At 48.8% G+C, this 141,611-nt stretch overlaps 4 protein-coding genes and 2 long non-coding RNA genes across 8 annotated transcripts; 5 read left to right on the top strand and 1 right to left on the bottom strand.

Moving 5' to 3' along the window:
• Positions 1-1,469: 1,469 nt before the first annotated feature.
• On the bottom strand, positions 1,470-43,021 carry LOC130706117 (uncharacterized). Its single transcript, XR_009006527.1, has 3 exons — positions 41,836-43,021; positions 19,624-19,794; positions 1,470-2,138 (listed from the first exon to the last, which is right to left on the bottom strand). It is a non-coding gene; the product is annotated as an uncharacterized LOC130706117 (long non-coding RNA).
• Positions 41,083-77,093, top strand: DEFB1 (defensin beta 1). Of its 2 annotated transcripts, XM_007188977.3 has the most exons (3): positions 41,083-41,261; positions 76,228-76,416; positions 76,634-77,093. In XM_007188977.3, exons 1-2 carry the CDS (start codon positions 41,201-41,203, stop codon positions 76,374-76,376), a joined length of 210 nt encoding a protein of 69 aa, XP_007189039.1. In that variant the 5' UTR covers positions 41,083-41,200; the 3' UTR covers positions 76,377-76,416; positions 76,634-77,093. The 2 variants fall into 2 exon arrangements, with proteins under 2 accessions (XP_007189039.1, XP_057393306.1); XM_057537323.1 differs by lacking the exon at positions 76,634-77,093 and having other exon boundaries at positions 41,085-41,261; positions 76,228-76,485.
• A 13,373-nt stretch (positions 77,094-90,466) lies between these two features.
• Positions 90,467-97,609, top strand: LOC103007016 (uncharacterized). The gene is made up of 2 exons (XR_009006528.1): positions 90,467-95,256; positions 96,317-97,609. It is a non-coding gene; the product is annotated as an uncharacterized LOC103007016 (long non-coding RNA).
• A 3,625-nt stretch (positions 97,610-101,234) lies between these two features.
• On the top strand, positions 101,235-109,961 carry LOC103013585 (zinc finger protein 705A-like). Of its 2 annotated transcripts, none has more exons than XM_057537321.1 (7): positions 101,235-101,341; positions 103,480-103,565; positions 104,703-104,829; positions 105,552-105,647; positions 106,170-106,249; positions 106,709-106,889; positions 109,783-109,961. In XM_057537321.1, exons 2-7 carry the CDS (start codon positions 103,554-103,556, stop codon positions 109,800-109,802), a joined length of 516 nt encoding a protein of 171 aa, XP_057393304.1. In that variant the 5' UTR covers positions 101,235-101,341; positions 103,480-103,553; the 3' UTR covers positions 109,803-109,961. The 2 variants fall into 2 exon arrangements, with proteins under 2 accessions (XP_057393304.1, XP_057393305.1); XM_057537322.1 differs by having other exon boundaries at positions 101,239-101,364.
• Positions 109,962-115,620: 5,659 nt separating this feature from the next.
• LOC103014690 (protein FAM90A1-like) lies at positions 115,621-118,949 on the top strand. The gene is made up of 4 exons (XM_057537320.1): positions 115,621-116,021; positions 116,442-116,641; positions 117,079-117,184; positions 117,778-118,949. The coding sequence occupies exons 1-4, from the start codon at positions 115,902-115,904 to the stop codon at positions 118,483-118,485; spliced, it is 1,134 nt and encodes a 377-aa protein (XP_057393303.1). The 5' UTR covers positions 115,621-115,901; the 3' UTR covers positions 118,486-118,949.
• A 6,018-nt stretch (positions 118,950-124,967) lies between these two features.
• Positions 124,968-133,341, top strand: DEFB108B (defensin beta 108B). Its single transcript, XM_028168229.1, is given in 3 exon segments — positions 124,968-125,037; positions 133,174-133,202; positions 133,204-133,341. Coding segments are annotated over 3 exon segments (237 nt in total).
• Positions 133,342-141,611: the final 8,270 nt, after the last annotated feature.

Raw genomic sequence — 141,611 nt, forward strand, 5'->3', positions numbered from 1 at the left:
TTGTAAATTGCAGAAAGCCCGTCGTGTCAAGGTTTGTTCCCTCACCAGAAGGAGGACAGTGACACCTGTAGTGGAGAGGTGACCTACTCAGCAAACTACAGCAGATGCCATGCCCTAGACAAGAAAAGTGAACAAGGAAGACACAAAGTTATCACACCTACCCAAGGACTCCAGCCTTGGGCAGAAGCCTTCTGACCCACCATTGCAAATCCTAGCTTCCAGCAGGCTTCTTCGCGCATCTCCACGTGGACTGATGCTTCTGGGTAGTCTCTGTACCCGTGTGCTTCCATCCTGCATGTCCCCAACGCCACAATGCCCCTTAGCACGTGCTCCTTCCCACCCTGCACTTTACTCACTACAGCCGGGGGTGGGAGTGTCCCAGGACCAAGACCCGACCCCTCCCCGCCTCCCCTTACCCCATTGTAGTGATTCTCTCATATCCAGCCTCCCTGAGATTGTTAAGGAAACCATAACTCCCCTCTCCTGTCCAACAGACTCCTGTCCGACAGCCAAGAGAAAACTTTCAGATTATGTTCCTTCCTTTGTTGTTCCTTTGGGTGAGTTATTTATTAACCATGCCAAGTTTTGGTTTCTACATCTGTGAAATGGGATTGGTAAACCAAAATGGTTTAAGGATTACATACGTTATGTGAATGAGAATGCTTGGCAAAATTTAAAACATAATGTAAATTTAATTCTTATAATTGTCTCCCTCCCACTGCCTACCCTTCCATGGGAAACAGTGGTCCCTTTAGTCAATCCTAATGATAAAATAGTCGACCGTGTAGCCTTGAGAATTGTTTGCTCTTATTTGGACCCGAGGAGCCGTGCTTCGGCTCTCTCGCCAGGATTCCTTGGCTGGGGTTCCTCCATCACCTCCTCTTTATTTTGCAGCAAACGGTGAATGCTCGGCAGGGTCCCCTGAAGGGCTCACAGCTTGGTGTCACTTGCTTCAGGCAGATTCCACCCTGAAGATAGCAGGGTCTTTCAAAATTGAGTGCCCTACTGCTGTCTGGAAAATGAAAAGATGTTTGTATGAAGCTGGAAATTCCATGAGGAAAGCTGGAGATCTCAGCATCCAGATGGAATCCCCATCTTTCCCAGCTAAACACCAACAGTAAGTGTCCCCCTCATGTCTCTTCATGCTCTTGTTCTGACGTAAGATGGGAACGATGGGGCGTTAACCACGGGGTCAGTGCCTCACCGATCACCCCACCTCCTCGCCATACAAAACCCCGCCAGTTCTCACACGCTCATCAGACAGAACCCTTGCCCAGCGAGACTCAAGGTCACCACCGCGGCATGAGTGGCAAGAGGTCTCCAGTCTGGGCCGGAATAAAGGAACTTTGTCTCCACACTGGGTTATACCAACCAAGTGACTCAACTGATTTGGTTCTCAAATCACCCAGATCATTGGAGGGAAATGGGAGCGGGGAGAAGTTTACCATCAAACAAGACTTTTAACGTCATGAAGACACAACAATCAGTTTATTCTCTAATTTTTCAATAGCTGATTTTGGGCGTGGAGGTGACCTATGAGTAGCTCCCTAATGCTTTACTTTCTGACGATGGTTGACTTAGGGAAGGAAAAAACAAAATAATGATAAGACGAGGCATCGTCGTGTTTGGTATTTACCGGGCAGTACCTGGAAGATGATCAAGAAAGCGGCACGGAGGGCGTGGAGGAGTCTCATTGTTCTGGAGCTGAGGTCCCGGAAGGCCGGGAAGAATCAGGAGGACGAAGTCAGAAGCACGAGGTCCTCGTGGCATCCTGGGATTAGTGCAGAGGCGAACTCCTCACCACGCGCGGCCCTGCGCTGCCCTTGGCAGGAGCCGTGACTGCGCTGTGTTTTCTTGCTCCCTGAGTCCCAGCTGTGGCTCGCCTTGTGTTTCTCTCAAGTCTGGGGCTGAGGTGCTCCTGTGACCACATCTACGGAGACGGTGTCCAGGTGAGGCAGGGGCCGGAGCATCCAAGGCGAGCGGCAGGGCCGGGGGTCACGCTGCTGCAAAAGGAGAATGAGGACGGTCCCTCACGGGTGACGAAGTTCATTAGAAAAGATTTTGTGGCAGGTTGATTGGATCTTCCAGGGCTCCTTGAAAGGAAGATCCAGAATGGCGGTGGGTTCGTTATAACCTTCCTAGAGAATCCACATTAAAGGAAGAAAGAGTTCATATTGGTTAAAAATTAGTGGGAAAATACACCAAGTTGTCCCTAGGATTTAAATGTTAATATTTACCTTCATTTAAATATATTATAATTTTTCTGATACAAAAATAATACACATCAGAAAATTTCAAGTAATAAAGAAATGTAAATGATGGAAGATTTTAAAAACCCTATAGCCCCTTCTGTTATAACCTCTACTTACAGTTCAGAGTATTTCAGTTCTTTTCCTTTGCAAATAAAATTGTGTAAATATTTATTTTTAATTTAAAATATAGAATCATACTTCACCACCAGTGCCACTGTGTGTTTTTTCCACTTAAATATTACCTTGCAAATTCTTTAATATCCGTTCAAATGAATTTGCCTCATATATTTGTATGACTATACATATATCTTTAGAAATTTATGTAATGCTTACTTTTGTATAAATTCCTACAAGTGGAATCTCAGCTTATATGCACATTTCAAGTTTTAATGGGTTTTGCCCAATTGCCCACTCTAGAAACTGTTGGACCACTTTATCCCCTTACTTACAATGCATAAAAATGTATTTGATGGTCGATATTCTCATTAGTATTGGTTATTATCAATTGCTTCAATTTTTCAAATTGTATGAGTGAATAATAATATTTCCTGTTTGTTTTAATATATCCTTTTAAAATTGTTTCTGAGGTTGAACATCTTTTTAATGTTCATTGGTCATTTTTGTCCCTTGCACTTTATCCATTTTTCTAATTTTTCTATTCATCTTTTCTTGCTGATTTCTAAAAATCCTGTGCATATTTAAAGTCCTTAATCCTTTTAACATATGTGTTGCAAAAATTGTTTCTGGCTTGCCTCTTGCTTTGTGCTTGATCGTCTAATAGCCAAAATTTATGGCTACTCTCAATGATTACGTTTTACTTGGTCGTGTTTGGTTTTCCTTAAAGATATTTGCTTTGTTTGTGTGTTTACCTAATTCTGTCTGTAGCCCTGGTCAGTTTTGCACTTAATTCTTTCAGTCCTGGAATGGAGGCTATTCTGAAAAGCTGTGACAGACTTGAGTCCCCAGCAGTGACATGAAAACTGTTTCTTGCCCCACCCAGAAATATGAATTTCCTGAGCCTGCAGACATGCTCTCACTCCTATGCTGTCTCATATAGAAGGCACATGTCTGAGTTCACGTCTCATCCTCTTAGGAAACTGAGTCTTGCACAGAAGAGAAACAAAATCGTACGTGATTGGAAGGAACTGAAGATGATCAGGGCCACCCTGATGTTCCGCGTACAGCAGGCCGTCCTGGGGAGGCCAGATGGGACATTTTGCACATTCATCAGAGCACCTAAATCCCAGCCTGTCTGGTATCAAATGTCTACCTAGTCCTGGTCAGAGACAGTTCTTTCCCATCCACTCTTCTGTTTGTCCTCTCCTGTGGCAGCACTATGTGATCTGAACTAACACAGCTCCTAGCGTTCAAATTAACCAAATCTCCCTCATCAGTCTTTTTCAGAATACATGGCTACTCTCAATGATTCTCTCTTACAAAATAACTTTTAAATTACTCCATCAAGTTAAACATAATGTTATTGCTTTGTTGACTGATTCTGCATTGAAATTACTGGTCTTATTAAAGAAAATAAAATGACGTGGGTGATCGAGTCTTTCTAAGAACAAGATTTTTCCTTTACACGTTTTTGTCTTCTCTTAATACAGCCTTTCTGTGTCCTTCAATAGGTTTCTTTGTATAGATCCAGAATGTTTTTTGTAACTTGATTCCTAGATATTTTATGGCTTTTCTTTCTATTTGAGCCAATTCTTCTTTTGTTATATTTTATAATTGACTACTGTTTGCATAGGGAAAGCTGTGGATTTTATGTAATAATTTTGTCACTAGCCCACAAGTTGAGCTCTTACTCATTTTGATTTTTTTGTGGTTACTTCTCAATGGTTTTTCAATCTTAAAATCATAAATCTGTAGTAATGATCATTAACCTCCTTGATTCTGATGTATAGGCTTGTTATTTTCTTCTCTCAATGAATGGCATTGACTCACAATCACTAGAACCTTCAGACATCATCTAAGCCAACTTCCTCACTTCACAGAGGAGTAAACTGTGGCCAGACAAGGTCAAAATAATGTCATGGGGTAATCCTGTGGTGGATAACTTTTATTTTGCAAACTCTTTCTCAGTTACCACAATGCAAAAATTACCTTATTTCTACTCATTTCCCCTATTTTCTTCTTTCTCATTTCTCTTATTCCTCCTTTCTCATGTCACAGATCAACTTCCTCAATATCCAAAAAGGAAACAAGGTTTTTCAAAAATAGTTTTTAAAGAAAGTTTTTTTTTGTTTTATGTTGTTTGTTTTTTTAAATAGATGCTTCCATCTTTTTTCTTTACATGTGATTTCTTCCGTAAAAACCTTTGATTTTTCTTCCAGGACTTGATTAGGAATTTCATCTCATGCATTAAGCACAAGTTGTAGTTTCAGCCCAGATGTCCTTGGGGGTCAGAAATGAGTCTGTGTCCAGTGAAGGAACTGAGGGAATTTTAATGACAACACCAACACCCAGTGCTTCTGTGATGCTGGGATTGGGTCTACCACTCTCGTGGGATCCAAAATTGAGATGATTTAGTTCATGTCAAGATTTCTCTTTGACAAGTTAGAGCAAGAGAAAACCCACTTCGGGTCTAGGAATGTGGGCTACCACTGTTTATGAGCCCTGAGAGAAATCTCTGGAGGATGTAGGGGAAGTGAGAAAAATCGTCCAAGGCAGGGATAGTTAATATTTTTAAGGAGAGAAAATAGAAATGAAAGGAGGGAGGGAAGCAGGGGAAGAAAAGGAGAAAAAGAGGCAGATGGAGAGGTCACAAGAATCTCTTGTAAAATCCTCCTCCAGCTTTGGAGCCATAAAAGCCCCCAGTCTGCTCCCCTGCAGGGCACCCTAACGCAGGGCAGGCCACGAAGCAGATGGTCCTGGGATGGCATGTCTATTCTCTTTGATGAGAAAACCAGATGCTGGCAGCTCTCTTCTCACCGGCTCTGATCTGATGAGTTTACTAACTCCATTCTGACAGGACAGGTCTGCCCGACGGAACTCTCGTTCTCTCACCAGGAAGACAGAATGATGTCCTTGCCGTCCCGGACCAGCTGGATGTCTGGTTACCTGTTGACCCACATTTCACCCACGAGGTCTTGAAAACCCAAGACTGGGTCTGTTTGCTCTTTGTCTCCTCAGGCCCTTAGGAGCCCTGGGGTACGAACCAGATAGAGAGTAACTCAAGCCTAAAAGCAGGAAGCGCTTTGACAGAACCAGAGGAAGGTGCGATTCCTCTCCCTTGCCTCTGCTACCCCTTCTCCCCTCTGAAGACCCCGACGGTGCTCCCCGGGCCTTCCCCGCTCTGCTCCGAGCAGCCCCAGGACATCGCTCCTGACGCGGGGCCTCGGAATCCCCTCCGGCCTGCTTGCCCACTTCTGGGTACATGCCAGTCGCCGACGTCCTGCCTCAAGGGAGCTCCCAAGAGGGGGGCCCTTCAAGCTCTCGATGCTCTGCTTGCGGTCAGTTTAATGAAATGCGTCATCTCACACGCGTAGATCGGTGGCTTTCGGTCTTCGGCAGCGAGCTGTCAGCCTGCCAGGGCGCATCAGCTGTGCCCAAGAACGAGCATCAAGCCCTCACCCTGCGCCGAGCGTGGGGCCGAGCGCTCTGCGGGACCATCTCACTCCATCCGCAGACAGCCTCCGGCGGGGGGTCCTCAGGATGGCTGTCCTCCCAGGAGGGAACGGGGCCACCCGGCGGTCACTGAACTCAGGCTAGCGGCACGCCCGTGTCCCAGACGTCACGTCTCGCAGCCCACACTCTTCCGTAGAAACGGCTGCAGGTATCCCTAGAAAATTAGGCTGAGAAAATAAATGATGGACTAAGGCTTTAGGTACCCACGTGCAGATTCTGGCTCTGCCTCTGGCTCCCAAGTCCCGTCGGTTCCCTGGGCCTCAGAGCCCTGGTCTGCAGAGTGCTCGAACTGGGTGAGATGACATCCCCAAGTCCCCTCCTCAGTTCTGGGACTTGCGATCCTAGGTGCTCCCGAGAGGCGCTCGTGGGCGCAACGAAGACGGAGTGAAGCGTGTGTGAGGACGACTGCTCGCCCCGATTCCCCGGGATCACAGGAGCCGAGGACACCTGGTCCTGCACACGCATCCCACCCCAAGTCCGCCACAGTCTGCCCACTCCCCTCCGCTCCCTCCTGAGGGCAGCAGGGGCTGGGAGCCTCTCCTTCCTTCTCCGGGGGTTGCTTCTGGACGCGCCGCTAATGGCCTGCCTGGGTCCCAATCCCGCCGGCACTAGTGAACCGGAGAAGCCACTGGGTGGGCATCCCCAGACAAGCGGCGCGCTCCTGGCAGGGACCCAGGGGGTAGCGACAGGCGCCCCTTGGCATCTGCAGACGAGCCTGGCTCATCAGCAGAAGTGTGAGCGGACGGGAGCCCGCAAAGGGCAGGGGGACTTGGCACTGTCCCTGCCTCTCAGGAAGGAAGTGGGAAGTAAGTCACCATTCACCACCGAGAGCTGAGCAGACGCCCGGGGGGGTGACGTGTGTCCGGGAATCCGAGTGCTGCCAGAGCGCCAGGAAAACTGAAGACGCGGAGAAGATGAGAAGAATGGGAAAACAACTTTCTATGAAATCGTGGCCTTTCCTTAGGGCTAAGATTGTAAGCAAATGGGAAATGTCAGATCTCCCTGCAGAAGGGGATAAATCAAAAGGAAATAGGGTAGCAATCTAGGAAGAAAAAGAAATAAAACCTGTCTGGGGGAGACAAAGCGTTAAATTATACCTAAACCTGTGCTTTAACCGTTGCATCAGTGGGGAAGTACGGGGGCAGGGGAGGATTTAACTAATTCAGCCCAGAAGAGGTGAAGAGTCTTGGGGTCTTCAGTACCTTGGTCTATAGGGGGGGGCTTCATAAGAATGCATTTGAAATAAGTGGACAAAAAGTGGTTTGGGTTGGAAACCACAAAAAATCATTTGGGAACAATATTAAAAGGTACCCATAAAAGGAAATAGCACAATAGTGCTTAATGTCACCTTTTTTATCTTCTTTTATCTTCCGATTTCTCTTCTAATTATTATTCAGAACTCTACAACTTTCCTCCGTGAAAGAGTACCATTACTGAGTCATTTGGACTCAGTAATGAGTCCAAACACCAATTTTAGAGTCAGAAAACCTGGGCTGTGGCTCGATACGCCACTTGCCTCTGGACCCCTGGGAAGTCCCTCTTCTCTTCAGGACTTTAGTTTTCTCGTCTGGAAAATCAGATGATCACTAAGGTCCCTCTAACTCTGAGATGCTGCAGCTTTGGAGCTCAGTGCTGGCATCTGGTGACACTAGGCTGTGACGAATGGTTTCTCAGCAAAAATATGCTTCCCACACTAAGTAAAAGCCAAATGATCTGCTTCCAGGGAAAATTTTTTGTCCCTCCTGCTTAATAAACGGAAGGGAGTTATTCAAAATGTAGGCTTATCTGCCTGCCTTACATTAGAGGAGTACAGTAACCTAACATACTTGGAGTTTCTGGGCAAAGCACTCAAGTGAGAGGAATTATACAAAGACAGGAAATAAGCCAGACTGGTCCTTTCAGGTGTCACCGGGCTCTCAATTTCTATCACTCTTCTGCCCCACTTCCAAAGACAGGGCACGCCTGGCTCAGCACCGTTCATCAAGGAAACCGTTTCCTCTGCTCCCACCATTTGCCAGTTACTTAGCCAGAACCAGGGTACAAGATGAACAATGTATTCCAGAATATGAGGGGCTTTCAGCTGGGTCAAATAGATGAACACTGTAACAGTTCATCTCTATTCAGTGCAGCAAGTACAAGGCATCTCAAAGGAAGGAACAGTTGCTTCTGTTCCTATGTCATGGGGTGGGGAGTAGGGGGGAGAAGTTGAGAAAATGTTGCTATGAGGTTAATGCTTGGTTTATGGCCTAAGGGATGAGTCGAGATTTATGAGGCAGATACAGTGGTGAAGCCAGTCCTGGAAAAAGGAAGATCACAGGCAAAGATATAAAGGCATAGATTTCAATGTAAATTTGGGAAATTGTGTGTCCTTTGGCTACAGTACAAGAAAAAGGAAATATTGTGGGGTATGTAGACTCACATCTTGGATATTTGAGTGCATCCTGTAAGCAAAGAGAAGATATTGAAGGATTTTAAATGATAAAATAATATTGCCAAGTTTGCCATTTGGAAATAACTTGGTAGCAGTATGTAGGATGGATTCAGGAAACCCAGGTAAAGGACTACTATAAACCAGAGACTTCTGGTTTTAAAGTGGAAAAGGAAGGATGACAATTGTTCCCTTCTGTCAGGAATTCCCCAAAAGCAAAACACGAAAACAAGAAATAAAAATGTAAACTTTATCATCTGCAAAACCAGTAGACATCTATTCCCCTCCAATAGAATACTTAATAATAAAGTGTCATCAAGTTCAGAGAGTGGAGGTTAGGGAGGAAGACAAGAAAGCCTGCTGTGGGTGGAGCTCTCAGACAGCGCTGCCTGAGCACAAGTCTACAGAATCACTCCTGCTCCCTAAGAGACAAACCAACCATCCCTTATCTGAAACGGCGAGCTCAGGAGAGTGAGTGGGTAGTGGAAATACCCTGAACCCAGACGGGCACCGCATTTCAGGAAGGAGAAGAGATGTGCTGAACTAACAATCACATGAGGGACCACGTTGGTAAGAAGCAGTCTGGTTAGGAATCTGGTTATGAGAATGTTGATGGCCCATGATGTACCATTCTCATTGGTTAGCCGTTGAAAGGACGTATTCATACCAACAATCCTGCGTCATAGGGAGAATTCCTTGCAGCTTGGAACCCAATTCAGTCCACTCCCCTACAAAAGCCTCTTTGAAATAGATACTGCAGGAATATTTCACCTGGACAAAGACGAGTCATCATCGAACAGAAACCACTCAGAATCTCTCCAAAGATACTGGGGGGAAAATGGAGGTGGCGGGAGAAGGAACAGGGAAAACAATTGGTGGAATAGAAACCCTCAGCTGAAAATTCTCCCATGAAATGGACAAAAATTATGACCTAACAGAGCATTATAAATTGATTAAAATGGTGATGATGACGACAATGAAGCAATTACTTATTTTGTAACAGAGATAGAACACGAATCCGAGGCACATTAACTCAGAAAAGATATTCTGAGATTTAAAAAAAGGAGAAAAAAACTTGAGCTTGTAGAACCATGGTAGACAGTAAAAGAAGAAATAAACCGCCACAAAACTGAAGGGTCCATTAGGGGCACACAAATGAGGCTGCACATTTCTGAAAATAGAGAAGGGGGCCATGAGGATGGGATTGAGGGAAGTGAGTAAAATGTAATGGAAATAAGTCAGCGTTAATGTGGAAGGGGGGAAAAAATGATCGTCATGGAAGAAGTAAAAGAGATTCAGCATTTACATAAGTAGTATCTCTGAGAGGTAATTGGGGAAAGTTTTAGAGTTTTTAAAAGAATTTTCATGTTATAAGAAGACTCTACTAGATTAAAGCAGTGTTCAAAGGAAATTTGACACAGAACAATCAATAACAAGTTCTATCTCAATATCTCAATAAAATTTCTGGATTTTTAATATAAAGAATCTGGAATAATAAAGCAAAATGATCAAGTTGCCTATAATATAAGGAAGGCTCCGACTTACACAAAATCACCTTCAACACTAAAAGACAATGAGCAATTCCAACAAAGTATCGAGAACAGGAAATGTGATACCATAATGTTTTTCTCAATCAACTATCCTTCCACTATAAAGGCAATTTTTAAACAGGAAAGGACTCAAGGAACATAGCTCCAGTGAGGAGTGTGGCTTAGGGGGATTAAAAAAAACAAAACAAAACCACAGAACTAACTTCAGCCAATAGCAAAAAAACGTGTTACTACGAGCAAAGTATTGGTAGTGAATATTGGACTGATTTAATTGTAAAACTAAAGAGAGACCTGGGATGATGATAGATGCAGAGCCCAAAGTAAATGTTACAAATCACAAAATGTAAAATTCCACAACTAATGAATAATGGGAAGGAAGGGGAAGAGAGGGTGGAGAAAACGTCAACTGACGCTTTTCCCCTCTGCTTTTATATTTGGAAATCAAAAGAAATCATTTAAACAGGAAATCAATGAACACATACCTAAGTAAAGGAAAAGTGATATTCTCAATTAGCATTGGGTGGTAAAGAAGACGGGTAAGTTCAAAAAGACACATGCACCCCAATGTTCATTGCAACACTATTTACAATAGCCAGGTCATGGAAGCAACCTAAATGTCCATCGACAGACGAATGGATAAAGAAGATGTGGTACATATATACAATGGAATATTACTCAGCCATAAAAAGGAAAGAAATTGAGTCATTTGTTGAGATGTGGATGGATCTAGAGACTGTCATACAGAGTGAAGTAAGTCAGAAAGAGAAAAACAAATATCGTATATTAACGCATGTATGTGGAACCTAGAAAAATGGTACAGATGAACCGGGTTGCAGGGCAGAAGTTGAGACACAGATGTAGAGAACAAACGTATGGACACCAAGGGGGGAAAACTGCGGTGGGGTGGGGATGGTGGTGTGCTGAATTGGGCGATTGGGATTGACATGTGTACAGTGATGTGTGTAAAATTGATGACTGATTAAAAAAAAAAAAAAAAGAAGACGGGTAAGGAAGTGAAAATTTCTAATTAGATCATTACTCACTATAGGGAGCCAACAGAGAGAGAAAAGAAAAGAAAAGAAACCCTAAACTACTTATTTAAAATTATAGTGGATGGGACTTCCCTGGTGGTGCAGTGGATAAGACTCCATGCTCCCAATGCAGGGGGCCCGGATTCGATCCCTGGTCAGGGGACTAGATCCCACATGCATGCTGCAACTAAGAGTTCACACGCCTCAACTAAGGAGCCCACCTGCCACAACTAAGGAGCCAGCGAGCCGCAACTAAGACCCGGCGCAACCAAATAAATAAATAAATAAATATTTTTTAAATCTTAAAACAATAAAATAAAAATATAGTGGAATAAAGATATCATTCACAACATCAGCAAGTAAAGAAAACAGAAATACTTAATGGATGTGCAAAAGTTATATGAATAACTTTTGAAATGTAGTGAGGACACAAAATACGATTTCAACCCATACAAAAGGATCCCACATTCAGAGGCTGAGAAACTTAACATCATTTTAAAAGCGAAATTTTCCTAAATTTAATATCTATCCATCTATCTACCTATCTATCTATCTATCTACCTCATAAAACCAATAAAGAAAGCCAACAGGGTTTTTATTGATTTGGAAAACTGATTCACTCAGAGTAAACCCAAAATCTTTGCACATACTGTCACCGGGCCCTTTCCAGATTCTTGGACAGCAAAACCATAGAAGCATATATCGCTTCTACAAGACTCTTAGGCGAGCAAAGGGTTTTATTAAGAGATAGCTCGTGCACATGGGAGAAGGCAGGGGGAGAAAGTGCCAGCGCATCACTGAGTGCGATGTTGGCTGCAAGCTCATCAGGTAGCTTTTATTATGTTGACGTACGTTCAGTCTGTACCCACCCCCGGTTTTCTTTTTTAATTTTTGGCCACGCCTTGTAGCATGCGAGATCTTTTCTCTGACCAGGGATCAAACACGCGCCCCCTGCAGTGGAAGTGCAGGGTCTTAACCACTGGACCGCCAGGGAAGTCCCTGCTTTCCCTTCTTGACGCCAACTGTGTGTCCAGCTTTTCAGCTCAATTCTGACGCTAACCTCCCTGGAGGGAGTGTCAGACCCACAGGGTTGAAGCTTCAGTCCCACAGGACTGTCCCCACTTCAGACGCCAACTACTGGGTCCCCAGCTCACCCGCACTGCCCAGTTTGGCTGCAAGCTCAGGAATTCCCAATACCTCCCGCCTCAGGTTTGCTAATTTGCTAGACTGCCTCACAGAACCCCAGAAAATGCTAGATGAAGGCCCCGGCTCCGGCCTCCCCCTCCCCCAGGCTCCTTTGTTTCAGAGACTTTGGTTGATTTCCAGAACTGATCATTTGGGCCACTTGATTTTTTGTTTCTCTTCCCACACTTTAAATCCCCACTCTCATGTTTTCAATTCCCCAGTAAAGAGTGAGGTCTTGAAACCCTAGGCCCCCATCCTAGACCCGAATAAAAGCAAAACCCCAGGCCCCCCATGCGCTCTCTCTCCCTACCTGAGACCATGGCTCCGGGTGTGCTGTGTAATTGCCAGGTCTGGCGAGCAGTAAACCTTTATTTTTCTTCAAAGTTTCCTGATGGTCACTGTTGAGGGCATCTTGCCATCATAAGAAGACTCACAAGGGCCACTCCGACCGCAACACCGGTTATTGACAGGCTGAGATTAGCAGAAAACAGCACACGACGCCCTGGACTTCCTGTTTGCCATCCCGGCCTTGCCTCCAACTGCTGGCCCCAGAGCTGACACGCGTGATCTGAGCCCAGAAAATGACCGAGTCTGTCTTTGTTCTCGGTGTTGATTCTTCACCCTGATTCAACAAACTTTACTGAGCCCTGCCGTGGGCCAAACACAGGCAAGGTTGCTGGCCCTTTGCCCCTCCCAGAGGTCTAATGCCCACCGTTCAGCTGAAGATCAGTGGTAAGTATTATTTAAAGATAAGCTACAGGGCTTCCCTGGTGGCGCAGTGGTTGAGAATCTGCCTGCTAATGCAGGGGACACGGGTTCGAGCCCTGGTCTGGGAAGATCCCACATGCCACGGAGCAGCTGGGCCCGTGAGCCACAATTGCTGAGCCTGCGCGTCTGGAGCCTGTGCCCCGCGACGGGAGGGGCCGCGATAGAGAGAGGCCCGCGCACCGCGATGAAGAGCGGTCCCCGCACCGCGATGAAGAGTGGCCCCCACTTGCCGCAACTGGAGAAAGCCCTCGCGCGAACCGAAGACCCAACACAGCCAAAAATAGATAAATAAATAAATAAATAAATAAATAAATAAATAAATAAAAAAGAAAAAAAAATCCTTTAAAAAAAAAAAAAAAATAAGCTACAGGGCTTCCCTGGTGGCGCAGTGGTTGAGAGTCTGCCTGCTAATGCAGGGGACACGGGTTCGAGCCCTGGTCTGGGAAGATCCCACATGCCGCGGAGCAACTGGGCCCGTGAGCCACAACTACTGAGCCTGCGCGTCTGGAGCCTGTGCTCCGCAACAAGAGAGGCCGCGATAGTGAGAGGCCCACACACCGCGATGAAGAGTGGCCCCCGCTCGCCGCAACTAGAGAAAGCCCTCGCACAGAAACGAAGACCCAACACAGCCAAAAATAAATAAATAAATTAATAAATTAATTAATTTTAAAAAAAGAAAGAAAAGTAGGTAAACATATATATTTAAAAAAAAAAAAGATAAGCTACAATGCAAAGCTATGTGAGTTGACAACCACTGGTATTAAAATATGGGAACACATCAGAACTACTGGAATACACAGCCTAGGGTCCTTGCCCTGCTAGGACCCCAGGCACGACCTCACTGCCCGCAGAGTTCTGCCAGGTGGGCATGAGCTCGAGAGGGCTGGAGAGGAGGTGGGAAGGAAACAAGGTAACTTTGGGACCAGAGGGAGCCATCCCATTGCTTGACTGAACATCCAGGATCGGTGCTCCTGACTCTATGCAAATTATCCTTCAATTAAAAATTGGCAAATACGAAGTGTAAGCTCTATAAAAAAGAAAGAAAAAAAGTCCATTAAGTCTAGAGATTTAAAATGGATAAATAGGCTGGGGAGGGTAGGGAGTGGAGGACCACTTCCATTTGGCCTCCCGCCTAGTTCTCTGGCAAATTAGATGACTTTCCAAAGTGCGGTACAAATGTGAGGTTTTATTTCGCCTGTGGCAGCAGGACTGTCCAAGTCAAGTTGGGACCGTCTTTGGAGTCTTTGCTTCAGCCTCCTCAGCGGGGTCTCGCAGGAGAAGGGCGTCCAGGTGGTGGCCCTTCCTGCTCCCCGGGGCGTGAACGCAGATCCCCCGAGGGGGGGGGTTGGAGCCTGTGTCGGGGGAGGGCCTGGGGCAGCTCCCAAACCACAGGTGCACCCTGAGCGCAGGCGGGGAGGAGAAAGTGGTACCCTGTCTCGACCTGACGGGCCAGATGTAGCCAGAGGTGATGACAGCCCGGATGGAGTAGGAAGCAGGTGCAGCAGCCCCAGCAGGGAGATTTCTCAGCCTTCTCCTGAGCCAGACGCACCTAATAAACAGAGCCCTGCACTCTCCCCAGGGTGCCTTCTCACCAGAGACTCAGCCTCTTGTCGGCCGATGCTTTCGTGTGACCAGACCTGCCAGTGAGCAAACAGAGAAGGCCATCTCCAAGACAGGATGGGGTGATTGCAATATTGTAGGTCGCAATCTAAAATATGGCCATTGTGCTTCACCATTTAAAAGCGCTCTCCCATGTACGCCCTCATTTCCTTCTCTACACAAACCCGTGAGAGGAACATAATGATTCCTGTTCTACAGATGAGGCTCGTGAAACTGAAATGCTTTCCTGATGTGACAAAGCCTCTGAGTGTGAAATAGGTGTCCGGACTCAAGACCAGAGCCTCCAGGACTGCCCCAGGGTATGGCCAACATTCCTAAGGGACCTCAAACGCCTTCCGACTCAAAGCTTCTGATGGCTGGAAACCCACACTGGAAGGAAAAGGGAGACAGATGACAGAGAAAAGCAAACCTGAGAAACTCCTTGCAATGGTTCATTTTATGTGTCAACTTGGCTGGGCCTTGCTGGCCCAGGCATTTGGCCAAACGTTATTCTGGATGTTCCTATGAGGGTATTTGGGGATGAGATTTACATTTAAATGGGTGGACTTTGATAAAGCAGGTTATTATCACCCCTCCATGACGTGAGTGGGCCTCATCCAATCAGCTGAAGTCCTGGACAGAACAGAGACGGACCTCCCCCCAGAAAGAAGGAATTCTGCCAGCGGCCGGCCTTCAGCTTTGAACTCCATTGTCAGCTGTTCCCTGGGGCCTGCTGGTCTACCCCACTGGATGTCTTTTGTGATGGGGAGGGACTTGCCAAGCCTCCATAATGGTGCCAATTCTTTAAACTAAAGAAATGTGCTGTTTCTCTGGAGAACCTGACTGATGTACATCCAAATCCAAACGAGTGATGGGGAGGAAGCTGGGAGGCACCCCCAGAGAGCCCCACAGGGAGGGGCTGTGTTTGTCGAGGCCCTGGAGTAACTTTACCTGGGTTCCAGAACCTTCTGAAAGGGCTTCCCGCCCCCCACACACATGAGACAGTCCTGGAAAATTTCTAAGCCTCTTCCCCGAAATGTGGCCCCAGGCTGCAGCTAAGGTTGGGGGAGCGTGAAGTGGACCACAGGGGCCTGCAACCCCGCGCGAAACTGACTAAACCACAGAGACAAGCCGGTCAGAGAAACGTACAGAAGCTAGGAAAGCGCACAGCGAGAAGGGTGACCCAGAAGTCGAGGCCGGGGAAGCTGGGGTGCCTAGGGAGTGGGCAGAGACGCTGGGGAAGCTCGGGGAGCAGCCACTCCTGGGAGCGGCAGGGACTCCGGAAGAGCTTCTGCGGAGCCGGTGGGTGATGCGTGTCAGGGTGCCTCTGAAGCCACACCAGCGGACGCGTGGTCTCCATTACTTCCCTCCCTCTCGTGGTCCATGGGAAGAAAACCCCACCTCCTGAGCCCACCTGAGCAGAGTGGACACACTGCCCATCGCTAAGTTCTTACCGCAGACCCAAGGCTGTAGGGGTGAAATAAACGACGTTAACACAGCTAACTCGCCGGGAAGCAGCGTCCACACGTGCTGGGGGCTGGGTTTTCACTCCTATCAGCAGTTTTCCCTCCGCAAGACAAGACAGGCTAAGGATATAGGAAGAGAGGTGAGAAGGGGGAGGGAGGGAAGCCAAAGGAGCCAGAGCGATGGAAACCTGTTTCACAGAACCTCCATCGCTGTCCCTAAAACATGCAATTTAAAATAATAGGAAAACTTGAAGGAATGGGGATCTTCAGCACGAACAAAAGCATGGATTATCATCCAGGAACGTGTGGCCCCGTAAGAGCATGAGAATCTTGCCGAGGTGAGGTTGTTTACGTAAGTATATTCAAAGTTACAGTATTATCTTTAATTGACATATGGGGGGGGACCTTTAATTTTTTTTTTACAAGCTTCAAGAAAGATGGGATCAAATCTTAGCTGATGAAAACATGCAGCAAGTTGAGTGAATTCCAGGCAGGCATCCCTGAGAATCTCTGGGACAAGAAGGGAGGATGTAAGTGTAGGGTTTCCATGTTAATCAAAAGAGACGGGAGTTTATCCTCTTTGATTTCTTCAGTGATCTCTTGGTTATTCAGTAGTGCGTTGTTTAGCCTCCATGTGTTTGTATTTTTTACAGATTTTTTCCTGTAATTGATATCTAGTCTCATAGCGTTGTGGTCGGAAAAGATACTTGATATGATTTCAATTTTCTTAAATTTACCAAGGCTGGATCTGTGACCCAAGATATGATCTATCCTGGAGAATGTTCCATGAGCACTTGAGAAGAAAGTGTATTCTGTTGTTTTTGGCTGGAATGTCCTATAAATATCAATTAAGTCCATCTTGTTTAATGCATCATTTAAAGCTTGTGTTTCCTTATTTATTTTCATTTTGGATGATCTGTCCATACAATGGAATATTACTCAGCCATAAAAAGAAACGAAACTGAGTTATTTGTAGTGAGGTGGATGGACCTAGAGTCTGTCATACAGAGTGAAGTAAGTCAGAAAGAGAAAAAAAATACTGTATACTAACACATATATATGGAATCTAAAAAAACAAAACAAAACAAAAAAGGTTCTGATGAACCTAGGGGTAAGATGAGAATAAAGACGCAGACCTACTAGAGAACGGACTTGAGGACACGGGGAGGGGGAAGGGTAAGCTGGGATGAAGTGAGAGAGTGGCATGGACATATATACACTACCAAATGTAAAATAGATAGCTAGGGGGAAGCAGCCGCATAGCACAGGGAGATCAGCTCGGTGCTTTGTGACCACCTAGAGGGGTGGGATAGGGAGGGTGGGAGGGAGATGCAAGAGGGGGGAGATATGGGGACATATGTTTATGTATAACTGATTCACTTTGTTATAAAGCAGAAGCTAACACACCACTGTAGAGCAATGATACTCCAATAAAGGTGTTTAAAAAAAAAAAAAAAAAAGGGACGGGAGTTTTTTTAAGGCTCCAGAGTAACGAGAGAGGAAGGCTATCCCCAGCAGGTGGAGTGTGTGCAGGTCTCTGTCCGACCACTAGAGGGCGACGGCATGGCCCGTCCTGCGCCCGGACCCTCAGCCAGCGCAGCTTGTTTGCTCGTGGAAATGGTCCTTCTAGGCACCCCGCCAGGGATTCCAGGTTTCTACCACCACAACCTTTTTAAAGAGAAAGCAATTTCAGAGAAAACAAAGAAATCCAAATCCCAGAAAGAAAGCTAAGTTGGCCAAAATGTGCCCACGGAGCTGGCAACCCCACTCCATCTGCCTAGCCATCAGAACCCGGGTTCTGCCCATCACCTCCCCTCCGGATGACCACATCCTTCAGAGCAGTGCTTCCCAAACGCTCCCTGGCGAAAACTTTTATTTTTTGTGTATGCCGACTGTCATTTATTTATTTATTTTTTTTAATTTTAATAAATGAATGCCTTATTACAGTGTTGCTATATTTCTTCTTTTTAAAAAAAATTAATTCGTTTATTTATTTATTTATTTTTGGCTGTGTTGGGGCTTCGTTGCTGTGCGCGGGCTTCCTCTAGTTGTGGCGAGCGGGGGCTGCTCTTCATTGTGGTGCACAGGCTTCTCATTGTCGTGGCTTCTCGTTGCAGAGAATGGCCTCTAGGCGCACAGCCCTCAGTAGTTGTGGCTCGTGGGCTCAGTAGTTGTGGCTCGTGGGCTCTAGAGCACAGGCTCAGTAGCTGTGGCGCACGGGCTTAGTTGCTCTGTGGCATGTGGGATCTTCCCGGACCAGGGCTCGAACCCGTGTCCCCTGCATTGGCAGGCAGATTTTTAACCACTGTGCCACCAGGGAAGCCCCCGACTGTCATTTTTTTAAAAGACATACAAATAATTAGTCCTATTTTTATTGTTAGATTCAACAAACATAAAATTGCCTTCCAATAAGTATAATCAGAACAAACGTCACCCAGAAAAAAAGGAAAATGATGTCTGCACGCATTGTCCATTGGAAGTGTGCCTACAGGCACTGAGCACAGACAGTCACTGTTCTGTTTGTGTGTTCCGTCCTTCCTTAGTTGAGAGTCAACAAAAACTACGTGTGAAATACTGATTGCCCATAGTGAAGGCCTATGAACATTTTGAAAGACCGCTGTCTCCCTCCAGGGTTAAAGTCTGCGTTTTGCTTGTTAGTGTATCCAAATCAGGGCGAGGGCTGTGCTACCCGCAGGGAATGCTGTGTATTTCAACTCTTTCTGTGCTTTGCTTCGAGAGCACTTGTAAGGCAAGACAGTCTCACCAGGATATCCACAGAAATGCAAGAAGAAAGGTTAAAAACAAACTCTTCAGCAAACTCAGAATCTTCTTTCTTAGCTTTTACACAAAATGAAGAAAGTAACTCTATATTTTTATTTTATTTTATTTTATTTTTAAATTTTATTTAATTAATTAATTTATTTATGGCTGTGCTGGGTCTTCGTTTCTATGCGAGGGCTTTCTCTAGTTGCGGCGAGCGGGGGCCACTCTTCATCGCGGTGCGCAGGCCTCTCACTATCGCGGCCTCTCTTGTTGCGGAGCACAGGCTCCAGACGCGCAGGCTCAGTAATTGTGGCTCACGGGCTTAGTTGCTCCGCGGCATGTGGGATCTTCCCAGACCAGGGCTCGAACCCGTGTCCCCTGCATTGGCAGGCAGATTCTCAACCACTGTGCCACCAGGGAAGCCCCAACTCTATATTTTTAGATTTTGTCTTCATCCCTTCCTCAGTTCCATCAAGCAGTGGTTTCATGGGAATTATCCTTCCATGAAAGAAACAGACTCTGGATCTGCATTTCCTACGCACGGATTTTATTTGAAGGAATTTAAAATTCGAACACTCTACCTACGACAGAAGCTGTTCAGTGATCACTTTTTGCTGTTGTGCAGTTAGTTTAGGAAACACGCTGTCAGGGTCTGCAGAACTCTATCTTCCAAGTGTTTAACTTCCCTGTTTGCCCTTTGTTCTCATGACTTTATCGCCTGAAAGTATGAAGATCATTAAGAACATGGCCTGTACCAGGAATAAGCAGTTCTGGCCGGTCAATGGCAGTTTTAGAATACTGCGACTAAACTTGTTTTTTAACTTACAGAAAAGTGAAGCGTTTTGCTGGTTAAACATTTTTGACAGAAATTTTCCTGTGGTTCACATGCAGTGACAGTTGTTTATGATCTTTGAGAGTCTCACATTGTAAAAATAACCATCTCAAATTTACCTCATTAGTCTTGACATAGCTGCATCTCTAGTGAAATAATGCAAATTTTCCTGAAGGGAGAGGGGATTCCAGTTCCTTTCAGAGAGGAGGAATGAACAGGTCCTTCTGCCGCTTCAGACGGGACAGCGTCACATCCCAGGGAACGGAAAGGGAGACTGTGCCTCGGGCCCACTGAGAAAAAAAAAGAATCATTAATTTAATGTAAGAAAAATGACATTATTAACTCTGGAAAGTGACGTCAGGTTGACTTGCTTCTCTGATCAGACTGATATGAGAACCATACACATAAACAAACACACACGATTCCAGAGCACGAGGCAGATTTCTTCACTAAATAACCTTTCTTGGAAGTTTCCAGGCTCTGTCTTTTTTCCTTCTTTAACAAGAAAATTTTAAACTATATCTTCATTTTACTTTTGCATCAGCCTGCATAAAATCCATAAGACGGGTTTTTTGGGTTTGCTTTCTGTTTGGGTTTTTTTGTTTGTTTGGCTAAGCAAAGTTTTCTCAATCACTGAGTCTATTTGACCTTGACGTGGCCTTTAAGCCATCGGCGAGTCTGAAGTCTGCTGGAAAGTCCTTCACATGTTGAAGGTGAAGAAGGTGGCAGAGCTGCTTCTGAAACTGTGTCCCTACTCCCTGAGACACTGGCGCTCTGTGACCAACTCTCAGAAGCGCCATGGGAGTTTAGAAAACACTATTCAGCGTCCACCAGAGGGCTTCCCTGGTGGCGCAGTGGTTAAGAATCCACTTGCCAATGCAGGGGACACGGGTTCGAGCCCTGGTCCGGGAAGATCCCACATGCCGCAGAGCAACTAAACCCGTGCACCACAACTACTGAGCCTGCGCTCTAGAGCCCGCGAGCCACGACTACTGAAGCCCACATGCCACAATTACTGAGCCCTTGTGCCATAACTACTGAAGCCCGTGCACCTAGAGCCCATGGTCTGCAACAAGAGAAGCCACTGCAATGAGAAGCCCGTGCACCACAATGAAGAGTAGCCCCCGCTCGCCGCAACTAGAGAAAGCCCGTGTGCAGCAACGAAGACCCAATGCAGCCAAAAATAAATAAATAAAATAAATTATTAAAAAACAAAAACAACAAAGTCTACCAGAAATGTTCACATAGTAACGGTAACCCCCCCCCCGGGTTATGACAAAAGTAACAGTCTTGACAATTTTATCTCTACCTCTCATGAAATCGTATGTATGTGTGGTATATGTCTGTGCGGCGTGTGCATGTGTGCACATGCATGCACGCGTGTACCTGTGTGCGCACAGGAGCGGGTTTGGGAAGCAGCAGGGAGACGACCCTCGCTCCCAAGCCCGCGTAGAGCTTGTGCCCACATCCTGTCCAGACCTCGGCTCACAGGCTCCCTCCTCAGAGACACTTCCCCTGACCCGTCCTCTAAACTAGCTCCGCCATCCTTTCTGCTGCCTCCGTTTTCTCACACACTGATTCTTTCCTAGACACACACACACACACAGACACACACACACACAGACACACACACACACAGGTGCGCACCATTTGTGTTTGCTGCCCATCTCTCCCTCTAGGTTAATCTCATCCACTACAGTAAATGTTCCAGCATCAAGCGGCCCTGGTTGTCCTCGAGTTGTCTGAGTCGGATCAGAGACAGAACCACCACTTGTGCAAACAGGGGGGCCCTGCAGGAGTGTCGCCGGCTGGGCTGCAGCCCTTGACCACAGCCTCGTGCCCCCCTGCAGCCTGGACCCCGGGGGGGCGGTGAGAGGCCTCGCTCGTGGGCGTCTGAGAAACCTCCCCAGTCTCGCCAGAGTCACGGCCTCCAGACTGAGGACCCCAAATCTCACAGGAGTTCCCCGTGTTGGCGAATGGACCCAGGCCCGCACGTGAAGCGGATGGCGTGACGGTGCCAGGGGGCAGCCCAGCACCTCCTGCTGGTGACCGACCCTGGAGCGAGCAGGGTCCCAGACCCACAGCAGACCATCAAGGGACGTCGGGGGATGACTGGACCAACCAATGATACTTCGATTCAAATGCACTAGGAAACGGTTGATTTCCAAGAAGGAAAAACTGTTGGCTGTTTAAGAGTAATTCACGCACATTTATTCAATCGGAAAGGCTCCTCGTTAATGCTGTCTGTGCCCCCCCCCTGGTTTCCGTAGCTGTGACTCACCCCCAGGATTGTTCGTAAAGCCCGGTGATGGCTCAGGACCTCGGAGCAGAGCGGAAGCATCTCCCTCCTCACCTCCCCGGCCCTTATGTCACACGATCCTGCCCAGCCCCCGTTTCCTGTGCCCGCGGCCCGCGGGTTCCACTGGTGAGAGGGCAGGCCTGGGCCACAGCCCGGCCGCCGTGGGCTAGAGGCTCCGCAGCTGTTTGCCAACGAGTAAAGGGAAACAAATCCGCGCGTGGCCGGCTCTGCTGCTAATTATCTTGGGTAAGATCAAGCCCACAACATCCAGGCTGCTTCCACTGACCTCGCAGTGAATCCTCGTTCCTGGAACCCAGGCACCCGTGGCACCCGTGGCACCCGTGGCAGGCGACACGGTCATAGCACGAATAGGGGCAGGATAATAAGCGGCAGAGCTGAGAGGCGTGACCTATCTTCCACCTGGGGTTTCTCAACCTCAGCACTGTTGTCACTCTGGGCTGATGGTCCTTGGTCCCGAGGGCTGTTCCCTGCACCGTACGACGCTTAGATGCTTAACAGTATCCTCGACCTCACGCACCAGATGCCACTCACACCACACCCCCCCAGGGTTATGACAAAAGTGTCTCCAGAAATTTCCAAATGTCCCCTGGGAGGCAAAGTCAACCCGGGTTGAAAACTCCTGTTCTAACTCAGTGTTAGAAGTAAGAGTTAATGTATTAAAAATGGGAAATGTGCATTATTTCACTAGAGGTGCAGCTCTATAAAGACTAATGCGGTGCATTTGAGATGCTTATTTTTACCACCCGAGAACCTCAGAGCTCGTAAACAACTGTCACTGCGTGTGAATCACAGTGTCATCAAGAGGAAAAGTTCCGTCAGAAACAGACTACGGTGCCGCCGTTCGGCCCCTCTTTCCACTGCTCCACGGGCCACGGGGAGAATGGGCAGCATCCAGAAAACCCGAGGTCCGTGTTCTGACGAGGCATCCAACGGGTGCTGACGACTAATAACGTATTTTCACACCTTGACCCGAAACAGGACCCACTGTGTCTTCTGCCAACACGGGCTGCACCCACTTAGCAATGCACAACGGCGATTGTGAGCAGAACTAGGGTCCTCTTGCCTCGGTTACCCGGGCAGCTTTTGTCTTGAAGCTCCTTCTAGCCCAGGGCCCTTGAGGAACGCTTTCTTCTCCAGAGCCTGAGCGCCACACAGACGGCCCAGAACCAATGCATACTGTCATCTCTGAGATGTCACTTCTCAGAAAACACCGTCCCTCCCTAACTGCTACTAAACTCTTGGGCTTCTTAGAGGCTGACAAAGGCCTTTCCTTCAGGACAAAGGAGCAAGAAAGATCTGGACCAAGGGGAAACAAGGGAACAAAAAGAACCCCATTTTAGATAAGGGGAAAGATAGCCTTCAAGCTTTGGCTTGAAGACCTCCTCGAAAGCAGATCTCACTACCCTCTGAATGGCCACCCGAGTGTTGAAACATTTTATTTACTAGAGCTTCTGTCTCACTAAAATCTGCCCCTTGCTTCAAGTCTGGCCACCCACAATAGTAAAGAACAAGTTCCATTTACCGTCTGATAATAATGATGACTTACATGCGTGAAGCAGTACCATAGCATCTCATTTGTCCTACACTATCCTGTGAGCTGGACTTTCTCACTCTCCTCACCCTTGAACAGTGGGAAACTGAGGCTCAGAAGCTTTGAATGACCACATTGTCCAGGATCACACAGCCGGTGGGCAGTCAAGCAATGACTGAAACCCAATCCTGGACTTTACTGAGGACACCGTGCCGCCTCCTTCACTCGGCAGACCCTCCCCGCACCGGACGGATGGCTGCGTGCACCTCCTGAGCTGATGCTCCCCTGGGACAAGCACCCCCCAACCCAGGAGCTTCAGATGCTCCTTCGAGCTGTGGTCGCAACCAGGAGAGATCCTGTCTTTCACTCCCCCCGCCTCTGAAGACATCGAACAAGGTCTGGAGACATTTTCGACTGTCACGAGGGAGGGTGCAACCGGCATCCAGGGGGTCGAGGCCAGACATGCCCTGAACACCTCCTGCTACAAGGCACAGGGCATCTCCCGCAGCAAAGAACTACCCAGTCCAAACTGCCAGACGCGCTGAGGGTGCAAAGCCTGCCCCGGAGCCAGGGGTTTAAAGTCTCCTTGTTAGCCCAGGAGCCCTCCTGCAAGCGTGTTCCTCTGTCAATCCCCTCAACCCAGGGGGCAGCGCAGGTGTCGTGAGGCAGGGGCGGGGGCTTCGCTGAGCTGGGGGTGCGGAGGGCAGCACGGGGAGGCCGGGTCCAGTCAGTCCATCTAGCTTTTTCTGGAAGCAGAAGCTCTGAGGGCGAAGAGGAAGCGCGAGGGCTGCCTGGAGAAAAGCCACCGCAGACTCAGGCTGCCTTAATCTGGGGGAAAACGCCAAGGCTTCTCCCGGGGGAAGGCTCAATAGTGGCTCTCCACGGGCACGGCTGTCCCTCCAGCCCTCCACACTCTCGTTCACAAAGTGGATCTTGTACGGGACTGCGTCCTTTCTGCGGCACGGGTACGGCAGTTGATCTAGAAGGCCCTTGGAACACTGCGACGAGCTCTACGCTTACGCGCACACCTGCCTTTCCAGCCCCTCCCAAACCCTGCCAGAGCCAATTCCCTCCGGAGACTCGAGTCCTTCCGGTGCTGCCATGGGCTGGGTCAGGGGCTGCAGAGACTCTTATTACCACCATTGTACAAATGGGGAAACTGAGGCATGGAAAGTTAAGTAGCTTGCCCGCGGCCACCTAGTTGCTCCGGGAGGATTACCAGGACTGCAGGTCCACGTGCTGTACCGGAGTGCCAGGTCCCTAACCCAGCCTGGACGCAACGAAGGCTTCCTCGGTGCATAAGCTCCCCGCGAAGGAGCGGCTTCGTCCCACGTTACAGACGAGAACGCAAAAAGATAAAGGACCTTAGAGGTTGTATGAGCCAAACTCATTCTTTAAAAAAAATTTTTTTTATTGAAGTATAGTTGATTTAAAATGCTGTGTTAGTTTCAGGTGTACAGCAAAGTGATTCAGTTATATATGTATGTATATATATTCTTTTTCAGAGTCTTTTCCATTATAGGTTATTACAAGATATTGAATATAGTTCCCTGTGCTATAAAAAAGGTCCTTGTTGTTTATCTATTTTATAAACTCATTTTAAAAAAAATTTTTTATTGAAATATAGCTGATTTACAATGTGGTGTTAGTTTCAGGTGTATGGTAAAGTGATTCTGTTATATATACATATATATATTCTTTTTTTACATTCTCTTCCATTATAGGTTATTACAAGATATTGAGTATAGTTCCCTGTGCTATACAGTAGGTCCTCGTTGGTTATCTATTTTATATATAGTAGTTTGTAAACGTTAATCCCAAACTCCTACTTTATTCCTCCCCCCCTCCCCTTTGGTAACCGTAAGTTTGTTTTCTGTTTTGTAAACTCATTCCTTTTTTTAAAATAAATTTATTTATTTATTTGTTTATATTTGGCTGCATTGGGTCTTCGTTGCTGTGCGTGGGCTTTCTCTAGTTGCGGCGAGCAGGGGCTACTCTTCGTTGCTATGCACGGGCTTCTCATTGCGGTGGCTTCTCCTTGCGGAGCACGGGCTCTAGGCGCGCGGCCTTCAGTAGTTGTGGCACGCGGGCTCTAGAGCGCAGGCTCAGTAGTTGTGGTGCACGGGCTTAGTTGCTCCGCGGCATGTGGGATCTTCCCGGACCAGGACTCGAACCCGTGTTCCCTGCATTGGCAGGCAGATTCTTAACCACTGCGCCACCAGGGAAGCCCTATAAACTCATTCTTAGTAAGCAAGAAACCAAGGCCCAGGGAGGGACTTGCTGAGGATTCTGGTTGGGCCCTTGATGGAGAATCTGGCTTGGTTTTCTAGAATGTGGGTAAGCGCCCAGCAGCACCTGTCTGGAGGCAGTACAAGCAGTTTCCCACGATGAGAAAGCCTGGCTCGTGGATAACAAGCGGGTGGTATGCAAGGGGTTTGGAAAAATAGATCCAAATGGCAAGAATTTGGTAGTTTCTCCAGCTCTGCCTACAAATGACCAACACGTAATATGATCGCTGTTAGGAGTGTTCCCAGAAAGGTGTTCCTTATTCTCAGACATAATGTCTGGCACAAATATTTGTCTGCGATAAATATTTGTTAAATAACAAGAAAAAAAACAAAACAAAACCCGAAGTCTGGCTCAGAGCCAGTGTGCTTCCTGCAGGCATGTAGTGATTTACTGGGGACCCAGCACCCAGCATTCAGCACTGACCCTGGCCTTCCATGGGCTTAACCAAGGGGACGCAGCTCCGGGGGGAGGAGGGGAGGGCAGGGGTGTCGGGTAGGCAGTGCATCCCCTTTTGTCCTGCTACGACAGCTGCTCCAGTACTGTTCGGACACACTCCGCTCTCAACACTGTTAAAAAATAAAACCTGCTTTAGTTCTGGACACTTTGCAAGCAAGTTGGATTTTGAAGTCCGCAAGTGGTGGTGGGGTGGGACTGTGTAGACCTGGGGCCAGGACGACCTGTCTCCCTCCTGGTCCTGATGCCCAGCACAGGGGGGGCTCACCTGCCCAGTAGCCAACCTGCAGCGCTCTGAGCTCCACGGCTTGAGAGCAAACGCTGCCTTCACATTGCCAGCCTGGTGGGAACTCCAGAAGCCACGTGGCCTGCAGGGAGAGCTTGGATTCTTTCTTCTCTTCCCCAGTGTTCCCGGGCACCTCCTTCAAACTGCCATGTCCTGGCCCTGCTCTACTTAGTGCTTCACCTTGTCTTCCTATCCTTCCTGCCCTCATGGGACAATAACTGGGGCAAAAACCAGAGGACTTCAGCACCCATCCGACCGAGGAACTGCGAGGTCCAAGGCAGGTCTGCCTAACGTTGTTGAAGCTTATCTAGAAAATGGGGACCTGGGGATACTGGATCTACAGTACTCATGTCCAGGGCTGAGGTGATGATCTAACGAGAGTGTGGGTCTGCTGGTTCATCGGAAGCATTACACACCGTGCAAACGTGCCAGCTGTTACGTGGCATCCAGAAGAAACAAGCGGCTATTTAATGGGACATTTCTTCCAAGCCAGAGTCAGTGAAATATCTTATCCATTGTTGTAACATTACCCCTAGCATGAGACCTTGCACAGACCCTAACAATCAGGCACTGGATGGATGAGTGCATGCACAAGCCCGAGACCAATTAAGGATGGATGCATTTCAAGCACTGAGCCTTCATTACGTGCCAGCTATTGTCATGGGCTCAGTGTGTATGACATTCAAAGACTCACTGTTCTAATATGAAGGTGATAAACAGACAAATGACTATCGTTCAAAGCAGACAAACAGAAGAACCATGAGAGAAGTATGAAATACAATAAAGACCCCAAAGGAGGAAAATGTTACAGCTATTAGGAGATCAAGAAAGGGTCATGGGCCTTGACGGATGGACAGAATTTCAGCTGTGTGTGTCTCGAGGAAAGGGTCTCCCAGGCCCAAGTAAGTAGCCCAAAGTTATAAAAAGCGGGAAAAGCAGGATCCAGAGGGGGTCAGTGAGACTAGAGCAGAGAAATAATGGGATTTGGGGGAGAAATGGAATGTAAACCAGGAAATTTGATTACATCAAGGAATGGGTGTCTCCGAATATCAGCTGAGTGTTTTAGATTTACTTCCAAGACAGGAGAGAATACTGGGGGTCCCTGCAGGCATCGGCCTTTTGCAGGAGAAGCAAGTGGTCCATTATGGTTTAAAGTCATGATTCCTGCCCAAACATAACTTACTGCCGCCTGGAACAAACGTTGTCTCTCCTGCTTGGGCAAGTCATTGGCCGCTGAAACTTAGGTATCATCCTCTGTTAAATGGGACTAACGGTACCCAGATCACAGAGTTGTTTTGGAAGTTAACTGTGACTGTAGCCATGTACGTACTTGGCTTTTTGCAGAAGCATCTTTTTGTCCAAGGGATCACAACAACCATCTCTGGTGGGACTTCTTTGTAATACAAACACACCAGCAGTGAGGAATGCATTCCAGAATTTTCTAGCTGGCGAAGCCTCCATCTCACAGGTAAGGACTCTGCAGGTTGGGAGCAGTGCATGCCAAGGCCGCACAGCCAGTAACCCCCAGAGCTCAGACCAAAGCCTGGTCTCCTCTCTCCTCCACTGGCTTCCCAGAGACCAAACACCAGAGATATTTCTGTGCAGCAGAAGAGGCTGGCCCTCTATGTTCACTCCCAATCCCCCATCCCTTTAAAGACCCGAGCACAGGTGTCGAGAACGACACTCGCCAACTCCTCAAGATGCCTTTGCTGTTGGCTTGCTATGGATCGGGGAGAGCGGGGAGTCAGCCACGAGGTCAAGGTCACCTGCTGCTCCTGGGACCCTGCCTCAGCTCGGGAGGTAGCGACGTCCCCTCAACCAACCTCTGGTAGGTAGGGTCCCTACCACCCCGAGTGCACGGCTGTAATGAGTTGTTGGGAGTCTCTGAGCATCCACTACTCACCATTTTGCAGATTCAGAAATAAAGGCTCAGAGAGGTTGACCAACTAGACCAAGGACACATAGCTGGTAACCTCCCTTGTATCAGTGTCCTTGGTTTCTCCATCCACCCGTCTGGTGTGTGTCGCACACACGTACGTTGCCTTCACCCATGTAACCAATTACTTCTGTGCTGCTGACATCAATGGACTTTTTTGGTCTTCCCTTAACTAAACCCCTTCTTCCTGGAAGCTCTTCTTCTTCCCTGGCTTTCATGACAGCACATTCCTCTGGTTCTGTCCCCTCTGAATGTTCTAGCTCACTATTCGTGGTCAGATGGTCCAACTCAACTAGACCTGAAACATCACAGTCGCCCAGGGATATTCCCCTGGACCTCTCTGCTCTCACTCTGCACCCTCGCCCTGGGGAATGACATGCACCCCTCGGCTTCGATTGCGACCTCGATTGCTGATGACTTTCCCATCTGAGCCTCCAGCTTCGACTGAACTCCAGATTTATAAATCCACGCTTGGATGGCCCCGTGCTTCTGAAACTCCACATACCCAAAGCTCAACTCTTTACCTGCATCTCCTCCTTGTAAATGGCAGCCCCCTCCCCTAGGGATACTACTTGCTTGACTCTCCCTCGCTCCCCACACCCAAATAAACCTTTTGATAAATCTTTTGATTCCTCCTCCTGAGCGGCTCTTACACCTTCCATTTCTCACCATCCTTACCACCACCTAATTCTCTTACGTGGGATCAAGCAGCATTAGTCTCCTAGCTGGGAGACCTAAATGGGACTGTTACCTTCTGCCTTAAAACCTTGTAATAGGTGTCCACCAACAAATGACTTGATAAGCGAGATGTGGTCTATACATGTGATGGAATATTAGGAAGCCTTAAAGAGGAAGGAAATTCTGATGACGCTGCGATACGGATGAACCTTGACAACACTGTGCTATGTGAAATAAGCCGGACACAATAGGGCAAATGCTGTGCGACGCCTCTTACAGGAAGTACCTGAGGTAGTCAAATTCATGGAGACAGGTCACAAGGGTCGGGAAGGGGGAGAACGGGGCGTCACTGTTTAATTTCACTTTGGGAAGATGAAGACGTTCTGGAGATGGATGGCAGTGATTGTTGCACAACAGTATGGATGTACTTAAAGCCACTGAACTGTGCACTTAAAAATGGTTAAAACGGTGGGACTTCCCTGGTGGCTCAGTGGTTAAGAACCCGCCTGCCAATGCAGGGGACTAGGGTTCGAGCCCTGGTCTGGGAGGATCCCACATGCCGTGGAGCAACCAAGCCTATACGCCACAACTACTGAGCCCACGCACCACAACTACTGAAGCCCGCGTGCCTAGAGCCTGTGCTCCGCAGCAAGAGAAGCCACTGCAGTGAGAAGCCTGCGCACCGCAACGGAGAGTAGCCCCTGCTCACCGCAACTAGAGAAAGACCACGTGCAGCAACGAAGACCCAATGCAGCCCAAAATAAATAAATAAAGTTAATTGTAAAAAAAAAAAAAAAATGGTTAAAATGGTGACATTTATGCAATGTATATTTTACCACAGTAAGTATTTTTAAAAGACACAAACCTTTCAGTGGTTTCCCATTGTCCCTGGAGGAAGGTCCCAAATTCTCAGCAGGCCTCTAAGGCCTGGAGACAGATCCCTTCCCCCCGCCGCCCTCATCCCTTCCCGTCACCCTGTCACCTCCCAGCTCTTGCTGTAAGGTGCCTCTGTCACCTCCTAAATGGAATCATGCTTGTCTGTCCCGTTCCCTCTGCTTCTCATCCGGCTCTTCCCCTCTCTCCCCCTGTACCACTCCTTTTGCCTGGACAACTTCTGCTCATCTTGTCAATCTCAGCCTCAAAATCCTAAGCTCTAAAGGGACTAACCTCACACCCAGATGAGGCCCGAGACCCTGGTCTCCCACGGACGCTGCAATATGTTCCTCTTGCAGAGAATTTAATACATGCAAAATTATTGAATATTTGTGTGACAGGCTAAGAATGAAAGCTCGTGTCTGTCTTGTCCATCTTTTTTTTTTTTTTTGGTGCTGGGCTCCGCATTGATAAAAAAGCCTTCCAAGCATTTGTTGGATGAAGAAAGTGGTGACGTGCAGATTGTAACCCAGAGTCCAAGCTCTTTCCTCTACATGGCTTTGACTCTGATAAGTCCCTCGGGTGCGTGGGGGCCATAGAGCAGAAGTGGGAAGGAAGTGCGTCCACTACTAACCCCCAGGTCAGAGCTAATCACTCTTTCCCCACGGCTCCCATGGGGCCTTCTGGCGCCACTATTTGAAGCAGCCATGGGTACAGCTATGTCCCCACGAGCCTCTGAGCTCCTTGAGGATGGAAACCAGTTCCTTGTTCGTCTCTGCACCCCCAAACCTAACCCAGCACCTCTCATGGGGAAGATGCTTATTATTAATACTGACTGAATAAATAAATCAATATCCTGCCCAACCTACTTGAGTCTGCTTCTACTGGGAAGAGGGGCTAAATACTTCCCCAACACCTACTTTGTAAGGTTGCTGTAAACATAGAAATGAGGTGAGGTGTTTCCTTAATTTAGAAATACCACTGAATGCAAGACTCACAATTCTTTAACCACTTTTAAAGTGGGGGGAGGGAAGAGTCATTACATTCATTACTATCATTATTATTATAATTTCTTATATCTATGTTATTATTAATTATCAATTGTAAGATTCACCCCAACTTCAAAATGTTAAATGAAAACCTGTGCACTGGTGAGTCTAAGAACTACGTCAGGTGTGTGAGAGCACAGAGCACATGGCATTGCCTGAGTCGGTTATTTGGGGAGCGTGTTAAAAGGATAGATTCTAGAGTTTCACTGTTGGCAGTTCTCATTCAGGAGCTATTTTGTGAAGGTGTCCCAGGTGATTCTGATGGGCTGCCTAGTTTGGAAACTGGTCCCTAAAAAAGACCCATAGAATTCACCCTCTTCTTTTACCAGATGGGAAACCGAGGATGGCGGATGGCCTGTAACATGTGAGATCCTACACGCCCAGGATGTACCTGAGCCCTGATTCAGGAGGGTCCCCGCCTCTTCATCCAGGGGGGCCTCCCCCCAGACCATCCTGCCTCCTTACGGCTCCAGCACAGGCTTTCCCAGATCCTGATGACTTTGGCAGCTCCAGATTTCTGACGTCGTTAAGCATGCTCATGTCTGGAAAGTCAGCTCACCAATCACCCATGGGGAGAGCTGGTTACAGCAGGAAATGATTTGGGGGGAACTTCTGATGGGAACGGATAGTTGCACACACTAAACTGGTTCTACTCCCTTTAGGGTCTGGCAGCTCTTTTGCTCCACACCCAGAATAAACTGGATGAACCAATCATCCCCTGCAGTTTCTGGGATGCTTCCAACAGCCTTTGTTCTCAACAATGGTAACACTAAAAATCAACCTGGCAGGTATTCTGCAACCGGCAGGTATCGTTCGCTGTCGTGTGAGACAAAAGCAGGTCCCCATAAATCAAGGACCTTGGCGAGCCCTGTGGGCTCACCTTCAAGGGTGAAAAGACTATGGCCTCCCTGGGCGGCACGGCCCTCCCTAGCTAGACCGGAGAGCCAGATCCGAGTGCCAGGCAGACGCAAACATGGTCAGCAAAACCCTCCTACTCCAAAAAAAAACCCATTTCCATGGGATGCAGAAATTCTCCAGAGTCAGCGCTGGAGTCCCTTCCAGCTCAGATATCGGGAGGCTACAGTTGTAACTGGTAGAAAGCGGCAGTTCTGGGCGTCATCGTGAAAAGGTGATACCTGTGATTGACCAGCAGGCTATGCCCTTAGTCCGACGTGTCAGAGCACGGCTGACCCTGCCTGAGGGGAGCCCAAGGTTATGACCTTAAATGGTACCTTTATTGTGTTTATATCCAGTGAGGGACGCTGTCCAACACTCAGTTCTGGAAAAGAAGTCAGAGGCACTGCAGCACATCCCAGGAGGATTATTAGGCAGGTGGGGTGGGAGTTAAGAGCCTCCATTCACGACTTCGCCATCCCTGAGGTTTGCCCTACTGAGCAGAGGAAGAGGGTGTGAGTGGAGAAGAGAGAGGAGGTCATTTATTAGAGATTTTTCTGGATTGTAGACTCACTACCAGAGAATTATACTCAATATCCTACGATAAACCATAAAGGAAAAGACTGTTTTAAAAAAAGAACGTATATATGTACAACTGAATCACTTTGCTGTACAGCAGTAATTAACACGACATTGTAAATCAACTATACTGCAATTTTTAAAAATGCGTTAAACAAAAAAGAATGACTACCAATCTTGTGTTTCTTCAAAGTGCTCCGAAATATTATTCAGCCTTCAAAAGGAGGGAAATTATGACACAGGCTACAACACGGGTGAACCTTGAAGAATTACGTTAAGTGAAATAAGCCAGTCACAAAAGGACAACTACTGTATGATTCCACTTATATGAAGTCACTCATATGAAGTACTTAGAGTACTCACAGAGTAACCAGATTCACAGAGACAGAAAGTAGAACGGTGGTTACCTGAGGCCTAGGGCAAGGAGAAGGCGGAGTTACTGTTTCCTGGGCACAGAGTTTCACTTTGGAGGGATGAGCCATTCTGGAGATGGATTGTGGTGACGTTTGCACTACAGTGCGGATGTACTTAAGGGCCCTGAGCTGGACATTTAAAAATGGCTACATTGGGCAACTTTATGTTAGGTATGTCTTACCAGAACTTTCAAAAATAAGTAAATTTTCCAGGAATATTCCACTGTCCATGGAATTCACACATATTGTACATGTGTTATAAAAATGAAGTTGATCCAATGGTATAGAAAGAGGTCCAAATGAAAAGTGGAAATCAAGCAAGCTGCAGACCTGTATTACAGTATGTTCCCTTTAAAATATATCCGTATGCATAGAGGCCTGGTGGAGAGATACCTCCGTGTGTATAGAGGACAATGTCATGGACTGAGAGAAACCAAATTGTTAGCCATCCCTCCTTCTAAGCGAGGTAGAATTCCAGGCCACTTTCATTTTCTGTTGATACACGTCAGTGTTGTTTTAGCTTTTTGCCACCTGTGTATTGTTTTTGTAAATAAGACCAACATCGGGGATGACCTCCAAGAAAACACTCCCGGCATGTCAGCTTCTGCCCGGGGTCTGAGGTCAGTCAGGACGGCTGTGCTACACCGATGCTCTGGGTTCCATCCAGAACCTACTACCCATGAGCTGTTTCTTATCTCTGCCCATCCAGGTGTGTCGTCCAGGCAAGTGGGGATAACAGTGCTTCATAATGTGAGAAAGAATAGAAACAGGAGCTGTAAGAACAGCACTTACTAAACCCTCCCGCCTGTCAATTACTTTCTAGGCACAAACGTATTAAAGCCACACAACCCTCTGGTCTTGGGTCTACTTATCTCTCCTGCGGAGCAGAAGGGCAGCTGAATGCCACGTCCGGTTGGGCCGGCCTCTAGGTGGAGGTACAGAACTGAAATCCAGTCCGTCTGACTCGGGGGGCTGATCCGGCTCCCCTCGTGACCCCTCGTGGTTCGCTGCAGGCACAAGGCTGGGAGGCCCCACGGTGAACCTGGCCTGGGGAGGGGCTCCGTCAGGCTCTGCCCATCAGGCTAGCCAGCTCTAGCATCCACAGCTGAGACCGACTCCAGAAGGGTCCCCAAGTTGGGCCTGAAACCAGCTCAGCCCCACGGAGTCTGGTTCGATCTTCAGCAGGTAGGGCCCAAGGCAGGTGCTGCCATCATCCCCTTGTCCCACCGCCCCCCACCAGGTCTCATGCTCCGAAGGTGTGATCAACACCTGGCACAAACAGCTCCTGCCTCTGGGAAGCGGCCAGCCATGCGGCCTGTGACGAGACGTGTCCTAGAGACCAGCCAGCCAAGGACGCGACCCCGCCAGCTGTAATCAAGGTCAGGTGCCAGCTAGAGAACAGGGGGAAGTGCTGGAAATTCTGGGCCACATGCAGCCTCAAAACAAAACGTGACATCCATCAGTGGAGTAATCAGAATGAAAATGTACAGCGGGAATACAAGTAGGATTTCTTCCCCGCCTGTCCCTCCAAACCCCCTTCCCTTTCCCAGAAGCAAATACTGGTAACGTTTGGTGATTTTCTTTTTAGTCTCTGGACTTTTCCCCCTGCATTTACATATGTGAATGTGCGCACACACACACACACACACACACACACACACACATAGATTTTCTTTTTCTTTTACCCCACACAAATGTGCTTAAATCTCAAGTTTCTCCCTGAAAAGAACCTGACACATGCCTTTTACGGTAAAGTGTGTTGATGATCGCCTTGCCCCAGAAGCAGTAAGGAATGCAGGCCCTTCAGAGGTGGCCCCAGACTGTAAACAGAGATCTTGAGTCTGTTTTCAGACACAGTAGAACAATATGAAAATAGCTGTCATGGACCCACAAAAAGAGGTAAACCGAGGCAAGCTCAAAATTGTCAAAAAGATGAGCTTATTCGGGAATAGCAGAGGAATTGCAATTCAGGACACGTGAACTGTAGCAAGCCATAAGCGAGTCGGTTAAAGCTGTGGAGCAGGCTGTATTTATGGGCAGGAAATGTCAACAGGGGAGAGTCCAGTTAGCGTCTATTAAAATAAAAACAATTTTTAAAAAAGGGACCAGTCCTGAAAGTCCCCTGAGCAGACAAAACCAGTCCAGGCAGGCAAACAAAGCTCAATTCAGCCCAACCCAGGTCATTTCTTTTTCAGACCTCCAGAAACCATAAGCAAACTTTCCAAGGCTGATATGAGGCAGCCCTTGACCAAGTCCCTGCTCCAATATTGTCACTTTCCTGTAAACGGGGCATTTACTGGAGCTCTGTTTCTCAGTCCTTAAGTTTTCTTTTTCTGAGGGCACATGCATGAGCTTTTCCATTTTATATCCTCTGGTTCCATTTTAGATTGAAATCCTTTCACGCTATTAGGATTCAAACAAATGCGGGCTGTGACCTTTAGAAAGGGAACATCGGGGCTTCCCTGGTGGCGCAGTGGTTGAGAATCTGCCTGCCAATGCAGGGGACACGGGTTCGAGCCCTGGTCTGGGAAGATCCCACATGCCGCGGAGCAACTAAGCCCATGAGCCACAATTACTGAGCCTGCGCGTCTGGAGCCTGTGCTCCTCAACAAGAGAGGCCGCGATAGTGAGAGGCCCACGCACCGCGATGAAGAGTGGCCCCCACTTGCCACAACTAGAGAAAGCCCTCGCACAGAAACCAAGACCCAACACAGCCATAAATAAATAAACAAATACATTTAAAAAAATAAATAAATAAAGGGAACATCATCCAGGTGCCTGGAGGTTGGGGTGCTGCCAGGAGTGAGGTCCTAGGAAACGAAGGGTTAACCAAAGTGCGGACACTTGTATCAATCAGCTATGGTGCTGTAACAAAACACACAGGCTGGGTGCTTGAACAACAGAAGCTTATGTCTCACAGTTCTGGAGGCTGGCTTCTCCCCGTGTGCTCATGTGGCAGAGAGAGAGAGATGGTGCTCTTCCCTTCTTGTAAGACCACCCGTCCTACGGGATCAGGCCTTGTGACTTCATTTAACCTTAATTTCCCCCTTAAAGGCCCCGTCTCCAAATACAGGGCCTCAGCACAGGAATTTGGGGGGACACCTTTCAGTCCATAGCAGCACTCGTTTCATTCATTTCCTCCAGCGAGTGGTTATCTATGCCGGACACCAGAGCCTGGGGGGTGGAGATGATGGGGGTCCCCACTCAGCCCCTCCCTCAAACCTCACAGCAAGCATGCAGAGGACATGACAGTCACTGTGACAGGGAAGGAAGGTGCGATGGGGCAGCTCAGAAGTACCAGCCGCTTTTAGGACAAGGGGCAGAGGTCAGGGAGGGCTTCTCAGAGGAGATGGCAGGGAACGAGAGCATGGCTCACCCACAGGAGCCAGCAGCCCCCTAAGAGCAAAGCACGTTCTTCACTCCTGCCGTGCTCAGGAGCTGTTGTTATGTTGTTATGTCATATTGTTGAAATGCAACCAAGTGTAACTCCGATAAGGAGAGATCCAAGTTAAACATTCACACAGGGCATGTGGACTGGCCTGGCTCCTGTGAGCCGTCAGAATGTAGCTGACGCTACAGAATGTAGCAACGCAAGGTCACTGCCAATCCCTCCACCGATCTGTGTAAACACCACAAGCGCCAGATGCTCTGACCTGAGGGGCGCTGTCTCAATCTCCCTACTTCACAAATGGGGCAACTCGAGCCAAGAGGTTGTCCCGGCCGGCCTGCGGGTGCCAGGCCCAGCCGGCTCTGAACAGAGAACAGCAGGGAGGGAAACGAGCAGGGCCGGGCCTCCCCAGGAACCGTAATCTCGAACGTGGAAGCCTGGAGCTTCCTGATGCTGATGGGAAAAGGGAGACCGAAGGTTAGAGGCTCGCGTGCAAACAGAGACTCTGTGCTGTACACACCCCCCGGCCCTTTAACCCAGCCTCCTGCACCCCCATTCGACCACACGCCCCGCCCCCAGCACACCCCCAAATACACAGCCAGGGGCCCAGGTTTCCGCCTTATTCCGCGGCTGAGACGTCTCATCCCCTTCAAGTACACGGAACGTTCGCTTTTCTTGTTGCTCCTTTGCAGCTTAGGCGGAGCGCCGGCGCTGGGCGGCCCCTCCCCTGACCTCAGGCTCCCGGGAGCAGCGTCCCCTCGTCACATGCACTTTGGACCCGGCCGCCGGAGCTTCCGGCCGCTGGTGGACACGGGGTCGCAGCCACGCAGACCTGTCACCCGGACACGCCGTCCTAACCGCATGGAAGGACTGCGGAAAATAACCTAAAGCAAACGTTACGACAGGACCGAGAATGAAAGAGTGGAGATGAAGTCCTCAGGTCCCAGCAGTAAAGGAGAAACCCGGAGCCGCAGTGGAAACAGAGAAGCATGCGCTTTTTCGCATGAGACATTTTCTGCATCTGAGAAGAGATTGCCCCTCCCTCCTCTAAAGATGTTCCCTCCCCTGACTGCTACCCCCTCGCCCATGGTTTTCTTCCCTCCTTCCTCAAAAGTCAGTGTTCTCTGGGATTTTTTTAAAACTTTATTTTCCTAGGGATTTCATTCACTACCAGGGCTTCAACCGACCCACAGAAGCTGATTAAGTTGGGAAGCCAGGTGTACCTTCTGACTCTGTCCGCAGAGAGCCAAGCCCATAGGTGTGATGCCAGAAAGACCCCCATGCGGATACCCGTGCATCTCGTAGCAGCAGACCCTTCTGGGGCTCCTGTTCCCCCAGACTCCACGCAAATCACTGCCTTCCAAAAGCCAGCCCCTGCCTCTCGGCCCCAGGCAGCTCGCCCCTTATCCTCCTGAATGTTGGGGTCACGATGCCTAGGAATTAGCGTCCCGCTAAGAGCAGTTTTAACCACTGAGTAAGAGGCATTGGGGGTTTGCAAGAGTCCCCGTGGAATTCAGCTCCTGCAGTCAATGGTGGCCTTAATAACACACTTCTATCTGCTTCCCCTTCTTCACACCATCTCTCCCCTCACCTTATTCTTTACGTCTCCCAATTCTCCACGTTCACGCAAACTTGTGGCTCACACTCTTCTTCTAGGGAAACCCAATGTGAGACACTCTTCCCGTGCAAACGTATATGCAACTCACCATCGTTTCTCCGAATCACTTCCTCTTCCTGTTTATCCTGCCTCGGTCCGTGACATCATCTTTTACCTACACCGAGCCAGAAGTCTCGCTCATTCTGTCTCCTTCCGTGTCTGGTGGACTTTTGCTTCTTAACGTCCCTTGAATCCATGTGTCCTTTCAGCTCCCCTTCACGACCTTAGCTAAGACCCTCCACCAGCCCTTCCCTTGTCTTGCTGAGTCCAATCTTGCCCCTCTCCATCCACTTCCACACTTCCCTGAGACGGTTTCTAAACCAGCAACTGGTTCATGTGTTTCCTCTGATTCAGATCTTCCATGGCCTCCCTACTGCTTAAGGAGAAAACCAAAACTGTTCAAATGACACTAAAAGCTTAAACTCACATACACCCCCTCAGATACTGGCCTTGGCCCATGGTCCCCACATGCCACCCATCAGAGCACCTATCAAGCGTCACGGCAACCGTCTGCCCCTCGTCTGTCTACCCAACTAGACTTTTGCAGGAAACCACTAGAAAGCTTGTTCCTCACTGCACCCCAAGCCCCTAAAGATCGCCTGGTACGTAATGGGAACCGAATACATACACTTGAATCAGTGAATGAAAGAACGAATGAGTTTGAATGCGATGAACTCTTGCATTTCTTTTGTCCACGCGACTTCTTCACCCCTTTGAGTGTTTGGGGAATTCTTCACTGTCGGAGCTTAGCGGGAGGCTGAAACGACCCTCCGAAGATGCTGAATATGCCACATTCTTGCTTTCCCAGGCTCTCTTGCGGCTGGTCCTGTGACCAAGGTGCTGCCAACCAGACCCAGCAAGTGGGACTCAGACCCAGGCAGGTGGCACAGTGGGATCAAAGGTGGGGCTCAAGGTGAGAAGGGCGGGGAAGAGGAGACCTGCTCCTCTGCTTCCTTCTCTCTGTCTCTGTACGTGTCCTTCTTCTCTATTTCTTTATTTCTCTCATTTTATTTCTCTGCGTCTGTCTTTGTTATCTCTTGTTATTTCTCTCTCTTTTTATTTCCCTCTAATTTTCTCTATTTCTCTCTGCCTTGATCTCTCTTTTTCTCTTTCCTTTTCTTTCTTTCTCTGTCTCTCTCTGTTTCTCTCCCCCCAGCCTCCCTCGCTCCCTCTGTCTCTGTCTCTCATTGGTAGGGGTGCAGTGGAAGTGTCTGCAAGGTGCGTGGCGTTGTGGTACAGATGGTGCTCGCGGCAGCGGCAGCGGCAAAGTCAAGCTCCTGTGTCTCACGCGCAGTGGCTGCAGCACAGGGCCCTCCTCGGACCAGTCCCTTGGAGGAGGTTGGACACTGTTTCCGGAAGCAGAGCTTATAAGCCAGGTTCTTCAGGCACCCAGTGATGCTGTGAGCTACCCCATATCCTCTTCACAAACTCCTCTCTTGCTCAGTCAGCCAGAGCTGCTTCTTCTGCCTGCAAATAAGAACCCTGACAGAGACATTAGGAAAGTTGCCGACAGAATTACAATGAAAATTAACGATAAATAAAATATTTTTTAAATCTTTAGAAATGATGAGAACTTGAGAGCTGCTTAGAGATTAGCTAACACAGCATCCCAGTTTGACAGTTGAAAGAGTAAGTTTCAATCCAGGCAGCTCAGCGAGACTCAGCCCAGTCTGGACCCCAGGCCTCCTGACTCCAAGGGCCCACATTAGGGATTCACCTTCTGGGAAGCCACAGTTGAAAGCTTCCTGGAAACACATTTCTTGGGAAAAAGAAAGGCTGGATATGAAAAGATGCTCCATTTCATACGTCATCAGGGAAATGCAGATTAGAACAATGAGATACCACTACACATCTTTTTGAATGGCCAAGGTACAGACCACTGACAGCACCAAATGCCAGTGAGGATGTGGAGCAACGGGAACGCTCGTTCACTGCTGGTGAGAACGCACAATGGTCCAGCCGCTCGGAAAGACAGACAGTTTCTTACAAAACTAAACATACTCCTACCAAATGATCTAGCCATCGCACTCCTTGGTATTTATCCAAAGGAACTGAAAACTTATGACCAGACGAAAACTTGCACACAAATGTTTATAGCAGCTGTATTCATAACTGCCCAAACTTGGAAGCCACCAAGATGTCCCTAAGTAGGTGACTTGAGAAATAAACTATATTACATCTACAATGGAATATTAAAAGAAATGAGTTATCAAGCCATGAAGAGACCTTGAGGAAACTTAAATGCATATTTTTATGTGAAGGAAGCCAATCTGAAAAGGCTACATACTGTGTGATTCCAACTATATGATGTTCTGGAAAAGGCAAAACAGTAGAGACAGTAAAAGGACCAGTGGTTGTCAGCAGTTGAGCACAGAGGGGAGGAATGAACAGACAGCACAGAGGATTTTTAGGCCAGCGAAGCTATTCTGTACGATGCTATACTGATGGCTACATGTCACTATGCATCTGTCCAAACCCATAGGATGTATAACACCAAGAGTGAGCCCGAATGTCAACTCCAGACTTTGGGTGACAGTGACGTGTCAGTGGAGGTTCACTGCTGTGACGCATGTACCGTCTGGTGAGGGCTGTAGATAGCGGGGGAGTCTGTGTGTGGATGGGGTGGGGGGTGTATGGGACCTCTCTGTACCTTCCCCTCAATTTTGCTGTGCACTTAAAACTGCTCTAAAAAAATTGTCTTGATTAAAAAAAAAATTTCAGCGATAAAAGAGGCCCATAGATTAAAAAGGATTTCAGAGATATCTTAATTTAAAAAAAAACAGAAGCTCAAACGGCTAGTATTAGTCAACCTTGGGCCTGATGAAAATTCCATCGCTAAAGGTTAAAAGGACGGGCTCAGCTTTTATAAGGGAAGAGGGTGAGGTCTGGGGTCTCTTCAGCTAAAGGGCCTGACTCCGGACGGCAGCCGGCAGCCAGCAGGCTCAGTGCCTCCCCGGGGCCGCCTCTTGGGGCTCCCTGAGCCATCCCGGAGAGAGGGGTTCTAGCAGGAGCTCCTGCTCTGGGAACGCCAGCTGGACCGCCCAGCTGAGACTCCAGACAGAACCGGAGGCCTGCCTCCACGCCTGCAGGCCGAGAGCTGGGTCCAGCTGCAGCCAGCCGGAGAGAAGTGTGTCCACGTGACTCCCGGCTGACTCAGGGCTTGCCGCGAAGGGTTATTTCTTAGAATTTCACTCTGGGGATTGCGACACCACCCTTCAGATCGGCCTGTGCGATTGTGCAATCCTCTAGCCCTATAAATACAGTGACACTGCAGCCGCTGGAAGCCTCTGACAGCTCCGCCTCCGAGGAGCCTCTGCCCTCCCCGGGGATCCGGGCCACCTGCCGCCACCATGAGGGTCCTCTACCTGCTACTGCTGACTCTCGGCCTCCTCTTTTCGCAGCTGGCCACAGGTGAGCTGGGGACCTGCTGCAGTGCCCGCCCCGGGGCTGGGACTCGGGGCTGAGTCTAAGGACAGCGGCGCCTGTGTCCCCAGGACGGAGCAGCAGGAAGGCATCCCCAAGGCTGAGCGGCCTGCTGGGGGCAGAAGCCTACCGAGCCTGCAGGGTCTGGGCCGCCCCGGCCGCTGGGAGCAAGCGTGCCTGCCTGGAGCACCCCCGGGCCGATTCTCCCGGGCGCCTGAGGGCAGCCGAGCTGCAGGAGGGCCAGACTCCCGTCTGTCCCTTAGGGCTCCCTTCCCTCTGCCCTTGGCAGGGATGTGAGGCCAGCGCCGGGCAGCTCCCAGCACCTCCCAGCCCTGTCTTTGGCTCGGGCATCCTGAAAGTATCCTACGGGGACGGGGATCACCTACTCCGTCTGCAGAACAGCTCCTCACACTGAGAGGTCAGGGTCCCAGCCAGCCGAGAGGTGCAGCCTGCCACCCCATCTCTCTCCAGCTTCCGGGGTGGGCTCTCCCAGGTGCCCTGCTGCAAGCAGATGCCTCCCGCCCCGCCCACAAGACCAGCTCAGCTGGAATCCTTGACTCACCTGCACGCAGGCAGTCAGAGATCCACCTTCCTTGAGAAATCCGTTCACATCCTCCAGGGTGGGCCATTCCCCAGTGCAGAGCGGGGGAGCTCTGTGTCGGGCCCAGCTCCCCTGGGTCAAGGCAGCAGTGCCCCTGACGTTAAGAGAAGGTGAGACTCTTCTGGCAGAATCGGGGATACGTTTTATCCCAGCCCCGTCGCTCACTCACTGAGTGATCTTGAGCAAGTCACACATTCTGGGTTTTAGTTTCTGCACCTGCAAATTGAGCGCGCTGTGGCAGGTGGCTCTAAAAGTGTTAGAGCTCTGGAATTCTCTGGAAGACCCACTTGTGCTTTTCTCCAGGCCATCACCTTAGTGTGCAGACGTGCCTAATTTGCTCCAGGGGTGCCTCAGTGTTCCCCTCGGACAACTGGGTTCAGAAATATTCCAATGCAGAGTTTTAAGGTTTCCAGGTGGAACGCATAAGAGAGGTGGAGAGATTAATTTAGTGAGTTGCAACCTTGTTTTCTCAAAAGAACAGACAATACCAGTGCATGCCACGCTGTCAGCGTCTCTGCTGTTTTATCACACTCATCTCATTGCATGTGTGTCTGTACTGAGCAGCTGTGCAAAATCTCCTACTGCAGCTCAGATCACACTCAAAATGTTTGAAAGTCACTCTGTTAACGTGAAGAGTTCTTTTCAGTCTATGACGTCAAAATATGATTATGAGCATCTCATCCAAAGTATAGAAAATGAAAGTGTTTCCAAGGGTATGTGGGAGCGGCTAAACTTACTAATCGCTCATTACAGAGCTATCAGCTAACACTGTGGAGCACTTAGCGCATGCAGGCTTAGCTAAAGACACTGTCCTCTGACGACAGGCAGGCCCTGTCTGGACAGAACATCAGCGAATGGATTCTCAGGATGGGGACCGGGACCCTCAGAACCAGTTGCTGACACCGGCTCACCTTCTAGAAGGGCAAGAGAAGAGCCCACCCTCCACCTCCCAGCTGCAGCTGGGAGGCCTCAAGCAGCCGAGGTCCTTGCAGGGCAAGCACCACCTCTGCAGTGCCTCTGTTGTCCCAAGACATTTGCATCTTAAAAGAGGGCCACAGGCAAGGGCAAACTCGGCACAAGTGTCTTCTGGGGGATGTCGTGCTGTCTGGGTGTGTTATCCCGATGGGGAAGGGGAGCCCCAGGTGTCTTCTGGGGGATGTCGTGCTGTCTGGGTGTTGTTATCTGGATGGGGAGGGGGAGCCCCAGGTGTCTTCTGGGGGATGTCGTGCTGTCTGGGTGTTGTTATCCGGATGGGGAAGGGGAGCCCCAGGTGTCTTCTGGGGGATGTCGTGCTGTCTGGGTGTTGTTATCCGGATGGGGAGGGGGAGCCCCAGGTGTCTTCTGGGGGATGTCGTGCTGTCTGGGTGTTGTTATCTGGATGGGGAAGGGGAGCCCCAGGTGTCTTCTGGGGGATGTCGTGCTGTCTGGGTGTGTTATCTGGATGGGGAAGGGGAGCCCCAGGTGTCTTCTGGGGGATGTCGTGCTGTCTGGGTGTGTTATCCGGATGGGGAGGGGGAGCCCCAGGTGTCTTCTGGGGGATGTCGTGCTGTCTGGGTGTGTTATCTGGATGGGGAGGGGGAGCCCCAGGTGTCTTCTGGGGGATGTCGTGCTGTCTGGGTGTGTTATCCCGATGGGGAAGGGGAGCCCCAGGTGTCTTCTGGGGGATGTCGTGCTGTCTGGGTGTTGTTATCCGGATGGGGAGGGGGAGCCCCAGGTGTCTTCTGGGGGATGTCGTGCTGTCTGGGTGTTGTTATCTGGATGGGGAGGGGGAGCCCCAGGTGTCTTCTGGGGGATGTCGTGCTGTCTGGGTGTGTTATCTGGATGGGGAAGGGGAGCCCCAGGTGTCTTCTGGGGGATGTCGTGCTGTCTGGGTGTTGTTATCTGGATGGGGAGGGGGAGCCCCAGGTGTCTTCTGGGGGATGTCGTGCTGTCTGGGTGTGTTATCTGGATGGGGAAGGGGAGCCCCAGGTGTCTTCTGGGGGATGGCGTGCTGTCTGGGTGTTGTTATCCGGATGGGGAAAGGGGAGCCCCAGGTGTCTTCTGGGGGATGTCGTGCTGTCTGGGTGTGTTATCTGGATGGGGAAGGGGAGCCCCAGGTGTCTTCTGGGGGATGTCGTGCTGTCTGGGTGTTGTTATCTGGATGGGGAGGGGGAGCCCCAGGTGTCTTCTGGGGGATGTCGTGCTGTCTGGGTGTGTTATCTGGATGGGGAAGGGGAGCCCCAGGTGTCTTCTGGGGGATGGCGTGCTGTCTGGGTGTTGTTATCCGGATGGGGAAAGGGGAGCCCCAGGTGTCTTCTGGGGGATGTCGTGCTGTCTGGGTGTGTTATCTGGATGGGGAAGGGGAGCCCCAGGTGTCTTCTGGGGGATGTCGTGCTGTCTGGGTGTTGTTATCTGGATGGGGAGGGGGAGCCCCAGGTGTCTTCTGGGGGATGTCGTGCTGTCTGGGTGTGTTATCTGGATGGGGAAGGGGAGCCCCAGGTGTCTTCTGGGGGATGTCGTGCTGTCTGGGTGTTGTTATCTGGATGGGGAGGGGGAGCCCCAGGTGTCTTCTGGGGGATGTCGTGCTGTCTGGGTGTGTTATCTGGATGGGGAAGGGGAGCCCCAGGTGTCTTCTGGGGGATGGCGTGCTGTCTGGGTGTTGTTATCCGGATGGGGAAAGGGGAGCCCCAGGTGTCTTCTGGGGGATGTCGTGCTGTCTGGGTGTGTTATCTGGATGGGGAAGGGGAGCCCCAGGTGTCTTCTGGGGGATGTCGTGCTGTCTGGGTGTTGTTATCTGGATGGGGAGGGGGAGCCCCAGGTGTCTTCTGGGGGATGTCGTGCTGTCTGGGTGTGTTATCTGGATGGGGAAGGGGAGCCCCAGGTGTCTTCTGGGGGATGTCGTGCTGTCTGGGTGTTGTTATCTGGATGGGGAGGGGGAGCCCCAGGTGTCTTCTGGGGGATGTCGTGCTGTCTGGGTGTGTTATCTGGATGGGGAAGGGGAGCCCCAGGTGTCTTCTGGGGGATGGCGTGCTGTCTGGGTGTTGTTATCCGGATGGGGAAAGGGGAGCCCCAGGTGTCTTCTGGGGGATGTCGTGCTGTCTGGGTGTGTTATCTGGATGGGGAAGGGGAGCCCCAGGTGTCTTCTGGGGGATGTCGTGCTGTCTGGGTGTTGTTATCTGGATGGGGAGGGGGAGCCCCAGGTGTCTTCTGGGGGATGTCGTGCTGTCTGGGTGTGTTATCTGGATGGGGAAGGGGAGCCCCAGGTGTCTTCTGGGGGATGGCGTGCTGTCTGGGTGTTGTTATCCGGATGGGGAAAGGGGAGCCCCAGGTGTCTTCTGGGGGATGTCGTGCTGTCTGGGTGTGTTATCTGGATGGGGAAGGGGAGCCCCAGGTGTCTTCTGGGGGATGTCGTGCTGTCTGGGTGTTGTTATCTGGATGGGGAGGGGGAGCCCCAGGTGTCTTCTGGGGGATGTCGTGCTGTCTGGGTGTGTTATCTGGATGGGGAAGGGGAGCCCCAGGTGTCTTCTGGGGGATGTCGTGCTGTCTGGGTGTTGTTATCTGGATGGGGAGGGGGAGCCCCAGGTGTCTTCTGGGGGATGTCGTGCTGTCTGGGTGTGTTATCTGGATGGGGAAGGGGAGCCCCAGGTGTCTTCTGGGGGATGTCGTGCTGTCTGGGTGTTGTTATCCGGATGGGGAAGGGGAGCCCCAGGTGTCTTCTGGGGGATGTCGTGCTGTCTGGGTGTTGTTATCTGGATGGGGAGGGGGAGCCCCAGGTGTCTTCTGGGGGATGTCGTGCTGTCTGGGTGTGTTATCTGGATGGGGAGGGGGAGCCCCAGGTGTCTTCTGGGGGATGTCGTGCTGTCTGGGTGTTGTTATCCGGATGGCGAGGAGGAGCCCCAGGTGTCTTCTGGGGGATGTCGTGCTGTCTGGGTGTGTTATCTGGATGGGGAAGGGGAGCCCCAGGTGTCTTCTGGGGGATGTCGTGCTGTCTGGGTGTGTTATCCGGATGGGGAGGGGGAGCCCCAGGTGTCTTCTGGGGGATGTCGTGCTGTCTGGGTGTTGTTATCCGGATGGGGAGGGGGAGCCCCAGGTGTCTTCTGGGGGATGGCGTGCTGTCTGGGTGTGTTATCTGGATGGGGAAGGGGAGCCCCAGGTGTCTTCTGGGGGATGTCGTGCTGTCTGGGTGTGTTATCCGGATGGGGGGGGGGAGCCCCAGGTGTCTTCTGGGGGATGTCGTGCTGTCTGGGTGTTGTTTTCCGGATGGGGAAAGGGGAGCCCCAGGTGTCTTCTGGGGGATGGCGTGCTGTCTGGGTGTTGTTATCCGGATGGGGAAAGGGGAGCCCCAGGTGTCTTCTGGGGGATGGCGTGCTGTCTGGGTGTTGTTATCCGGATGGGGAAAGGGGAGCCCCAGGTGTCTTCTGGGGGATGGCGTGCTGTCTGGGTGTGTTATCTGGATGGGGAGGGGGAGCCCCAGGTGTCTTCTGGGGGATGTCGTGCTGTCTGGGTGTTGTCATCTGGATGGGGAGGGGGAGCCCCAGGTGTCTTCTGGGGGATGGCGTGCTGTCTGGGTGTGTTATCTGGATGGGGAAGGGGAGCCCCAGGTGTCTTCTGGGGGATGTCGTGCTGTCTGGGTGTTGTTATCTGGATGGGGAGGGGGAGCCCCAGGTGTCTTCTGGGGGATGTCGTGCTGTCTGGGTGTGTTATCTGGATGGGGAGGGGGAGCCCCAGGTGTCTTCTGGGGGATGTCGTGCTGTCTGGGTGTGTTATCTGGATGGGGAAGGGGAGCCCCAGGTGTCTTCTGGGGGATGGCGTGCTGTCTGGGTGTTGTTATCCGGATGGGGAAAGGGGAGCCCCAGGTGTCTTCTGGGGGATGTCGTGCTGTCTGGGTGTGTTATCTGGATGGGGAAGGGGAGCCCCAGGTGTCTTCTGGGGGATGTCGTGCTGTCTGGGTGTTGTTATCTGGATGGGGAGGGGGAGCCCCAGGTGTCTTCTGGGGGATGTCGTGCTGTCTGGGTGTGTTATCTGGATGGGGAAGGGGAGCCCCAGGTGTCTTCTGGGGGATGGCGTGCTGTCTGGGTGTTGTTATCCGGATGGGGAAAGGGGAGCCCCAGGTGTCTTCTGGGGGATGTCGTGCTGTCTGGGTGTGTTATCTGGATGGGGAAGGGGAGCCCCAGGTGTCTTCTGGGGGATGTCGTGCTGTCTGGGTGTTGTTATCTGGATGGGGAGGGGGAGCCCCAGGTGTCTTCTGGGGGATGTCGTGCTGTCTGGGTGTGTTATCTGGATGGGGAAGGGGAGCCCCAGGTGTCTTCTGGGGGATGTCGTGCTGTCTGGGTGTTGTTATCTGGATGGGGAGGGGGAGCCCCAGGTGTCTTCTGGGGGATGTCGTGCTGTCTGGGTGTGTTATCTGGATGGGGAAGGGGAGCCCCAGGTGTCTTCTGGGGGATGGCGTGCTGTCTGGGTGTTGTTATCCGGATGGGGAAAGGGGAGCCCCAGGTGTCTTCTGGGGGATGTCGTGCTGTCTGGGTGTGTTATCTGGATGGGGAAGGGGAGCCCCAGGTGTCTTCTGGGGGATGTCGTGCTGTCTGGGTGTTGTTATCTGGATGGGGAGGGGGAGCCCCAGGTGTCTTCTGGGGGATGTCGTGCTGTCTGGGTGTGTTATCTGGATGGGGAAGGGGAGCCCCAGGTGTCTTCTGGGGGATGTCGTGCTGTCTGGGTGTTGTTATCTGGATGGGGAGGGGGAGCCCCAGGTGTCTTCTGGGGGATGTCGTGCTGTCTGGGTGTGTTATCTGGATGGGGAAGGGGAGCCCCAGGTGTCTTCTGGGGGATGGCGTGCTGTCTGGGTGTTGTTATCCGGATGGGGAAAGGGGAGCCCCAGGTGTCTTCTGGGGGATGTCGTGCTGTCTGGGTGTGTTATCTGGATGGGGAAGGGGAGCCCCAGGTGTCTTCTGGGGGATGTCGTGCTGTCTGGGTGTTGTTATCTGGATGGGGAGGGGGAGCCCCAGGTGTCTTCTGGGGGATGTCGTGCTGTCTGGGTGTGTTATCTGGATGGGGAAGGGGAGCCCCAGGTGTCTTCTGGGGGATGGCGTGCTGTCTGGGTGTTGTTATCCGGATGGGGAAAGGGGAGCCCCAGGTGTCTTCTGGGGGATGTCGTGCTGTCTGGGTGTGTTATCTGGATGGGGAAGGGGAGCCCCAGGTGTCTTCTGGGGGATGTCGTGCTGTCTGGGTGTTGTTATCTGGATGGGGAGGGGGAGCCCCAGGTGTCTTCTGGGGGATGTCGTGCTGTCTGGGTGTGTTATCTGGATGGGGAAGGGGAGCCCCAGGTGTCTTCTGGGGGATGTCGTGCTGTCTGGGTGTTGTTATCTGGATGGGGAGGGGGAGCCCCAGGTGTCTTCTGGGGGATGTCGTGCTGTCTGGGTGTGTTATCTGGATGGGGAAGGGGAGCCCCAGGTGTCTTCTGGGGGATGTCGTGCTGTCTGGGTGTTGTTATCCGGATGGGGAAGGGGAGCCCCAGGTGTCTTCTGGGGGATGTCGTGCTGTCTGGGTGTTGTTATCTGGATGGGGAGGGGGAGCCCCAGGTGTCTTCTGGGGGATGTCGTGCTGTCTGGGTGTGTTATCTGGATGGGGAGGGGGAGCCCCAGGTGTCTTCTGGGGGATGTCGTGCTGTCTGGGTGTTGTTATCCGGATGGCGAGGAGGAGCCCCAGGTGTCTTCTGGGGGATGTCGTGCTGTCTGGGTGTGTTATCTGGATGGGGAAGGGGAGCCCCAGGTGTCTTCTGGGGGATGTCGTGCTGTCTGGGTGTGTTATCCGGATGGGGAGGGGGAGCCCCAGGTGTCTTCTGGGGGATGTCGTGCTGTCTGGGTGTTGTTATCCGGATGGGGAGGGGGAGCCCCAGGTGTCTTCTGGGGGATGGCGTGCTGTCTGGGTGTGTTATCTGGATGGGGAAGGGGAGCCCCAGGTGTCTTCTGGGGGATGTCGTGCTGTCTGGGTGTGTTATCCGGATGGGGGGGGGAGCCCCAGGTGTCTTCTGGGGGATGTCGTGCTGTCTGGGTGTTGTTTTCCGGATGGGGAAAGGGGAGCCCCAGGTGTCTTCTGGGGGATGGCGTGCTGTCTGGGTGTTGTTATCCGGATGGGGAAAGGGGAGCCCCAGGTGTCTTCTGGGGGATGGCGTGCTGTCTGGGTGTTGTTATCCGGATGGGGAAAGGGGAGCCCCAGGTGTCTTCTGGGGGATGGCGTGCTGTCTGGGTGTGTTATCTGGATGGGGAGGGGGAGCCCCAGGTGTCTTCTGGGGGATGTCGTGCTGTCTGGGTGTTGTCATCTGGATGGGGAGGGGGAGCCCCAGGTGTCTTCTGGGGGATGGCGTGCTGTCTGGGTGTGTTATCTGGATGCGGAGGGGGAGCCCCAGGTGTCTTCTGGGGGATGGCGTGCTGTCTGGGTGTTGTTATCCGGATGGGGAGAGGAGCCCCAGGTGTCTTCTGGGGGATGTCGTGCTGTCTGGGTGTTGTTATCCGGATGGGGAAGGGGAGCCCCAGGTGTCTTCTGGGGGATGTCGTGCTGTCTGGGTGTGTTATCTGGATGGGGAGGGGGAGCCCCAGGTGTCTTCTGGGGGATGGCGTGCTGTCTGGGTGTTGTTATCCGGATGGGGAAAGGGGAGCCCCAGGTGTCTTCTGGGGGATGGCGTGCTGTCTGGGTGTTGTTATCCGGATGGGGAAGGGGAGCCCCAGGTGTCTTCTGGGGGATGGCGTGCTGTCTGGGTGTGTTATCTGGATGGGGAGGGGGAGCTCCAGGTGTCTTCTGGGGGATGGCGTGCTGTCTGGGTGTTGTTATCCGGATGGGGAAAGGGGAGCCCCAGGTGTCTTCTGGGGGATGTCGTGCTGTCTGGGTGTGTTATCCCGATGGGGAAGGGGAGCCCCAGGTGTCTTCTGGGGGATGTCGTGCTGTCTGGGTGTTGTTATCCGGATGGGGAAGGGGAGCCCCAGGTGTCTTCTGGGGGATGTCGTGCTGTCTGGGTGTGTTATCCCGATGGGGAAGGGGAGCCCCAGGTGTCTTCTGGGGGATGGCGTACTGTCTGGGTGTGTTATCTGGATGGGGAAGGGGAGCCCCAGGTGTCTTCTGGGGGATGTCGTGCTGTCTGGGTGTTGTTATCCCGATGGGGAAGTGGAGCCCCAGGTGTCTTCTGGGGGATGTCGTGCTGTCTGGGTGTTGTTATCCCGATGGGGAAGGGGAGCCCCAGGTGTCTTCTGGGGGATGGCGTGCTGTCTGGGTGTGTTATCTGGATGGGGAAGGGGAGCCCCAGGTGTCTTCTGGGGGATGCCATGCTGTCTGGGTGTTGTTATCCGGATGGGGAGGGGGAGCCCCAGGTGTCTTCTGGGGGATGGCGTGCTGTCTGGGTGTGTTATCTGGATGGGGAAGGGGAGCCCCAGGTGTCTTCTGGGGGATGTCGTGCTGTCTGGGTGTTGTTATCTGGATGGGGAGGGGGAGCCCCAGGTGTCTTCTGGGGGATGTCGTGCTGTCTGGGTGTTGTTATCCAGATGGGGAAAGGGGAGCCCCAGGTGTCTTCTGGGGGATGTCGTGCTGTCTGGGTGTTGTTATCCGGATGGGGAGGGGGAGCCCCAGGTGTCTTCTGGGGGATGTCGTGCTGTCTGGGTGTGTTATCTGGATGGGGAAGGGGAGCCCCAGGTGTCTTCTGGGGGATGGCGTGCTGTCTGGGTGTGTTATCTGGATGGGGAAGGGGAGCCCCAGGTGTCTTCTGGGGGATGTCGTGCTGTCTGGGTGTGTTATCTGGATGGGGAAGGGGAGCCCCAGGTGTCTTCTGGGGGATGTCGTGCTGTCTGGGTGTTGTTATCCGGATGGGGAGGGGGAGCCCCAGGTGTCTTCTGGGGGATGGCGTGCTGTCTGGGTGTTGTTATCTGGATGGGGAGGGGGAGCCCCAGGTGTCTTCTGGGGGATGTCGTGCTGTCTGGGTGTGTTATCTGGATGGGGAAGGGGAGCCCCAGGTGTCTTCTGGGGGATGTCGTGCTGTCTGGGTGTTGTTATCTGGATGGGGAAGGGGAGCCCCAGGTGTCTTCTGGGGGATGGCGTGCTGTCTGGGTGTGTTATCTGGATGGGGAAGGGGAGCCCCAGGTGTCTTCTGGGGGATGTCGTGCTGTCTGGGTGTTGTTATCCGGATGGGGAAGGGGAGCCCCAGGTGTCTTCTGGGGGATGGCGTGCTGTCTGGGTGTTGTTATCCGGATGGGGAGGGGGAGCCCCAGGTGTCTTCTGGGGGATGGCGTGCTGTCTGGGTGTGTTATCTGGATGGGGAGGAGGAGCCCCAGGTGTCTTCTGGGGGATGGCGTGCTGTCTGGGTGTTGTTATCTGGATGGGGAGGGGGAGCCGCAGGTGTCTTCTGGGGGATGGCGTGCTGTCTGGGTGTTGTTATCCGGATGGGGAGGGGGAGCCCCAGGTGTCTTCTGGGGGATGTCGTGCTGTCTGGGTGTTGTTATCCGGATGGGGAAGTGGAGCCCCAGGTGTCTTCTGGGGGATGTCGTGCTGTCTGGGTGTTGTTATCCGGATGGGGAAGGGGAGCCCCAGGTGTCTTCTGGGGGATGGCGTGCTGTCTGGGTGTGTTATCTGGATGGGGAAGGGGAGCCCCAGGTGTCTTCTGGGGGATGGCGTGCTGTCTGGGTGTGTTATCCGGATGGGGAGGGGGAGCCCCAGGTGTCTTCTGGGGGATGTCGTGCTGTCTGGGTGTTGTTATCCGGATGGGGAGGGGGAGCCCCAGGTGTCTTCTGGGGGATGTCGTGCTGTCTGGGTGTCTTATCTGGATGGGGAAGGGGAGCCCCAGGTGTCTTCTGGGGGATGGCGTGCTGTCTGGGTGTGTTATCCGGATGGGGAGGGGGAGCCCCAGGTGTCTTCTGGGGGATGTCGTGCTGTCTGGGTGTTGTTATCCGGATGGGGAAGGGGAGCCCCAGGTGTCTTCTGGGGGATGTCGTGCTGTCTGGGTGTTGTTATCCGGATGGGGAAGGGGAGCCCCAGGTGTCTTCTGGGGGATGGCGTGCTGTCTGGGTGTTGTTATCCGGATGGGGAGGGGGAGCCCCAGGTGTCTTCTGGGGGATGTCGTGCTGTCTGGGTGTTGTTATCCGGATGGGGAAGGGGAGCCCCAGGTGTCTTCTGGGGGATGTCGTGCTGTCTGGGTGTTGTTATCCGGATGGGGAGGGGGAGCCCCAGGTGTCTTCTGGGGGATGTCGTGCTGTCTGGGTGTTGTTATCCGGATGGGGAGGGGGAGCCCCAGGTGTCTTCTGGGGGATGGCGTGCTGTCTGGGTGTGTTATCTGGATGGGGAAGGGGAGCCCCAGGTGTCTTCTGGGGGATGTCGTGCTGTCTGGGTGTGTTATCCGGATGGGGGGGGGAGCCCCAGGTGTCTTCTGGGGGATGTCGTGCTGTCTGGGTGTTGTTTTCCGGATGGGGAAAGGGGAGCCCCAGGTGTCTTCTGGGGGATGGCGTGCTGTCTGGGTGTTGTTATCCGGATGGGGAAAGGGGAGCCCCAGGTGTCTTCTGGGGGATGGCGTGCTGTCTGGGTGTTGTTATCCGGATGGGGAAAGGGGAGCCCCAGGTGTCTTCTGGGGGATGGCGTGCTGTCTGGGTGTGTTATCTGGATGGGGAGGGGGAGCCCCAGGTGTCTTCTGGGGGATGTCGTGCTGTCTGGGTGTTGTCATCTGGATGGGGAGGGGGAGCCCCAGGTGTCTTCTGGGGGATGGCGTGCTGTCTGGGTGTGTTATCTGGATGCGGAGGGGGAGCCCCAGGTGTCTTCTGGGGGATGGCGTGCTGTCTGGGTGTTGTTATCCGGATGGGGAGAGGAGCCCCAGGTGTCTTCTGGGGGATGTCGTGCTGTCTGGGTGTTGTTATCCGGATGGGGAAGGGGAGCCCCAGGTGTCTTCTGGGGGATGTCGTGCTGTCTGGGTGTGTTATCTGGATGGGGAGGGGGAGCCCCAGGTGTCTTCTGGGGGATGGCGTGCTGTCTGGGTGTTGTTATCCGGATGGGGAAAGGGGAGCCCCAGGTGTCTTCTGGGGGATGGCGTGCTGTCTGGGTGTTGTTATCCGGATGGGGAAGGGGAGCCCCAGGTGTCTTCTGGGGGATGGCGTGCTGTCTGGGTGTGTTATCTGGATGGGGAGGGGGAGCTCCAGGTGTCTTCTGGGGGATGGCGTGCTGTCTGGGTGTTGTTATCCGGATGGGGAAAGGGGAGCCCCAGGTGTCTTCTGGGGGATATCGTGCTGTCTGGGTGTGTTATCCCGATGGGGAAGGGGAGCCCCAGGTGTCTTCTGGGGGATGTCGTGCTGTCTGGGTGTTGTTATCCGGATGGGGAAGGGGAGCCCCAGGTGTCTTCTGGGGGATGTCGTGCTGTCTGGGTGTGTTATCCCGATGGGGAAGGGGAGCCCCAGGTGTCTTCTGGGGGATGGCGTACTGTCTGGGTGTGTTATCTGGATGGGGAAGGGGAGCCCCAGGTGTCTTCTGGGGGATGTCGTGCTGTCTGGGTGTTGTTATCCCGATGGGGAAGTGGAGCCCCAGGTGTCTTCTGGGGGATGTCATGCTGTCTGGGTGTTGTTATCCCGATGGGGAAGGGGAGCCCCAGGTGTCTTCTGGGGGATGGCGTGCTGTCTGGGTGTGTTATCTGGATGGGGAAGGGGAGCCCCAGGTGTCTTCTGGGGGATGCCATGCTGTCTGGGTGTTGTTATCCGGATGGGGAGGGGGAGCCCCAGGTGTCTTCTGGGGGATGGCGTGCTGTCAGGGTGTGTTATCTGGATGGGGAAGGGGAGCCCCAGGTGTCTTCTGGGGGATGTCGTGCTGTCTGGGTGTTGTTATCTGGATGGGGAGGGGGAGCCCCAGGTGTCTTCTGGGGGATGTCGTGCTGTCTGGGTGTTGTTATCCAGATGGGGAAAGGGGAGCCCCAGGTGTCTTCTGGGGGATGTCGTGCTGTCTGGGTGTTGTTATCCGGATGGGGAGGGGGAGCCCCAGGTGTCTTCTGGGGGATGTCGTGCTGTCTGGGTGTGTTATCTGGATGGGGAAGGGGAGCCCCAGGTGTCTTCTGGGGGATGGCGTGCTGTCTGGGTGTGTTATCTGGATGGGGAAGGGGAGCCCCAGGTGTCTTCTGGGGGATGTCGTGCTGTCTGGGTGTGTTATCTGGATGGGGAAGGGGAGCCCCAGGTGTCTTCTGGGGGATGTCGTGCTGTCTGGGTGTTGTTATCCGGATGGGGAGGGGGAGCCCCAGGTGTCTTCTGGGGGATGGCGTGCTGTCTGGGTGTTGTTATCTGGATGGGGAGGGGGAGCCCCAGGTGTCTTCTGGGGGATGTCGTGCTGTCTGGGTGTGTTATCTGGATGGGGAAGGGGAGCCCCAGGTGTCTTCTGGGGGATGTCGTGCTGTCTGGGTGTTGTTATCTGGATGGGGAAGGGGAGCCCCAGGTGTCTTCTGGGGGATGGCGTGCTGTCTGGGTGTGTTATCTGGATGGGGAAGGGGAGCCCCAGGTGTCTTCTGGGGGATGTCGTGCTGTCTGGGTGTGTTATCTGGATGGGGAAGGGGAGCCCCAGGTGTCTTCTGGGGGATGTCGTGCTGTCTGGGTGTTGTTATCCGGATGGGGAAGGGGAGCCCCAGGTGTCTTCTGGGGGATGGCGTGCTGTCTGGGTGTTGTTATCCGGATGGGGAGGGGGAGCCCCAGGTGTCTTCTGGGGGATGGCGTGCTGTCTGGGTGTGTTATCTGGATGGGGAGGAGGAGCCCCAGGTGTCTTCTGGGGGATGGCGTGCTGTCTGGGTGTTGTTATCTGGATGGGGAGGGGGAGCCGCAGGTGTCTTCTGGGGGATGGCGTGCTGTCTGGGTGTTGTTATCCGGATGGGGAGGGGGAGCCCCAGGTGTCTTCTGGGGGATGTCGTGCTGTCTGGGTGTTGTTATCCGGATGGGGAAGTGGAGCCCCAGGTGTCTTCTGGGGGATGTCGTGCTGTCTGGGTGTTGTTATCCGGATGGGGAAGGGGAGCCCCAGGTGTCTTCTGGGGGATGGCGTGCTGTCTGGGTGTGTTATCTGGATGGGGAAGGGGAGCCCCAGGTGTCTTCTGGGGGATGGCGTGCTGTCTGGGTGTGTTATCCGGATGGGGAGGGGGAGCCCCAGGTGTCTTCTGGGGGATGTCGTGCTGTCTGGGTGTTGTTATCCGGATGGGGAGGGGGAGCCCCAGGTGTCTTCTGGGGGATGTCGTGCTGTCTGGGTGTGTTATCTGGATGGGGAAGGGGAGCCCCAGGTGTCTTCTGGGGGATGGCGTGCTGTCTGGGTGTGTTATCCGGATGGGGAGGGGGAGCCCCAGGTGTCTTCTGGGGGATGTCGTGCTGTCTGGGTGTTGTTATCCGGATGGGGAAGGGGAGCCCCAGGTGTCTTCTGGGGGATGTCGTGCTGTCTGGGTGTTGTTATCCGGATGGGGAAGGGGAGCCCCAGGTGTCTTCTGGGGGATGTCGTGCTGTCTGGGTGTTGTTATCCGGATGGGGAGGGGGAGCCCCAGGTGTCTTCTGGGGGATGTCGTGCTGTCTGGGTGTTGTTATCCGGATGGGGAAGGGGAGCCCCAGGTGTCTTCTGGGGGATGTCGTGCTGTCTGGGTGTTGTTATCCGGATGGGGAGGGGGAGCCCCAGGTGTCTTCTGGGGGATGGCGTGCTGTCTGGGTGTTGTTATCCGGATGGGGAAGGGGAGCCCCAGGTGTCTTCTGGGGGATGTCGTGCTGTCTGGGTGTTGTTATCTGGATGGGGAGGAGGAGCCCCAGGTGTCTTCTGGGGGATGGCGTGCTGTCTGGGTGTGTTATCCGGATGGGGAGGGGGAGCCCCAGGTGTCTTCTGGGGGATGTCGTGCTGTCTGGGTGTGTTATCTGGATGGGGAAGGGGAGCCCCAGGTGTCTTCTGGGGGATGTCGTGCTGTCTGGGTGTTGTTATCCGGATGGGGAGGGGGAGCCCCAGGTGTCTTCTGGGGGATGGCGTGCTGTCTGGGTGTTGTTATCTGGATGGGGAGGGGGAGCCCCAGGTGTCTTCTGGGGGATGTCGTGCTGTCTGGGTGTGTTATCTGGATGGGGAAGGGGAGCCCCAGGTGTCTTCTGGGGGATGTCGTGCTGTCTGGGTGTTGTTATCTGGATGGGGAAGGGGAGCCCCAGGTGTCTTCTGGGGGATGGCGTGCTGTCTGGGTGTGTTATCTGGATGGGGAAGGGGAGCCCCAGGTGTCTTCTGGGGGATGTCGTGCTGTCTGGGTGTGTTATCTGGATGGGGAAGGGGAGCCCCAGGTGTCTTCTGGGGGATGTCGTGCTGTCTGGGTGTTGTTATCCGGATGGGGAAGGGGAGCCCCAGGTGTCTTCTGGGGGATGGCGTGCTGTCTGGGTGTTGTTATCCGGATGGGGAGGGGGAGCCCCAGGTGTCTTCTGGGGGATGGCGTGCTGTCTGGGTGTGTTATCTGGATGGGGAGGAGGAGCCCCAGGTGTCTTCTGGGGGATGGCGTGCTGTCTGGGTGTTGTTATCTGGATGGGGAGGGGGAGCCGCAGGTGTCTTCTGGGGATGGCGTGCTGTCTGGGTGTTGTTATCCGGATGGGGAGGGGGAGCCCCAGGTGTCTTCTGGGGGATGTCGTGCTGTCTGGGTGTTGTTATCCGGATGGGGAAGTGGAGCCCCAGGTGTCTTCTGGGGGATGTCGTGCTGTCTGGGTGTTGTTATCCGGATGGGGAAGGGGAGCCCCAGGTGTCTTCTGGGGGATGGCGTGCTGTCTGGGTGTGTTATCTGGATGGGGAAGGGGAGCCCCAGGTGTCTTCTGGGGGATGGCGTGCTGTCTGGGTGTGTTATCCGGATGGGGAGGGGGAGCCCCAGGTGTCTTCTGGGGGATGTCGTGCTGTCTGGGTGTTGTTATCCGGATGGGGAGGGGGAGCCCCAGGTGTCTTCTGGGGGATGTCGTGCTGTCTGGGTGTGTTATCTGGATGGGGAAGGGGAGCCCCAGGTGTCTTCTGGGGGATGGCGTGCTGTCTGGGTGTGTTATCCGGATGGGGAGGGGGAGCCCCAGGTGTCTTCTGGGGGATGTCGTGCTGTCTGGGTGTTGTTATCCGGATGGGGAAGGGGAGCCCCAGGTGTCTTCTGGGGGATGTCGTGCTGTCTGGGTGTTGTTATCCGGATGGGGAAGGGGAGCCCCAGGTGTCTTCTGGGGGATGTCGTGCTGTCTGGGTGTTGTTATCCGGATGGGGAGGGGGAGCCCCAGGTGTCTTCTGGGGGATGTCGTGCTGTCTGGGTGTTGTTATCCGGTTGGGGAAGGGGAGCCCCAGGTGTCTTCTGGGGGATGTCGTGCTGTCTGGGTGTTGTTATCCGGATGGGGAGGGGGAGCCCCAGGTGTCTTCTGGGGGATGGCGTGCTGTCTGGGTGTTGTTATCCGGATGGGGAAGGGGAGCCCCAGGTGTCTTCTGGGGGATGTCGTGCTGTCTGGGTGTTGTTATCTGGATGGGGAGGAGGAGCCCCAGGTGTCTTCTGGGGGATGGCGTGCTGTCTGGGTGTGTTATCCGGATGGGGAGGGGGAGCCCCAGGTGTCTTCTGGGGGATGTCGTGCTGTCTGGGTGTGTTATCTGGATGGGGAGGGGGAGCCCCAGGTGTCTTCTGGGGGATGTCGTGCTGTCTGGGTGTTGTTATCCGGATGGGGAGGGGGAGCCCCAGGTGTCTTCTGGGGGATGGCGTGCTGTCTGGGTGTTGTCATCTGGATGGGGAAGGGGAGCCCCAGGTGTCTTCTGGGGGATGGCGTGCTGTCTGGGTGTTGTTATCCGGATGGGGAAGGGGAGCCCCAGGTGTCTTCTGGGGGATGTCTTGCTGTCTGGGTGTGTTATCCGGATGGGGAGAGGAGCCCCAGGTGTCTTCTGGGGGATGCCATGCTGTCTGGGCGTTGTTATCTGGATGGGGAAGGGGAGCCCCAGGTGTCTTCTGGGGGATGGCGTGCTGTCTGGGTGTGTTATCCGGATGGGGAGGGGGAGCCCCAGGTGTCTTCTGGGGGATGTCGTGCTGTCTGGGTGTGTTATCCGGATGGGGAGGAGGAGCCCCAGGTGTCTTCTGGGGGATGTCGTGCTGTCTGGGTGTTGTTATCCGGATGGGGAAGGGGAGCCCCAGGTGTCTTCTGGGGGATGTCGTGCTGTCTGGGTGTTGTTATCCGGATGGGGAGGGGGAGCCCCAGGTGTCTTCTGGGGGATGGCGTGCTGTCTGGGTGTGTTATCCGGATGGGGAGGGGGAGCCCCAGGTGTCTTCTGGGGGATGTCGTGCTGTCTGGGTGTGTTATCTGGATGGGGAGGGGGAGCCCCAGGTGTCTTCTGGGGGATGGCGTGCTGTCTGGGTGTGTTATCCGGATGGGGAAGGGGAGCCCCAGGTGTCTTCTGGGGGATGGCGTGCTGTCTGGGTGTTGTTATCCGGATGGGGAAGGGGAGCCCCAGGTGTCTTCTGGGGGATGTCTTGCTGTCTGGGTGTGTTATCCGGATGGGGAGAGGAGCCCCAGGTGTCTTCTGGGGGATGTCGTGCTGTCTGGGTGTTGTTGTCTGGATGGGGAGGAGGAGCCCCAGGTGTCTTCTGGGGGATGTCGTGCTGTCTGGGTGTGTTATCCGGATGGGGAAGGGGAGCCCCAGGTGTCTTCTGGGGGATGGCGTGCTGTCTGGGTGTTGTTATCCGGATGGGGAAGGGGAGCCCCAGGTGTCTTCTGGGGGATGTCTTGCTGTCTGGGTGTGTTATCCGGATGGGGAGAGGAGCCCCAGGTGTCTTCTGGGGGATGCCATGCTGTCTGGGTGTTGTTATCTGGATGGGGAAGGGGAGCCCCAGGTGTCTTCTGGGGGATGGCGTGCTGTCTGGGTGTGTTATCCGGATGGGGAGGGGGAGCCCCAGGTGTCTTCTGGGGGATGTCGTGCTGTCTGGGTGTGTTATCCGGATGGGGAGGAGGAGCCCCAGGTGTCTTCTGGGGGATGTCGTGCTGTCTGGGTGTTGTTATCCGGATGGGGAAGGGGAGCCCCAGGTGTCTTCTGGGGGATGTCGTGCTGTCTGGGTGTTGTTATCCGGATGGGGAAGTGGAGCCCCAGGTGTCTTCTGGGGGATGGCGTGCTGTCTGGGTGTGTTATCTGGATGGGGAGGAGGAGCCCCAGGTGTCTTCTGGGGGATGTCGTGCTGTCTGGGTGTTGTTATCCGGATGGGGAAGGGGAGCCCCAGGTGTCTTCTGGGGGATGTCGTGCTGTCTGGGTGTTGTTATCTGGATGGGGAGGGGGAGCCCCAGGTGTCTTCTGGGGGATGGCGTGCTGTCTGGGTGTGTTATCCGGATGGGGAGGGGGAGCCCCAGGTGTCTTCTGGGGATTGTCGTCCTGTCTGGGTGTGTTATCCGGATGGGGAAGTGGAGCCCCAGGTGTCTTCTGGGGATTGTCGTGCTGTCTGGGTGTTGTCATCTGGATGGGGAAGGGGAGCCCCAGGTGTCTTCTGGGGGATGTCGTGCTGTCTGGGTGTTGTTATCTGGATGGGGAAGGGGAGCCCCAGGTGTCTTCTGGGGGATGGCGTGCTGTCTGGGTGTGTTATCCGGATGGGGAGAGGAGCCCCAGGTGTCTTCTGGGGGATGGCGTGCTGTCTGGGTGTGTTATCCCGATGGGGAAGGGGAGCCCCAGGTGTCTTCTGAGGGATGTCGTGCTGTCTGGGTGTTGTTATCCCGATGGGGAAGGGGAGCCCCAGGTGTCTTCTGGGGATGGTGTGCTGTCTGGGTGTGTTATCCGGATGGGGAGGGGGAGCCCCAGTTGTCTTCTGGGGGATGTCGTGCTGTCTGGGTGTGTTATCCGGATGAGGAGGAGGAGCCCCAGGTGTCTTCTGGGGGATGGCGTGCTGTCTGGGTGTGTTATCTGGATGGGGAAGGGGAGCCCCAGGTGTCTTCTGGGGGATGGCGTGCTGTCTGGGTGTGTTATCCGGATGGGGAGGGGGAGCCCCAGGTGTCTTCTGGGGGATGTCGTGCTGTCTGGGTGTTGTTATCCGGATGGGGAGGGGGAGCCCCAGGTGTCTTCTGGGGGATGTCGTGCTGTCTGGGTGTGTTATCTGGATGGGGAAGGGGAGCCCCAGGTGTCTTCTGGGGGATGGCGTGCTGTCTGGGTGTGTTATCCGGATGGGGAGGGGGAGCCCCAGGTGTCTTCTGGGGGATGTCGTGCTGTCTGGGTGTTGTTATCCGGATGGGGAAGGGGAGCCCCAGGTGTCTTCTGGGGGATGTCGTGCTGTCTGGGTGTTGTTATCCGGATGGGGAAGGGGAGCCCCAGGTGTCTTCTGGGGGATGTCGTGCTGTCTGGGTGTTGTTATCCGGATGGGGAGGGGGAGCCCCAGGTGTCTTCTGGGGGATGTCGTGCTGTCTGGGTGTTGTTATCCGGTTGGGAAGGGGAGCCCCAGGTGTCTTCTGGGGGATGTCGTGCTGTCTGGGTGTTGTTATCCGGATGGGGAGGGGGAGCCCCAGGTGTCTTCTGGGGGATGGCGTGCTGTCTGGGTGTTGTTATCCGGATGGGGAAGGGGAGCCCCAGGTGTCTTCTGGGGGATGTCGTGCTGTCTGGGTGTTGTTATCTGGATGGGGAGGAGGAGCCCCAGGTGTCTTCTGGGGGATGGCGTGCTGTCTGGGTGTGTTATCCGGATGGGGAGGGGGAGCCCCAGGTGTCTTCTGGGGATGTCGTGCTGTCTGGGTGTGTTATCTGGATGGGGAGGGGGAGCCCCAGGTGTCTTCTGGGGGATGTCGTGCTGTCTGGGTGTTGTTATCCGGATGGGGAGGGGGAGCCCCAGGTGTCTTCTGGGGGATGGCGTGCTGTCTGGGTGTTGTTATCCGGATGGGGAAGGGGAGCCCCAGGTGTCTTCTGGGGGATGGCGTGCTGTCTGGGTGTTGTCATCTGGATGGGGAAGGGGAGCCCCAGGTGTCTTCTGGGGGATGGCGTGCTGTCTGGGTGTTGTTATCTGGATGGGGAAGGGGAGCCCCAGGTGTCTTCTGGGGGATGGCGTGCTGTCTGGGTGTTGTTATCCGGATGGGGAAGGGGAGCCCCAGGTGTCTTCTGGGGGATGTCTTGCTGTCTGGGTGTGTTATCCGGATGGGGAGAGGAGCCCCAGGTGTCTTCTGGGGGATGCCATGCTGTCTGGGCGTTGTTATCTGGATGGGGAAGGGGAGCCCCAGGTGTCTTCTGGGGGATGGCGTGCTGTCTGGGTGTGTTATCCGGATGGGGAGGGGGAGCCCCAGGTGTCTTCTGGGGGATGTCGTGCTGTCTGGGTGTGTTATCCGGATGGGGAGGAGGAGCCCCAGGTGTCTTCTGGGGGATGTCGTGCTGTCTGGGTGTTGTTATCCGGATGGGGAAGGGGAGCCCCAGGTGTCTTCTGGGGGATGTCGTGCTGTCTGGGTGTTGTTATCCGGATGGGGAGGGGGAGCCCCAGGTGTCTTCTGGGGGATGGCGTGCTGTCTGGGTGTGTTATCCGGATGGGGAGGGGGAGCCCCAGGTGTCTTCTGGGGGATGTCGTGCTGTCTGGGTGTGTTATCTGGATGGGGAGGGGGAGCCCCAGGTGTCTTCTGGGGGATGGCGTGCTGTCTGGGTGTGTTATCCGGATGGGGAAGGGGAGCCCCAGGTGTCTTCTGGGGGATGGCGTGCTGTCTGGGTGTTGTTATCCGGATGGGGAAGGGGAGCCCCAGGTGTCTTCTGGGGGATGTCTTGCTGTCTGGGTGTGTTATCCGGATGGGGAGAGGAGCCCCAGGTGTCTTCTGGGGGATGTCGTGCTGTCTGGGTGTTGTTGTCTGGATGGGGAGGAGGAGCCCCAGGTGTCTTCTGGGGGATGTCGTGCTGTCTGGGTGTGTTATCCGGATGGGGAAGGGGAGCCCCAGGTGTCTTCTGGGGGATGGCGTGCTGTCTGGGTGTTGTTATCCGGATGGGGAAGGGGAGCCCCAGGTGTCTTCTGGGGGATGTCTTGCTGTCTGGGTGTGTTATCCGGATGGGGAGAGGAGCCCCAGGTGTCTTCTGGGGGATGCCATGCTGTCTGGGTGTTGTTATCTGGATGGGGAAGGGGAGCCCCAGGTGTCTTCTGGGGGATGGCGTGCTGTCTGGGTGTGTTATCCGGATGGGGAGGGGGAGCCCCAGGTGTCTTCTGGGGGATGTCGTGCTGTCTGGGTGTGTTATCCGGATGGGGAGGAGGAGCCCCAGGTGTCTTCTGGGGGATGTCGTGCTGTCTGGGTGTTGTTATCCGGATGGGGAAGGGGAGCCCCAGGTGTCTTCTGGGGGATGTCGTGCTGTCTGGGTGTTGTTATCCGGATGGGGAAGTGGAGCCCCAGGTGTCTTCTGGGGGATGGCGTGCTGTCTGGGTGTGTTATCTGGATGGGGAGGAGGAGCCCCAGGTGTCTTCTGGGGGATGTCGTGCTGTCTGGGTGTTGTTATCCGGATGGGGAAGGGGAGCCCCAGGTGTCTTCTGGGGGATGTCGTGCTGTCTGGGTGTTGTTATCTGGATGGGGAGGGGGAGCCCCAGGTGTCTTCTGGGGGATGGCGTGCTGTCTGGGTGTGTTATCCGGATGGGGAGGGGGAGCCCCAGGTGTCTTCTGGGGATTGTCGTGCTGTCTGGGTGTGTTATCCGGATGGGGAAGTGGAGCCCCAGGTGTCTTCTGGGGATTGTCGTGCTGTCTGGGTGTTGTCATCTGGATGGGGAAGGGGAGCCCCAGGTGTCTTCTGGGGGATGTCGTGCTGTCTGGGTGTTGTTATCTGGATGGGGAAGGGGAGCCCCAGGTGTCTTCTGGGGGATGGCGTGCTGTCTGGGTGTGTTATCCGGATGGGGAGAGGAGCCCCAGGTGTCTTCTGGGGGATGGCGTGCTGTCTGGGTGTGTTATCCCGATGGGGAAGGGGAGCCCCAGGTGTCTTCTGGGGGATGTCGTGCTGTCTGGGTGTTGTTATCTGGATGGGGAAGGGGAGCCCCAGGTGTCTTCTGAGGGATGTCGTGCTGTCTGGGTGTTGTTATCCCGATGGGGAAGGGGAGCCCCAGGTGTCTTCTGGGGGATGGCGTGCTGTCTGGGTGTGTTATCCGGATGGGGAGGGGGAGCCCCAGTTGTCTTCTGGGGGATGTCGTGCTGTCTGGGTGTGTTATCCGGATGAGGAGGAGGAGCCCCAGGTGTCTTCTGGGGGATGTCGTGCTGTCTGGGTGTGTTATCCGGATGGGGAAGGGGGAGCCCCAGGTGTCTTCTGGGGGATGTCGTGCTGTCTGGGTGTGTTATCTGGATGGGGAGGAGGAGCCCCAGGTGTCTTCTGGGGGATGTCGTGCTGTCTGGGTGTTGTTATCCGGATGGGGAGGGGGAGCCCCAGGTGTCTTCTGGGGGATGTCGTGCTGTCTGGGTGTGTTATCTGGATGGGGAAGGGGAGCCCCAGGTGTCTTCTGGGGGATGTCGTGCTGTCTCGGTGTTGTTATCTGGATGGGGAAGGGGAGCCCCAGGTGTCTTTTGGGGGATGGCGTGCTGTCTGGGTGTGTTATCCGGATGGGGAGGGGGAGCCCCAGGTGTCTTCTGGGGGATGTCGTGCTGTCTGGGTGTTGTTGTCTGGATGGGGAGGGGGAGCCCCAGGTGTCTTCTGGGGGATGTCGTGCTGTCTGGGTGTGTTATCCGGATGGGGAAGGGGAGCCCCAGGTGTCTTCTGGGGGATGTCGTGCTGTCTGGGTGTGTTATCCGGATGGGGAAGGGGGAGCCCCAGGTGTCTTCTGGGGGATGTCGTGCTGTCTGGGTGTGTTATCTGGATGGGGAGGAGGAGCCCCAGGTGTCTTCTGGGGGATGTCGTGCTGTCTGGGTGTTGTTATCCGGATGGGGAGGAGGAGCCCCAGGTGTCTTCTGGGGGATGTCGTGCTGTCTGGGTGTGTTATCTGGATGGGGAAGGGGAGCCCCAGGTGTCTTCTGGGGGATGTCGTGCTGTCTGGGTGTGTTATCTGGATGGGGAGGGGGAGCCCCAGGTGTCTTCTGGGGGATGGCGTGCTGTCTGGGTGTGTTATCTGGATGGGGAGGGGGAGCCCCAGGTGTCTTCTGGGGGATGTCGTGCTGTCTGGGTGTTGTTATCCGGATGGGGAGAGGAGCCCCAGGTGTCTTCTGGGGGATGTCGTGCTGTCTGGGTGTGTTATCCGGATGGGGAGGGGGAGCCCCAGGTGTCTTCTGGGGGATGTCGTGCTGTCTGGGTGTTGTTATCTGGATGGGGAAGGGGAGCCCCAGGTGTCTTCTGGGGGATGTCGTGCTGTCTGGGTGTTGTTATCTGGATGGGGAGGGGGAGCCCCAGGTGTCTTCTGGGGGATGTCGTGCTGTCTGGGTGTTGTTATCCGGATGGGGAGAGGAGCCCCAGGTGTCTTCTGGGGGATGTCGTGCTGTCTGGGTGTTGTTATCTGGATGGGGAAGGGGAGCCCCAGGTGTCTTCTGGGGGATGTCGTGCTGTCTGGGTGTTGTTATCCGGATGGGGAGGGGGAGCCCCAGGTGTCTTCTGGGGGATGTCGTGCTGTCTGGGTGTTGTTATCCGGATGGGGAGGGGGAGCCCCAGGTGTCTTCTGGGGGATGTCGTGCTGTCTGGGTGTTGTTATCTGGATGGGGAGGGGGAGCCCCAGGTGTATTCTGGGGGATGTCGTGCTGTCTGGGTGTTGTTATCTGGATGGGGAGGGGGAGCCCCAGGTGTCTTCTGGGGGATGTCGTGCTGTCTGGGTGTTGTTATCCGGATGGGGAGAGGAGCCCCAGGTGTCTTCTGGGGGATGTCGTGCTGTCTGGGTGTTGTTATCTGGATGGGGAAGGGGAGCCCCAGGTGTCTTCTGGGGGATGTCGTGCTGTCTGGGTGTTGTTATCCGGATGGGGAGGGGGAGCCCCAGGTGTCTTCTGGGGGATGTCGTGCTGTCTGGGTGTTGTTATCCGGATGGGGAGGGGGAGCCCCAGGTGTCTTCTGGGGGATGTCGTGCTGTCTGGGTGTTGTTATCTGGATGGGGAGGGGGAGCCCCAGGTGTCTTCTGGGGGATGTCGTGCTGTCTGGGTGTTGTTATCCGGATGGGGAGGGGGAGCCCCAGGTGTCTTCTGGGGGATGTCGTGCTGTCTGGGTGTTGTTATCTGGATGGGGAGGGGGAGCCCCAGGTGTCTTCTGGGGGATGTCGTGCTGTCTGGGTGTTGTTATCTGGATGGGGAGGGGGAGCCCCAGGTGTCTTCTGGGGGATGTCGTGCTGTCTGGGTGTTGTTATCTGGATGGGAAGGGGGAGCCCCAGGTGTCTTCTGGGGGATGTCGTGCTGTCTGGGTGTTGTTATCCGGATGGGGAGAGGAGCCCCAGGTGTCTTCTGGGGGATGTCGTGCTGTCTGGGTGTGTTATCCGGATGGGGAGGGGGAGCCCCAGGTGTCTTCTGGGGGATGTCGTGCTGTCTGGGTGTTGTTATCTGGATGGGGAAGGGGAGCCCCAGGTGTCTTCTGGGGGATGTCGTGCTGTCTGGGTGTTGTTATCCGGATGGGGAGGGGGAGCCCCAGGTGTCTTCTGGGGGATGTCCTGCTGTCTGGGTGTGTTATCTGGATGGGGAGGGGGAGCCCCAGGTGTCTTCTGGGGGATGTCGTGCTGTCTGGGTGTTGTTATCTGGATGGGGAGGGGGAGCCCCAGGTGTCTTCTGGGGGATGGCGTGCTGTCTGGGTGTTGTTATCCGGATGGGGAGGGGGAGCCTCAGGTGTCTTCTGGGGGATGTCGTGCTGTCTGGGTGTGTTATCTGGATGGGGAGGGGGAGCCCCAGGTGTCTTCTGGGGGATGTCGTGCTGTCTGGGTGTTGTTATCTGGATGGGGAGGGGGAGCCCCAGGTGTCTTCTGGGGGATGGCGTGCTGTCTGGGTGTTGTTATCTGGATGGGGAAGGGGAGCCCCAGGTGTCTTCTGGGGGATGTCCTGCTGTCTGGGTGTGTTATCCGGATGAGGAGGAGGAGCCCCAAGTGTCTTCCGCGTTGGAACACACAGGTGTCCCCAGCCTGTGTCCCCCGGGCCACAGTGCAGGCAGCTCTCACCTCCTCTCTGCTTTACCCTCAGGCACCAGTTGCGGTTCTGGTCATTGTGTCCTCACTGCTGTGCAGTGGTTGTTACAGCTGCTGCAGCTGCCCGTGCCGTACCCGCCCTGCCCGTGGGCCGCCCCAATGGACGCACAGTTGTGGGGTTGCTGCAGGGAGGGAGCGGGGGATGCTCAGCAACCCTGAGCCCCCGCGCGGGTCAGTTCACTCCTTTTCTGGAAGAGCCCTTAGACCGGGTCATTTCACAGGTGGGGAAATCGAGGCCCACGTGACCCGGGGGAACCAGTGTTCTGTGGTCACTGCAGGAGATCCTAAGACTTGACGTTCTCTTTAGCAGTTTTCATCTCTGTCAGAAAAGAAAAAAAATGGGTTGCCCACTTTTATCTTATTCAAATGGTCTTTCTGTGAATGCAGAATGATGTCACAATGACAAGGCGACCCAGGTCCCTGCATCAGCTGGATGGGACCCCAGCTGAGGTGTTGAGAAATCAAGACAGGTTGACGTTGTTCCCTCACTGATTCAAGGAGTGTTTGGTTAAGAGCTGCTGTGGGCAGGTGTTGCCCGGGAACAGGGGATGCCCCAGGAAACACAGCCCTGGGTCTCATCTCTACACATTCCAGAAACAGAGCGGGACAAGAAAACCGATTACATAATTACTTAACTAATGGCTACCGTGTTGTGAAATGCTGTTAAGTGCAGGATGCTAGGAGAACGCATGACAGTGAGAGCTGACCTGGTCTTGAGGAGCCAGGAAGGCTTTCTTGAGGAAGTTAAGTGATGGAAAATTGGAAGTCATTTTGGTGTTCCTGATATTTTCAAAAAAATATTTCTTTTAATTTCCCCCCAACATTTAAAAGTCAGGATATGCCACCAAAAATAAAAATCTGATTTTTATCTTCTCTTTTTTTTTTAATTTAAAAAAGTTTTAAAACTTTTTATTTTATATTGGAATATAGTTGATTAACAATATTGTGTTAGTTTTAGGTGTACAGCAAGGTGATTCAGTTATACATATACATGTATCTATTCTTTCTCAAATTCTTTCCCCATTTAGGTTGTTACGTAATACTGAGCAGAGTTCCCTGTACTACACAGTGGGTCCTTGTTGGTTGTCCAGTTTAAACACAGCAGTGTGCGTACATGTGATCTTCTCTTAAAAACACAAAAGACGTGGCAACATTCCTACCCGGCAACAGTGAGCTGCCACTAAACAGCGGCTGGGCCTCCAGACGGGACTCCCTCCCCAGGTCACTGCAGACCCCGCCGGTCCCTAATGCCTCGCCTCAGCCCGCTTCACAGATTTGTGTTACCCCCCTGGCTGCCGTGGGCAGCTGGATTTGCAGCCCTGAATCAACTACACCAGTGAAAGGAGAGAAGTCAAGGACAAACCAGACGGAAAGGATAGCTGGTGTGAAAGCCTAGAGATGAAGAGAAATAAAAAACCATGGCTCTCGCTTTCAGCTTAGCCCTCCCAGTGCCCCCGTGGGGGAGGAAGAATCATTATCCCCGTTTCCTGGGTAAATAACAGTAATGGAGTCACGTGGCTGGTAGCAGAGCAGGGACTCACAGGCCCTCAGCTGCAACACGGCAGGCCGCTCGAGGCACAGGGCGTGCCAGGCCGCAGAGAGGAGCCGGGACGGTGATGCGGGGGCAGATCCAGCGAGGCCTGAGGCAGCAGGAAAAGCATCTGGGTGCGAGTGAGCCCCAGGGGGTTGTAAACCCGCGAGTGACAGAATCAGAAGCGGCTTCTTTAAGAGACCGGTTTGCTGGGCTTCCCTGGTGGCGCGGTGGTTAACAATCCGCCTGCCAATGCAGGGGACACAGGTTCGAGCCCTGGTCTGGGAAGATCCCACATGCCGCAAAGCAACTAAGCCCGTGCGCCACAACTACTGAGCCTGCACTCTAGAGCCCGTGAGCCACAACTACTGAGCCTGTGCTCTAGAGCCCGCGAGCCACAACTACTGAGCCTGCGTGCCACAGCTACTGAGCCCGTGCGCCCAGAGCCCGTGCTCTGCAACGAGAGAAGCCACCACAATGAGAAGCCCACACACTGCAATGAAGAGCAGCCCCTGCTCACCGCAACTAGAGATACTCCACGCACAGCAACGAAGACCCAACGCAGCCAAAAATAAACAAAAAAAAAAAAAAAAAAAAAAGAGACTGGTTTGCTGCCACGTGGAGGTCGATCAGAGGAGAGGAAAGCAGATACAAGGGGACAGCGAGGACGTTCTTCCTGTAAACAGGGCCCGCAGCGGCGCTTTTGCCTGGGTGCTCAGCAAGTTAACCAAAATTAATGCCGCTGATAGAGTCACGGCCCAATCCTCAGTCCCCTTCTTTCCTTTCCCTCCGGACACCGATACCACGTGCATTCCCGGGAGTCTGGGCCTCTGTTTCCTCACCTTTCAAGTGATGGATGAGGCAAAACAAGTCCCAGCCCAAGGTCCTGTGACCCTGGCTCTCGACCTGGCCTTGCTCACACCTGAGCGTCTACTCTAAGCCTCACCCTGACCTGCTGGCCCGAATACCTTCCAACTCTCAGAACTCTGGCAACAGCACCCGGAATGTGCCTGCTAAGGCCTCGGGTCCCGTCCGGAAAAACACGCTCCCCGGTGCCTCAGACACAAGCCCCTGACTCCTACGACGACGACGACGATGCAGACCTGACAGAGGCACCCGATTAGCAATGCGGGGGAAAGTCATCCTCAGAAACGCCGGTCACACAGCACCGGCTATGGCATTCATAGTGCCACGAGCAACTCCGAAAACATCTAAGTGTCCCCAGCATCTGCATCCGTCATGCAGGGACGACTCTTATCCCCACGTTAGAGGTGGTTTTTGCAGGGAATCTCAGAGAGGCTGACTTTTCAAAGACTCAGCCCGCGAATACCAAGGACTCGAATTCAGCTCTGACTCGAACTCCTATATTCTTTTCCCACACCTCCCAAAGACCTCTGGATATGTCACTAGCAAATCGATTCATCCTAAGGATAATCTAGATGGAAGTGACTTAAAGCTTTCATGAACTTAATAGGAGGCACTGGTTGCCAGTGGCCAGCAAGCGTTTCTAGGAACAGGGACGTCATGGGTGACCCGTCTGTGGAAGGGGGCCCCTGAGTTTTCATTTGGTTTGGAGTTCTGTTATTTGTTTTGCAGGAGTGGCTTCTATATATTTGACTTCTTCCCCAGATAGCTTGAAAAGATCCACAGAGGTGAAGTCCGACCCTCTGTGGCCTCCACTGACCGCCTGAGCCACCAGCACCTCTCCTAAGTGGGCAAAGCAGCCTCTGTGGCCTCCACTGACCGCCTGAGCCACCAGCACCTCTCCTAAGTGGGCAAAGCAGCCTCTGTCTTAACGTCCCCAATGGGAGGGAACCCACTCACTCGCGGGCAGCCCCTCCCCTGTCACACTGCCAACCAGCCACCTTGTCCTGACTCGGGAAAGGGCCCAGCTGACTTGCCCAGGCCCACGTTCCGAGACGACCAGTCTCACGTCGCTTCCCACGGACAAGTCCCTTTATGCGTCCCCACAGGTGTGGGAGGGACTCCACGGCCAGCACTGGAAAATCGGGGTTGCGCTCTGGCTCCTGCAGATCTGTGTCTGCGTCTGCTCCCCTCACATCTCAGATCCGTGGGTCCCGTCAACCCTGCTCTGTCTGCTGACTTTCTCCACGCCTGTGCTTTTCTGCTGCTTGTGCAGTGCGGTCCTCCAGGGCAGCGGGTAGGGGTCCCGGCAGGGGTGGAGCTCAGGCCTCTTCTTCTCCAAAACCCTTGTCGTTTCGGCACTTCACTCCGCTTTAGCCTGGTGGTCTTTTAGTACAAGAAATTTGTATTTTAGTCAAAAGCTCCCCCATTTTCCCTTCTGACGTTGTTCCAAAACTTCACTTGCACCTCCAACTGTATACTGTCAATCCAACTTCAGAGGAGAGGGCCGGGGGACAGGGTCCACTGCCCATGGCCTGAGGACCACACTCCCCGTCTCAGAGCCCCCCACTCCTGTCTCTCTGAAAGAGAGATTCGTTAATTTCTTAAAGATTTCTTTAAGAAATTTTATTTTCGTGGCTCATTTATGTAAAGTGCAAAGATCCCCCTATGTTTCCAGTGTATCTTCTTCTCTATAGCCTTTTTCACCTGCCCTTTTCCTTGAACCTCCACCATCTGACCCGCACAGGCTACGTCCCATCTCGGCAGCATGGACAGCTGTCCATGCCCCTCAGGCAGATTTATTTCCTGATGACTCCGTAACAGCCAAGCCTCTCCTGTGTTCACGGCCATGAACTTTCTTCCTCTCATTTTCTTCTGGGACTGACCCATTGGTACTTATTTTCTAGTTAATTTCCTGCTACTTAATCACAATAGCCCTTCATTCAGCCAACACCTATTATTACAGTTGACTTAAAAAACAGTTGGTGGTGTAGTTGCACTTGGGTGGGATTATTAAGAGTCCAGCTATAATTGGCCTAATAACTGTGTAGTATTTGAGAGTCTCTCTTTTCGCTGCAAGCATAGAAGCTGGTACAACAAGCCTGCTTTCCTAACAGGCCCGCTCCCTTCACCCCTTCTCATCCTTCATTCTCACCTATAAGCGAGTTCCCTCTTTACCATGTTCCTCTGGTTCATGGCGCTCCAGAAGCCGCCACATGATGTGCTGGACTGTATTTCTCAGACCAGCTGAATAAGGACCAAGATAAGAATAAGCGCAAGTCTAGAGAAGTACTATCATTCTTGGGAAAGGGGAGGAGAAGAGCGGGGCTGTGAGTCATCCAAGGGGCTCGCATGCCCGGGGAGTGGACGGAAACGGACCAAGGCAGTGATGGGAGAGAGTGTAGGAAGCTGCACATAGCACAGGAGGCCCACAGTGCTAGGAATACACAGAAGACCTTTTCAAAAGCAACTGTTATTTTTAAAATTTTTAGTTGTAAAATATAACATGTATCCAGGAAAGTACATAAAACTTGAATGTATAATTTAATGAATTATTATAAAACAAGCACTCCTGTAACCACAATGTGAGTCAAGAACTAGAACTTGGCCAGCACCTAAGAGGCTCTCCTCCAGGCTTCTCAGTCACAAATCCCTCCTTCCCCCAAAAGCGATCATCACTTGACTTTTATGGTCATAACTTCCCATATTTCTTATAGTTTTACCATGTTAACATTCATGCTGAATAATATAGCTGGGTTTGTGCATACGTTTCAACTGACTACGTATCAAGAGGTGGTGGCATTGCTGGGTCGTAGCATATGCTTATACTACTGAATTTTTATGAATAATGCCAAACTGTTCTCCAAAAGCGTATATATCAATTTATACTCCGACAACCAATGAATGAAAGTACCTGTTCTTCCATATCCATGTCAACACTTGATAATGTCAATCATTTAAAAATTTTAGCCGTCTGGTGAGGGTAGTGGCATAGCATTGGCGATTTAATTTGCATTTCCCTGATAAATAATAAGTTGAGTACTTTTGTGTATAATTACTGGCCACTTGGATATCTTTTGTGAAGTACCTATTTGTCTTCTGCACATATTTTCTATCAGATCATCTGTCTTTTCTTAATGATTTCTAGTAGTTCTTTATATATTCTGCATAGAAGCTCTTTGTTGGTTGTAAGCATTAGAAGTATCTTCTCCTACCTTGTGCCTTAATTTTTCACTCTCTCAATGGAAACTTTCCTTAAGCAGAGGTTTTCCACATTATTTTCATATGGTTAAATGTGTCATATCTTTTCCTTTAGGGTTAGTGCTTTTGTACCTTAAGAAATCTTTTTTTACCCCAAAGGCACGAAGAAAGTGTTCAGTGCTGTTTTCTGGGGGCTTACTGTTTTCCTTTTACATTTAGGCTTATAACCATCTGGCAGTGGTTTTTAGTGTGCATGTATGGTCCGAGCTAAGGGTAAAGGGGTTTTTTTCCACTATGAATATCCAGTTGTCTCAGAACCAACCACTGAGAAGACCATTTTTCTCCACTGTTCTGCTGAGCCACTGTTTTTCTACTTCAACTCTCCATATATGCATGTATCTCTTTCTGCTGTCCTACTTATGTATTTGTCTGCCCTTGTATTCTCACCACACTGTCTAATTACAGTGGCTCTGTAATTAGTCTCAAAATCCAGTAAAGCAAATTCTCCCGCCTTCTTTTCTCTGAGTGTCTTGACTATTCTTGGTCTTTGGAATTTCCATATATATTTTAGAATCAGCTCATCAAGTTTCACTGAAAGAATCTCTTGGGATTTTATGGTATTGGGTTAAATCTGCAGCTTAATTTGGGGAAAATTAACATTTTAAAAATAATTAATCCTCCAATGCTTAAACATAGTATTTCTACTTATTTAGGGCCTCTTTAAATTCAAAAAAATACTGTATTCTTTATAGATAGAGGTATTGCACATAATTTCTTAGATTTATAACTAGGCATATTTTATGCTCTTTTATATGATGTTTTTATTTTATTTCCTTTTTTCTGTTGGTTGCTAATATACAGAAGTAAAATTCATTTTTTTCTTTTTTCTTTTTTGTATGTTGATCTCAGCAAATTTGCTTGTTCATTCTTTTTGGATTGCCTACATATAATCATAATGTCTGCAAATAGAGACAATTTTATTTCTTCCTTTCCAACCCTTGAACCTTTTATTTTATTTTTTATCTTATCCCCCTGACCAGTACTTTAAGTACAATGTAGAATGGTAATGACAACAGCAGTTATGCTGGTCTGATTGCCAATCTCATGGAATGTTTTCAATACTTGACCATGAAGTGTACTGTATGTTGTAGGCTTCTGTAGGTACTCTTTATCAGATTAGGGAAGTTTCCTCCAGTTTCTTATTTGCTAGGAGCTTTTTTTTTTTATCATGAATCAATGTTGATTTTTTTTCCAATATCTTTCTGCATCTATTAAGATAATATAATCATTGGCTTATTAGATTATGGGAACATTTAATCTCCCTGGGCCTCAGTTTCCCTGTCTGTAAGTTAGGAAAAAGTGATACATTCCTTGGAGGATTAAATGCAACCATAAATGTGTTAGTTCCCCACCCAAGGAAAGATGACCAGCTTCAGAATCTTAGAAATGGATGAGATCACATAATCTAGTCTCCTCAATTTTAAACTTGAGAAGCTGGGGCTCAGAAAGTTTGAGTGCTTTGCTAAAAATCACACAAATTCATTCTAGAACAAGGAATGTAACCAAAGTACCCTGACATTAAATATGTTGCTATTTCTTCTGGGTCCTATAATGTACTAGATCCTCAAAGATAATGCCAGAAATGAGTTCCCACTGAGTGTGGTGACACCATAATTCACTAGCAGAGAGGTGGAGTGAGAACTGGTGGGGGTCATGGTACTACCTCTGGTCCTGGCTCTGCCTGTGGCCAACGGCATGCCCTGGGGGGCATCGCCAGACCTCAGCTTCTTCATCTAGGGAGAGAATCACAGAGAGGTTGAAGTAGTTGAGCTCTGAGGTCCATCTGGGCTCTAAAAAGCCACAGTTAGTTGTATTTGGGTCTCCTCTGTTTACCCAACAAAAGGAAGGGTAAATATAACATTAAATATACATATATTTAAATGTTGGTATAAATACACACACACACACACACACACACCCCAACAACAAGAAAAAGAAAGTGTAGACCTTCTGATCTCAAAGGGCTTTCACATTTATTAGCTTGATCCATCTTCCTAATAACGATCACTTGGAGGACGTACTGAAGGAGGGATTCAATCTTGCAGCAGGGGTTGGACTGAGTATCTTTCCAGCTCTGACATCTTCCAATGAAGAGCAAAAAAAGCTGGAACTGGAGATTTAGAGAGTCTAGTTGACTATGATCTTACTGGAGGTCGATATTGTGGTGAGGCTTTTATTATTTTTTTTAAAATTAATTATTTATTTATTTATTTATGGCTGTGTTGGGTCTTCGTTTCTGTGCGAGGGCCTTCTCCAGTTGCGGCAAGTGGGGGCCACTCTTCATCGCAGTGCGTGGGCCTCTCACTATCGTGGCCTCTCTTGTTACGGAGCACAGGCTCCAGACACGCAGGCTCAGTAATTGTGGCTCATGGGCCTAGTTGCTCCGCGGCATGTGGGATCCTCCCAGACCAGGGCTCGAACCTGTGTCCCCTGCATTGGCAGGCAGATTCTCAACCACTGCGCCACCAGGGAAGCCCCATGGTGAGGCTTTTAAAACCTGGAACAATCTTGAACAGCATCGGCAGGAATCAATATAATGTATAGAAAGAATACAGGCTGGAGATCAGGAGACTGTGTTTTGTGTGAGCAACTGAGTGGCCTTGGCCTAAGATGCTTCCCTGGGACAGTGGGACCAGCATGTCTCTCAATGTCCTTCCATCTCCATGGCAACACAGTCCAATGAGATGTTCTGTGATGATGGAAATATTCTACCGCTGCATGGTCCAATGCAGTAACCACTAGCTACATGTGGCCATCAAGCACTCGCAATGTGGGTGATGTAGTTTCGATTAATTAAAATGTAAATCACCACACGCAGCTGGTGGCCACCACATTGCACAGCACAGCTCTGTAGTGAACAAAACGAGATGAAGCCTCTTTTGCTCTTGGTAGATGGGACACATCTAAGGTATTTTGTGTTTATTCCGGGCCTCAAACTTAAGGAAGTCTATCCATGAACTGAACACATCCAGAGGAGAATGAACAGGGTTGTGAAGTGTCTGGAAACTAGACACTGAGAAAAATGAGAAAAAGAAGACTTTTAAGGCAGTAGAATGACTGAAAATGGGACAGCCTTCTGAAAGAGTGATTAGACTTGTCTGTATAAAGCAGGAAAACACCACTAGCTGGAAGTTACTGAGAGGACAATTTCCATCAGTAGGAACACCAAGTGTCCAGCAGGCAGAGATTAGAATGCCTGTCTCCTAGGGTGACAATGGCCTGCTGCATTAGTCACCTAGGTCTGCTCTAGTGTGGGCGGCTTAAAACAACAGACGCTTTTTTCTCATAGTTCTGGATGGTAGAAGTTCAAGATCAAGGTGTTGGTTTGGTTTCTCCCGACGCCTCTCTCCTCGGCTGACAGAGGGCCGCCTTCTGTCCTCACATGGCCTTTCCTTTTGTGCTCACACATCACTCATGTCCCTTTGTGTGTCCAAATTTCCTCTTCTTATAAGGACACTATTGATTAGTGATCACCCATATACTTCGTTTAACCACAGTCAGCTCTTTAAAGGCCCCATCTCCAAATACAGTCACATTCTGAGGTCCTCGGGGGCTTAGGGCTTCAACTATGATTTGGGGGGGCGGGGACATTGGGGGGGGTTTCAGGCCATAACACCTGCCAACAGAGAGACACAAAACAATGGCTACATAGCCGCTTGCCAGGGGTATCAGAGGGCAGCTTTTTCTGTTGGATACAGAGGAAGATGAGTCTAGAGGTCTTCAAATTATGAGATTCTGTGACGGGGAGGAAGACAAAATAAATTCCAACTGGGAAAATGATGAAAGCTTTATAGAGTAGCTATATATTTTTTTTAAAATTTTTTCTTCCCCTACACCTGTCTTACTTCTTAAGGGCTCAATCTTTTTTTTTTTTAATTAATTAATTAATTTATTTATTTTTGGCTGTGTTGGGTCTTCGTTTCTGTGCGAGGGCTTTCTCTAGTTGCGGCAAGCGGGGGCCACTGTTCATCGCGGTGCGCGGGCCTCTCACTATCGCAGCCTCTCTTGTTGCGGAGCACAGGCTCCAGATGCGCAGGCTCAGTAGTTGTGGCTCATGGGCCTAATTGCTCTACGGCATGTGGGATCTTCCCAGACCAGGGCTTGAACCCGTGTCCCCTGCATTGGCAGGCGGATTCTCAACCACTGCGCCACCAGGGAAGCCCTAGAGTAGCTATAATTTTAACCTGACATTAAAGGATCACAGATTGCAGCAGACATGGTGATGGGGAGGTGGGGGGGGGCGTGGGCAGGGATTCAAGCTGGAGGGAATGATGTAACTAAACAGCACAGGAGTAAAAGGAAAGTTCAGGAATGCTCCTGGAATTAGAAAGATGCTTCTGCATTTCTGAAACGGAGGATGGCAACAGTACAAAGTGGTCGAATACCTATTTGGGGACTAACGTGAATTCCCTGTAAACCAAAGCTCCCTGGGCAGGAGAAAGCCCACTCAGAACCCTGCTGTTCATCCCTGGCTTTTGTATGGCTACAGCTGGCATAGACCTCGGATGGAGGGGTCTCTTTAGATGCCTTATTTCATGAGCAGCCTCACAGATCAACTGAGTGCAAAGCTCTTGGAAGGGAAACCCCTGTGACGTGCTTTGCAAAGGGTGGTCTGTTCTGCTTTCACCGAGTGTTCTGAAGTCCCTGTGGCTGCAAGCCCGGAGTTTGAAGTGCTCTCTTTCCCTTCTCATAGGTGTTAACCTGCTTACGGGTCTCGGCCAGAGGTCCGACCACTACAAATGTGTCAAGAAAGGGGGGACCTGCAACTTCTCCCCCTGCCCGCTCTTCAACAGGATTGAAGGCACCTGTTACAGTGGAAAAGCCAAGTGCTGCATCCGTTGACTCTGAGCTGGAGCATGGGCAGAGGGGACCCAGAAGCCAAGTGAAGTATTTGTAACTGTTGTTTGAATAAAAGAAGGTTTTTTTGAGGCATACGTCCTTCAGACCAAAATGAGTCTTGTGTCTCCTTTTAGAAGAGGTTCAGAAAGTATGAAGGTCAGAAGGGCAGACAGGCTGGGCCGCAAAGCCTGTCCAGGATGGGACTGGGGGATGCCGACCAGGTTGTCAGCTGTCTCACTGCCACTTTGTTTCATCACCAGATCTACACATGAGGGATGCAGGGGGTCCACGTGAGACTAAGGACACCTGATGACGAGATGACACAGCTTCAGGCCTCCCTCTGTCCCAGCGGAAGTTCACCCCTGATTCAGCGGTCTCAGCTGCCTGCCCATCTGTAGAGGCCAGAACCGCTGCCCTTTCTCCTCCCTGGGCCGGGGGCAGTGGGTTGTGGGTTGGTTAACCTCAGCATCTGAGGACCTTCGCTAGGACCATAAAGCTATTCCTATTTCACTCTGTAGGCCTAATAGTAGGGTTCCCAGGTGACCATTCTTCACTCCAGCACAATCACGTGGTCTATTTACATGTCACTTAGAAAAGCATCCTCTACGACCACTGCCCCTGCCTTTCATCATGTCTGCACCATTAGGCCTGTAGACACCCACTGATGGGGAAGAGGGGATTGCCTTCCCTTTTTTCCAATAAATTTCTTACAACTCCTGACGATACATGTGCTTCTGTCCTCTCCTTCATCAGGCAACAGCAATTCCACATTCCACTTCGATAAATTACAAGCAGAAATAAAAATCAAACATTATAAAAACTTTGGGGGAATTCCCTGGTGGTCCAGTGGTTAGGACTCCTGGCTTTCACTGCCCCGGGCCCAGGTTCAATCCCTGGTCAAGGAACTCTGATCCTGCAAGCCATGCGGCCCAGCCAAAAAAAAAGAAAAAATTTTGCCCCCATCCCCCAGTAATGGATTTAGACGCCAAACCCCTCTTTTGTGAGGGAAAGGCAGAGGAGATGCCATTATGCTGTGGACATTTACCGCTACTCGGGCGTTCTCTGTAACATGAACACGGCAAGTGTTCATTACAGTGCGTCCAGGCCTCCCCCTTCTCCTGAAAAGCTAAGAAATAATCTGTTGACTTAAAAAAAATATTCACAACCTAAAAGTTGAGAGTTATGTTTTATTTGGCGGGAAAGTTTAGGACTTGAAGCCCGGGAGGCAGCATCTGAAGTAACCCTGAGAGAACTTCTCCCAGGAAGCGAGGGGGGAGCCAGCTTATACAGAAGTTTTGCAACAAAGGAGAGGTAGTCAGGAATGTCAAAAGATTATTGTTCATTGAAGAAAACCAGATATCCCAAGTTAAGGAATTTAACTTGGCGCTTTTCTATGTATGGGAAGATGCAAGAGTCTGGGCTCGCTGAAATCACTCCTTCAGCTCTCTGGGGCCAGTATCCTGTGTGTTCCCATCCTGAGTGTCCTCAGGGCTCATGGTAGGGAATGGCTGCAGTCTGATGGCGGCCAGATGGCAGGCATTCTTTCCTTCCTGAGTTCCCTCAGGGCTCACCGGCTCACCACCGGCTGTGGCTGCAATCGCTGATGACTGTGACATCCTTCGTTTACTGATACGGCCGGCAATATTCCACTCATCCCCAGCCACAAAGAGGGCACTGACCATCTCGGGAAGGTGGTGGCATCACATCTATAGCCCTGTCACCAGAGACTACAGGCTCTGACCAGAAAGACTAGCAGGGTTCTTGCAGCCCTTCCCAGCCCAACAGCATTTGGCCCCGGGACTTACATTCCTCAGGGGGTAGCAAGTTTTAAAGGAGATGTCCCATCTCCTCTCCGCCTTCTCTCCTCCACCCAAACCTCCTGGGAGCTTTTGCATTCACCTACACCTGTGTGCCCAGTGTCACCCTCCTTTGGTGAAACTGGAACGCAAAAGATATTGCCTGAACCAGCCTGGAGGGAAGATGGCTTTGAAGTTAAGGGGGGCGGTACGTGGGGTTGTCTACAAGGCACTTCACCCCCGAATGACTGAAAGGCCCAGTTTCACGGTTCCTATTATAGCATCTGTCTAGATGAAGAGAAAGTGTGGATTTGAGTAAGCTGTACATACAGACCCGGATCAACCCTTTATTACCGCGGCTGTCATTAAGGAATTGCTGAATCACGTACCTTCATAGTCATTAAACACGCTGACAACTCTGAGTGGGAAAAGTGTCCACTGGAGGAGATCGGCGTTGGATGCTGGATGCTGTTTTAAGGGCGCCCTCCCCTCTTCATTACTGTTGCCTTTTGGGGTGCTAGGGTGGATGGAAGCCTACTTTACATCAGTGAGTGAGTCTGCTCTTTCCTATCATGAGCGATACGCTGGGTACTTTGGTCAAGAGCTACTTGAATGCCAACATAAATTGATTAGTGAGGACCTCTACCACCACTGCAGTTGTGTCAGCAAAGCTGGACATTGCAGCCCAGATCTCTGGGAAAGGATGCAACGCACAGTCACCACTAAGGCACACTATCTACCTGCACAGACAGGCATGGGAGCTGCAGTCATCCTGCCAACCCCCACCTCAGTCACTGAGGTGCTTCACAGGCAGGCGGCGTCATGCACAAGGTGAAGTGCACCCTCGCTTTGCTTCAGCGTTTGACAGTGAACTCGTGGGGCCTCACATTGGGAACAATGTGGCATCTTGGCTTCCCTGGCTCGTGGGCCTATAAGGCATGTCACCCCATCACGTAGAGAGACCTGCCATGGCATTCCAAGCGTTCTTGTTTTCATGGGCACTAGCAAGTCTCAGCCATTCAAGGTTTCGTCACAAGTTTCCCTAAAAGGGGGAACTTTCTCCAATAAAGAAGGATGAACAAGGGGAGAACTGGAGCTACTCATATACATGTTAGTCTTCAGAGTAAAGGCGTCTGTGTTAGTCAGGGTTCTCTGCAGAAGCAGAGCCAACAGGATATGTGTGTATATATACAGAGGGAGATTTAGTTTAAGGAATTGACTGATAGGATTGTGGAGATTTAGTGAGTCCAAAATCTAATGGGGAGGCCGACAGGCTAGAGATACAGAAAAGAGTTGCAGCTTGAGTCCAAAGGCAGTCTGCTGGAAAGAACTCCTTTCTTCCTGGGGAAGGTTGGTCTTTCTTTTATTAAGGCCTTCAACTAATCAGACGAGGCCCACCCACATTATGGAGGGCAGTCTGCTGTACTCAAGAGTCCCCTGATTTCAACGTTGTGGTGTATATATTTTATTTTCTGTATATTGTGATGGTTTGGTATCTTTCTAAAAAAGCAAAAAACAAACAAACAAACTAATGAAAAACCCAAAACGGAAAAACACCCTTCTGGCTGGGAAGAAACTGCTCTTCTTGGTGCTAGTGAATGCTTAGAGCAAAGGGTCCAGCTGGGAGCATGCGTTTGCTATGCCAGCTACCCAGTCCAGAGCCAGGCCTCCTCTCTGTGGCTCCCACTTTACAGGAGATGACATTCCTCTGCCTGCATCATGCCAGGGCAACTAGAGAAAGCTAGTTGCCTGTGACTTAAAGCTCACCAAAAGTATTCACGCTAGCCTATCCTCAGCTAATTCCCTATCCTGGCTTGTTTTCCCATGGAAACCCTAATAAAGGTTCTGGATTCTGTCTCCTGCCCACACTGCTGTTTCCCCATGTGGCCCTGTGAAGTGTGCCCTGCCTCCCATCTCTAGGACCTGTGAGGACAATAAACTTAATCTTCCTGAGCCTCTCCTCTGGCTCCTCTTGTGGCCTCACCTGACTGACCATCTCATAAAAGAACACAAAACAAATGTTAATCTTACCCTGAAATCACCTTCACGGAAACACCCCCATTAATGTTCAACCAAATATCTGGGCACCGTGTTCCAGCCCAGTTGGCACAGAAATTCAACCATCAAGGCATCTTTAATGGCACCTTAGAGACAGTCATTCTGCTGGGCAGACATCCCATATTTGTACCTGAAAACAAAGATCTCTTATCAGCAATGACCTACCCATGTCAAGGTTCCCACGTGGTTTTGCCTGTCAAAGAAAAAGCTTATGAGGAAACAGGTCTTCCAACAGAATAGCCTGGGAAACGCACTCTTCCTACCTAGAACACAACTCAGATCTTTATCCTTAACTGGGAACACACAACCAAGAAAAAGAAGACATGTGAGGCCAACCAAAGGCATGATGGAGAAAGCCACATTAAACAAATACAAATTGCCTCTGAGAAAGTACTGTTAGTCCTGGGAACAAAAGAGAACTTGTAAAAATTGTTATTAGTATCATCAAATGGATGAAAGGAGATATTGTAGTCATACAGTGCTAATAAAATGTCCCGGGGAAACCTCAGAGAATGCAAAGAAGACAGCCACTTATGGATTGTTGACAAAATAAAATTTTTTCGTTCAGCGCAATATTTAATAAAGCAGAGAAAGGTTGTGATGCCTTTAAGAAACATTTCCATCCAAAATGGTTAATAAAAAAAAAGAAAATTTGACATTTAGATGAAGGTCCCCTGAGTTCCCCAAGTTCCCAGAGACCACAGGAGCTGGTGGAGTCACCAGAAGGACAAAGTAAGTCCTAAATGGTGACGTGGAGAAAGTCACCTCCCGAGCAGGAACATCCACGGTGTGTTCTCACATGAGCTAGAAAAGAACTTCTAGGGCGTTAAGTCACTAAACTTAGAAAGTTTATTTGTTATTGTAGCCAAAGTGGCCCTAACTATTAGACATGGGTCCATACACAGCCTCTAACCCAAGACTGATGAAAAGTGAAATCCCCAGTTGATAACTCCACGGACCTAAGGACCAAGCAGAACAACCTGAAAAAGGAGATTTGAGCTGTAGGATGGATTTCTGTGGGTGGAAGGGACCCCATGTATTGAACTGTAGGCTAAACAGCTGAGTAAATTTCTCAAGATAATAATGTAATACACACACACACACACACACACACACACACACACAATGTTTAATAGCCTCTGGAAAACATCTCTGTGACATAACTGTGGTCCAAATATAAAATTATTTCTTACTCGTCAACCCTTAGAATCAACTACGGACGATGCACCGAAGATTTCTTTAAGGTTACAGATTAGAATACAATTGTTACTGACGTGGCCGCATCACTGGACAACTGAGAGCGGTTGGAAGGTAGATGGGGAAGGAGAGACAGAGGGAGAGGCGTCTTGTTGTACATGGCGGGTAATCAGGGACATCGTCTACAGTTGTTGCATGAGAAACAGATGTAGAAGTGCTATGTCCTCCCCAAATTTGCATGTGGAAGCCTAATCCCCAAGGTGATAGAACTTGGAGGTGAGGTCTTTAAGAAGTGATTAGGGGCTTCCCTGGTGGCGCAGTGGTTGAGAATCTGCCTGCCAGTGCAGGGGACACGGGTTCGAGCCCTGGTCTGGGAAGATCCCACATGCCGCGGAGCAACTAGGCCCGTGAGCCACAACTACTGAGCCTGCGCGTCTGGAGCCTGTGCTCCGCAACAAGAGAGGCCGCGATAGTGAGAGGCCCGCGCACCGCGATGAAGAGTGGCCCCCGCTCGCCGCAACTGGAGAAAGCCCTCGCACAGAAACGAAGACCCAACACAGCCAAAAATAAATAAATAGATAATTTTTTTTTTTTTAAAAAGAAGTGATTAGATCACGAGGTGGAGCCTCAGGAATGGAATTCTCATAAGAAGGGGCAGGAGAGATGGTCTCTTTCTCTCTGCCATGGAAGGGAACAGCAAGAAGGCAGCTGCCTACAAGCCAGGAAGCAGCTCTCGCCAGAACCTCACCACGCTGGCACCCTGACCTCCAACTTCCAGCCCCCGGAACTGTGAGAAATAAATGTTTCTTGTCTAAGTCACCCCGCCTACGGTATCTTGCTATAGCAACCCAGACCATGACAATGAGTATGTTATATAAAGGCCTAAACTAAACCAATAAAATAACTAGAAATAATACCATGCCCTCTTATTTGGACATAAGAAGGGGAGGGCGTTGGGTAGTATCAACTAAATCCTCGTGGTTTATGGGATAACAGACGGTGTTTAAAGTTAATAAGTGAAAGCAAGAGGTGCGAGCATGTCATTCAGAAAAGGAGCAGAGGGCTTCCCTGGTGGCGCAGTGGTTGAGAATCTGCCTGCTAATGCAGGGGACACGGGTTCGAGCCCTGGTCTGGGAAGATCCCACATGCCACGGAGCAGCTGGGCCCGTGAGCCACAACTACTGAGCCTGCGCGTCTGGAGCCTGTGCCCCGCAACGGGAGGGGCCGCGATAGTGAAAGGCCCGCGCACCGCGATGAAGAGCGGTCCCCGCACCGCGATGAAGAGTGGCCCCCACTTGCCGCAACTAGAGAAAGCCCTCGCACGAACCGAAGACCCAACACAGCCAAAAATAAATAAATAAATAAATAAATAAAGTAGCTATACAATTAAAAAAAAAAAAAAAAAAAAAAAAAGAAAAGGAGCAGAGCTGAACGTGAAAAACGGTGAAAGGTAGATGCTTCCTGTTATAAATACTTTTTAAGAATTTAGTTTTCATAAAATACACGTTCAAGTTTTGTAAAATGTATGCAGAGTGTCGAATGTATATTTTGAAGATGTAAGACATTATTGTTGTCCAATGGAAAAACCAAAGCCGTGTGAACCCGCGCCCCTCCTCAGAGCAGCTTCTACAAGAACTGCATCAGTGTTGGTTTTCCCGCATTGGCATTCTGTGGAAGAATGGCCTGCTCCTAGGAGGTATGTGCTGAAGTATTTAGGGCTGAAACGTCACGACGCCGGCAACTTCCTCTGTAATAGCTCAAAGCCAATAAAAGTTGCAAAGCGATTACAACTGGTGGATCCCGAGGGAGGGTGTACAGGTACGCTCTGTACTATGCTTGCCTGTATGTGTCCGTCTGAAGCTTTTCAAAATGAAAGTTGGGGGGGGATGAAAAAAATCATCAGAACCAAGATTTTCGATGTAAGAGAAGATTCATGTAAAGTTAAAAGGTTATACTAAAATCCCGTAGCCTTAAATTTGAATTGGGATTATCACTATAAAACCCTGGCTTTTTTCCCTCTTAACACAAGTGTGTGTTTCTCAGCCCCTGCACCTAAAAGTGCAGTAACAATGAGCACCCCTAGCACACAGGCCACGGGTCACTACTCTTTCCCACGAGAAAGAACCGGGATGTCTTACAGACACGGAAGAGTCCAGGTCTGGAGCATGAGATGTACAAGATGAGCCAGGGGTATGTCGTTGTGCTAGAAAGTAGGGAAGCTTCCAAAGGCTGATGGGTCATGTCCGTAGAACACTGGCTCCAAATTGACGGGGACTCGCTGGGCAAGGATGGAACATTTTTCATCACAGCAGAGAATCATGACTACAATTGATTAAGTATTTAAAATATATAAGCACATTAAATATATAAAAGTATAATATTAAATTATATTTTAAACACATCAAATACATGAGGTCAGAATGATACTTAAGAAACAATATTATTGGGCTTCCCTGGTGGCGCAGTGGTTGAGAATCTGCCTGCTAATGCAGGGGACACGGGTTCGAGCCCTGGTCTGGGAAGATCCCACATGCCACGGAGCAGCTGGGCCCGTGAGCCACAGCTACTGAGCCTGCGCGTCTGGAGCCTGTGCCCCGCAACGGGAGGGGCCGCGATAGTGAAAGGCCCGCGCACCGCGATGAAGAGTGGCCCCCACTTGCCGTAACCAGAGAAAGCCCTCGCACGAACTGAAGACCCAACACAGCCAAAAATAAATAAATAAATAAATAAAGTAGCTATAAAAAAATTAAAAAAAAAAAAAAAAAAAAAAGTGTGAGCAAAAAAAAAAAAAAAAAAAAAAAAAAAAAAAAAAGAAACAATATTATTTATAATTGGAGTTTGTTAAGGTGCCAACTTATCACTCTGGAAATTGGTACATAGGAGAAAAGATCAAGCATTTACTCTGCCCTTCCAGTTCAAACTGTATTTTAGGATAAACAAGCATTATATGAAGGAAATATCTTATTTATAGAAAAATTCCAGCTAGTAAATGAAGAAGGGATTGAGCAATGGAATATTGCCTGCCGTATCAGTAAACAAAGGATGTCACAGTCATCAGATATTGCAGCCTTCCAACGTGAGCCCTGAGGAAACTCAGGATGTAAAAACACAGGATACTGGCCCCAGATAGCTGAGGTGCATATCAAAGGAATGATTTCAGCGAGCCCAGACTCTTGTATCTTCCCATACATAGAAAAGCGCTAAATTCCTTAACTTGAGATATCTGGTTTTCCTTAATTAACAATAATTCTTTGACATTCAGACTACCTGCCTTTCGTTGCAAAACTCCTATATAACCTGGCTCCCCGCCCTCGCCTCCTCTGAGCAGTTCTCTCAGGGTTACTTGAGATGTTCCTTCCCGGGCTTGAAGTCCTAAAAATTTCTGCCAAATAAAAATAAAACACAGCTGCCAACTTTTAGGTTGTGCATATTTTTTTTAAGTCGACAGGATGGTAGAATTGGAAAATCACTGTTTTGCACCCCTGAATGAAATCATAGATCTAAAACAACTGTCAATGGATGGCTTTAAAACCATTTGTTGGAAAGCTTGGTGGGGAATTTGATAATAGAGGGTTAAGGCTAACACCAACTAAACTCAATGACTCACCTGGTCCTCACTAAAAGTGGCAGGACCAGAGGTTCACGGGCCTCCTGTTGTGATGTAAGGGAAGCACACACCACCACCTATGAAATACTACGGCCAAAAGCATGAAAAAAAATGCACAACCTAAAAGTTGAGTGTTACGTTTTATTCGGCAGACATTCTTAGGACTTCAAGCCCGGGAGACAGCCTCTCAGATAAACACTGAGAAAGCTGTTGCAAAGAGGAAATGGGGAACCCAGGATATACGCCAGGATATATAGGAGTTTTTATAGGAGCAGGTAATCAGAACAAAAAGCTACTGATAATAAAAGGAAACTAGACATCTCAAGTTAAGGAATTTAGTGCTTTTCTATGTATGGGAAGATTCAAGAGTCTGGGCTCCCTGAAATCGTTCCTTTGCTATGCACCTCAGCTGTCTGGGGCCAGTACCCTATGTTTTCTCATCCTGAGTTTTCTCAGGGCTCACCGTCAGGGGTGGCTGCAGTCTCTGATGACTGCAGGCGATATTTTATTTCTCAAGCAGCTGAACCTGAAACTAATCGACTTGCCACACGTAACCAACAATTCACAGGAACTACAAAAGTTAGAGAAACAAGTAAAACAACCGCTCAAGGAAGCAATCAGTCAAACCCAAAGCATGAGATGTTATATAGGAAAAACGACCTAGTTTCTCCAACAAACTCAAAGGCATGAGGAAAAATAAGAATTACTATTACAGAAAAAGAGAGGAAAGAGGTGAAGCAACCAATGGGTGGGCCTTGTTTGGATTCTGTATTGAACAGACCAATTGCAAGAAAACATTTCTGAGCTGGTCAGGTAAATCTGAATATGGCCTGGGTAATATCAAAGGCTTCTTATCGATTTGATTAGGGGTGGCAGCAATGTGGCAGTTATGTTGGAAGAGAAAGGGCCTCATCAGTTAAAGATGCTGACTGAAGGATTGATAGGTGAAATGACATGATACCTTGGATTTGCTTTAAAACACTCTAGCAAAAAGAAATGAAATAAAGAAATGAAAAGTACAGACCTGAAAAAGGATCTGTAAAATGTTGAGAAATACTGAAGCTAGGAAATAAGAATATTGGGATTCATTATATATTTGTGTATATTTGATATGTCATAAGTGAGAATTTAAAAAAGAAAGAAAGGAAGAAGAAAGAGAGAAAGAAAGAAAGGAAGGAAGGAAGGGAGAAAGAAAGAAAGAAAGAAAGGGGGAGGGAGGGAGGGAAGAAAGAGTGGGGAGAAAGGAAATGTCAGGGTTTATCATTATAACTGCCCCTCTCCCATTTTGGCCAGCACCGTTTTTCTCTCTTGAAGCCTTGGTTTGAAAGTCATCAAAATGGTTATTGTTGGTTTTTAAATTTAGTTTGTTAAGTGAAAAGAAAGGATGAGAGTGGAGGTATAATGGAATATGATGGGGGGAAAATACGCTTTGTCTTAGTAAGAATTTCTTTTGCTGGAACTTGCAGGGAATTAGAACTCTGGTGAACTGGACTGTCAGTGGGCACAGCCCTCCCACTGCAGCTCTTTTAAAGAATGTTTCCACAAACGTAAGTCCCAGCCCTTCTGCATCAGTGGACCCTGATGACACTTCTATTCAATGACTCACCGGTTGTACCATGTAGGATTAGATCATGATGTCAGTGGTTTAGCACATGGGTCTGCAAACATTTTCTCTAAAGGGACAGATAATAAATATCTTCAATTTTGCCAGTCATGTGGTATCTGTCACCACAGAACTCTGCCACTGTAAAGAGAAAGAAGCCATGGATAATACAAAAACAAATGGGCGTGGCTGTGTTTCAATAAAACTTTATTTACAAAAACAGACAGCACGGCAGATTCGGTCCAAGGGCCATAGTTTTCCAACCTCTGGTGTAGGAGACTATGCTGATTCTGTCCAATGTCTAGACTGAGAACTACTATGGAAATGGGTGTTTCTAGTAAATATATATATATTATTACATATGTATATAAATTTACATATATATAGGGAATTTATATATATATATATGCTTTTTCAATGAATACTTTGCTCCCAAAATATAGAAGTATCCAAAAATACTGAAAAATAATAATTTGTAAAATCATAGTATTATGAAGGCTTAGGAGAAATACCTAACTCCCCAGCTTTTATTTCCTCTGATAGATCACAGGCGCTAAACACAACTTACAGACAAAAGCCACCTAAGGTCTTTATTACTGTAAGTCCCAAAGCTTGGACAACCACAGGTCTTGATGGGAATTAGGTCCCCTTTCGGTGGGGTGCACCACCGTCCTGCTCGGGCAGGTCTGAGAGAGCACGCTCTCCACTGACAAAGTTCTCGTACCATTACCCCAACCAAACCCTGAAAGTTCACAAACATAAGTAGAAAAATATTTTCCTGTCACAATCAAACAAATTACAAAACAGTAATGAGACAAAAAATTGCTTAAAATACCACTCTTCCAATCAAATCTGCTGGTGACCTGTCTTCCCCTCATACTTCTCCAGTCCTGATGGCCCGTGTACTTCTTTTCAGAATCGCACTCACGGCTTATGTGCCATTCTGACTCCTGGGTACAGTTTAGGTCCGCAGCCCACCTGCCCCACCCCCGTGGCCTCATCAGAACCACCATCCTACCCCTCCTCAGTGAGTACAGAGCATTGCATTCCCCCCCAATCATCCTAACCCCCCTCCTAAGGGAGAGAAGGGAGGGGTCCTTTAAGATCCAGAGAGGAGGTTTCTTGGAGTAACTCTAGGAGATGCTGGGCTCAGAGGTGACCTGTCTAAGGAAAGGCTGCTGAGTTCTGCAGATGCTTGAGGGAGGTAAAGGGAAATGTTTTCATCTAGAGCAGCCCTTGCCTGGAGCACACCCAACCTGAAGGCTGATTGCAATCCAGCTATTTCTAACCAACCAGAACTGGTCAGTGACTAAGAACCGGGAGTGACCCAGTGCGACAGCACCTCACGCACCTAAATGCAGACTCTTCTGACCGATGAACAGTGTGGCTTGTTTCAACCAACCGAGCGCAGACCTCAATCATTCATTAGCAGAGTCTCTTTGAGCTCACACCTGCCTTTGGACATACTAGACCTCCTGATCTTCCCTCTCTGAACATCCCAGGGACCTGATTCATCGGTGTGAATTCCCTTATTGACAAGCAAACAGACTTGGGGGCCCCTGCAGTGGTCGCTGTGTACAGGAACTCAGAGAAGAGGAGGAGATTCCAGGACAGGACAGGAGACAGGCTCTCCTCGAGAGGCAGAGCGCTGTGGTCCTGTCCAGAGCTCACCAGCTGCGGATGGGACTGGATGGGACCGGATGGGACCAGAGATCCACCACAGGGCTGGCAAGTGGCCCCCTCACTGTCAGCCTCCCTCCCGGGTTCGCCCATCACTCCCTGGTCCTGGGGGCAGCTGAACAGACCACGACAGGGTGGCTGTGGGAGCGACAGGAGCTACCCGTGGGGTCCACCAGAGATGTCGTGTTCTTGTCACTTGTCAGAGAAAGGGCCGTCGGGTCAGACACGTGCGCCCTGGAAGCAGAGCGAGTGCCTCCCCTCCAGCCCTGCGGGCTCCCCTGATGGCCCCGTGGGTGGTGAGAGGGGCAGGCTGTCCGGTCCCACGCCTGCATCACCAAAGCTGGTGCAGAGCAGAATGTGGACTTTGGGGCTTTAGCACCGGCCCAGTGGCTCTGGAAACCGGGGTACAGTGTGGTTAGAGACTCCCTGTCACCCAGGACATTGGTGACCCCTCCCGGGGCAGCAATCATGCAGTGGCCATTGCACCACCACATTCACCATTCACCCCCGAACCGTTCCTGCCTCTGCCTTACCCGGAGTTTGGGATCCATTTGCCCTCTGTGCCCAGGTGGGTTTCTTTCCCCGTCTCCTTACACTCTGCGGCTGGTGAGTCCATCTCCCTTAGATGCGCTGGGGAACGACTGGCCCCGGCATCCAGGACCCACCACCAAAGTAGTTCACACGGAAATCCAGGTGGTGTTAGAACCACACGCTGATTTCCAAGTCACAGAGACCTGGGTCTCTGGACGAGCAACGTCACTGATGCTTGGCTTTCCCGAGAATATAAAGAGGACAGGGATAGATTTACCCCCAGGGCTGATGTGAGGACTCGACGGGCTAACTCACGTGTAGCACTGGTGTAACCCAACCCCTGACACACAGTGACAACAGGGACTCGATGATGCAGCTCCCTTCCCTGTGCTCGGCCTTATTCTTGCAGGTGTAGCCGCTGGAGGGAGATGTGTCATCCCCTCGTCCAGCAGGTCAGTGATAAGGAGCCTGGCCAGCCCAGCTTCACACGGCTCCTCCTGTCACTAACAAGCTGGTTCTTCCGCTTCTGTGGGTTGAAGAGCTTCCCTCTGTGCCACAGGCTGACTCAGGGCTGAATCAGAGTACGTGTGCAATCAGAGACTCGGAAGATCTCAGAGCTACAGAAAGCCATTACAGTTCACGCTGAGAAAGACCTCAGAAACCATTCACGGTGCAGAACGGGGAGGGCACCTGGGCTAAACCCCCTCACCGCCGCCTCCCAGCCGTGCCTCCTTGGAAAGAAAGAAGGAAGGAGGGGAGGGAGGAAGGAAAGAAAGAAAGGAGAGAGGGAGGGAGGGAGGGAAAGAGAGAGGGAGGGAAGGAAGGAAGGGAAAGAAAGAGAGAGAAAGAAAGGAAGAAAGCAAGAAAGAAAGAGAAAGGAAGGGAGAAAGAAAAAGAGAAATAAAGGAAAAGCGGGGGGAGAGAGAGAAAAGGCATGAGTTTTAGTCTTGTTGCAATGATTATTCTTTTCTCTTTTTTTATAAGCAACATCCTGACTGGCCATTTGCCCTAACAAAGGACACAGTCACAGAGGACTTTCCAAGTCCCTTAATCTACGGGGTCACTTACACTCCTACAAGCCCTGTCCCTCAGGAGCCGTCCTGCTTCACCCTCCCAGGTCCGGATCCGGGTCCAGGTCCAGGTCCGGGCGCGCTCGCATTTCACGTGAGCGAGTGCACGCCCGCATGTGGCGGCGCTGACCTCTCCTGCTGTCGTCGGAATGGCCGCTTTGACTTAGGCTCTTACAATATTTGCACTTGAACCTGCTCTACAGGATCAAATTGTCCTGTGTGTTTTGGTATGAATCTCTCAGGGTCCTCTCGCCCTCTCTACACTTGCCAGTGAACAGCCCTGGTACCTACCACTGGACCAAGAAAAGAAGCAGAAGCTGAATGCTCTGCAAGGAGCCGGGGGTTTCTGAACTGCCCTCGGTGGCTGGCCCTCTCCATGGCTCTGCGTCCACACCGCCCACCAGGCCCTTCCTATGTCAGTGTTGGCAGTGACGGCCTGCTCGCAATTCTTTTTTACGGCACGTTTTTAAAGGAGGAGCCACCGGTCTGAAATTCTGCCTGTTACTGACTCTGCCGTTCCGAGCGAGCACCTGCGTTTCACGGGCTCACGGGTCCGTCTGTCCAGGCTCTTTGCAGAGGCTGAGTCCATTTCCACCTGGTCCCAAGGGAAAGTGGGTCCAGGCTTTCCCCTCTCTGGCGCCATCTAGAGACAAATGAGTATAACGCGGGTGCCACCTGCCAACAGCATCCTTTGGCTCTAGGGCTTTCTCAGGAAGCTGAAAGGCAAAGCTCTGAACGATCAAGTCTCCGTCTTCTAATTTTCCAAAACCAACTCCCTACTGAGTCTAGTTCAGGACCTTGAGGAAGACACATTTCAGACCACTGAGGGACTTGATGGATTCCCAGCAGTCGAGTCTGAATAGCTTTGCCTGAAGACCACATAAAGTACGCACACTTGCTGGGACGGCAGTTCTGCAGCCAGGAAGGTCTTGCCGGCGTCCTCCGGCTCCAGTCTCTTGATGGGGGTAGCCGTGCGGCTCGTTTGCCGATGGACGGACGGAGTTCCCTAGGCCCCCCTCGTGGTCTCCCCACAGGGGCCGTTGCCCTGGAACGAGAGCTGAGGGCTGGAGCTGCTTTGGGTGCAGGTGCCCTGCCTCTCTATCTGCGTCGAGTCCCGAGATTAGAAGAACCATGAGAAACGCAGTGGCACTGCATGGGGGCAGTCAGAAACACGTCCTTCTCCGGCCCTTGGCAGCTGGCCGCAGAGAGAAGCAGCGAGATGCTGTAGGAGAAGCAACGAGGGCCCTGAGGGTCAGAGCCTCACGAAACGCCCATGATTTTATGACAGCTGCATCCCAGCATGATGCGGGCGGGAAGCCTAGCCCTGCCCCGGCTGGAGGTGCGTCACTTTCCCTGGAGGCAACCCAGTGCCGCCCAAATATTCCTGGGCTCTGGGAAGAGCCCACACAGAGGTTCATGTGACAAGTGACTAATAGTTAACGTTTATAAATCAGACTGCTGAATAAGCTGTGTCCTATCCTCCTCTCCCCTACCCCTCCCACGGAACAAATACACATCCACAGCAACCTGGACGGCCAGGTGAAACCAGGATCCTGGGACTCCTGAAAACCCTCAGGATGAGCCGGGGGCCTTGGCCGGCAGCCCCTCCCTTTCTTCCTACACTCCAGACCACCCCTCACCCCGGGGGTCTCCTGCACTCCCACCAGGAGGCGGCGTGCTCTCCTGTTGGCAGTCAGTAATTCTGGGGTCACCAGAACCCAGAGGATGATTTACAGGGGAGAAGGGACATGGGTCTGGCCAGAGAGGAGACCCCCTAAAGCCGAGCCCCGGGGAGGAACCCCCTTGCCTGGGTCTTCTGCTGGTACTGAGACGGTCAAGCCCAAAGGAGAGAGTTTCCAGTTGGCCCTAAAGGTTGAGTCCTGAAAGCTCCCCAGGTGGAGAGGTGGCCAAGGAAGTGGACCAACTCTAATCCAGCTGGGTTGAAACAGATTCCCGTGAGCAATGCCTCGGCCCTGCTACTGTAAACAGAAAAATCGAAGCTCAGGGTATGTGCACGTGTATGTGAGTGTGTGTGTGTGCACGTGTGCATGTGTGTGATTTTTCCCCTCCCAATACCAGGCTTGTGTCACCAGCTAGACTCTGAGCTCTGTGGCCCAGGGGACACTCAGCGCTGACCTCTGCGGTGAGCCTGCAGCCTGGTCCTGTGTGTGGCCTTGATCAAGGCCACCTGCAGACTCTTAAAGCGAGAGGTTGACAGACACTTCTGCCCATTTTCTGGACCCTGCTGTCTGCGGTCTCTAAAGCAGGTTGAAAAGCCTGTTAGACTGGACCCGTGGGCCTCCAGCTGCAGAATTCCATTTTCCTGAGTCCTTTTTTTCCTATAGAAGCACTTTATGAAAGATTTTCACCCCTCGCATTTGCTGGTTTAATTTCCAAACCACGCTGTGACATAAACCTAACGTCCAGCTGCTTTGGCCAGATGTGGGAGCGGAGGCCTGGGAGCTCCGAGCTTTGGGACAGGTCTGGGGGCCGTCCCAGCCCACCTGCAGCCAAGCCCTGCTGTGTGCCTCTCCTCGGGTAGACATTAGCGCCCGCTCAGAGACACGCTGTGCTGCTTAGAGGAAAATTATCTGCAAATCTACATGCTCACCACAGGACTTTCTAGTAGATTCCAGACCTGCCCAGACTTCTCCCTCCTGCAGTGACGCTTCACCCTCACACAGGTGACTCGTTCCTCTCCGGGTCCAGGCGTACCTGCTTCCCCACACGTCGAGATACGTCACCTGAGCCAGGTGAGGACGCACGGACACGCCGGAAGGAAGTGTCTCTGGCACCTTGCCTGCTGCAGCAGCTTTGAGCTGCCCCTCTTAGTGGGGAAAAGTGGGCCCATTCTTGCTGTGGTGAAAGACTTTGGGGCAGAAACCCCAGAAGTGAGGATGACCGTCATTCCACTCAGCAAACCTGCGGCACGGCTTTATCGTAAGAGACGTGAGCTTGTAAAGAATGTCAAACACAGCCCTTGCCTTTGGTGACCTTGCTCTGCCCTTGATGATATAATCCTCCTCTGTGTGCCTGGACTGAGAACACTTTTCACTTCACTTTAAAACTCGTGCGACAATCATCACCCACCCAAGAAACAGACCTTTCATTCACACATGGTAAAAGGGGGAAAAAATAGAGCTCCTGGCGTTCCCGGGGGCTTTTTAACAATGAAAGTAATAGAAAGCTCACCTTCCTCCAGCTCTCTGGAACTAACAGATCTATCTGGCTATTTGACTGTGGGAACAGCCGACCGCCAGCTCGAATACCACGATAAACACCGGTCACATTCTCCTCTGCCAGCCATCGCTTGTGCAGCCTTGAGAAATGTGTTCTCCTGGGAAGGAGAGTCCAGCGAGAACCAGATCATTCAAACCAGGGCCCAGTCTCCCAGTTTGAGCTGCAAAATCGAAGCGGACCCTCTGCTTCCCGATCCTTTCCCTGGAGTCACCAAGCAAGAGGCCATCGTGTCCCCGCCAGGGGTTTGTATTCTCCAGAGCTCCCACCTTCCCGGCCTGGGGCAAGAGGCAGCTCCAGAGGCTTGTCTGGGTGTAGCTGCCGCTCTGGTGGGTGATACTTTGCTGCCACCGCCTGGGGCAGATGCACCACTGTGACCACCAAGCCCTGCTTCCCGGACTCCTTTGCCAACAGAATGGCAATTATCTTAAAGTCTGTAGAGCAGGCTGAGTAAGAGCCACCCACAGTGCCAGGTCCTAACCTCTGGGTCCTGTGAGTGTGAGCTTATTGGGAGAAAGCGTCTTCGCAGATGTGATTCAGGTAAGGATCTTGAGATGGGGAGATGATCCTGGATTCTCTCTGGTTGTGCCCTGAATGCCAGCGCATTTGGCACAAGAACGTGGCACAGGATATGAGACCCACGCGAGAGGAGGGGCGATGGGACCACGGAGGCCAGGACGGGAGCGACGCGGCCACACGTGACGGATGCCAGCGGCCTCCAGAAGCTGGAAGCAGTGAAGAAAGATCCTCCCCTAGAGCCTCTGGGGGCAGCATGGCCCCGCCAACAACTCGATTTCAGCCCCAAACTGATTGCAGATGTCTGGCCTCCTGAACTCTGAGAGAGTAAATTCCTGTGGTTTTAAACCACCAAGTTTGAGGTGAGTTATTACCTCACCATCAGGAGATGAAGACAGCCTCCAAACCCAGAAAGAAGTGACTTCGCATCCTGGTTGAGAAGGATCCCATCTGGTCCCGACTGGCTTATCAGAGCAAATGGTACGAGGAAGGCATGCATCCACTCTTCTAGAGACCACCGTTACATGACAAACCTGCTTATACTCCAGATCTGAAAGACAGAGGCACCTCACATAAGTGTGCAAGAGAATATGCGCTGGGATACCTTCCCCAAGCATTTCCAGGGTCCCCCCAATTTCCAAAGGGAATCTAGAACACACACACCAGCCTCATTGCAAATGTTGAAAGTACTACTACAGCTATCAGTACAAAAGCAAGCTCTATCCCCAGGGCCCTCAACAACCCTCCCAGTGCCCCCATCGTGGCCAGGCCGCACCGGGGCACGGAGACGGCGCCCCTGGCTTGGAGCCCCACATCACGCACTGTGCCAGCCAACACACCTGCAGCTGCAAACAACCGGAAACTCGGCTCAGATTGGATTAACCCAACAAGGGCTGCTGTCTGAAAGATCCAGAGTAGGAAGGCCAGGCTCCAGGGTCTCTGGATCCAGTGCAGACCCAGTGTCGCCAAGAACCTGGTGTATTTTCACCAGGGTCTGATTTATTCTCAGACCCACTTCCTTACAACAGCGAGATGGCAGCTAAAATCCTGGGCGACATTGGTTTTATTTGTACCCTTGTGGAGAAAAAGAGCTTTTCCTTCTCCACCAACTGAACAAACACAACGGACTTCATGGTAATGGAAGTCTCCACCGCAGCCCATGCCCAGTAATCATTCTGACCCAGGGAATGTGCTGTCTAGTTTGCTGAGGCCTAGGTTACGGGTCCAGTCTGGAACAACCTCTGCAGTCAGGTGTGTGTGTCGAGCACGCAGCCTTGGAGCAGGGAGGGAGACTCTTCCCACCTAAACAGTGTGGGACATGGGGCAGGAGTGGGGCAGCTCCGTTGGCATGGGTCTCACGGACAGATAGGGATCTTTCTGTTATAATTAGGATCATCACGTTTCTGGACCACGTGCCTCTTGTGCAAGCGCCTGGAGACCTATAAACAGAGACCGCTCCAGCCCCGGTAGCTCGTGGGCCTCGGCCGCCAGCTCCCCCCCTTTCTTCCTCACCACCCAGGACCCGCCACGAGGCGCCTCTGCTTTCTGCTCCTGGCCTCCTGCACCCTCTTCGCTCAGTTTGCCTCAGGTAAGCCCTGGAGCCAGGCTTGGGGGGCCCACGGGGGTCTCACGCCCAGGGAATGGGGACCAAGCTGTACTGGGGAGCGGGTCAGGGCCTAGAAACAAGGAATCAATCTGAGCATCAACCGAAGAGAACGCCCCGGGGGAAACGCTCATCTCTTTCCTAACTGACTGGCACAGCGCCCTCAGCGGCTCTGTAGACCGAGAGGGAGGGTCTTTTCCCGGGAACGAGGCCCGGGGCGGCAGGTGGAGCGTGAACTGAGTGTGCCTGCCACGCTCGCGGGACAGCAGGCGTGGCTGGAGCTGGAGCAGGCCTTGGGGAGGGGCCCCAGGTCGGAGGGCGTGCCCGGGGCTCCAGGGCTGTCTGCCGTGCCCGGGAGCGAGCCCGGGGCTGGGAGGAAGCTGGACCGAGCAAACACCAGCGTCTTCCTCGGCTCCACACCCCCTGGCAGAGTGCCTTCCGGCGGGCGTCCTAACACTCAGTCGTGTCCCCTGCAGACCCCAGAGGGGCCCAGAGGCTCTGCTGAGGACCGGTGAGGTAAAGCTCAGGTGAAGCAGCCCAGGGGTGCTTGAGGCGGAGGTTGCTGCCTCTTATTCCTGCCCTTTTCATCCTTTGTGTCCTCTGACGGGATTCCGCACCACGCCAGCCCTTCCTGAGCCCCCGGATGCAGGGGCGACGGCCCTGACCCCCCTGCTTTTTCTGTCCAGCGCCTCTGGCCACACGTCCCCGCCCTTCCGTGCCCAGGGGGCGTGCGGTGCACAGCGTGCTGAGCTTCTCATCAGACGGCCCGAGGCTGCAGGTCCCCCTGTGCCTCTTGAGCAAGGCGGACCCAGGCCGGGGCGCTCAGCATCCGCGTTTGGGGCAGACACTCCAGTATCTGGCCTTTTCGGAGTCAAGCCTGTCCTGCCAGCCAGGAGGCACGGGCAGCAGTGGCAGAAGGGAACACGGGTTCCGAGAGCGCCGCCTGCGGAAGGCGCCACCTGGCCGGCTGCTCAGGGCACGTGCATGGCCCAGCTTTCACAGGGGACACGCTTCCCAACTGAGCAGTGTATCTTCCCCTCCACAGCCTACGTCCAGGCCAAACAGAAAACCTCGTAATGCTCCCAGAACGGGGCCCAGTATAAATGCTATTGCGCGATACACCGGACACCCGCCAGCTCGTGTTTCGGTGGAAGAAAGAACTGCTGCGAGGGCCGATGAGGGCCAGGAGCACGGGAACCCGGAGAATGAAACAGAGCAACTACTTTAACTCTGTGAGTTCTATCGTATAATTTCCTGAAAATAAAGAAATGACCTGGTGCTGTATTTGCAAATGGTAATTACTGTGCATAAGAATATTTGGGAGACACGTGTGTGTTGAAGCCGAGACGGAATGATGTGTGCACGGCGGGGCGTGTGTGTTGGGCGCGGGCCTGGTGCACCTGAAATGGGAGATGCTTTTACGTCGAGATGGCGGGGTTTCCCTCCCGTGCTACAAGAGAGGTTTCTGTAAACATAATGGGGGGGAAGGTAGTTTTATGTGGCCTGTGGTGTGCTTATACCAGGCAGACGTGTGTGCAGGGGAGAAAGCCAGGATATGTAATTAGGAATTTACCTTATTCTGTTTTCCATATATGCTGAACCATTTTCTGGGTCATTCAAAAGTTTATCAGTTGACTCTGTAAGACCCCATCCCCAAAACTGAATGGTTTAATACAACCACCACTTACTTAGCTCATGATGCCATGATTGGCAAGTGGGCTGAGCTCAGTTGAGAGATTCTTCTGGTCTTATCTGGCTGCCTCAATCACTTTTCATTCCCTCCATGTAAGACTCCCCAGGTGCCCTGGAGGTGACTGTGGACTTGAGGAGGGGGAGTCACAAGGAGCAGCTGTTCCTGGAGAAGCAGCGATTCCCCACCCCTGGGGGGCGAAACAGTGGTGGAAACCCAGACAAGCCCCAGGGACACACACGTGCACGCACTGCACTTTCTCCTGATGGAACTAGAGTCATCCGTCAGATGGTACTTATCACACTGGAATGGCAAGTTGTTTGTCAGTCTGAATCTATTTTAAGTAATTGAGGCAAATTCTAGGAGTAACTTTTAACTATTGTGTAAATAGGAAGCTATGGTAGTAATCTGCATTTGGTGCAAATGTCTGAACTTTTGGAACCTGGCTCAAGGGCCTGACTCTGTGCTTTGCAGAAGGTCAGCAGTGCCCTGTCCTGAGATGAGACCCGTGGACTCTGTGGAGACTTTCACTGTAAATCATGGTGGGGACACTCCCAACGGCTCTGCTTCTTATGTTTCATTGAATGTTACTATAAACCTTTTTGTTTTCAAATTTTCTTTCAATTTTAATAAAGTTCTACAGTATAAGACATGCTGTACATGGTTTTTATCTCTAAGCCTTGAAGATCATCTTAACGTTTATTTTTACTGATCAAAGCTTATGTAGGGCTTCCCTGGTGGCGCAGTGGTTGAGAATCTGCCTGCCAATGCAGGGGACACGGGTTCGAGCCCTGGTCTGGGAAGATCCCACGTGCTGCGGAGCAGCTGGGCCCATGAGCCATAATTTTACTGAGCCTGCGCGTCTGGAGCCTGTGCTCCACAGCAAGAGAGGCCGAGATAGTGAGAGGCCCGCGCACCACGATAAAGAGTGGCCCCCACTTGCTGCAACTAGAGAAAGCCCTCGCACAGAAACGAAGACCCAACACAGCCATAAATAAATAAATAAACACTTAAAAAAAAAAGCTTATGTAACTGAGAAGAAAGAGGAGCTTGGGGGGAACCTAGGACTTATTAAAAATATAGCATCTCAGGCCCTCGCAGGTCCACTGATCAATAGATACACATTGCGTCTTCAACCGGCTGCTCTTTGCCCTTGAGGTACACAGTTCTGCAGTCTCTCGCTTTGCTTCTTGAGCACAGGTCTGATTGGATTAGTGACCAGCCCTAAAGGGCTCACCTTAATCTCATCACAGTTTTAACGCTCTGTGTCCATGTACATTCACGTTCTGATGAATTAAATGTTAGAGCTTCAACATATGAACTTGCGGGAGGGGAACAAATTTCAGTTTATACAAGTTGGTTCATTCTATTTGTATTTTTATGTTGTAAAAAACTTAGTTTTTTTTTTTAAACATCTTTATTAGAGTATAATTGCTTTACAATGGTGTGTCATTTACTGCTTTATAACAAAGTGAATCAGTTATACATATACATATGTCCCCATATCTCTTCCCTCTTGCATCTCCCTCCCTCCCACCCTCCCTATCCCACCCCTCTAGGTGGTCACAAAGCACCGAGCTGATCTCCCTGTGCTATGCGGCTGCTTCCCACTAGCTATCTATTTTATGTTTGGTAGTGTGTATATGTCCATGCCACTTCTCTCACTTTGTCCCAGCTTACCCTTCCCCCTCCCCGTATCCTCAAATCCATTCTCTAGTAGGTCTGCATCTTTATTCCCGTCTTGCCCCTAGGTTCTTCCGACCATTTTCTTTTTTTTTTTTTTTTTTGGAAAAAACTTACTTTTTTTTAAATAAAAGAATAATATCCATGAATTAATGGGGACAAAAAATAAGATTGTTTGAGGTGAGGAGAAATGTAAATTGATGGACTCTGCCCTCAAATTGGATTTTAAAAGTGAGAGGGCAGCTATTGGGAATAAAAGGACTTCAAATTTTTAGCTTTTTTTTTTTAAATTCAAATTTAAGGTTGAGTGATACCATAGCGTATTTATAATGGTAAGAGGAGGGTTCAAAGAGAGGGAGTGGTTTAAAATAAAGTGTACATGTTGTTTTACAGCTCATACAACTCAGTATCAAAAAAACGAACAGCCCAACCGAAAAATGGGCACATGACCTGAACAGATATTTTCGCAAAGAAGAAATTCACATGGCCACAGGCACATGAAAAGATGCTCAACATCATTAATCATTAGAGAAATGCACATCAAACCCACAATGAGCTATGACCTCACACCCGTTTGAATGCCCTCATAAAAAATTCTACAGCCAGAAAAGGTTGTCCAGGATACGGAGCAAAGGGAATCCTAGGACACTGTTGGTGGGAATATAAATTGGCCTAGTACTATAGAAAAGAGTATGGAGGTTCCTAAAAAAACTAAAAAATAGAACTACTATATGATCCAACAATTCCATTCCCCGGTATACATCTCAAGAAAACGAAAACACTATTTTGAAAAGATACATGCACCCCAGTGTTCATAACTGCATTATTTACAATAGCTAAGATATGGAAACAACTTACGTGTCCATCAACAGATGAATGGATAAATAACAAGTATTGTATATATACAAAGGAATATTACTCTACCATAAAAAGAATGAAATTTTGCCATTTGTGACAACATGGATGGACTTGGAGGGTCTTATGATTAGAAAAATACGACAAACAAAAAAAGACAAATACTGTACGTTATCACTTGTATGTGAAATCTAAAAAACAAAATGAAACAATGAAATGAAATAAGAAACCAGAGACAGACTCACAGATATAGAGAACAAACTAGTGTTTACCAAAGGGGAGAGGGAAGGGGGAGAGGAAATTAAAAACATGAGATTAAGGGATACTAACTACTATGTATAAAAATAAAAAAACCTTAGCTACAAAGATAAATTGTACCACACAGGGAATATTTCATTATAACTTTAAATGAAGCATATATGTTATGAAGTATAATGTTTAAAATAATTAAATCACTATGTTGTACACCTAACACTATTATAATATTTTAAATCAACCAATGTGAAAAATAAAGTGAATTCAATTTAAATTATAACATACATTCTGATGTGGCAGGGGAGAATAAGAAAGAACACGAATGTAGAAGTAAATTTCCGAGCTGAGAGGAAAGGCAATTCCTTTCCTTTTAGGCGGAAGATGGCATAAGTAGTGAATGACAGTACAGAGTACTTTAAATCTTGTGGTGGAAAGTATCTACATCCAAAATATCAGTTTCATTTGGGAAATAGGTTACACATAATCTGATGACTGTAAGAGAAAAGGATGAGTCCTTGGAGATTGAGGGGTAATGGAGAAGGTTTAAAATATTTTTTTTAAAAAATTGAAGTAGAGCTGATTTACCTTAATATATTTGTTTCAGGTGAAATACTCTTCAATGTGTATGGGAGATGGAATTGAAATACACGAGATAATAGGATTGCCAGGCATTGTATGATACAAGCAAAATGTCCTCAGCTACAATGAAATACTCACCATGTCCCCTGGTTTAATTTTTTCCATTTGGGAACCAGGAATTTTAAGCTTAAACAGCCATCTCCACACCGTAAGATTTCCACTCAAATGTATAAATAGATTCCGAATGACATGGAAGGAAAATTATTTACAATAGTTTACTATGTAGGAACATTTGTATGGATTTCCCCACTAACCAAGAAATAAAGTATAAAATTGTCTTCCCATTTTCTTTGCATAGTTAATAGATTCTTAACATGTTCTTGAAAGTACTATGTGGCCAGTGCCTTAAGAGTCATGTTCTGCATCCCAGCAATATATCTTATTTTGTCACCTCATTATTTATATTTCACGTTTTCACAGTTCCTCATCTTGCATTTTATTTTTAATTCCGTATTTCTCCCAGGGAATCCCAGCTTCATTTCCACAGATTCCCAGTGTGTCTGATGCCCTGTTATTCTGAAGACATAGAATGGTTCCCAGCATAAAGAATGCACTCAACAGTGTTTAAGGATGAAGAAGGGAATGAATGGATCTTCTCACTATCCCTGGACAATGACCTTACATCTTTGCTCTCCAACACTGTGTGAGGGTTACAATTTCCTGTTAGTCTGGAAAATCCAATCAAATTGAACAGGGTGTGGCTCACAGACTGAAACCCTATTAGGGTCAGTAACCTTCTGAGAAGGTGGATCCCGGAATGTAGCCCAGATTGGGTTATAAACTGTTATCCAGGTATAAAGGAAAGTCAGACAGGCAAAGGGATGCATTTGTCCAGAGAAGAAGAAGCTGGACAGTTTGGGACTCTGGAAGAAGAGAAATTGGCTGCTTGCTGTGGAACTTACCTCAGAATCTATTTGGCTTCACCAGCTCCTGCAACTTGGGGTTTTGGTGAGTCCTCCCAACTGTGAGATGTGAGTTTGTTTCATCTCAAACGTTGTTAAGTCCTATCTGTCTCTAGACACTTGTCCTATCAAAGTAGCTTCTTGTAGTCTCTGAATCATATTGTGTCAACATGTATTTTGCCACCCTCATTTCCTACTCTTGACTGTTCATGTCCCTTTTTTCCACTCCAACACAGTTGTCTTGAATCTATTTATTTTATCTGCCTAACCTAAGATTCTAAACTTGTGCTCTCCAATATAGTAACAACAAGCCCTATGTAGCTAGAACATTTAAATCAATGCAATTAAATAGCTAAACTTTGCATCCTTGGTAGTGCCAGCCAAATTTCAAGTATTCTGTCACCACATGTGTGTGGCAGTTTCTGTACCATACAATGTACACGTAGAGCATGTCCTTCATCTTGGAAAGTTCTATTGGCTGTTGATCTACATCTGATAGTTTTACTAATTTTTTTCTAAATACTTCACTTCCTGCTTTTCTGAATTTATTTCTTTTTATGGGTCTCATCAAGTGATTTTCATTTCATTTCTTATGTGTCTTGAGATAGATTTTTATGTTGAAATAATTATCTCAAGGTAAAATAAATCTCTTGAGATATTTATTTTAATTCTTCCCCTAAATTAATAGATTTAGAACCTCCTTTGATTCCTATAACTTGTAATCTGGACATAGCCAGGGTTACCCTAGGTTCCACCTTCTAGTTGTAAGGCGGCTCTTTTGCATATGCCTGGGGTTTCCCTGGATATCATAGGGATTTACATATTCCTATTATCAATAGAAGAAACATTCTAAGAGTGAAAGAGAAAGTTTCATTTCCCTCTGAAATTTGTCTTGAAGTCAAAACCAAAGGTAATTCATGGCCAAGTCTTGAGTGGTTTTCCTAGATAGTCCCTCCCACCTTGGATTTTCCTAGGTGCTCTGGATAATACAATCACTAAACAATAATACAATCACTTTTTCTTGGTGTGTTTATCCACAGTTAGCAGATGCTGGCATTAATCCAGGGCTTCTCTTTTTCTGATAGAAAATGCACTTTCACTTTGATTGTGGAGGGAGGACAGGAGAGAAGGAACTTGAGAGCAAATATCTTTAGAAGAGATTTCTGTTTCTAGATAGACAGGATGTAATGAGGGGATTGAGTGTGGATATATGGAGAGGTTTCCCCTATATCTGGGTGATAAACATGAAGAGAGAAATAACAGGGAGCTTCTTCTGATTACTAACGTTAGAGGTCGTATTACAGGTAAAACCTAGGTGATCTTTGTTACCTTAAAGGAATTTGAGCACAGGACACAGGCTGAGCAAAATTAAATGACAGCTGCTCCTTTTTGTAGATGTGTAACTCTTGTCTTATACTCAAGTTTTTGGAACCTCTGTGCGTCATTTGTAAATTGGTAAATAAACCAATTTCCTCCAAAACCTCAGTCATTTTATATTTCTGAGCATCCTTGACTGAGAGGGTTGAGACAGTCCATGACCGTAACACTGTGACTCGTGTGCTCCTGCTACCTTATGTAGCAGCGGATGTTAAGGACTAGGCTGGCAGGCTGGGTGCCACGGTCCCTCCAAGTGGGATAAGTCCTTGGTTTAACTGCATCCTGAAGTAGGTCCTTGGCTGATTAATATCCATGTAGATGGGGGACAGAACTAAAAGTCAGGGTTGAGAGAGAGCTGGAAGGCAGTGAGGTTCCAGAGGGCTGCCAGGGGTGTTGGAGAACCACTGTGGGTGCATAAGGGAAGAGAATGATCTGGGGGTTTCCAGGCTTTCCTACAGGAGGAAACCAAACTCTACTCTGGCATGAGTCAGGGTTCCTGAGGGTTTGAATCAAGGAGGACATCGAATGCTTCTGGATGCCCTAGGCTGCTGAACACACAAAGTCAATGCTTAGCACATTCTTATTTGCAAACTCTCTGGACTTCGACTTTCTGTACTAGCAACCACAGCTCTAGCTTCTTACATGGGATCTGGGAGAGGAGAGACCGCACCGTGTTCTTAGGATGCACCACTGGTTTCCGTCTGCTGGGCTGGGGTCACACCCAGGTGGAGGTGGGGGGCTCCAATTCAGGTGGGTCTGGAAGTTGTGCACAGGACTGGAGTCTCATGGCTTCTTCTCCATCCTCAGATTTGCCTGCTCAGTGCTTGGATTGGCTGTGAGTGAAATCTCAAGAAAGACTCCTGGCGACTGAGTTGTTGACAATGGAGCCTCTGGTGAGTAGCGACGCTTCCTTCTCCTGAAGCTACACCCCGAGTGCCATTAGCAATTGTTCCCTCATTCACACATTCCACCTCTTAGTAATTAAGCTTTTATTCATATTCGATAACTGGGAGGAATGTGTAGGGAGGAGTATTTTCTTAACTGTGCTGCACAGAAAGGAGAAACAGTACAGCAGGTAGAATAAAATTAGGTTCTCTCATAGAGTTTTGAAAAATTGGAGAAAACAAAACCAATCACTAGGCTTCTTTCATCCCTCAGCTTGGAGATGAGATTAGATTACAAGAGAAACAGTGATAACTAAGGTCAAGGTCCCTGAGAAGGTCAAGAATGGGAGTCCTCACGCTGTGCAGCGATGGTCAGGCTAGGTCTGTCCTTCACTCCAGCCACCCGAGTCCCCGGCTTATTCTGCTGAACTATCTGACCTCAGAGTTTGTTATGAACACCTGAGACCTGTAGTGTTGAGAAAGAGAGCACCTACTGGTACCAAGTTCTGTACGAACCTTGCTCAGTTCTGAGGAACATGAAGGATCCCTTCATGGTTCCCTGACATTGGCATTATTAGCAGAATAATGTTTTGTATTTAACCCAGGTTTGCTAGACAGCAAAACCTTCATACAATAATATATTGGATGATTCAACACTCATAAGAAGTAACGAAAGCAGTTTCTATTTGGAGAACCAAAGGTTCCTCTAGGGACATAATTTAAACCAATAGTCATGTTTTCAAAGGAGCCCATCATGGTTATTTTTTGTCTTGTCATGAATCTGTAGAGTTCCTTGAAATTAATAGGGAAGAGAGATTGGGTTATGAATTTTCAAGTGAATATTTTATAATCATCTGTCTGAAAGTCCTAATTACCTGGTTATTGAAAAACTTCCCTGGTGTATTATAACACACTTCATGTGCTATTTCTGTGAAATAAAGCTTCATGATGTCAGAGTGTGTAGTTGTCTGTGAATGTACCTGAAAGGCAGACACCAGCTCAGCGCTGACAGGGAACTGAGGGGAACCCCACACAGAGCGTGATCCTTTATCCACCCAGACCCCATCACTTCCTCATCTCAACCCTCCCACTCTAGACAGTGGTAGGGACTGCTCTGTCTAAACCAGAACATCCCTGATGTTTTAGGAATCAGTGACGTTTGAAGATGTAGCGATCAACTTCACCCAGGAAGAGTGGGCGCTGCTGGAGACATCCCAGAGAAACCTGTTCAAAAATGTGATGCTGGAAAATATCACCCACCTGGTCACCGTAGGTGAGTCTGTCAACACGGATGTAGGTGCACGTGTGTTCACTCCATTCATTCACTCACTGAACAAGCATTTAGATCAGCTTCCCTGTGTCCCACTCCAAGTCCTTCCTGATTCTTTGATAGTCCTCATAACTACTTAAAACGAAGGCGTTTCTTTTCATTGCACTTTTCATTACTACACTGGAAGGTAATCTTGGCCACATTTCATACCTTTGTTGCTACTCAGTGTTTACACTCAGAACAGAACTGTGGATTCAATGGATATTTTAATGCAGAGGTAAATGGATCAAATATTTTAAAAATGATTTTTCTGTTCTAGTCATTCCATGAAGGCTTGAGACCAGGGTTGTGTATATGACATAATTTTGATGATTCCTGTAAGGTATATCCTCACTGGCTCCTGTGTGAAAGTAATATTCAGCCCACTGTAGAGTCTTTTAATCTTTCCCATTTGGAAAACACTGAGGATTCTGTAATCCCTCTTTGAACTTGTGCACAGGCATCAGCCGCTAGAGGACCTCACTGTGTTTGCTGCTGCTCTGGATTTCCTCCTGGTCTGCTGAAGGACCTTCACTGTTTTGTCTGTTGAAGATGTTGTTGCCTGCACTGACCTTCAGTTATCTCTTTATTTTCCTCTTTCCCTTACCCTGGACTTGAGCACAGCAAAGGGTAATTAGCCCAGACTCAAAATCCAACACTTTTTTTTTCTTTTCCAAATCAAACAGGGTATCAGATCAGCAAATCAGATGTGATTTCCCAGCTCGAACAAGGAAAAGAGCTGTGGAGTGAAGCAACAGGATGCCTCCAAGGCCAGAGTCCAGGTAAGAATCAGGGGCCTGTGCTTCACTGCAAGAAAGTTTCAGTCAGTGTGCTAAGTCCTTGGAAACACCAAATGAAAGTTTTATGAAGTGAGCGATATATTCTAAACTGGAGGTGAAGACATTGGGCTGAAATTCTTCATGTTGTTATCATTCTTTGCATCTAGCAATGAAAATTCATATTACTTCCTGCCATTTTCTATTCTTTACGGAAAAGGGTGCTTGTGGACTTACTGCAGTTAAACTTTCACATAGTGATTCTTGTCCTGATCCTCCCATTTAATGTGTTTTCCATCATTTGCTGACCCAATGTCTCTCCACCACATTTTTATATTTTAATCCTGTTTTTTTCTAATAGACAATGACTTTTAAAGTATTTCTACTACCTTGAGTATTTCTTTATTATACATTGTTTCTCCAACTAAGTGCCAACTTTTGAAAGATACTCACATGGACCTTGGTGTTTGTTTACATTTCTATTTCCCTAATGCCATTCTAAAATCTATATTTTTTCCATTTCTTTAGACGATGAAAGTCCACTTAGACAAGAAATGATATTCACGCAAAGTGTCTACAGGAAGCACATATCTGCCACCATGCCAATGGTAAGTTTCATGGGTAGAACACCGGTCATCCAAATGAAGGACCTGGCAGTGAGATAAGTTGGTAATTGAGCACAATTGTCTGTATGTAATTAAGCTGAGATTGAGCTCTTTCTGGGAAAATTTTTGGATAGGCTGAAATCAGTTAAGAAATTAATATGAGCTGAAAACCACAGCATGAAACCTAAGGAAAAAAGTCAGTTGCATTAACATTGCTCATCTCATAGTCTCTAAAACACACTGAAATCTTCAAAATTAATCTGGTATCTGGGTTGGGAAACAATAAAAGAGAATGTTTGTGTCTGCAGGGGAGTAACACAACATGTGTATGCAACTGACACTGGAAACATTTTAACAGGAGACTATTAACAACTGATGCTCTAGGGTGTACATGTAGAGGCATGAGTGTCTGCATGCATGTGGGTGAACCAGTAACAGACTCATATCTCCTTCCCAAAACAGGTTCCTCACATGCAAGGGGATCCTGTTGGATGGACTGATTTGAGTGATGAATTTACTCCTAGATCTTCACCTAAACATTTATCAATTCACTTAGGGAGGAAACGTAATGTCAGCAAACAGTGTGGAAATTCACTTAGTCAAGGGTCATTCCTTGACGGACAGGATCACATTCACACTAGAGGTAAATCATGTGAATGTCCTCTCTGTGGGAAAGCCTTTAGTAATTCCTCTTGTCTCAGACGACACAAGATGATTCATACTGGAGAGAAACCATATAAATGTCATCTCTGTGGACGTGGCTTTCTGCAAAGTTCTGACCTTAGAAATCACAAGCGGATCCACACTGGAGAGAAACCATATAAATGTCATGTATGTGGGAAAGTCTTCAGTCAAACTTCCTACCTGAAAGAACATGAGAAAACTCACACAAGAGAGAAGCCATATAAATGCCGTCTATGTGAGAAAACTTTTAATCAAATCTCTTACCTTAGAAAACATAAGAAAATCCATTCCAGAGAGAAGCACTATGAATGTCATCAGTGTGGGAAAGCCTTTAGTCAGAGCTCTGGACTTAGTCAGCACAAGAGAATCCACACTGGAGAGAAACCACACGTATGTCTTCTGTGTGGGAAGGCCTTCAGTCACAGTTCTGAATTGACTCGGCACAAAAGGACCCACACAGGAGAGAAACCCTATAAATGTCAGCAGTGTGGGAATGCTTTCAGTCAATATGCAAACCTGAGAAGACATGAGAGAACCCACATTGGAGAGCAGCCCTATGAATGTCAGTGGTGTGGAAAATGCTTCAGTCACGGCTCTTCCCTTAGACGACATGAGGGAACTCAGCACTGGAGAGAAAGTCAGGAGGGCCCTCAGTAGACGTTCTGACCTGAGATGACATGGCATCATACATGTGAGGAATGTGGATGGAACACCAGCCATAGCTTTAGCATTTAACCACACCAAGGTTCACACCCACTAAAGAAACTCTGTCTGTAATCAATATGGACACTCGTTCAGGCATCACACTCCTCAGTCCAGACAGGCATCACCTGTGGATGTGGATCCATATGTGCCCTGTCTCTGTGGCAAAGCCTTTAGTCATTGGCCTGACCTCAGGTAACTTAACAGAACTCACTCTGTAAATACAATATGGGTGTTTTTAGCAACAGCTCCCAACTCTAAAGACCCTAGAGCAGTGGTCCCAAGCCTTTCTGGCACCAGGGGACCACTTTCGTGGAAGACAATTTTTCCACGGATTGGGGGCTACGGGGACGGTTCAGGTGGTAATGCGAGCTATGGGGAGCAGCAGATAAACCTTTGCTTGCTTGCCTGCCGCTCACCCCCTGCTGTGCGGCCTAGTTCCTAATAGGCCACAGACCAGTACTGGTCCATGGTCTGGGGGTTGGGGACCCCTGCCCTAGAGGACTTGAGCATAGGATAACCAACCCCTAGTTCTTCTTTGATAATTATTGGTCAACATGAGCCAACTCCCAGTGGAGAACCACTAAGACTATAATAACTGTTAATAAGCATTCAGACAAGCACCAGCCTTGATGTGCACAAGAAACTCAGTGAAAGAATAAACACTAAATCAAGAACAAAGATGAAGACTCTTGAGAAATACGAAAGTATGCTGAGCAATACCAAAGCATACTTATAAATAATTCGTACTGGAGAAGTTATTCAATGTAAGGTCATGAGAAATTCTTTATTCATAGAGCAACCTCTCTGGTACATGTGTGCTCAGACTGTACATTACACCTTCAGTGTTCTGAAGGAAGGGAAGTTTTCAGTGGTCACTTGTTTCTTAGTCAACATTAAATTCTCACTGAGGATGCAGCAATCCTAAAAATCAAAATGGAGCTATAGCTAGATTTCATATCAGAAAAAAATGACTGAGTATATGGGAGAAGGAGCCTCTAAAAGAATCCTTTAACATACAGTCAGGCAAATTGTGATTTGGCGAAATACCTCTTCATGAAAATGTGGCATAAAAAGGAGAGTGAAGTGATCTAGCAATATAGAATGTAGAGTTTGGAAGAAATTTAAATTTGTGTATAGAATAATAGTTGCAAATATTCAAACAATAAAGTCTGTGGCTAAAGGAGCTAAGTGTTGGTGTCTGATTTTCTTTGTGCCCCTGTAAACACAGGGATTCAGGTATGCACCCTTGGAAAGTGGGCAGAGACTCAGCCCCACTCTGAGTGTCCCCTTTCTCAACAGCTCTTTCCACACAACTCAGCTCCACTTATTCCAACGTCCCTCAACCCCATCTACCCTTTCAGGCCCTGGTGGTGACATAGCTCTGACCTTCAGCTCCACTGGTCATGTTTCCCAGAATGTCACGACCCTGGTCAGGCAAGGTCATGGGGAAGTCTCAAAGACATCTATCTAGTCCTACACTTTTTGAGGCCCCTCAACCTATGTCTGCAGATGGAAACCACCTGGGGCTAGAGAGACAGGCATGTCTGCCCTCCCAGACCTCAGAAATCTCTTTGTTATTTTGTCCCCAAACCTCTGAATTGAGCTACGTGGATGAAGAGTTCCTTCCACGATCATACTCTCTATCTTATTCAGCTGATTCCTGAATTATGCATCCAGCAGTCTCACTAAAGAGGAACCCAGCCCCGTTAACCCCGCATAAGCTCACGGAATAAACCTCCAGGATTAAAAAATGCCTGAAACTATCAGCCATCACGCAAGCCAGTTTTTAAGATAATTTGTGCAATGTACTGTTCCAGAAGAAAAAATGAATGTTCTCACAAAGCAGATCTCCCCATTTTGTGCAGGACTTGGAATGTTATCCTTTGGCACACATCAATATTGAACATAAATCTCAAGGGAAATTCTTCCAGGATATCTCCTGGGATAACTTGTGTTCTTGTAGCACAAAGTAGCACAATTCCCAAACTACAGGCGTGAGTCCCCTTAGAGGAACACATACAAAGATGATACTGATCCATCATTACTTTTCAAATCTCCACAAGGGATTCTGGGGAACAGTCAGGGTGGAAAACAATCTTGTGTGAGGAGGATGAGCAACCAATTCTATTGTCTATCTATTGTGACAGATTTCTTTCCTTGGGTATGAAAGGCTTAACAAGGTCCTGTGAGCTTGAAACAGCATAAAAGTCAGCTCAGAAAGAAAACTTTCCCAATGGACCCTTCCTCAGCCACCTTGGAAGCTGCATCTCGTCCAGTGGGGTTTGTCCAGCACCCACTTTTCTGAGATTCTACTGACAGGAGGAGCACGGCTGGATTTCAGGTTGGTTTGAAGTAAATTTGGTGTTCAGTTAATCCCCCAAAGAAATAGGACAGTGGTCAAAATATGTAGTGATATGGCTTTAGGCAATGGGGTAAAGATTCTTTAATTTTTTAAAATTTACATTTCTATTGTTTTTCTTTTTTTTACTGAGGTATCATTCAGTTATAATATTAGATAAGTTTTATGTTTACAACAGTATATTTCTATAAAGCAGAAACTGACACACCATTGTAAAGCAATTATACTCCAATAAAGATATTTTAAAAAAACATAAATTGTTAAAAACAAAACAAAACAATATATTTCAACTCCTGTACACCACGCACCTGCTCAGGACCAAAAACTTGGTTTCCGTCTGTTACCATCCTGTGGACCCATTTTACCCATTGGGCCTTCCGCCTGCCACTTCCCCTCTGGTTTCCAGTATTCTGTCTTGTGCATCTATGTGTTTGTTTTGGTGCCCTTTGGTTTCATCATTAATTTTTTTCTTTCTTTATTTTTTCTTGTAATTTTTTTGTATTCCACATATGGGTAAAGTCATAACGTGTTTGTCTTTTCTGCCTGTCTTTTTTTTTTTTTTTTTCTGCCTGTCTTATGTTGTTAGCATGATACCCTCCAGGTCCCACCATGTTGTGGAAAATGGCAAATTTCATCTGTTTTATGACTGAATAGTGTTCCATTAAATACCTACTACCTCTTCTTTACCTGCTTTTCCATTGATGACCACCTATCTCAAGGAGTGTACTGTCGCTGTTTTCTTCTAGCATTTTTACAGTTTCAGGTCTTTTATTCAAGTATTCATGCGTTTTGAGTTCAGGTTTGTGTATGGCGTGAGTTCATGATCTTGATTCTTTATTTTTAAGGGTAATTCTGAAAACAGAAACTGATACAATACATCGTTCTTCACACTATTTATTACAAGAAGATGAAAATTCAGAGGGCATGTAAATTAGCATTCTGATTTATGTGGGGAACTGAAACAGCAGTTATCAAAACAAGGTGGGATTTTCTATAGGCACTGAAAGCCTAAATAATGGATCTGTTCATTCTTAGCTGAAACCTCTTTGTCTTTCATTAACAGAAACTAGATAAAAAAGAAACACTGAAGAGAAAAGATTTAAAGCTCAGCTGTGAAGCTTCTAGTTTAATAGAGGAGAAAATGTTTCTCCTAAGTGAATATGTACTTGAAAATGGCCTGCTCTGATGTCCGATGGGAAAGTCGAATTTTCAAGAAGTAAGCATAGCTTCCTTTGATTTTCAAATGCATGTACCACAATATTAAACGCAGCTTTCTCATCACATAATTATTTGTTCCATGTGGGGAAATGTTACCTTTCTTTTTCCTATCTATTTTTTATCAGGACATGGATGGTGTTGATGGCTGCAGGATAACATGAGCGTACTGGATGCCATAGGACTTGACACCTCATTGTGATTAAATAGTAAATTTTATGTCATGCATGTTTTACCACAGTAAAAATTGTGATTCTCAGAAAAAATAAGCATATGCAAAAATGTTTAATTTTCTTTCAGATCATAATTTTTCTTAAAAGTATGTACAGGTGTCCCTCTAGTTTTAAAATGCATGATAACAATAAATCACAATGTATAAACCTTCCTTAGAGACAGGGTAAGAAAAAAGGGGATTGATATCTTTCCTTGGCTACAAATGTCTTAACAGGGTCACGTGACCTGGAGTAGTATAACAGTAAGCAAGAAAAGGACCCTTCTCCCATGGACCCTTCCTCAGGCACCTTGGAACCCACACTGTGTCCAGTGGAGTTTGTCCAGCACACATATTTCTGATGATCTACCAACAGGAAGTACCCAGCTGGATTTCAGGTTGATTTGCTGTATATTTGGTGTTCATCTTGTTCCTCAGGTAACAGGGCAGTGGTAAAGATAATGATGTGGCTATGGGCAAAGGATATAGATTCTTTAATTTCTTTTCAATTTACTGTTCAGTAGACTCTTTTAATGAGGTATTTTTTGGTTATAATATTAGATAAGTTTTATGTGTATGACAATATATTTCAACTCCTGTACCAGGCTGGATTTCAGGTTGTTTGATTTTATTTGGTGTTCAACATATCCCCTAGAGAAACAGAACTCTAGACAAAATATGTATAGATGTGGCTATAGGCAATGAGTCATGGATGATTTAATTTTTAATGTAATTATTTTTCTATGGTATCATTGGGTTATAATATTACATGTTTTATATGTATAAAAATATATTTCAACTCCAGTATGCCATAAAACTGATCAGCACCAAAAACTTAGGTTTTTTCTTTTGCCATCCTGTGGACCCATTTTACTCATTGGCCATCCCCCTGCTGCTACCCTCTGATATCCACTACCCTGTTGTGTGAATATGTGTTTGTGTCATTTACTTTCTTCTTTAATTTTTTTACTTATTTGCTTTTTGTTTGTATACAGTGTTCCACATATGAGTGAAGTCGTAAGGTATTTGTCCTTTCTAAATGTGTCTTCAAGACATTATTAGAGTAAAGGTGATACGTAACCTGGATTGGTTAAGAAAAAAACCTCATCAAGGTCATGTGACCTGGGAGCAGACTCAAAGGCAGAGTGAAAGTGAAGTTCCCCCACTGACCTGTCCTCAGCCCCCTTCAAAGGTGCACAGAGTATCCAGCACCCACCATTCTGAGCATCTACTGACAGATAAGAGGTACACAGCTGAGATTCAGGTTGTTTGATTTAAATTTGGTATTCAGCTTGTCTGTCAGAGAAATCCGACAGTAGACAAAATATGTACTGATGTGGTTTAAGCAATGGGGTGCAGATGCTTTAATCTTTTAATTTAATTATTTTTGTAGGGTATCATTCGGTCAAAATGTTAGATAAGTTTTATGTGCACAAAAATATATTTCAACCCAGTATACCATTAAATTGCTTAGCACCAAAAACTTAAGTTTTTTTGTTACCATCCTGTGGACCCATTTTACTCATTGGCCACCCCCCTGAACGTATCCTCTGATATCCATTGCTCTGTTCTGTGAATATATGTGTTTGTTTTTGTGTCATTTGTTTTCCTCTTTAATCTTTTTTTACTTATTTGCTTTTTGTATTTGTGTTTAGTGTTCCACATATAAGTGAATTCATAAGATATTTCTCTTTTCTAAATGTGTCTTCAAGACATTGATAAATACAAGGTGATATATAATGTTGATTGGTTAAAAAAAAAAAAAACACCTCATCAAGGTCATGTGACCTTAGAGGAGTATAAAGTCAGCAGGAAAGGGAAATTCCTTCCTCAGCCACCCACAAAGCTGCATCTCCTCAGGTAGAGAGTGTCCAGCACCCACCATTCTGAGCATCTACTGACAGAGGAGAGGTATCCAGCTGAGTTTCATGTTGTGTGATTTAAATTTGGTGTTCAGCTAGTTCCTCAAGGAAACAGGACAAGAATAAAATTACGTAGTGATGTGGCTTTAGGCGGTTGAGTATCGATTCTTTAACTTCTTTTTAATTTAATTAAAAAATTTTTTTAACTTAGGTATCATTCCATTATAATATTAGTAAGTTTTATGTGCACAGCAACGCATTTCAGTTTCTGTGTACCATACACCTTCTCAGCACCAAAAATGCAGTTTTCCTCTGTCACCATCTAGCTGCCCCATTTTGCCCATTTTGCCTCTGCCCGTGGCTTCTCCTCTGATTTCCACTACTCGGGTCTGTGTATCTTTGTATTTGTTATCGTGTCAATTTTTTTCTTCCTTAAAGTTGTTTTTACTTATTTTCTTTTTGTTTGTTAGTTTTTTGTGTTCCACACGTGAGTGAAATCACGAATTATTTCTTTCTCTTAACATGTCTTCAGACGTGGTTAGACCAAAGGTGACAGATGACGTTGATTGGTTAAGCAACCCTTAACAAGGTCATGTGACCTTGGAGCAGTATCAGGTCAGCTAGGAAAGGAAGCTCCCCCTTGACCCGTCCTCAGCCCCCTTCAAAGTTGCATTCCTCCACCCACCTCCCTGATACTCTCCTGACAGAGAGGAGGAGCACAGCTGGACTTTAGGATAGTTTGCTTTAAATTTGTGTTCAGCATATCCCTCAGAACAAGAAGTCCATAGTGAAGATATGTAATGATTTGGCCTGGCAATAGGGTAAGGTGTCTTTTTTTTTTTTTTTTTTTAATTTATTTTTGGCTGTGTTGGGTCTTTGTTGCTGCGTGCGGGCTTTTCTCTAGCTGTGGCGAGTGGGGGATACTCTTCATTGCGGTGCGCGAGCTTCTCATTGCGGTGGCTTCTCTTGTTGCAGAGCACCAGCTCTAGGTTCACGGGCTTCAGTAGTTGTGGCACATGGGCTTCAGTAGTTGTGGCTCATGGGCTCTAGAGCACAGTCTCAGTAGTTGTGGCTCACAGGCTTACTTGCTCCGCAGCATGTGGGATCTTCCCAGACCAGGGCTCGAACCCATGTCCCCTGCACTGGCAGGTGGGTTCTTAACCACTACGCCACCAGGGAAGTCCCAAGGTGTCTTTATTTTTATAATTTTATTTTTTAAATTGCGTTAACAGTGGGTGTCAATATTAGATGTTTCGTTTGTACAGTATTACATTTCAAATTTTGTAAACCTTAACACAGGCTCACCACCAAAATTTTCCTCTCCCACTGTCACTACACATTTGACCACCTTTACCATTGTGCCTTGGCCCTTGACGTTTCCTCCCTGGTATCCACTACTCTGTTCTGTGAATCTATATGTTTGTTTTTGTCATTTGGTTTGTTCACCGATTTGTTGGTTTCTTTCCTTTTTGTTTGTTCTTACTATTCTACGCAAGAGTGAAGTCCTTTGGTATTCACCTTCGGTCTCTGACTTTCTTCTTTAGCATCATAACAATAACTTCTATCCATATTCTGGAAAATGACAAGATTTCAACTTTTTTTTATGGCTGAAAAGATTTCCATAGAATATACATACTCTTGTTTCCTTATCCCTTTTTCCATTGATTGGGAACTATGTCAAGGAGCATATATCTTTTGTTTTCTTCTAGGAGTTTTACAATTTCAGGTCATATCTTCAAATCTTTCATCAATTTTCAGTTGAGTTTTAAGTATGGTACCAGATAATGATCTAGATCATTTAACTTCAGTAGCAGTTTTGAGAACAGAGGCTGAAAAAATATATCCTTCTGAATGCTCTTATTACGTGAAGATTCAAATTCTAAGGAATTTAGCATCCTAGCATTCTGATTGATGTGGGGCACTGGATGAGCAGTTATGAAAACTTGGTGGGATTGTCTGTAGGCATTGAAAGCCTAAAAAATTATTCATTCATCCTCAGTTGAAACATGTATTTCACATTTTATTAACTAAGTAAAAGTGAGACACTGAGGGTGAAGGATTCAGAAAACAGTTCAGACCCTGCATTGTGCCCCGTCTAAGCTAGCAGAGGAGAAAATTATTGTGTTACGTGAATTTGTATTTGAGAATTGCCTTCTCTGATGTCAGATGCGAGAGCCCAATTCTCAAGGAGTTATCAAACTTATGTTTGATTTTCAAATGCCTGGACGTCAATATTAAATGTGGCCTTTCCATAGCATAAGTATTTCTGTACGTGTGGGGAAATCTTTTCTCACTCTTATCTCTTAGACTGTGATACATGTAACCAAAGTCTCTAACTTCAGTCTCAAGGATGCAAATCCAAATTCACAGTCTGCCTAAAACTTCTAACCAAGTCAGGGCCCTCACCTATGGGTAGGTATCTGGAGAGAACGGAGAAATGTCTGGGCAGAGAAGTCAAAGTATCAGAAACCTGGATTTCCTTAGTGGTCGTGAGGTTTCATGACCCCATTTGTGTAGAGGGGGCAGGGTGACTTGTATGAATATGACGGTTTTCTCTTTCTTTTTACAGAGGCAATCCAAAAATTAAGATTGGCGAGAAGCACCGAGGAGGTGGGGAACATGGCCGGTCGTTACAGACAGCTGGGTCCCTGCAAACTCTCTCAAGCCCAGCAAGTGAGGAAGCAAAACCCGGGTGCAGGAAGACAGGTGGCTCCCCCGCCAAAGGACGAAGACCCCAGGGTAAGTGGAGGCATGGACTCTGGAAACAGGGTCTGGGCCTGGAATACCTGGGTCCATAACTCCCTTGTCCAGCCCCATCCAAAGACAGCTGCCTTGGGACCTCATCCGCAGGGAGACCAGGCCGTTCAGAGATGGGGCTGGACCCTCCTTAGTGTGATGTCTGGCCTGCTTTTCTCCAAATCCTTCAATCGGGGTCTTGCTGTGCACACTTGGAGCACCAGCCCTTCCTCCTTTGGTGCTCCCTGGCAAAGGCTTTGGGAAGCACCACAGTATCACAAATATCCTGGCACCCAAGGGGCCGTGTGCTTCTGTCCTTTCTCCAGAACCAGTGTCATCCCCCTCAATCTGTCCTTGTGTTCACTTTGGACATGCGCCTGTGAGTTCTGCTGACTCACTGACCTTGTTCTCCCCCACCCACAGGTGAAGTGTAGGGACTGCGGAGCCTTTGGGCACAAAGCGAGGAGCCTCAGGTGCCCCATGAAGCGCTGGCATGGGGCCCTGGCCCCCCAGCCCTTGGGCTCCAAACTCGGCAAGGAGAACCTGGAACCACGGAAGCTGCAGGACCTGCAGACCCCCGGGACCCCTAACACGGCTGAGAGAGAGAAGAGTGAAAGGCAAAGGTGAGCAGTGGGGTGGGTGGTACCCAAGCTTTGGGCTGAAATCGCGGAGACAGTTCCTCTCCTTCTCTACCCTGGGTGCTGAGCCATCTCTAGAAATGACAGGGAAAATGGGGAAACAAGAGCCATGTCCTGAGGGGGCCACACTCAGGAGCTCAGAATATGCCTTGAAGTCACTGAGGGGTGTGGAGAACACATGCAGTTTTGCACCTGACAGGCCCCAAAGCCATAGGGACAAATAGACAGGACTTCCTGGGAAACCCAGGAGGGAACCCTGGAGTTGGGGGAAGGATATGAGCAGGGCAGGAGTCTGCACCAAGCACAGGGATTCAGGTCCGGTGTCACCCCAGGACTTGGAAAGGGGCTGGGCCACAGCACCATTGGTCCCAATAGTGACAAGGAAATTGGGTTTCTGCCCCTTAACGTGGTTTGTTTTGCAGGAAAGAAGAGCAGCAGAGGAAGCTGCTCCAGAGATTTCCCAGGAAACCCCAAGGGTGGCGGCAGCGGTACTGGAAGGAGGGGACAGAGTCCTGCCACTACCTGAGGGTCAGTCTCCTGGTTCCCGCGCTTTCTCCTTCTGGGGTAACCCAACTGGCCTCAGTCCCCTTCTGTGGGAGGGAGCGGGTCACGTTCTTTTCCAACCAATGTGATCATTTAGAGTTCTTTTCAGATGCCATTTTCCTCGGTTTCTTTGATTTTGCATTCTTACTTGCATGGCTGGCAAGGATATGCTGCTTGGTAAATGGAAGTGATTTTATCAGCAGCATTCCATAAGCAGACTCCTTTAAGTCAGAACACAAATCTGTAAATTGTGGTTCATCCTCCAAAACTGGCCATCAGAACTTATTTTGCCACCAAAGTGCCTGCAAAACACCGAGTTGTGTGCAGTCCTCGGAAGGGGGTATACAAAAAGCTTGTTTCCACTTACTTAACAGGAGACATTGTTAAACTCTTTCTATGTGCCTGTTTGATGTATAAATGTCTCAAGGTGATATTTTCTTTTTCATGAGCATCACTGAGGTTGAGTATCTCATCACATAAAATTAATTCCTATGAGATAGTTTTTGGTTAATTTTAATTTTTCCTGGATGGAGAGAAGATTCTCATGTCTGGCCTTTCTGTTTGGTCTTATCCTACAGCATCCAAACATGCCCACGCTCATCCAGGCATCCAAGAGGAAACCCCTCCAGGATCCAGATCTCCCAAGTAGGTCACCTGTCAGGAAAGATGACGGGAAATCCACCCACCCTGCAGTGTCTCTCATCAGCAGAAGTTTGGTCCAGGACTCCAAAAGCAGCATCAAGGCCCCAGGCAAGAGATCTGCCCAGATCCCCACCCAGACGTGTCTGAACCCCCCAAAGAAACCTAGACTCAGCCCCATCCAGACTCCCCAGAAGAGCACTCTGACAGCACATCTGGGGGCTTTCCAGAATCTCCCTCCTCCACCCAGTACAACTGGACATGGACCCACAGTGACCCCCCAAGTCAGCAGGAAGACACCTGCCCAGGGGCAAAGCCTTGCCCTCCAACCTCCACTGGACAGATCTCGCCCCAATAGTGTCCAAGCCTGCGCCAGAGACCACCCTCCACCCACCAGCCACGTTCCCGGCCAGCCTCTCAGGATGCTCTTCGTGAGAGTAGACGAAGGCTGGTGGAGCTGCAGGTACGTGGAGCCTCCCGCCTTGCCTGGTCCTGAGCAGTCAGCCCCTCCTGCTCAGAGCCCTCCCACTGGCAAGGAGCCTGAGGGGCACTGGGCCCCTGGCCCCCGGAGTGTCCTCTACGATGACCTTCAGGTGTCTTCTTCCTCTGAAGACGGCGACTGGGAGGGACACGCCTATGGCAACTAAGACTTGTCCTCCAGCCCCAGGTGCCCTGGAGGTGACTGTGGACTTGAGGAGGGGGAGTCACAAGGAGCAGCTGTTCCTGGAGAAGCAGCGACCCCCACCCCTGGGGGGCGAAAAGACGGTGGAAACCCAGACAAGCCCCAGGGACACACACGTGCACGCACTGCACTTTCTCCTGATGGAACTAGAGTCATCTGTTAAATGGTGCTTATCGCACAGGGATGTCAAGTTGTTTGTCAGCCTGAATCTATTTTAAGTAATTGAGGCAAATTCTAGGAGTAACTTTTAGCTATTGTGTAAATAGGAAGCTATGGTAGTAATCTGCATTTGGTGCAAACGTCTGAACTTTTGGAACCTGGCTAAAGGGCCCAACTCTGTGCTTTGCAGAAGGTCAGCAGTGTCCTGTCCTGAGATGAGACTCGTGGACTCTGTGGAGTCTTTCACTGTAAATCATGGTGGGGACACTCCCACGGCTCTGCTTCTCATGTTTCATTGAATGTTACTATAAAGCTTTTTGTTTTCAAATTTTCTTTCAATTTTAATAAAGTTCTACCGTATAAGACATGTTGTACGTGGTTTTTATCTCTAAGCCTTGTAGATCATCTTAACATTTATTTTTACTCAAGATAGATTTTGTGGAGACTTCCCTGGTAGGCCAGTGGTTAAGACTCCCTGTTTCCAATGCAGGGGGCGCGGGTTCGAGCCCTGGTCAGGGAAGTAAGATCCCACATGCCGTGCGGCCAAAGAACAACAAAAAAAGAAAAATTAAGATGGATTTTGTAACTGAGGGGAAAGGGGAGCTTGGGAGGACCTAAGGCTTATTAAAAATACAGAATCTCCGGCCCTCCCAGGTCCACGGGTCAACATTTGCACATTAACAATGCACCGTGTCAATCCCCTGCATGGACGATGTGATAACGTGTAGGTTGCCTTATTCTCACACTGGGCCGGCCACACTGGACTCAGTTGGTGAATCTTAATAGGTGCATAAGCCTGAATCCTACTTCAAAAGGTACGAGTTTATGTTGTCTGTTTTGAGGCCCGGGCATTGGGATTGTAGCTGCTCTGGAGATGATTATATCATCTGGTTTGAGAACCACTGGAGGTGGTGGCAGTGAAATCACCTACGTCACATGCTGCCTCTGTTCTCTAACAGGAAGAGACCTGAGCAGGTCCAAGAAAATGCACCGAGCTGTGTAGAGAGGGCTTCCCGGGCAGAGCAAACCACGTTCCTACCTCCACACAACAACTGTTTGGGGCGAGCATCTTCATTCCGTAGAAGCCTGCACCTCAAGGGCAGCGAGCTGCTGGCTGAAGGCACAAGGTTGTTCAAATACGGGGAAAACAGAGCTGGTACACTCGGGGCCATGCCCAGACCTGCTGGAACTTCTGAAATGACCTTTCTCTTTGTGACCTGGGTCTGAGCCTATTCCTTATACTCCCTTATCTCATGACCTCAATCCTGTCCCAGTACTTTCTTACAGATTCTCACAAAACAAAACACCATTGATCCTTACTTCTGGCATTTCAAAGGGTGTGAATAGGCCCTGACCAATGTTCTATGCTATGGAATCCTCTGAGCATCACAGGATTGAAGAAGAGGAGCCTGCCACAGTAGCCATCTGGGGTTGGAACTGTGAGGGATGGGCTCTGTATTCTCGGACCTGCGAATACAGGGGACGGGGTTTCAGGACACAGGATGGGTTTAGTGAGACAGCATTGATCTGGGGCTCAATCGAAACACGTGTTGTCAGTTTTGAGAAGATGGCGTACCTTCCACCTACCCAGGTGACGGCACACAGCTCATTATCCATACTCGACCCAAAATATTCAGAGTAAGCAAAAACGGGTTCAATAATCTCCTACTTTCAAAAATAAAAACAATCTTTCAAATAGCCCAGGGAAGAAAGATAATGAAAAATGTGAAATGACAATATATGTAGAAAAAGTGAAAAAGTATGAGATGCCATCCACATCTTTAAAAAGGTATTTGAATTTATAACTCATCTCAAGATGTGTGAAATAGAACACGTAGCAAATAAAGAATGAGAAAGAATGTATACAGGTGATACTGTATAGATATTAGATATATACAGTAGCACGTGTTCTTTTCAAGGAATTCCTAAGCCCTCCATCCTCACTGACCACGTCCTGGCCCCGTGAGGTCCCCGGAGCTGAGCCCTGTGTGGAGTCTCTGCCTCCTGAGGGAATGGACAAAAGACATGGAAAATACGTTCTGAAATCTTTAGTGTGAAACAGTGCATTCCTTCCAGGCCGAGAAGGAGTTTCCCGTTAGTTTCCATCTAAACAAAGGTTTCTAATTGCTGGAAGTAGCACAGTCCTGGAGCCAGAATTTCCCAGATCCAGGTGTAGATGGGTTTGTTTCTCCCCAAGGCCTCCGTCCATGTCGAGCTGACAGGAGCTGACTTGCTGTCCTCACATGGCCTTTCCTCTTGCTCAGACCCCTGGTCTCTTCTCGTACTTCTAAGGGCACAGGTCAGGTTGAATTAGGGCCTCACCATAAGGCCACCAGATTAAGGTAATCACAGCTCTAACTGCTAGCTCTCCATGTAAAGTCACATCCTGATGTACTAAATGTTTGAGCTTCAACATGTGAACTGGGGGGGACACAGTTCAGTCCATCACATTTGGTTCATTCACTGTCAAGCCCTCTTGTTTCAACAAGGCTCCAGAATGACCCGACTTCTCTGTGTTGTGCTGATGACCAAGGGAAGGGGTCAGCCACACGGCGCTGGAACCGGACTGGGAGAAACACACAGGCAGGAGAGGTCAGAACTTCCTGATGGGCTCAGAGAATACTCTCCTTGCTTGGGTGACGGGAGCATTTACAACGAGCCTCCAGGGCTATGTTACTCTCTCCGCCCTCTTTAGGAGAGTAAGAGCTGTTCCTTTGCTGCAATTATACGCAGAAATTTTGCTGGTGCTGGTGGGGTAAGGTCTCTGGGTCATCACTGCCAGCATAAGACGTTCCTGGCCCCTGGAGGTTAAATTTAAGAGCCTCAGACAGGGCTAGGCCATCCTCCCCAGGACAGCCTGGCAGCACAAGCAGCGGAGGTTCTGTGCCTGTATACATGGAGGGAGACCCTCGGTAGGATCTTCAATACTTATTTAAGGATAGAAGGTAGGTAGTTTTGATGACAGAAGTGGTAACCAGTGCAACTTTAAAAGATTAATATTCTGTAGCCCCAGACACAGGAAAAACAGATATCCAAAGCATTTAATTTTATATTATTTTATCCCTAAGACATTGGTGCCTATAGAGAATTTTCCATTAAGGCAAAGGTTTTTTTGGCCACCATTTTTCAAATAACCATTTACCTACACACTTTCTAAGTGGAAAACTCTGTGAACCCAAAGGATATCTTCACATAGATTACAAACCCAACCTCTCCTCATCGCTAAGTGCACAAAAAACACAAACATTCTCCAAATATGAAATCCCTAACCTGTCCCAAGCCAGGCTGTATGCACACAGCTGCATTCTCAGATATACACAATTACCGCCCCCCCCCCACGCTCTGCACATAAACCACAAGATCTGTAATAAGAATGCCTCTTCTCTAAAGTTATGGAGCTTGTCCAGCCCACTGCTAACCAAGGACACACCACCGGACTTCTTTTGACAACCTGCCAAATATGTGCAACACCAAATCCCCTAGAAAAATTGGCGCCGATAAATACCATTCTCCATCTCTGCCTAATGCACTCCAAGTTCAATACTGGAAAGTCATTCAACTGATTCATAAGAATTCCATAGTGCAAAAATTCAGACATCCTGCACCCCATCAACAAATGAGTCTTCAAACGCAGCACAAGTGGAAAGTCCTCAGACAGTTCTTAGACCCAGTAATCAACCCCACTCGCTCCAGTAACTTCGCAGCGTACACCACACTCCTGAGAAGGAGGCACAAGTCGCCACTGAATATCGTGTCCTGTAAACGCTGCAGACACACAGTCCTTTCACAAGACTAGATTATTCACACCTGCAACACAATTTCCTATACACGACTGGGCTTGTGAGTGTGTGTGTGACTGTGTGTGTGGAGTGTGTGTGTTTGCAGATGTGCAGCAGAGCTTATTGCAGTGCATCCAGAGACCTCAGCTTCTTCTCGTTCTTCTTCTTGGAAGCTCTGTCCTTCCCTCTGAGACAAGGGATGTGGCCGATGTTTACTGGTCCCTGAGGTGCGGTGCCTCTGGCTGGATTGTTGAGCAGGTAGTTTTCCTGTTCAGGAAGTTTCATTTTCATCCCATCTCCATATTTCGACGGGTGAATCACGACAGCATGGGCAGGCAAGGTAGACTCGATCTTCCTGTGGTTGGATTCAGGCTGAGGTCGGTTGTGTTCTCGGCGGCATCTCCACTGCTCTAAGGTGATTTCTTGAACATCTGTTTCCTCCAGGTGCTCCTCCGACCCAGGAACTCTGATGCTGGCATGTCTTCCAGGTTCCCCGTGGGCTGCATCCATGCCTGCGGGGTCAGACCCAGGGATGTCGGTGCCCCTCCCGGTGACGGTCCCCCACCGTCTCCTTCCAATGCACTCTTCTGGACGTAAAAGAGGACATAGGCACTTTGGCTCAGGGCAGAAGCCACGTCACAGGCGGTGACCTTGGTATCGTCCATTTTATACCACTGGCCGTTCCCAGCTCTGACGTAACAGAAGTAGGGCTGTCGGTGACAACTGCCCCCGGAGTGCACCAGCGCCGCATAGAACACATAATCCAGTGGTCCTGCCTCCTGCTCCGACATGTATGGTTGCAAGTCGAAGCACCCGGGATATAGAACTTTCTTATCCATTTTGTCACCTGTGAAATCTGAAGAACCGTTTCAGCACAAGGATCAGGACCTTGGGGTGCTGTGCAAAGTCAACCTCTTGGTGGCAGGCACCTTCTTGAGACAAACACTACAATGATGGGCATTTTCCCCGTCCAGCTTTTCGGGCTTCTCCAACTCTCTTGAAGCGTGGTTCACACTCTGAGCTGCCATGATATCCAGGGTGCTGTCCAGATAAGGGTCAGAAGGGTCTATTTGTAGACTACCTAAAATATGTTTACTTGTCAGCATCATGCATAAATATGCTGAGAGAGGAAAACAGCGTTCGGGTAATGAGCATACATTTAGCTTAGCCCCTCCAAAAGAAATAAAAGGAAGACCGCTGGAATAAGTGGGGGGTGTGTGTGTGTGTGTATTTATAAGTACCTTTAGGCATGCACATTTTCAAAGTACTAATATTCTTAAAGTATTATGGTTTGTACTTAACAAAAAGATTTCTGCCATTTTCTTAAATGAAGAGCAAGCTTTTGATCACTTTCTCAATCCCCTGAATATCCTTGGCAATCTTTCCCAACAGATTCCCTTGATGGTTTAGAATTCAGAAGGAAGTCGTTCATGAATGTATCCACCTTGCAATGGAGTGAATTAACAGTGAATTAACAGTGTCATTTACACTGAATTAACAGTGAATTAAGAGTGTCATTTACATTAAGTTTTCCATTATGTGGAAGAAAATTTTCTGTACAACGCTCACACTTTATGTAGACAGAACTCCCTTCTCAAATGACAGTATTTACGGAGGGCCAAAAAATATTGAACAAAAAGATTATCATCCTGTGGTTTTGTTTCTACACTTTTGCTCTTCCTCTATTTTAACTCATCAATATAATGATCACGAGGGTAATTAGAAATATATTAGTCTACCTATGTTGGTCACTTAAACTGTGACAATGTAAATCCTTGTCAATCACTTGGGGGAATCTGTTTCCTAATCTCCATTTCCTTAAGTTGATTATTATTATTATTATTATTATTATTATTATTATTATTATTAACAGCCATCGTTGCATGGCTGTTAATATCATTAACATCATCATCACTATCATTATTATCATTATTTTTATTATTACACTACTTATTATAGATTATCTTTTGCATACTGCTCTATTCAAAAGTGTTTTGGATTTGCTGAAGATGATTCCTGAGAGTTCTCCCCACAGACACACACACAGCAGCCCTTCGACTGCAGCTTTACTGCCGGCACCTGTTGGCTGGACGAGACTCATGAAATCCTGCATGTTCCCCTCAGGGAACGGTGAGCAGCCCAGGCTGGAAGGGGAGCTTCGAAGAGCATGTCCATGGGCCACCTGAGCCTATAGGACAACTGATGAGTCCTACTGAGGGCCCAGAAACAGCTGTGTCGCCCAGGAAGTCAGGGAGGGTATGCTTGCCCACCATAGCGACATTGTCAAGGTTACTCTGGGGGCCCAGGAACCACTCTTGCCCTCCTTGCGAGACTGGAGATGGCATCCCTGCCCCCAGCATCTTCAGAATTTTCTTCTCAGATCAGGAACCCAGGAACCACCATTGCTGGAAACAGAGGTGCACAGAGGTCATCTTATCCCCCCCTGAGCCTCTAGAATGTTCTCAGTTCCCACGGGTGCCCAGGAGAGGCTGGTGCCAACCTTGAAGGCATGGAGAATGTGGTTCGCTCGCCCAAGCAACTGCAGGAAGTTTTCAGTCCACCTGGCAACTGGGAAACTGGTGCGGCCAGTCCCTTCTGCCCTTGCTGGCCAGATGATGACCTTGGACAGTGTAGATGCAAATGGAGGGGCGTGGACTTCAAGGTGCCCAGAAAGAGAAGGACCAACAGCAGGCGAGGTCTGGGCAGTGCTGGGGGCTTCATGTCTGACGTCTGAACGCTGACTGTGGATGTGCATTCTTGTCTTCTTTGCCTGGAGAAGCTGAAAAAAGTTCTGGAGATGAATGGTGGTGACGGTTGCACCACAGTGTAAATGTACTTGAGGTCCCTGAACTGTATGACCATAAATGATTAAAATGGTAAGTTTATGTACATTTTACCATGCTAAAAAATCATAACTCCAAAGAGATGGACAGTAGAACACACATTGCCTTAAGGGATGAGGAGATACAGATGGCATAGTAGGGAGAAGAAAGTGTAATCTGCTGTTTTCAGATGGAATGTCCTATAAATATCAATTAAATCTATCTGGTCTATTGTGTCATTTAAAGCTTGTGTTTCCTTATTAATTTTCTGTCTGGATGATCTGTCCATTGGTGTAAGTGAGGTGTTAAAGTCCCCCACTATTTTTGTGTTACTGTCGATTTCCTCTTTTATAGCTGTTAGCAGTTGCCTTACGTATTGAGGTGCTCCTATGTTGGGTGCATATATATTTATAATTGTTATGTCTTCTTGGATTGATCCCTTGATCATTATGTAGTGTCCTTCCTTGTCTCTTGTAACATTCTTTATTTTAAAGTCTATTTTATCTGATACGAGTGTTGCTACTCCAGCTTTCTTTTGATTTCCATTTGCATGGAATATCTTTTTCCATCCCCTCACTTTCAGTCTGTATGTGTCCCTAGGTCTGAAGTGGGTCTCTTGTAGACAGCACATATACAGGTCTTGTTTTTGTATCTGTTCAGTGAGCCTGTTTCTTTTGGTTGGAGCATTTAATCCATTCATGTTTAAGGTAATTATTGGTATGTATATTCCTATGACCATTTTCTTAATTGTTTTGGGTTTGTTTTTGTAGGTCCTTTTCTTCTCTTGTGTTTCCCACTTAGAGAAGGTCCTTTAGCATCAGTTGTAGAGATGGTTTGGTGGTGCTGAATTCTCTTAGCTTTTGCTTGTCTGTAAAGCTTTTGATTTCTCCATCAAATCTGAATGAGATCCTTGTGGGGTAGAGCAATCTTGATTGTAAGCTCTTCCCTTTCATCACTTTAAGTATATCATACCACTCCCTTCTGGACTGTAGAGTTTCTGCTGAGAAATCAGCTGTTAACCTTATGGGAGTTCCCTTGTATGTTATTTGTCATTTTTCCCTTGTTGCTTTTAATAATTTTTCTTTGTCTTTAATTTTTGTCAGTTTGATTACTATGTGTCTCAGCGTGTTTCTCCTTGGGTTTATCCTGCCTGGGACTCTCTGCACTTCCTGGACTTGGGTGGCTATTTCCTTTCCCATGTTAGGGAAGTTTTCAACTATAATCTTGTCAAATATTTTCTCAGGTCCTTTCTCTCTCTTCTTCTGGGACCGCTATAAAGCGAATGTTGGTGTGTTTAATGTTGTCCCAGAGGTCTCTTAGGCTGTCTTCATTTCTTTTCATTCTTTTTTCTTTATTCTGTTCCACGGCAGTGAATTCCACCATTCTATCTTCCAGGTCACTTATCCGTTCTTCTGCCTCAGTTATTCTGCTATCGATTCCTTCTTGTATATTTTTCATTCCAGTTATTGTATTGTTCATCTGTTTGTTTGTTGTTTAATTCTTCCAGGTGTTTGTTCTTTAATTCTTCTAGATCTTTGTTACTCATTTCTTGCATCTTCTCGATCTTTGCCTCCATTCTTTTTGCAAGGTCCAGGATCATCTTCACCATCATTATTCTGAATTCTTTTTCTGGAAGGTTGCCTATCTCCACTTCATTTAGTTGTTTTTCTGGGGTTTAATCTTGTTCCTTCATCTGTTACATAGCCCTCTGCCTTTTCATTTTGTCTGTCTTTCTGTGAATGTGGTTTTCATTCCACAGGCTGCAGGATTGTAGTTCTTCTTGCTTCTGCTGTCTGCCCTCTGGTGGATGAGGCTATCTAAGAGGCTTGTGCGAGCTTCCTGATGGGAGGGACTAGTGTGGGTAGAGCTGGGTGTTGCTCTGGTGGGTAGAGCTCAGTAAAACTGTAATCTGCTTGTCTGCTGATGGGTGGGGCTGAGTTTGCTTCCTGTTGGTTGTTTGGCCTGAGGTGACCCAGGACTGGAGCCTACAGGCTCTTTGGTGGGGCTAATGGCGGACTCCAGGAGGGCTCACACCAAGGAGTACTTCCCAGAACTTCTGCTGCCAGTGTCCCCGCCCACACAGTGAGCCACAGCCACCCCCCGCCTCTGCAGGAGACCCTCCAACACTAGCAGGTAGATCTGGTTCAGTCTCCTCTGGGGTCACTGCTCCTTCCCCCGGGTCCTGATGCACACACTACTTTGTGTGTGCCCTCCAAGAGTGGAGTCTCTGTTTCCCCCAGTCCTGTCAAAGTCCTGCAATCAATTCCCACTAGGCTTCAAAGTCTGATTCTATAGGAATTCCTCATCCCGTTGCCGGACCCCCTGGTTGGGAAGCCTGACGTGGGGCTCAGAACCTTCACGCCAGTGGGTGGACTTCTGTGGTATAAGTGTTCTCCAGTTTGTGAGTCACCCACCCAGCAGTTATGGGATTTGATTTTACTGTGATTGTGCCCCTCCTACCATCTCATTGTGGCTTCTCCTTTGTCTTTGGATGTGGGGTATCATTGTTTGGTGACTTCCAGTGTCTTCCTGTCGATGATTGTTCAGCAGGTAGTTGTGATTCCGGTGCTCTTGCACGAGGGAGTAAGCGCACATCCTTCTACTCTGACATCTTGAACTAATCCTCTATACATTTTTTCTAAGTCCACTAGGGGGCAATACTGCTCTTGGCTTTCTAGAAAGTGTCACCACCTGTCCCTGCAGGTATTTTCTATCTCAGCTCAGAACCAGAAAGCCAACACTGCCAAAAATTGAGGTGCAGTTAGGGCATTCTAGGACTACCTGCGCCTCTGGAAACATTCTCAGTCCCCTCATTGGCCCCAGAAATTCTGTTACTAAACTGGATGGCACAGAGGTGCCGACATGCCTGTCCACCACCCGCAGATTTGTCTAAGTGCTGCAAGAAGCCCTCATGTTCTATAAATCGACCACAAAATCATCCATAATAAGAAAAAAAGATGAATAGTGTTACTAATAAATACTAATAAAATGAGTGTTACTAATAAAATACTAATAAATTATGACTAACAATGACAATAAAAATTGAGAGCCATCATAAAGATAATAATAATACCACCACTATTAATGATAATAAAAATAAACCTTAAGGTAATGGGAGATTAGAGTACAGACTCTCCTGTATGACTGACCAGGTACTAATTTCTGGCCTCATGGGATATTTTGGCTTCAGAGTCCAAGGTCTACACAAAGAGAAAAGAAAGTAAGGCAGAATGTAGCAGGAAAAGAGAATACAGAAACAAGGAGGAGGAGGACACAGGTGACCTTGGGAACTCTGGCACAAACCCCAGAGGACAAATCTCACAGGGATGTCCTAAGGGACAGAGACAGAGGGACTTTGGTCATGAGCCTGCCTACCCCTCCACACCCACTGATTTCAGAAGTTCTACCCCAGGAACTGCAGGCGAGGAATGCAGGACCACAGACCCACAGCCGGAGCGCAAGCCCCAGCTACACCCACAGGAAGCCCCAGCCTCGCCTCAGCCCTCACACCTGCATGCCCTCTGCCAGCTCTTCCTCCAGAACCCTGGGGGTCCAGACAGCTGGCTGCTGTGTATCTCAGAGGCGGGGAACAGGAAGGTGTCAGTGACAGCTGTTTCTGGACCAGCAGGGGGCGGCATAGGCCAACAAGTGGTTCTAGAACTCCCCGACCAGCTCGCTTGCTCAGGCTGAGGGTCACCACCCCCCGCGCCTCTCAGTGCAGCACCATTTCCAGGTAAGCGCTGTTACCATTTACTTAGGCACTCAGGTTAAACTTACTGGATTACTCACATGTGCCCACTTTCATTATAAACGTCATCATGGCCCTATACTTCGTCTCTCAAACATTCTCCATCCTCTCTCTCTGTACACTCACATTGGTTTAGTCTGGGGCCTCATCTAGGGTCTATTACTGCAACAGCCTTCTTCCAAATAGATTGCTCTGTCTATTTAGTTACTCGTCCTGGCCAATTCCGGAGTTGTTTTTATAAAATTGGAATCTAATTTTGCACAGATTAAGATGTGCGCTTCACCTTTCTGTGCTGCACACAGGCAGGTGTGCGCGCACACACACACAAAATGTTGTTGTCAGTCACAAAAGCCAAGCATGAGTTTTATTCTAAGACAAGAGCACTTAGGATACTCTAATATAAGAGCTAGAAAGAAGCTGAGAGGTGACCTAAGTTGATATTTTCCATTGAGTATTCCAGAATACATTTCAGAATTGGTTCCTGGGAAATTCGTTAAAAATGCAGACTTCTGGGCTTCCCTGGTGGCGCAGTGGTTGAGAATCTGCCTGCCAATGCACGGGACACGGGTTCGAGCCCTGGTCTGGGAGGATCCCACATGCTGGGGAGCAACTGGGTCCGTGAGCCACAACTACTGAGCCTGTGCATCTGGAGCTTGTGCTCCGCAACAAGAAAGGCCGCGACAGTGAGAGGCCCGCGCACCGCGATGAAGAGTGGCCCCCGCTCGCCGCAACTAGAGAAAGCCCTCGCACAGAAACGAAGACCCAACACAGCCAAAATAAATAAATAAATAAATAGCGTTCCCTTTAAAAAAAAAAAAAGCAGACTTCTAGGCATTAGAAGGCGTACCTAGACTTGTAGGCACCCTACTAAACTAACATTGCCTGGAGTGGGTCGACGTGTCTGCATTTTGAAGCAACTTTCCCAGTTGTTTTTATGCATAATGATCGAGAGTCTCTTGATCGCAACCCAACAGACCTAAGTCTGTACGGGCGCTACTGAGATTCAAGGGGTATGGCCCTCCTGCCAATGTCTGGACCTCTGCTGAGGAGCAGGCCTAGAGGCTCAGAACTTAGACCCAAACCCCCTGCCTTCATGTTCAGAGGCGTCTGACTGCCCTGCCAGTGTTGTATGCACTTGATGCGCTTCTGAGAGTAAATGACCACAGGACTCAAACTTCCTCCTCAGCCCTGAGGAGCAAAGTCTGGTCTTAACAATAGGGAGTTTACACCTTATTGGGAGGTAAGCATCTGTTAAGCAAACTAACATATGTGTGGTTAGTGTATCCTGAGCAGAGCACTGTGGGCTTTCGGACCAGGAGTGAGTGGGGCAATTAATCACGAGGAGGGCTAGCAAAGCCTGGGAAGTACTAACACAATGTCTAGTTACTAACTAAACCAACTGGTTTCTGTACACAGCCCGACTCCTTGTAACTGAATATAGATAGCTCTTTGCTTGGACACTTTACCTGGAGCCAAAGTGTTTGTAGCTTATGTTCCCATTTAACAGGGTTTTCTGGTCAGAAGTGTGCGCCCACATCTCCCTAATGAACTGAGCGTCCAACAAGGATTCTCAGCCTTCTTGCAAAGGCCATTCTGTGTGCATAGAACACTTCTATCCACAAGTGCCCTGATGAGGTAGAGGAGGGCACTTGATATCCGGCCAAAGACATTCCGCAGGTGCCAGGGAGCCGCAGACGGAAGTTTTCTCTGCCTCTTGGAAGTGAAGCCAAGCCTTCTCCTCTCTCCAGCCACGAGGACTGCTGTTCCCCTGCTTACCATTCTCTTCTTTATGGGCCAAGTCCCACCAGGTAACAAAACAAACTCTGCTGAAGCTCTGGTAAGAGTAGGGTGCCTGAGGCCTTACAGGGGTCCAGTGTTCACAGCAACACCCGCCTCACCTCTGCCCTGAGCAGCGGTCTCGTGGGAAACCTGGGAAGTCCCGCAGCCACCTGACTCAGTAGCTCTCCACAGCAGCTCTCTGTTAGATGACATGAAGTTAAGGGCGTTTCAAGCACTTGAAACCCTCTTTGTTCCAGCACTGAAGATGAATTATTTAGGCAAGTTTACTAGCAGTTTCTAGATGTAGGTAACAAAAAAATGAGGCATTATTCTACAAAATCTTGGTCTCCAAAACTCCTCTACTTTCAGCAAAAATTAGCATCCTAAGATACTGATATAAGAGCTATGCCAAAGTTATAGGGGCAGAGGGATTGGTGAGGGGGTCTCCTTGAAAGGCCTGCTCGGAGTCCGAGAGACCTCCAACCCGCTGCCCCTTAATACGGTTGGCCGCCCAGCCTTGATGATGCCCCTGAAGGCTCCATGCCAACCTCGGGCTATCCTCTTCCTTTTCAACATCTGTTCTCCTAAAGTAGAACTTTAAACACAGGGGTCAAGATGGCACTGCAGTGAGTGCACCCCCTGCATTCTGCATGCGAACGTGGATCACAGGTACAGGCACAGACGTATATCTCCGGGACATGTAGATCTAAGGAGGGATGAGCAACTTACTGCTCTACATCATGAGGACTGTCTTATCTTTTCCTGAGAATTCAGGGTCTCAAGGGTTGGGAAGGAGTAGGAAGGTAGACAGATGCGTGAATGGGGACAGTCCTCATATAAGGAGCGGTAGCCTACTTAATCCCAGCCCTGTTATTCATCTCAAATTCCTTGCGGAGTGTGGGGTGGTGGATGTATTTCACTATATTCTGCATTCACACACACAGAATATTACTATTCTGGTTACAGGTAAAAACGCAGATGAAAACCTTGAATAGACAGCCTCAAACACTTAGGACTAATGTGATCCCATGATTTTCCTTCCAAAGCCTGCTCTGACCATCAGATCCTTCAAGGCTTAGTGCCTTAAGTTTTCAACCCCTGCGATACTTCTTTTGTCTTTCTTTCAGCCATGCTTTATTTCTCTCTGGCTCTCGCTTACGAAACCTCCTCCCTCATCCTTGTGCCAATGCTCTATTTTGAGGGCTAGTTGACTCTTCCCTGGACTATCTAGCAACCAAGGTTACTGGCCTATGATTTCTTGGAAGTCAAAGGCCATCATATCTTTTTTTCTTTGTATGCCTGCTTCCCAGTAAGGGCCTCACATTCAGTGGATGCTTAACAAATACCCATTAATGATTGCTTTGTGAACAGTAAAGAGTTAAATTCAATTTAATGCATTTGACTTTCAGCTGAATTCAATGGACTTTTGTCGAATGTCTATGAATGCCCTACACTGATTTGAAGCTATTCAAGAATTGGCTTTTATGTTCCAGAATAGGAAAATCTCGAAGTGTTGGTTTTGAGACCTCTTTTAATGTCGGCAAAGAGCTTAAGAAGTTGTCAGGGGAAAGGTGCACTTTGTGACATACAGGGATGGCTCAGAATCAAGCCACTTTCAAAACTGAGCCCCTCATTGTGTATGACCCCACCCCCGAACACTAATATATTAGGACATAAGTCAAATACTATTCAATGCTTTTAACAAGGATGTTTGTTTAGCCTTTGAGAATCTTAATGTATGCAGTGATTCCTGCAGCAGATTGCAACCTCAAAGACCAGCGCCAGGGAGAGAGGCAGTGAGCGCAGCCTCAGGATGCAAGAAATACTGACATGCGTACTGTCTGCATATTACATATGTAGGAATATTGTTCCCTTCCCCCAGAAAAATATCCTCTCTAATAATTTCCTTGATGTATATTATCTTTTGGATCTGTATTTCATTTCCACTTTTGAAAGACACACACATACACACACACATATAGAAAGAGAGATATCTCTAAAAAGTTTCTTCTACTCCAGGAAAACCAGCAGTACAAGACTAATATTAAATAAAAACTGACCTCTGCCATCGGTGTTAGGAGATAATAAGGATCGAGAAAGACCCAGAAGAGCTGGGGTGTGTGTGCCCTGGAATGGGGGCAGGGCTGCCCACGGCTAGCCTTTTGTTACTTAGATGTGCTCAATATTGCCAGATTTTACAGCAATGCCCCAAATCCAAATTTTTGTGTGAAAGCAGATTTTTAAGAAATCAAATAACAATGAAAAATCCATACAAGACTGTTTCCAGATACTCCCTCCTCCCATGTAATTCAATAAAAATTCAGGGACACCAGGAAATAGCTACCACAACTCTCTTCTCTGTGCAGGCGGGGCCAGTTTCAAGGAAGTCTGTGAGCGTCCGTCCAAACGGCTCCTGCCAGGAATTCTGCATCGACTCAGAAATCCAGGCTCGGAGATGTTTGGATGGCCGACCATGCTGTCTGCCCACGGTGCACGTACCTGAAGTCGACCCTACTACACCAAAGGAGCACTGACGCCCTTCTTAAGCTTTTTGTTTGTTTGGATGTTTTATTCTCACTCTCTCGTTCGCTTTTGCTCTCGCCTCTCTTTCTGTCTTTGTTCTCACAGGGATTCTTAGTGAGTTCTCAATAAATAAAAAAACAAAACTTGCAAACACAAAACCTATTTTAAGAATTCGTACAATGTATTTTCACTTGGTCATGGTTTGGTCTCCATCTTTCTGTACGGCCTGGATGAGCTCCAGGTTGGGTGGGGGAACTTTTTTCTTCCCTACGGTTTTTGCCTGGCCCGGCAGCCCTCCACCCTTCATCTGGGGACACTACTCGCCTTCCCCACTTGGAAAATGCACGACTTCATTCCATGCAGCCTTGTGGGGTCTCCCTCCCTATCAAAAGGGCAAATCACAGGAAACCTGCATAATCAGATTTCCCAGACTTTGCCAGCAAGCTGAATGTGGTCAGAGCAACACCCAGATAAAAGACAATTTCTTCGCACGCCCTTTTCAAAGCCAGTCCTCTGGGTTCCCTTTTTTCCACATTCTCACCAACACTTTTTCTCTTTTCTCTTTTGACACTAGCCATCCTAACAGGTGTGGGATGGTATCTCACTGTGCTTTTGACTTGCATTTCCCTGATGAATAGTAATGTTGAGCAATTTTTCACATACCCATTAGCCTTTTGTATGACTTCTTTGGAAAAACGTCTATTCTGGTCCTTTGCCCGATTTTTTAATATACATATTTATTGCAAAATGGTTACCACAATAAGGTTATCTAACACTTCCATCACCTCAGACAGTTAGAATTTTTTTGTGTATGGTGCAAACTTTTAAGATCTACTCTCTTATCAACTTTCAGTTACACAATAAATTATTGTTAACTATATACACCAGGCTGTATATTAGATCTCCAGAACTTATTCATCTTACAGCTGGAAGCTTGTACCTTTTGACCACCTTCACCCATTCACCCTAACCTCACTCCCTGCAACCATCAATCTACCTGCAGTTTCTACGAGTTTGGATTTTTTTTAGATTCCACATATAAATGAGATCATATGGTATTTGTCTTTCTCTGTCTGACTTAACTTCAGTTAGCACATGTTCTCAAACTTCATCCGTGTTGCTGCAAATGATAGGATTTCCTTCTTTTTTTCATGACTGAACAATATTCCATTCTGTGTGTATGTATATGCCCAATGCACGTTTCCCAACACCATTTATTAAAAAGACTGTCATTTCCCCATTGAGGAGTCTTGACTCCCTTGTCAAATATTAGCTGACCATATATATGCGGGTTTATTTCTAGGCTCTTGATTCTGTTCCATCGGTCTACGTGTTTGTTTTATGCCAATAACATGCTGTTTTGATTAATATAGCTTTGTAATACAGTTTGAAATTAGGAAGTTGTGATGCTCCAGCTTTGTTCTTCTAGCTGATGGCTTTGGCTATTCAGGTTCTGCTGTGGTTCTATATGAACTTTAGAATTTGTTTTTTCTTTTTCTGTGAAAAATGCCATTGGAATTTTGACGGGAATTGCACTAAATTTGTAGATTGCTTTCAGTAGCATGGATATTTTAACAATATTAATTATTCTGGGACATCTTTTCATTTATTTGTGTCTTCTTCAATTTCTTTCATTATTGTCTTATATTTTCAGTGTATAGGTGTTTCAATTCTTTGGTTAAATTTACTCCTAAATCTTTTATTGTTTTTGATGTTATCACAAATAAAACTGCTTTCTTAATTTTTCAGATAGTTCATTTTTAACATATAGAAATGCAACTAAGTTTTGTATGTTGATTTTGTATCCTGAAACTTTACTTAATTCATTTATTAGTTCTAACAGTTATGCATGGAGTCTTTTAGGGTTTTCTATATATAAGGTTATTTCATCTGCAAAGACTATTTTAAAAATAAAACTACCATATGATACAATAATTCTGCTTCTGGGGTTTATTTTAAGGAAACAGAAACACTAACTCAAAAATATATTTGCACCCCCATGTTCATTGCAGCATTATTCACAATAATCAAGACATGGAAAAAACCTTTGTCCATTGAGAGATGAATGAATAAGGAAAATGTGATACACATTACATATATGATGAAATATTATTAAGCCATAAAAGAGAATGAAATCCTGCCATTTGTGACAACATGGATGGACCTTGATGGCATTATGCTACGTGCAATAAGTTAAATACTGTATGATCTCATTTATATGTGAAATCCAAAAGAAAAAACAAACCAAAAAAATAACAAACTCATAGATACAGAGAACAGACTGGTTGTCACTAGAGTCAGGGGGTTGGGGGTGGGTAAAAAGGGTGAAACGGTCAAAAGGTACAAACTTCCAGTTATAAAATAAATAAGTCCTAGGGATGTGATGTACAGCATGGGTGACTATAGCTAATAATACTGTACTGCATGCTTGATAAGAGAGTAGATAAGTTGATAAGAGAGTAGATCTTAAAGTTCTCATCACAAGGAAAAAGTTTGTAGCCATGCATTGTGATGGATGTTAATTAGACTTATTGTGGTGATCACTTCCCAATATATACATTTATTGAATCATTATGTTGTATACCTGAAATATAATGTTGTATGTCAATTACATCTCAATAAAAAATCATTTCTTTTTCAGTAATCAATAAAATAAGAGGACAAAAACTCAGTAAGCATATAAAAGACCTGGACAATACTAACAACAAACAATCTAATTAATATTGTTTAAAAACTTCCCACAACAACAGCAGAATAAACATTCTTTCTAAGTGTACACTTACCAATATAAACCATATTCTGGGCCACAAAACAAGTCTTGATAAACATAAAATTATCCAGATCATATAAAATACGCTCTGTGACCTTAATAGAATTAAACCAGAAATCAACACTCAGTACTTAGAAAATTCCCATATATTTGGAAATTAACACGCTTCTGGATAAAAATGAATAAGCATTTGAATTGAGTAAAAATAAAAATACAACATAACAAAGTGTGTGGAATAAAGCTCCAGTAGCATTTTGAAATAAATGTATAGTATCCAAATGCTTATATCATCAAAGAAGAGCAAATTAAATCTAAAACAAGAAAAGGAGGAGATTAATGTAAATAATAAAAGAAATTAAACAGAAAATCAATAGAGAACAAAAAAGAAATCAAAAATTGGTTCTTTGAAAAGATGAATAAAATTTATAAATGTCTTACCACTCTGACCTGAGAGAGATAGACAAAAAGAACACAGATTACCAATGCCAGCCATGAAAGAAAGGACATCAGATCCTACAGATATAAGATGAATAACCAGGCATTATTAGGCATAACCGTATGTCCATAAATCCAACAAGATCAATGAAAATAGGCAAATTCTTTTAAAGAAACAAACTACCAAAACTCACTTAAGAAGAAATAAATAAGAAAGAAGAAAAGACAAACTATAGGGACAGAAAGATAAGACATTGTCAGGAGCTAGGAACAGGAGACGTTGACCACAAAAGGATGTGAGGGGAATTTTGTAGGTAATAGAACTGTTCTGTGTATTGACTGTGGTGTTGGTTATACAACTATATGCACTTTTTAAATCTCATAGAATTGAACTAATTTTTAATGAATAAAATTCAGATGTCTGCTATGTAAGACATCTCAATAAATGTGACTTAAAAGACAATACAAATATCAATTCTGTTCCTGTCTTCTGCTTTTATTGCTCCCTTTATCTGACTTCTAATAGCTTGTGTCTTCTTTTCATTAAGCTTGAATGTCATGATAGAATTCACTTACAAGAACCTGTTATATTTCTCCACCCAGAACATGGCCTTCCAGAGAAACCACAGCTTCCACCCCCATACCTTTCCGGTACCTTTGAGGCCTGGCACCACTACAGGGACAGGTAAAAATCTGGAGGAGGTCCAGTCATGCAGAAAAGCCTACATCACCCTCTCTTATAGTTCAAAGTATAAAACAGTGGGCACTGATACTGGGCAATGGAAAAAATTCCCCTCTGGCTCTGCTCCTGATGCATTCATATAACCCAAACTGTTTCCTGGGTTCATTCAATGTCAGCTACCACCTGATGACCCTACAGCCAAACCTTAGCCCTAAGGATTGGTCCAAATGGCTAGAAGAAAAACAAACCCTGCATGAGGATTTAGATGCTATAAGCCAGAGTTCTCAACTGGAGATGCTTTTGCCCCCGGCACATAATTGGCAATGTCTAGAGATACTTTCGGTTGTGACAACCAGAAAGATGCTAATGGCACCTAGTGGATAGAGACCAAGGATGTTACTAAACATCCTACAATGACAGAAATGACCTTCAAGACAAAGAATTACCTGACCCAAAATGTCAGTAGTGCTGAGATTGAAAAAACTCTGCTACAGGCTTTGACACAATGGTAAGAGCCAAAACCCAGAAGAGGATAAATATCTTGTCTCAAGAGCATGTTGTAGCCTTCCTAGGAAAGCCCTAAATAGGTGTGAGGCACCCACCCACTCCCATAACTATCCTTCAGAATGGTGTGCGTTTAATTCCTGGACATGCAGCATGTGAAAGTAATTCTCAGACACTCCAGCAAAACTGGTGATATTTTTCATTCTTACATATTGTTTCTCTCCATATTGTTTTGCTTCTCCATCTTTTTCAGTGCCTAACCACCTTCTGGCCCAATTAGCATCAGATCCCATTGCCTGAACGAATCTGACTTAATTCATCCCCAGTTCCATACTTCTCTTTGTATTTTGCCCTAGAACATTGTTTTCCTAGACGACTTAAAATCTGTCAAGGAGGGACTTCCCTGGTGGGGAAGTGGATAAGACTCCCGCAGTGGATAAGACTCTGCACTCCCAATGCAGGGGCCAGGGTTCGATCCCTGGTCAGGGAACTAGATCCCACATGCATGCCGCAACTAAGAGTTTGCATGCCACAACTAAGGAGCTGACGTGTCACAACTAAGGAGCCTGGCTGCCACAACTAAGGAGCCCGCCTGCCGCAACTAACAACGAGCGCAACCAAATAAATAAATAAATATTTTAAAAGTAGGAATCTAAACTATGTATACTTTAAAAAAAATCTGTCAAGGAAATTACAAATGCGTTTACAACATAATCACTTGAAACATCTGCACATCAAAGAAAATCTGACTGCTCAACCTTTATAACATTGCACCCACTGTGGTGTCACTTCCCCCAATGTCTCTTTGTTCCAATTTCCTTGATACTATGCTCTCCAGTGATGCTGGGACCAGGACTGTGCAAATCACATTTCCCAGACTCCTTTGCCGATTGGCTTCAATGACAGGCACTACAGGGGGATGTAGAGCTTGGAGAAGGGGGAGGGACTTCCTTCCTCATTTTTGTTCCTGTCACTGTTGCTACAGCAATGACATGTTGCATCCAGGAGAAACGGTCGGCCCCAGGGTCCACCTTCTCATGGCACTCCAGGACCAATTTCATCATGTCCTCAAACAGATGCCAGCAACAGCTAGTTGATGCCCCTTCTTCATAGATCTGAGGGCTGACCCTGAAAGGTCTCCCCTTAGAGCTGCAGAGGCACCAGGCACAGCTGCACAGCATGCCCCTCCTCCGAGGCCTGAGGGTCACAGGACTCCTTCCCAGGCTCCTGGTTGCTTCCATTTTGTTGTCCCATTGAGTGGTGTTATCTACTTCCTGCAGTTATTTCTGGGTTCCCTCAGCATTCTCTTTGAACAAATCCTGATATAAATCCCCTTTGTCCAAAATACTAGTATATTCCAATTGACTGGATCCTGACTGATAGAACTGCGACTACTATTGTTTCTCCTGTCGTTGCTATGGTTACTACTACTATTATCATCCTAGATAACACATCTAGGTAACACGTCTAGTTACCTAACCATAAATGGACAAAGAGTAATGCAGATGACATTTCCTCACTCACAATTGATAGATCAAGTATTAAAAATACACTAAGACTATAGCACACCTAAAACAGCAATTTTTAAGGTAAAATCTATAAACACTTTCAATTCTAAACATTACAAATGTGAAATATAACTCAGCCTTTATTTTCCATGTAACATAAAGAAGAACTGACTACATATGAGTCCCCTCAGGATCCTCAACAATTTTAATGAAAAGAGCACAGATAAGTATGTTTGATAATAATGCATGTAACTGGAATTTAATAACAAATGAAAATTAAAATAAGAGCATAAAGTAATTCAAAAACATTTTAATAACTAGAAAGGAAATAATGAAAATACTCCTTATACTGGTTTACTCATCAGATAAGCTAACATTACTCCTATATAACATGTGGAATTATTATGTAAGACAATGTAAAATGTAAAAATATTTTTCCCAAATAAAAATAGATAATTCTTTTCTTATACCTTAAAGTTAAAATGGTAGCAAATGATAGGGAAAAGTTCTGTATTAATTAATATTATGGCTAATTATAGACATGAATTTTAGAGCCATTTCTATCAAGTCTTTAGATTTTGACAGCATATTGATATACTTTATTTCAAGTTACATTGTTCTTAAAACTGTAATAGTACTTGCCCTCCAGTTTTTTTTTTCCAACATCTTTATTGGAGTATAATTGCTTTACAGTGTTGTGTTAGTTTCTGCTGTATAACAAAGTGAATCAGCTATATGTACACATATATCCCCATACCTCCTCCCTCTTGTGCCTCCCTCCCAGCCTCCCTAACCCACCCCTCTAGGTGGTCACAAAGCACCGAGCTGATCTCCCTGTGCTATGCAGCTGCTTCCCACTAGCTATCTGTTTTACATTTGGTAATGTAAATATAAGTCCATGCCACTCTCTCACTTCGTCCCAGCTTACCCTTCCCCCTCCCTGTGTCCTCCCCTCTTTCTTTATGAAAATGGTATTTGGTTTCCTTTTAATTATCTGATTCTGGTTTAATTGTTTGCTTGCATCACTGTCTCCCTGCTAGGCTCTAAGTTCTTTTACTGTAAACATTATGTCTTTTTACAGTTTTTTTTTTTTTGAGAATAATGGCTGACAAAGCAGGTGCTTTGGGTTGGCGGGGGAGAGAGGAATTAACCAAGAGTGAGCAAAGTTGTGAGTGACTCAGAAAATGTAAGAGGTTCACTTATGTTCACACCCAAAGAAGTGGTGGACAGTCTTCTCTTTCTGGCACTCACATATCAGAATCAGATGGCCATACACCATTATCTGAAGCTTTGGATGAAGAAATGAAATGAAACAAACGAGCAAAACCTCTAAATGGCTATTTGTTTGCTTTCTTCTATTGTGATTATATAGCTCCTGATGACATGAGGTAGGATCTGTAACTGAACCTTATCATTGTTTCTGCTGAATTCGTCGTTATGTTTATTACCAATAGCAAAAGATAGCTAGATAGATAGATATGTAGGTAGACAGATATAGACGATAGATATAGGTAGACATAAATAGATGATAGATTTAGATAGGTGATAAATATATAGATTATAGATGATTGATAGATACAATAGATAATAAATAATAGATAAATGATATATAGATAGATATAGATAGGTAGATACAGACAGATAGATACAGATATATAGGAGCTGAAATGTCTCTTACAGAGATATTTATCACTGGAGTATTCATTGTTTTTCCTTCTTCCAACAATGAGCATAAAGTTGAAAAAGAACCATCAAGTGTTTGTTTATCACAGGGAATACTCTTGAACTAATGATTGCTTCATATTTCTTTATTCTTTCTCTTTCCCTCATTCTCCCATTCTGTTCTCTCATTCATTCTCTCTCCGGCCCATCCCCTCCCCCGGTCTCCCACCCCCATCTCTCTCTCTTACACACACACACAGACTCAGACACATAATTGTATGCAAGGTAGATAGGGTCACTTTCACGGTTACTTTAAATGTTGTTATACATTTACCTCTTTAACATATGGCTGGAAAAGACCTGAAATACTAACACCCTCATGATCCTCCCACCTGAACTTGCGCCCTATTAAAGCATGTTTGCTAGAGGACAGATGCATACTTGTATTATTCGCTATCTGTTGCTATATAGCGTATTACCAAGAGTCAGTAGCTTAAAACAGTAAACAGTTACTACCGTAATTTATGTGGTGAGACAGATAAGGGTCTCTGGCTCAAGAGCTCTTACGAGGTTGCTGTAAAATTGGGGGCCTGGCTGGAGGTTCATCTGAAGGCTGGGGTGGGGAGGAACCTGCTTCCAAGCTCACTCACTCACTCACGCAGTTGTTCACAGGCTTCACGTCTTCACTGGCTAATTGCTAACGTCGTCAGTCCCCTGCCA

Source organism: Balaenoptera acutorostrata, chromosome 21 (assembly GCF_949987535.1).
Source record: "Balaenoptera acutorostrata chromosome 21, mBalAcu1.1, whole genome shotgun sequence".
Lineage (NCBI taxonomy): Eukaryota > Metazoa > Chordata > Mammalia > Artiodactyla > Balaenopteridae > Balaenoptera > Balaenoptera acutorostrata.

Bases quoted from the DNA above. Each gene is read 5' to 3' on its own strand.
- LOC103013585 (XM_057537321.1), top strand. The intron at 104,830-105,551 runs GTGAGTCTGTCA...CAAATCAAACAG, and splicing joins CACCCACCTGGTCACCGTAG to GGTATCAGATCAGCAAATCA. The intron at 106,890-109,782 runs GTAAATCATGTG...CTATTGTGACAG, and splicing joins GGATCACATTCACACTAGAG to ATTTCTTTCCTTGGGTATGA.
- DEFB1 (XM_007188977.3), top strand. From the start codon at position 41,201: ATGAGGGTCCTCTACCTGCTACTGCTGACTCTCGGCCTCCTCTTTTCG. The intron at 41,262-76,227 runs GTGAGCTGGGGA...CCCTTCTCATAG, and splicing joins CTTTTCGCAGCTGGCCACAG to GTGTTAACCTGCTTACGGGT.
- LOC103014690 (XM_057537320.1), top strand. From the start codon at position 115,902: ATGGCCGGTCGTTACAGACAGCTGGGTCCCTGCAAACTCTCTCAAGCC. The intron at 116,022-116,441 runs GTAAGTGGAGGC...CCCCACCCACAG, and splicing joins CAAAGGACGAAGACCCCAGG to GTGAAGTGTAGGGACTGCGG. The intron at 116,642-117,078 runs GTGAGCAGTGGG...TTTGTTTTGCAG, and splicing joins GAGAAGAGTGAAAGGCAAAG to GAAAGAAGAGCAGCAGAGGA.